The sequence below is a fragment of the Neopelma chrysocephalum genome, unplaced genomic scaffold, assembly GCF_003984885.1.
Source record: "Neopelma chrysocephalum unplaced genomic scaffold, ASM398488v2 Primary Assembly neopelma1_25, whole genome shotgun sequence".
NCBI classification, from domain to species: Eukaryota; Metazoa; Chordata; class Aves; order Passeriformes; family Pipridae; genus Neopelma; species Neopelma chrysocephalum.
Genome location: NW_020897694.1, coordinates 17,136,110 through 17,280,288, shown reverse-complemented (window position 1 = coordinate 17,280,288; position 144,179 = coordinate 17,136,110). Strand labels below are relative to the sequence as shown.

The 144,179-nt window shown below is 38.8% G+C and overlaps 1 protein-coding gene and 1 long non-coding RNA gene across 4 annotated transcripts; one reads left to right on the top strand and one right to left on the bottom strand.

Annotated features, from left to right (window-relative positions):
- Window positions 1-71,798: 71,798 nt before the first annotated feature.
- On the bottom strand, window positions 71,799-120,151 carry NDFIP2 (Nedd4 family interacting protein 2). 3 transcript variants are annotated; one of them, XM_027674613.1, is made up of 9 exons: window positions 120,006-120,151; window positions 99,069-99,225; window positions 97,506-97,633; window positions 93,694-93,753; window positions 90,612-90,699; window positions 82,073-82,197; window positions 79,000-79,066; window positions 75,314-75,419; window positions 71,799-73,353 (listed from the first exon to the last, which is right to left on the bottom strand). In XM_027674613.1, the coding sequence occupies exons 1-8, from the start codon at window positions 120,039-120,041 to the stop codon at window positions 75,316-75,318; spliced, it is 765 nt and encodes a 254-aa protein (XP_027530414.1). In that variant the 5' UTR covers window positions 120,042-120,151; the 3' UTR covers window positions 71,799-73,353; window positions 75,314-75,315. The 3 variants fall into 3 exon arrangements, with proteins under 3 accessions (XP_027530414.1, XP_027530415.1, XP_027530416.1); XM_027674614.1 differs by having other exon boundaries at window positions 71,799-73,349; XM_027674615.1 differs by lacking the exon at window positions 93,694-93,753.
- A 75-nt stretch (window positions 120,152-120,226) lies between these two features.
- On the top strand, window positions 120,227-138,155 carry LOC113963478. The gene is made up of 4 exons (XR_003532833.1): window positions 120,227-120,271; window positions 122,755-122,894; window positions 126,086-126,115; window positions 136,871-138,155. It is a non-coding gene; the product is annotated as an uncharacterized LOC113963478 (long non-coding RNA).
- Window positions 138,156-144,179: the final 6,024 nt, after the last annotated feature.

The following is a 144,179-nucleotide window of genomic DNA, read 5'->3' as shown; positions in this document are numbered from 1 at the left end:
TACCTATAGATTGGTATAAATCAGGGCTTTATAGAAAGACCAGGTGCACTGCCATTAGGTGCTCCAAATTAATCCATATCTTAGTTCACAAGATCTTTTTTCAATCCATGACTTCATGCTAGGAGGAAAGTACAGAAGGAAAAACAGAGGAGATTAATTTCCATATATTACTAGGGATAATCAGGATTCTCACAAGCTTTTCACTAAATTCCTGGGCTAAGTTTGGTTTTGGTAGTTGTCCATCAACCCTTTCTTGAATGGAAATAAAATTCCAACAAGAAATTAAAACTGTTATTAAAAGGCCTAAAAATACACTGTATTTTCTCTAGATGACAGCATAACCTGATTTCCCTTTTATCATTTTAATATCAGGAATTCTAAAATTTTGTTTGTAAAAGGCAATCCTGGTACTTATATTTTAAGTGGAAAAGTGATAAACATTTATGTATTATCAGAGATATCTGCTTATAGATTGAAGAGGAACTCTAAAGTGTATTTGATGTGCTGACAGAATATCGTCTTTGTATCTGCACTAGAAAAAAATATGCTGATCTGTTCATTAGAATGAAGAACTAGAGTCTAGTCTGGAAGTCTAGTAAACTAATAAAATATTTAAATCCCAGAAATAATTAGCTTGTGATTCAAATCCTCTATTTTCCCTTTTTCTCCATCTTTGGTTAAACACTGCCTAGGAAAACCCCAAGATTCTCAGCTGACCATTGCCAATTTAAGATCCATTCTCCCTGCCCTCAGTGGTACATATAAAATTTATTTTGATTTTTAATCATACTATATATGTACAGATATACACATAATTTGTTCAGTGAGCAGTAGGATGAACTACCTGTTTTTCCTCATGTATTTCCAGTATATGCGTCCCTCCACAGTCCCCTGAGTGCCCCAGCTCTTTGGTCAGGAAAGCAGCACCATGTGCTGTCCTCTAGCCACCAGTGTGTGCAAACTGGTCACCTGCAATCCCTTCAAATGTTACAGAGCTGGATTATAATGGCTTTCCCTTCAGTAAGAGTCCTTATTTGGTTCTCTCTTGCCTCCGCAGACATCAGTTTCCTCAAAATGTGCAGGAAGTTTGGGTTTCTGGGACTTTCTGCTTGTTAGTTTTGGTTGTCACATAGCAACTAGTTCAAAAATTATTATAGAGAAGGAATGAGTAAGACATATGGACATGCTCTTCAGCATGTGATGGCCTAAGCCTCATTCCTCTGAGAAACTAAACTAAACTCAAGCACATATGTGTATACATTTAAGTTAAGGTAAATAGTAAGGCAGTTATCTCATTTTAAATATACAGATTATAAAAACTGCTGAAGAACAGTTCAAACAGAAAAGCCAGTAATTTTAGTGACACATTTTTAGCCATCTCACAATTTAAACAAAGTAGTCATGGCGTTTCTCATTTCAGTTACATCAAAGTGTAGCACGTGCAAAACATAGACTCAGGCAGTTCAAGATCCTAATTCAAGCTAACAGTAGCCTTGTGAAGGGAGGCTAATGTTTCCTTCCCAGTTTTACTCTCTATCTTTAAAGTGTGGCTGCACCAGATTCAACTTGTGAAGTCTGAATTGTGTTTTGGAACTCTATTAAATGGTGTGAAACAATAAACTCATGAAAGCAGCAGTGTCATTAAAAAAATCAGTTTGAGGTACCTTGTCATCCAAGGAGTTAAAGGTGGCAATGAATCCCAAGAAGTATTTTGCTTTTTGACAACTCTGGAAAAATAACCTTAGATTTTTATAAAAACCATAAAACAATATGATGAAGTATTTTTTATGTGTTCTTGGACCAACTCTTGTGTTGCTGGAACAAAAAATCCTTTAAAACCAAACAGAAGCTTTTGTGTGAAAGCTTTGGTCCTGGTCTGTTTGTTAGGGAAAGGCTGATGAACTAGTAACAGCTGCATTCACAAATTTGTAGGAGAATAGGGTTTAGATTTCCCTAAAAGATGCTCTGAAGGGTGGCAGAAAGCCCCAAAGCTGCAGAATACCTGCTAGTCAGCAAGCCTTGATTCCCGTCTCTCACACTCAAGTGTCTCAGTGTTATGTAACAAGAGAAGGGAATGTTCCTCTCTTTTGGCAAAAGACACTGAACCCAGCAATTTGTCTTGATGGGACTGAGCTGAGTGCATGAAACCAAGTGAGTTATTGCAGCCTGCGGTTTCAGGACCTGGTTTAAAGATAGTCTCCAAATTATGAAAATTTACATAAAGAGAGACATCTGACTATGGCCATGAAATACTTCTACCATGTTTGGAAAGCAAAACTCAAGCAATGAATGGTCTGTGTCATAAATGAATTTTTTGGCTGCATGAACAGGCCAGTGAAGAAAGAACATTGAATAAGCAAAGGTTTTAATATTCTGACAATTATAAACAGTCTTTTGTTTTTTCTTTTTCTCTCACATGCACATGGGCGTGGGCTGAGGAAGCCATATATTCATAAAACATCTGGTGTTCAGCTTGTTGTTATAATCAATCAGTCTTTTTATTTTATTTTTCCAACACTGAAGAGAAGAAAAAAAAGACTCGGACTGCTTAAATTAAGAACCAAAGCCTCCTCCTTCTGGATACAAAGGCAGCAGGGTCTAGCTCACAGTCAATTGAGATTTGCTTTAAAGAAGAGAAATCCTCATGGTTGGAAAGAAGAGTTTCTTGGGGTTTTAATATCTTATGGTAAAAGCTGTTGAACTGATTGTCTCCAGAGCAATTGTTTACTCACAGGACAGAGTAACTGCTGACTCACTGTTTTAACACATTTACAGTTATTAGTCCTGATTTAGAAGGACAATACATAGTGGGAAATTGATACTTTAGCTCTTATTCCCTACACTTATAAACATAACACAAGCATGTTATAAACCTAAATATACATAGTAGTGTATTAAGCATACATAGTAATAACACTTTCACAGAACTGCAATGCTTCCTAGCTCCTATCATTCACAACAAGGCATTACTGCTTCCCCAAATGATTTATATCCCACTAGCACTAAGTTTGAAATCTCATGTAGCAGCTAAAGTCACCCCATTTGGTAATACTGGTATATTTTTGTACCTCACAAAAAAGGGGCACATTTGCAAAAGCACTTTTCAGTCTACCATCTCTGCAGAGGACAGAGAAGCTATTGTCTGCAGGATTTTTGAAAACCTGACTCTGTTTCCAGAGGTTTAGTTAGTGACACTGACTTTTATCTGCAGTCTTACCTGTAGTTCTGGTGTTATTCATGTGGAGAGGGTAGACACCTTGGCTTCATCTTCAGAACTTTGGACTCTTAGAAATCTATAAATAAATACTAAAAATTAAATTAGTTATCACCCACACCTTCTTCCATGTGTGTCAGTAGGATGTGTCATGTGTATGTGTGTGTTTATGCTTCTGCACTAATCTAACTACATGCTGACCAGAAATATGCTCTCTCAATATGTCTGCTTGAGTGACTGTTGTTAAACCTATAGTTTCTGTCTGGCCATAGCTACGTGCAACCTCTACATAAGTGGTGGGAAAGATAACAAAGCCAGGGGTCTGACCTCTCAAAAATCACTGAACAGCAGCACTGAGAAATAATACAGAGAAGATTACACAACAGCAGAAGCAAAGATCACATATGTGCATACTGCAGTGTACTGATAAAAAACAACTAAGGCTAGGATGCAACTCCAGATTCAAACAATTAAAGTGCACTTGTGCTGCCTAACATATCTGTGGCACTTGAGATAGCATGGGATGTCCAGATCACCCACATGGGGCTGATACGTAGGCACAGGACTCACTTACAGGTGTCCTGAACCTCTCTGAGGCACCAGAAGGAACCTGATGGGAGATACTTGGGCGTCTCGTGTGACAACAGATTCCCACACTCAGGTAATTGAATCCTGCCCTAGCTCTCCACTTCCCCGTTGACAGGAAAAGAAGCTTAACTCTAGATTATGTGCAGACACTTTTACTTAGATAGTCAAAATCATGTGTCTGAATCTGCGGGTGAACCCCAGTCAACCAGTGTGATTTCAGTCCTTGCTGGACTTCAGTGACCAGTTTTGGAGCTTGTCTCTGTCAGTGACTAAATGAACTGAGAAGTAGAGTCAGTGATGATATGAATGATAGATTCACAAGTTGATTTGCAAACATTTTTCTATGTCTGTAAATAAGATGTAGCACACATTTTCACACATAAAATAAAACTTTAAAACTCAAAAATGTGTTTGAGTTCTTTCATCTCTCTTCGAAAACCTTTTCCCCCCAAGGTTCATCTCTCATAAACATATTAAAACACCACAAGCAAAGGAATAAGATAACTCACTGATGAAATGACTAGCCACATAAGTGTCCTCATGCTGCAGGAAACCTAGTCATGACTTTGCCTTTCCTACACATCAATGAAAAAATCTTGTGTTTTGTAAATAAGCTCTGCAAAGTCTGGTAGAAAAGTGCTTTCTTCCTTGTTTCATCAATAAAGTTACTATGTGACTTTCAAAAAATTCCACTGCATTAGGAAAACTTCTGTTTCCTTTTATGTCCAGATTTAGCAAGTTTTTCAAAGCCCTTCTTATTAAGAAAAGTTGTGGCTGGAAACATGGATAAGTAGCTACAACGATTCCAGAAGCTATAAATATTCAGGTTATGATATTCAAAAAATTATCCTCTCTGAGGTGGGCTTTATTGTCTCCTAGGGCCCACCTGCAGCTAGGTAAGGGCCTCCCAAAGTGAAGTGGATGGCCTTAAATGATCATAGGTGGTTTTTAAAAAATAAACACAAAATTAGTTTCACACCTACTTAGACAGTTTAGAATTTTAATGTGCAAAGTCTGCCAGGGCTTTGCAGTGAAATAAGGCCATGCATTCAAGCTCCCTGAAGCCAATCAGAAAGCCAGGCTGAGTACTACCCATTTTGCAATTAGGAATCACTGCTTCATTCTAGAGCACATCATTAACAAGCAAACTGTTACTTTGATCACATTTTAATATGTAGAAGCTCAAGAAAGCCTTTTTTTAAAAAAAAGAACTGTTCTAGCATCAAAAACATCATGAAGAGTTGAGATCTGTTTCATGTCACTGCACACAATCTAGCACATAGGAGGCTTTTCCAAACTTTTCTGAACATATACCCCTCCACCCCTACTCCTTGCTGCTGAAAAGCTCCCTCTAAGTGTATTCTGATACATTTATCGTTTTGCTTGTGACTTTTGGATGTCTGGTAGCCCTGGCACAGGTCAAAAGCTTTGTACCTGGAGTTGCCAGCCATACAACAACTTGGTCCCATCTCCTTTAAGGTGTCCTGTCTGGCCACCCACCTTCCCCTCCCATCTCCAGGGAGCAGCAGAGGACAGGCAGCCCAAGCACTGCCCCTTGTGCTGCACGTGCAGCCCATCCAGCATGTTCTACATTTGTCTTGGATTTATTCCACATCTGCCAGACAGCTTTTATACACATCACCAATTTGGAAAAGCTCTAGGTATGACTGAGCTATACTCAAACCAGGAGGGATGAATAGAGGTATGTTTCACTGGTTTATATCAGCTTTTCTTTATGTCATTCAACACTGGACAGTGCTTTTTCTTACTGGAACTCTGGTGTTCTGAGTGATTTAACTCTACCACCTCTATTTCATCTCTGAAAGGAGCATGATGAGGCAACCTCAGACTGTATAATTTTCCTATCTCACCTGTAGATCCTAAATAGGGATCAGCCTTCACTGTGCCTGGCACTGTTTGGATTTGAATGAAAGAACATTTACTCATCCTGAAAAAACCTTGCCATATAACTCTGCATTGTTTCAGTTTGTTTTTTTCCATTTGCTTACAGTAACTTGCAATTCCCAAAAGATATGAATTAAAGATTGCAGAATAATTATTTTGCTATTTTTTATGAGTGTATTTTGTATTTAGGGTTTCAGACCCACAAAGTTCTTGCCCAGCACCATATACAAACAATATCACATTATTAATACCTTCATAACTAAGTTCATTAAAGGACTACAGTGCACCTACACTTAAATCCAGTTAACTTAGTTAATCGGTGAAGGACAGGTGCCTTAGGAGGACTCCACCACAGCCAGAATATTATTCATACAGGGAAATAATTTAGGATATAATATATAAGAATTTAGGGGAAAAAAATAAATTCTTACACTGCCAGACAATCTTGGCACTCACCCATACACTCGTCATTATCATAAGCAAGATAATTCATAAGTACTAATTAGCTCTCTGGCTTTCCTTTGAAATAAAGTGACTGGTTCTCAGACTTGTGGACATCAGTCTCTGAAGACAAGGGTGTCCCTGAAACATTATCTCTCCCTTATCCAATCCCAGCTACTTGGAGTCTGTGAGCTGGAATTATTTCCAGTTTTTCTTTTACTCAGCTGCTGCTGATGATGATGATACACTTTTATATAATAACCTATATCCAGCTCTTGTGTGGCTAATTTAAGCATCCAGCTCTAGGGCGTGTGTGCCTACACCTGATGTGTATCACCATAAATAAGCAACATAGTCCTGATAAATGATGCAACATGCTTCCCTCAGCACTCAGTGAAGAGGCATATGTGCCTATGGAGAGCTCCAGAAGACAAACCAAGCACACTAAGCATGTATTTCTCTATATAGACTGAACAAAGATTCGGTGTAAATGCTATGTGACTCCTACCCAGCTGAAACTCGGGTCATCTCCCCTTCCTCCAAGAAGAAGACCGATATTCAGAAAGATGGGTATTTTCACACAGCAATGTAACTGTTAGAACATGTGCAGCCTCAAGACTCTACTCCTGATAAAACATTTGTGAAAGTATCCCCTATTTCACCGTAATGACCCCGCTACAAAGAGCAGGTTTAAATAGCAGAGATTACAGTATCAGTTGTCCTTTTTTGCTTACCTACACTAGCAACTACACCATTATAATTTCTTTAGGGGATAGAACAGCATTAGCGCTGGAAAGAAAATGTAAAATTATTTCAGAAGCTATGATTTTAATTACAGTCAGTGGAATGGGGAAGAGGACAGAGGAGGAAATAAAAATAGAAAGGGAATATAAATAGCATTGCCACTTAGGACATTACTATTTGTCTTACTCTGTGTATAAAGTTGCTTTTTTTTCTCAGCTTCCTGCTTTGGAAAGCAACCACTAAAATAAAAGACAATATGGTTTTGTAATGCAAGTAATGCAAGAATGATTTTTTTTCCTTAATTTATAAAACTGCAGAATCCAAAGCAATTATTAATTTAAAAACCAAGTTGTAGAAAGATTTAGCTAATTCCAAATTCTTAAAAAAAAAAAAAGGAAGTAATTACCTTCTAAATAAAAAGAATTCAAATTAATTAATGTTATTAAGAACAGTTCCCCTTTCTCATCTATTCATTTGTGGACTGGTTTTGCCTTTCTCACATTCATCAGCAAAGTTGTCACTTGGGGAAATAACACTGAAACTGATGTCTACTCATAGTGTAAAGTGCTACCCATTTTCAGTAAGGATATCACAATTCCCTAAAGAGCTATCTAGAAAAAGAAGCAAAAAACCACTCATCAGATTTTGAAATAAATTCTTTAAAGAAAATGTGTAAACCTGTGATTAATGAGTAAGTGCATGATACAGTTGCTTAAAGATATGTCCCTATTGTGACTGTAGTCACTGCAGGATAGCCAAGTGGGTGCCTGGCTTCCATGTCAGACACAAATCCCCCATAGGCTGTGTTTGCCAGCCTCAAGTGGACATGTTTGGTTCCTCAGGACACCTAAAATATCTCCAAATGCCTTTGTTTGAAACTGGACCTTTCCCACAGGATTGTCATTCCACATCCTTATTTTTTAAAACACTTCCTAACTTCTTCCTTTAAACCCAGTATTTTAATTGTACCTCAGGCCCACAACACACAATATTCTAATGTTGTGATAGCACAGGTGATAACTACTGCTAAATCAGAAGCCATTTAGCACTGATTGCTCTTCCCTGGAGCAGTGTGAGCGTACAACCACCTACATGTGCACCCATACGTATGTACAAACACATACACATGCATGCACATACCCAAGACCCAAAAACTTCAAAACTTTTGTGAAACTTAATGATGTTCTGCTGCAGTACTGGACTGCCTTATCATCCATAACAAGATGATGGGCTGCCATGATGGTGAAATTCAAAAGCTGTTTGATCCACGGAGCACTACAGTCAGATTGTCATGTAGGAAGGGATGTTTCCTCTCTGAAAGGCAGAGAAATGTGTTGGTTTAAGGTTAGACATGAAGCAGACTTCAGGAAAGAGAAAGAAGGAAGTAATATGCCTTGTCTACCTCTGTAGTCAGTGGAGAGGGACAGGTCCACTGAAGAGATCACAGAATCACATAATCACAGAATATACCAAGTTGGAAGGGACCCACAAGGATCGTTGAATCCAACTCCTAGCCCTACGCAGGACCATCCCCAAGAGTCACACCATGTGCCTGAGAGCATCATGAAGCCGTAGCTGTGACCCATGACAACAGTGTCTTTTAGGTGTTTTTCAGTATCTCCCAGCATAATCTCCTCCATAACTTTACCAGGCACAGAAGAAAGACTGACAGGCCTGTAGTTTCCAGGGTCCTCCTTCTTGTCCTTCCTGAAAATCGGGACAATGTTAGCCAGCTCCCAGTCGGCTGGGACCTCTCCAGATTCCCAAGACTGCTCAAAAATAATCGAGGGAGGTTTTGCGATGACATCATCCAGCTCTTTCAGGATTCTGGGATTAATCCCATCAGGCCCCATGGATTTGTAGGGATCCAGCTGGAGCAGCATATCTCACACAATTTCAGGGCCAACTGGAAGTTGATCATTCTTACAGTCAAGGTCTTCCAGCTCAGGCACTGAGACACCCTTGGTCTGTCATCTATGTTGAAGACAGAGGCAAACAAAGCATTAAACATCTCTGCCTTGTCTCTGTCCCTGTTTGTGAGGTGACCATTCCCATCCTGTAACAGGCCAACGATATTTCTAAACTATCTATTGTCATTAATGTATTTGAAAAAACTCTTTTTATTGTCCCCCATATTTCTTGCAGCTTCAACTTCAGCTGGGCTTTGGCCACAGGAATTTTCTCTCTACAGTGGCAAGCAGCATCTCCGTATTCTTCTCATGTCACTTGACCTTGCTTCCACTGGACATACACCTTCTATTTTTGCCTTATTTCCAAGAGAAGATCCCTACTCGACCAAGCTGGGTGTCCAGCCCTGCCATCCATCCATGGTTTAGTACATACTGAATATGCCTCTTTCTCTCTCTCTCCTGACCGTAAGGGCACCCTGATCAGTAACTGTAGACCAGAGACCTGACTTCTGGATGAATAAAACAGGCAAGAGAGTTCCCACATGTGACTAAATTTATTTATTGATAAAAGTGCCTGCAACATTTAGATCATATGAGACTGAAAAAGGCAAATCTTCCTGTGGATCTGGGCCTTTGTGGAGCCACACACAGTGCAGGTGCCCAGGAACTGGTGGTGGGGGTGCAGGGGCCTCTATGAGGAGTGGCCAGGGCTGACCCGTGCCAGAAGCAGATGGTTCCAGGCAGCTCCAACCAACCCACCCTGCAGCCAAGGTGGTGACACCTCGCAGAAAACATATATATGAATAGGGAAACAAACAGAGAACAGAGAGTGGAGAAGGAAATGAAAAGAGTGAGAAACAACAGAGGGAACACCCAGGTCAGAGGAGGGGAGGAGGTCCCTTGGGGATTCCCCTGCAGTCAGGCCCCCCAAGGAGATCATGGTGGGGCAGATATTTCCCGGAACCACACTGGAACAGGCTCCTGGAATGAACTGCAGCCCATGGGAAGGATCCATGCTGGATGAAGGAAAAGGTGTGAGAAGAAAGGAGTGGCAGGAAGGAGCTGTTCCCCATCCCCTTGAACAAATCCTGGGAAAGGAGGTAGAGGAGTACAGAATGAAGGAGTGAAGTTGAAACTGGGAAGAAGGGGAATAGGGGGAAAGTGTATGAGTTTCAGTCTCTCTCACCATTGCATTCTATTCAAACTGGCAATAAATTAAATTAATTTTCACTATGTTGAGTCTGTTTTGCCCATAAGAGTGACTGGTGAGTAATCTCCCTGCTCTTATCTCAGACCATGAGCTTTTCCATCCTACTTTCTTCCTCCTGTCCTGTTGAGGAGGGGGAGTGAGAGAGAGGCTGGCTGGGCATCTGGTAGACTAGTCAAATTCCCACTGACCTAGCAGCAGAAAACAAATGTAAAAGCCACTGTAAGAATATAGATGGAATTCACATGCACTGTGCTAGTTATGAAGTGATGTGATACAGTGCCAGGAGGTGGAGCAATCAAGAGTTGCATCAGTCTGCGCCAAAATGCTGTCCCAAACCATTAAGTAGTTCTTGTTTAATACTGAAAATTTTCTGTACTTTTAGGAAGAGAACATTATAACCTACTTTCCTCAATATGCTGGAGCTCCTCCTCATTTTCATTAGGCCCATTCATGATTGCAAGATAAATAGAAGTGCCATAAATAGAACTGTGTTGGCATAAACGTAATTTCTGTACTTGGCATTTGACTTAGGTAAACAACCATGCACTTCCAAGTGAGCCTTGAGGTTGGAGCCTCATCATTTCACACTGTCAATGGAGTCTTCTACTGATAGGCAATTTAAATTTGAGACAGACTGAACTGACTGTTGGAGTTGTCCGCTTTCCTCCACTGATTATAGAATGAGCTTTGTACAGCATCACTTCTCACCTGTGCATCTCTGGCTCTCAGGCTGGGGAGTCAGGTCAGGATTTCAGCTGCAATGTGCTCTTGGGGATGTGCAGACCTGGGGCCTCACAGGTCAGGCAGATCCCCAGCACACCCACTCTGCATGGCAGCAGAGTAGACTGGTTCTCAAAATGTTGACATGGACAGTGGTGAACCACAACACATGAGCTGACAGCAGGATTTCATCCTTGGGAGGGAGAGATGCTCCTGCCACCCTTTTTTGGGTCCCACTGGAGTCCAAGAGTAGCAGGAGCCAAGACTTGTACCTTGCATAGAAGTAAGACAGCAGTTGCAAGACAGCAGTTCCTTGCTGCCAGGAACAGAGGGAGACAGATGCCATCTCCAAAGCCTGTCAGTAGCCATGGCATTGGGTTCTCCAGGGTTTCCAGCCACTTCTCTCAGTGATGTTAATGTAGAAGTCATTTGCAAGACAGCACCTCCAAAGTCAGCTTTCAAATGTTACAGTTTATTGAAATAACAGAATGCCAAAGATTAACAAGCGTAATCCCATGCTACTTTCTCCTAGGAAAATAAAAATCATAAGCAGATTTAAAGAATAATAAAGCTGTAATTCACCATATAAGAGTTGGTTGTTTGTCATAACTGAAACTCCTGTTCCTTAGCTGAATCCATGTGGACATGCCTGGGACTCCCAATAAATTCAGTATGCCCAGGGAGTCTGTTGAAGGTAGTGTCTTGTCTGTATATCATCAACTGCAGAACTGGAGACATGAACAAGACCTGACATTCATTTGCAAAGGAAATAATTTTCTTGCACTGAAAAAAATCACACCCAAAGTTTAAGCAATGCATTTGTGATTTTTACCTTGTTGCATAACACCAGTTTGTGAGTTACCTTCAACAGAGTTTCCAGAGTGCCTCAATGGCAGTGCTGTTGCAAGTGAAGCATGCAGCAAATAGTTAATCATTAATTCTTCATGGTTCATATTTGCTGTCTGTTTTACTGCATGTAGTTTGATATAGTTCCTTCCAATAGACTTAATGCTTTCATTAGGAGTCACATGCTGGATCTTTATCTGAACTATTATCACAGTCCAGACATAGCATTACAGCCTCCCTTTGTAAGCCAAAGTTCAGAAAGGCTTAAAACTTCATAAATACTATGGGTTTTATGGTAATGGAACAGCTGCAGTGGCAGACTGACACACACACCCTGACTGATCCTGCCTAGTTGTTGTAAACAGGTGCACTTAGAGGATAAAGCTCTTATTTTTTTATCCATGACACTAATTTAATTGTAAAGTCTAGCTTGACAGTCGTGTGTGTGTTAGGATAATGTAAAGGAATCCAGACACATGTGGTGAACAAAATTCCTGGCACTTGCAAAGGGCGTGATTTTTTAAATTGAAATTGCAGTTATCATTGTACAGATAAAACAGCCAGCCACTTGTAACAAAAACATAAAAAAATCTTTCATTATTATTGGAAACTGTAGGTTGTATGATATGGGGAGCCTGCCCTTAGAATAATAAAAATCACCACAAAGCGGTGTGAATTATGGTATGTACTGTTCATTCTAGGTACATTCCAGGAAGTTCTAAACCTTCATTTTAAAATATTAGACATAGCCTGGGATCAGGTTCGCATATGCTTTGGAAGAACTAGCTTCACACTGTGTTAAAGTGCACAAGTGGGGAGTCAGAGGCATTTGAAAACTTCAGCTCAAGTGCCTTAGATCAGATCACTAGGCCTGTGGCTAACCTATTCAATCACACTAGAAACACTTTCCTCCTCCTCACTGCATGTTAATCTGCTTACTTCTTGGAAGATAATCGCTAAGATCAGGATCAACGGTAAATAATTGCGTTTGGCGTTCCCATTTGTTGACACCTTCCGTAGGAGATGCAGTGAATTTAATTTACATTGGATGAATCACCTCTCACACAAATGTTTTCTTCCTTCCAGTCACTTTTAGAGAGTCTGCTTAACAGGATGTGATGTCCTAAAAAGGCCAAGTGAAATCTAAATAGGCTACTGTGGAACAAAAATCTCTTTGCATCAGTACAACTCTTTCTGTAGGCTAAAAAGCTTAGTTGAGAAGTAAATGGTATGAGCCTGGGTGGATAATACAGTCATGATGCTTCCCATAACCCAGAAAGAATATCCAGGGTGGCTTCCACTATCTCTGCATGACATTGAACCATGCCATACACACATACCCTCAGACCACGGCTTTTAAATTGGCAAGCTTCCCTTGTTTCAGGTAATAAAGGGCTTTTCCTCATCCCTGTGAAAGCTACTATGAAATATAATAGAGATGAAGCCAACATAGGTGTAGAGAAATGTTCTGTAGAAATTAATTTAGAATTAAATCCTTTTTGAAAGTCTGTAAGCCATCCAATAAAATTCAACACAGATTATATCTCTGCTTTAGAAACTGATGAGTTGATTGAAAGGTGGAGATTCACTTTAAATTCCATATGGTTTTCCTCTGATGACTGGAAATTGTGTAGAAATGGAGGCATGTCTTTTCAATTCATATTCTTCCAGCCAGAAAATGAACTCAGAGTTTCCAAAGACAGTTTTTGTCACCCCTCTTTTATAGAGCTTGGCTTTTAAATTGGCCGCTGTGACCTGAATGTTTATGGAGATGTCACAATCAGGCTTCCTCTGTTTGATAGCTGGAAAAGTCATTTTTATTTGCCTTCAAGAAATCAAACTTTCCAGACAATTTCCCCGTAGTGAGACCAGCTCTGGACTTGTATATCTCAAAACTGATTTAGAGATATTTCTAAGAGAATGCTTTCAATAATCGTCAACCAGAGGGGTTTTTTTGCATAAAGCCTAGTGGACAGTGTCCAACTGGGTTTGAATTTCCTTGTGTTTAAGTCCAAAAAGTTCCACACATTTTTTAGAAACTAGTCTATCAAACAGTGGTTTGCTGTCAGATTTTATAAAAGTTAGTTACCACATGTGCTCAGTATATGATCCAAAACAGGAAGCACAGCATCCGATGAAGTAGATGACAAAGAGCCAGCAGCAGATACCTGGAATATGCGTTCCTCAAAAAGAAAAGATATTTTGCCATTTGGGCAATAGTTCACAGAAATCAGCTGCAATTGTCTCCTTTCACTTGGTACTCTGCAATTCAGATATTTGAATTGTTCTGAGAGCCTTCTTCACATCCCTTGAAATTACTGAAGAAAATGATAGTGATTAATCTCTTCTTCTGCCAGTTTGTCAACGAATGAAGAACATAATTTCCCTTTAACAGTTCTTCAGCGTGCACTGCAGATTTACTAATTCAATATAGGCTGTAATTTGGATTTATTTTGGACAAATTTTAAGCATATGTGTTTATTTATCAATCTTTAAATGCTTTAGCCTTCCCTATAATCCCTATCGCACAAGTCAAGATTACAATTTTTTGGTATCTTCTGAGATTGGCAAAGCCCAGCAGCTTTCAGTGTTTCTCCAATTTCTTATGTGTCTTAAGATCAGTCCATTTGTCTCTCCCTTATGTGAACTAACATTTTGATTAACATCACACAAGAGTACTTTGGCCCTCCTGTGAATTTCTTTCATCAATGTTGTAAAAGATTCATCTGTTACTTTCCATTTCTGGTCCTCACAAAATAACCTATATTAATACATTAACATGTATATATTATAGGTATTTTTTGCTTGTACATAATTATTGCCTAAGTATAATAGGAACAAAAGTCCCAGGCACAGAAGTGACAAGAAAAGTGAGGGGCCCAGCTGTGGTTTTTATAGACACCAAGAGCCAGCTTTGGCTGTTTGAACAGGGCCCACACACCTGGAATGGCCAGAATGCATCTATTTATACTTCTTACCATTCTTTGGTTGTTTACTTTTTAAATGTAGAGAGTCTGAATTTTACCACAATCAATTCCTTCTTTTATGTTACCAATAAATTCAGTATTCTCTCGTCTCAAGTTTGCATTTCAGTAAGGATCCATTGTTGGTTTTCTCTGCTATTTCCATTACTTTCCTTATTTTGTTCCACTTTCCCCTGCTTCTTTTACAGTTCTTCTCCAGATCTCTTGTGTTCAGGTCTGTTAGACAGACAGCTATGAGAGTATAGCACTAACAAGAATGTAACATGCAAATAAGTCTGTTTCCCAGAAAATACTGTACTTCTTTTGGCTGTTCTGTGGCATGACAAATCTAGTTCTACTGGTGCCACCTAAATTGAAGGGTTACTGTATTTGCTTTCACTGAAGCCAATGTAAACCAGAAGTAAATTAGAATTGTTAGCCACACTGATGAAATTGGCAATACTCACCAATAGTAGCAAAGGGAAAGGCAAGTGCAGTATATGACAATACACATGACCCAGCTCCTTTACAGATCAAGATATGACTCACAAGTTTTGGAGTCATGAAACTGGCAGCAATATAGCCTGGTCAAGGGAAAAACAAACTCCCAGGGAGAGATTACACTACACAGTAAGATCTAGTTTTGAGGCTGGCTTTTACAAATTGCTCAGTGATTGCAGGAAGACTGCTGGCTGCAAGATAAAGAAAAGAGTAGTAAGAAAATTTAAATTAATTACCCAGAACTACCAGAGCATCCACAACTACCAGAAGAGTTCTCATAGATCTCTAGATTGCATTTACATCTCTATTTGAGAAGTCAAGCAGAATCTGCTCAGAGGTTCGGCTACCAGCTCTAAATGATTACCCCAGAAACAGGGAGCATTTGAAATAAATGGAACAGCTGTCTGTATCACTTCAGCTATAAAAGAGACTGTATCTCAATAAAGAAACACAAATAATGGAATATTTTCTCCAGCTATGGTAGGACACAATTGGGAATTTTTCCCTTTCAGCCTACTGGTTTCCCCTGGAGCTTAGAGACCACCTGTTCCAAGGAGCTTCTGGGGCTGAATGGTTGGAAGGTGGATTTCCTTCTGAAACCAATGGGGGATGCCAGCACTAAGGGAAGGCTTGCTATTGTTGTCACTTCCATTTTTTTGGTGTTTTTTGCTTCAAATAGAAGGGTGATTTCAGCCAAATATTATGTGCTTGCTCAAGGCTTGTAGTTTTGGGTTGTTGTTTGGGGGTTTTTTGTGATTTGTCCTAGTGATTGCATTTTTAATCTATTTTTAAAAAAGCACAGTGGAATAGTTTTTCTTTTAAGTGATAAGGAACAAACCTGATAAGGGGTTTTCCCCTGACTCTCATTTACACTGAGCTGTTTTGAGTCATCTGACTCATGTGACAATGCCTAGGCCAGTTCAAACACCTGTTTTCTAAGGCATAAAATATTACCATATAGCAGTTATTTTTGCAACCTGACACAAATATGCATTTTGTCATGATTTTAAATGAAAGGAAACCTTCATGTTTATAAGAAATGTTGGCATTATTTCTGGACTGGGAGGATGGATTAGAGAGGAATCCTTTCAACCACCTTTCTTCACTTTCAGCTTTCTGCTGACCACTGGGAGAGAGCCTGCATGATACAGCACAGCCTCTGACATAAATATAACAAGTGACAAACCACTACCCCCCTCTGCTCCCATTCTCACAGAGTAAGGTGCAACCTAGGGTACAGTTGACATCCAGAGATGCACCTCTGGAAGACAGATCAACACCAAGGATGTTCATGGATAAGTGGTTTTTGCAGTTCGTTATGAATTTTCAAGGGGGAAATTCCACATTCTGGATGAGGAAGAAGAGATGGCTATATTGTTTGAACAAAAACAACTTTTGGTTTTCTGTTAAAAAAAAATCTCTTTCAGAACATCAAAGACGGTTTCATTGAAATATAAACCTCATTTTTAAAGTGTATTAAAAGCGTTAACACAGCGCCTGCTGCCAGAAGAGCCCCACTGCAGTGCTGTTGAAGGAAGGAGGACAGCATCGTTATTTATGAGCATCTGCACTCTCTCAGCCTTTCATGAAACCCTAATTTTATCTAGCAGCTCTTAAGAATCTCTGAGAAACTGGGTCCTTTGTTACTACTGCATCCATCTAACTTCTGCACCTAAAAAGACACGGGTACTTTTTTTCATAAATAAAGAAGTCCAAACACTCTGACATTCATGCCACACTACTGTTTTAGGCCCTACACATTCAAGCTCCTCTCTCTAGGCAAGCACCAACAAGTGCCCCTTTTTGCTCAACTTTCAACTCTAGATTTTACAATAGTTTTGCTCTGAACAGAATCAGGCCTCAGTCATCTGTTTTCATCAGGGGAAAAACAAGACAAAAACAAACAAAACCCCTTTATTACTCTTTGACAAGAGCAGTGTTAAGCCCGAGGGGGTTATTTTTCTTCCATTAACTTTTTCTAACCTCATCTATCCCTCATTTTTTTTCTCAGATTTACTCCCAGGGAGTTCCTGCACATGTGTGCATATGTCTGTGTGCCTGTCTGTGTGTGCATGTGTGCGTACGTGCACATTTACCCTTGTAATGAAAAGGAATCTATCTGTGAAGATAATTTGCTGTTGTTTCAACACGATACAGATAGTCCTTTTGACTTCAGTGTGAATAAACAGTCTGATCCCTTAAAATAGGCCTTTTCTCTCCCAAGAGTTTATTCCAAGATTGCGGAACACAGCCTAGCAAAGAACATCTGCAACAGTTAGTTAGTGGAAACCCTAAGAATTCTTGTGAATAAATAGATTGGAAACTAAGTTGGAAATTTCTCAGTGAGATATAAATTTTAAAAAATTAAATCCATTTGAAGTACCCAGATTCCCTGGGAGAATATAAGTCTAGCCAACCCAAGTCTAAATACATATGGTAGTGATCACTGTATGCTGTTTCCAGTTTATCATCAAAACCAATCATAGCAAAATTATTGTCATTGAAATTTAGCTTCTAATAAGGAAATGTTACAAACCTCCTTTATAATAAAGACTTTTGTGAGAAAAAGATGAAACAATGCATTTTTTAAAGCTTCTTCTGTATTTTTTTTCCATTATTGCCAGATATAGTCAGAATCTTAGATGAACCTTAAATATATCAGTAAAGGCCACCAATGAAGACCAATACATGTCAGGTAGATTTCAGGGCTGTAATTCAAGTTTTGCATTGGTCTGCTTTTCAAAATATTTGTGATGGTAACTCTTTGCTGATCAGACTCAGTGAAAAACTGTTCAAAGATCGAGATCTCTTAACTCTTTAGACTTTCACTTTTATATTCTCTCTTCTCTTAGATGTGCCTTCTTCATTTCAGTTGCACACTCACTCTCCCCATTATTAAGCTAACAGAGTCCTTAGGAACTGTCTTCAATTATTTTGATGCTTACCTCTGGCAGCATGTTAAAAAGCAAAACATTGGAGTTATATAGATTATAAGTTAACAGATATGAGTTACCAGCTTCGTGGGAAATACTTCACCATTATAAAAAAAAAGGGCAATATTGTTTGGCTCGATTTAGTATAGCTTTGGTAAGCTGAATAAATCATTTGCAGCTGGCTTACTCCTGCACATGCTCGGGGGGCGAGGAACACATGCATGTTATCAATTCATTATTTATGGTGCAGTTCGTTACCACTTATGTGCTGGACAGCGACATCACTGTCTACTCTACATCTGAGGGTATAACAGTAATGGCAATAGATATCAAGCTGTTGGGAAGAAAGCAAAAACTAGACTGTGGTTGGATTAACATTTGATTGCCTAAACAGTACAGCTTTGAAAGCATGGGAAAATTTGCCTAGTGAGCAAGCTGGATTTTTTTTAAAAAAATCATAAAGCCTGCCAAGCTCCCAAACCTAAGGGGAAAAAAAGAGCTTGTGGAGAACTTTAATTAAAGTAAATGGAGAAATCTCCCCTCCTTCTTCTGACAAGAACATAAATATGCTATTTTGACCCTGTGCTCAAACCGGCTCTATTTCTCTACCCCAAGAAAAGGTTAAGTAAGAAATTTTCACAAGCGTTTTAAAGTCTTTCAGTTCTTATTTTGCTTTTTTTTTCTTTTGCCCGTTACGGTGAAGAGGAGAAAGTCTGTTCAAGTGAATACTGGCCCAAATTGTTCCAGAAGACCTAGTGTTTCTCAGAAATATGCACATGTACCAAGTGTTTACTCAGTTTAGTCTACTTTGGAGGCAATATGTAGTTTTCCCCCACTCCTTGCTGTATGGATAGAGACTGTTGAAGTGACTGTACTAAGGATGCCCTCTACTGAGAAAAAAAGGATAGGAGTCTAAATATGAGAGCTACAGAGAATCTTCACTAGCCAGTACAAGTAAAAGAAGACTGCTTGTTTTCAGGTGTAGAGAACAATAAGCTTTATTTCATTTTTCAGTTTGAGAACAGTTCTGATGAGGGTGTGGACAGACTGGGCCACAGAACTACAAGTTATGACTATACTAGCAAATCAACCTGGGCCTAGGAATGTTCCCAAACAATTTGGCTTGATATTGTCCCTATTCAGATGCTAGAAGGGTCTCCACACATCTTTGGATGACATCAATTAGCAGCTTCCCAAACAAATTCTGGGCATAGTTTGGCAGTTGGCACAGCCCAGTGTCCATCTTGAGTAGGGTGGAGCTGGCCACCTCATTTTGGGTGGCCAAGGCACTTAAATACTATAGCTAGACATTGCTCTATACTATCTGCAATCATGTCAGAAAATTATTCTAGGCAGATTTAACTTATCAGTATAGGTGTAGCCTTAGAAAACAGGGATATGGGGAGCCTGACAAGATCACTTGCTTTTTGCAGTGGGATAGGTCTTGCATGACAAATCCTCAGTGCACCTGACAGATGTTTGCCCATATAGTTCTCAAAAACCTCTAGGGACAGAGATCACATAATCAGCACTGGTTGATCATTTAATTCATAATTATACTTAGTTTTATTCAAATCCAACCTAAATACACCCTACAGCAATGTTAAGCAGCTAGTACTTTCCTATCCCATTGACTAATGAAAGACTAAGTTTCTTTTCTCTTTGCAGCTACCATTTAATTATTTGGGATTATTTGAGATGACAATATATGGTTTCAGTGTTTTCTTCTTAAGATTAAAAACACTCAATTATTTTAAAGTTACTTGTCAGTCATGGTTTGCAGATCTCTAATATCACATACACGTATGAGGTATTTAAGTCACCATATTGACAAGTAACAGAGCATAAAAAAATTCAGCCAGTAAACTGACTCACCCTCTGCTGTCAATGTAAAGACATACACAGCCCCTGAGGCTGGCTCATCTCGTGCAAAAACAGCTAACTGAAGTATGATGAGTATGTTCTGAAGATGACTCTTTCTTTCCACTGACAGCAGAATGAGTCCAGCTTTACTCTTCCTACCAAAATGCTTTACAGAGAATTTCTAAAATGAGCTGGAGAAAGAAGGGTGATCTATTATCACTTTTTGTGCCAAAAAGTCTATCAGCAAATCCTGAATTCTTGATAAAACCACACCTATGACATATTGTTGTAATAGCCACCACAGGCACAAACAGAGACAGATAGCTTCCTGACAATATGAATAATTTTATTCTTGCTCATATGTTTTCATGTTCAATAGTTTTATTGCAATCAGCTAACACACAGGCTGCAGACATTTATGGGAAAGCAGTAATGCTTTGTATGCTGGGCATGAGGATCTGATCACCACAATATTTGTGTTCAGAGGAGTCTCCTGAGGGAAAAACTAACATTCTGTCTGAATGTGGTCTACCTGGTCTTCTTATTATTGTGCTCAAGGTGACATACAAAGTGTAGGACAGTACCAACCATTTATGAATGTGCCCTCAAAAGTGACTTTTTGACTCACTGTAAGAACTGTCTTCCTGGAGCCTGAATATCTTCTACAGTAATAAGGAAAACATTTGTAATGGAAAGCAAAGCATTTGGGTTTTTTGCCAGAAGGAATGTAGTACTGGGAAAATTATTTTTCAAATTATGTTACCCACATGCATTATTTACCAAGTTTTCTCCACCCTATCAAAAGTAAGCCCTGTTTTATTCCTAATTTCTCTGTCAAAAGTGGCCCACTCCTTCTTTAATGTGGGAGGAGGGAGCCCAATAGCATTTTTTCACTGACACAATCTGGGCACTCTCCTGGATCCCCTCCCTTTTCAAGGGTCTTTGAGGTTTTTCCATGTCTTTTGATGTCAGAAAACACAGACTCAGACAGGCAAATGCTTCCCATTCACGATGTCCTAGCCACTGTTATCCAAACTCCTTTGAAGCTGGGAACCTGAAGCTCTTATCTGTGCCATTGTCTCACCTTTCCTGTTAACTTCTGCAGCCTTTCCTTTCACAGTTTCCTTTGCCTTCTCAGAGCATTCAGACAGGCACCAGTATGAAAGCAAGCAGAACCACACAGAGCCCCTGAAAGACTCCACAGTTTTCCAGCATTGCCACAGAGGCGATTTCAGGACATGGAGGAACAGTGTGTTTTTTAAGAGAGTCTGCCCAAAATATCACAAGAAAGTGATTTCTTGGTGACTATGACAAATCACACAGGGTGCATGGTGGATGTCATTCCCTGATTTCAACAATAGGTGCCTGGAAGCTGCAACACAATGGTGTGAGACTGCAGGTCCCCAGAGGCGGAAGCATCCTCCCGCTAGAGTCACTGGTGACAAGGAGCCCTTAGATAAAGTTCTGGTATTTGGGATTATTTCTGTGGAAGGATATTCTGTAATCTAAAAACTATATGTCTAAAAATGAATTAAATCAGTGCTATGTTCTGATTTCAACAGTGCAGATTTTTCTGTATTGACATTCTCACCATGTGACACAAATCTTTAGAGTTGCTTGAACAGTTGGTTACCTGGTAAGGCAGCTAGGATCAAGATTTAAGTAGATATTTTGCACAGATTAGTTTTAAATTACTTAATAAAGTGCCTAAATTAAGAGATTAGTGTCCCTTGCATTCCTGTATTGTCAGTGGAGAAAGCTAGAGAGGCTTTCCAAAACAGTGCCTTGAAAATCTCTCTCTCTAAAGTAGTATTTTTGGAATGATAATATAAAAAAATACAGGTAGGACAATATTTGCTGGCAGAGATAATATCTGTTATCAAGTGATGTGGGTGGAAGAATTAGACAAGCAACAAAAGCTTTGACATCTGAATTTGAAATTGAATAATATATCCCTGTTAACACTTTTGGTATGCAAAGGAAAAAGTTATCAATATGAATTGTACTGAAAAGGAAGGCATCCTTAAGAAAATATATTGTCAAGAAAAGAAGGACTTGTTGTAACTGATGGATTTTTTTGTTTTGTCTTAATAGCTTTCAGTTTTGTTTCAATGGCTTCACATAGTAACTTTAAAAAAAAAGAACAGGCTTCTTATTATTTTTTCATAGTACTAGTATTTTTCTAGTGAAAGCTGCAATCTCAGCTTTTTCTGGTTAGGACTGGAACATATACAGAGAAATAACAGTCATCTCAGAAAGGAACCATATGAATATTCATATTTTTGTTTGGTAGAACAACAAAAAAGAACAGAGAATGGAAAAGTGAAAACAGTTCCAAAAGAAATAAATAATCCAATTAAGAGTTTTTTGCAAAATAACCAATCAAGTTTTTAAAAGAAGAGTTTTGGATCAATATAAAATACTTCAATTCCCAATGAAAGGTATCATTTGTAGTTTAGATAACTTCATGTCCATTTTTTAACTTTTTTTATCTTTTTCTTGTGGTTTCTTTAATTTAAGTCACTACTTAAATTAAAATATTGCTTTAAAATGAAAAATTAAAAGAAAAAATTGTAAATATGCCAAAAAACCCATAGGTGGTCCCCTGATAGTCTGATAGGTTTATACTACAGTTTACCATTATAATTTATATTGTGTGATTGTTTTTCTTCTTTACAGGTAGTCTGTTTTAAACTCTCATGTCAACAGTCTTTTGCCATCTCTATGTTTCTAGAAAATCCTGCCTTAAAAAAATCCTGTTTTGTGTGTAGGGCTCTTTGAAATTGTAGCCATACATATGACTCGCCAGAAGTCTTTTCATGGAACTATTTTGGACAGAGAAAGGTGATTAATCAAAAATGAAATATTTCATAGAAATTATATGAGGCCAATAAAGCTGTGAAGAATCACACAAGGGTTTCACAAACTGCTGATTCTGAAAGTCTCCACCCAAAAGCTGACTGTTCCTATCCTTTCGCTTGGCTTGCTGATAAGCCACCGAGTAGAGTGCTGAGAAGCTGAGCCTGAAGGCTGCCAGCCTTTGATCAGCACACATGGTAGGTAAGTAAACAACACTGTGAGATATATTATTCTCAGAGACTGATGCCTGTGCCTGGTGCCACAGGGTGCAAATGCTGCTAGCAGTGTGCACCCAGCAGCGCGCTCCCAGCAGTGCTGTTAAGCTTTAGCCTCTCTGGGGAAGATGGTGTCCACTTTTCATAGTGCTACTAAGTTACTTCTGAGCCCCTCGTTTTTGCATATTCCCTAAAACACTATTTGCTGAACACATGCTGACCAATAAGTCCAGAAAATCCCTGGCACTTTAGAGAAAAGCTCGGATTGCAACGGAGAGCATTATTTTGCAAAACTGTCCAAATGCCAGCAAGACATTCATTGTTTAGACAAGAAAGATGGCAACACAAGGACTACCTTAAATGACCTCTCTTAAGTGGAGTATTTGCTTATGTCACAGCAGAACATCAGTAGATCTTAAAAGCAAGGGGAATATCATTAATTTTAAACTGAACAGATGCACAGGCTAATACAAGGTCAGAAACGTCAACACTTACATTGTAAGTAAAGTCCAAGCTAAAGAAATGACACATATAAAATTGAGGCATCTTTCAAAGCTGGTTTTATACCCATATGGGGAATTTATACAGTGGATGTGAACAATATATTTAGAAAGCAACATCATTCATTACACTTTGAGAGGAAGGTCCTCCCCACATTTGGTGTTAAAGTAAAATCCCAACAACACATGATCAAACCTGAGTTTCTAGATTGGCCATTGCGAAGTTCCATTTCTGCAAAATCAGAGGATTATTAATTTCTTTACGAATCAGAGAGTAAGTAAAGGAGACCAAAAAAATGAGCCATTGTAGAGAGAAGAGATAGACTTATTCATTTGTATAGACACAGAACAACCAATAAATGTAGAAAAAGATAATATGGTCTGCAAAAGTTATGGCTAGCCTCTCTGGGGTACCAGTTCTGGTTGCATTCCTCCCATTGTGGGGTTCCATTTCCGAAAGCTTGAGGTGGATAAGGAAGGGGTTACTCCAGCTCCAGGGGTTTCTTTGGGTCCTGGATGCATGGAGGGGTTAGGTGCTCCCCCTCCCCCCACCACGTGGTCCCATGGCAGCCAGAGAGACAGTACATGGGACTTGGAGAGGAGGCCAGAGAGGAAGTTTATTGATGGAGTGGTTACATATATAGGGTTTTGGAGGATTCACAGAGTGACCAATTACAGGGTCAGGGGGCTTTCAGGACACCCAATCGCAGGAAGGGGTTAAAAGAGTCCAATGGGAAGACTTCTTGATATCTTCTCAGAACATTCCTGCATGGGAGATAACAGTTGCCGTGGGGGGTATTGGGAAGAAGAAAGTACGAGCCAGCAAAGGGCCTACAAAAAGCCATTTTGGAAACATGTTTAAACAGCAGTTTTCTCATATAATGCAGATTTGCTGCTACATGCAAAGTAAATTTTTTGCCATATATCATTGACATAAAGTATTTTTCTATCCTTGGAGACATAGCAGCATGTTTGTCTATATTAAAAAATAAGCCACCATCTGGCTGGTATCTGGTAACAAGCTTTTTCAATGAAAATAAAGTAAATGTTCTGACGGTAAGGCTAGTAGGGTCTAAGTAAATAGCATTTTTTTCCCTTGGGAAAGACAATTGAGGACCATAACTGGTGAATCTGAAGTTTTGGAAGAAGACAGGGATATTCTGCTAAACAAAATTAAAATTTCATAATACACAAAACAGAAATTCCATCAAATAAGAACAAGATTTTGGGGCAAGAATCCAATAAAGGATGATGGAAATCCTCTGTTAACCTGGCTACTTGGTTTGTGCTTCCTATCAAGCCAATAAATGTGTGCCAAGTCCAAAATCAGACACACCATCAGTTACCTCTTCCTCCAGAGGGAATGCAGAAAGAAAACCCAGGTAGTTTATAAGTTTGTTGAATTGTCAGTGATAATTAATAGATATTGTTATTTCTGTATTTCATAAGGAATAAAAAATATGAAGGAGCAGGAATGTAAGAAACACATTTATAACACAGTAGATTCATCACTTTCACTGCCAGTAGAACAGCTTGCGAACAATTTTCACTCAGGAATGACTAATTCACTTTCAAACACCTTAAATCGTTCATTCTTCTCCAGATAGTGACTCAGAATTTTATTGATCTGGCTGTATACTGTAGCATTTAAACATGGGCTATCCTTCAACTAAACACCCAGTTAAAGCTTTCATACTCAGTATGTTTTTTCTAATGGAAGTTCCCAAGCTTCTCCCCATGACCAAAGATCCACTAGCACTTTTCTTTTTTCCCTTCTTTTTTTCAGATCACAAAGTTTTCAGTGCTCTTAGAAGAAAAACAGAAGTATCTTAATGAAAATATCAGATAATACCTGTTATTTTGCCAGTCAAGGACTCACACTGTAAAACTAGTACACTGAGCAAGTTGAAAAGACTTACAAGAATGGAGATAGGCTTTTAACTGTATTCATCCCTGTTGTTTGCAAGCAGAAAATTATCCTGATATTTCAAAGAGGCTGGGGGGGGAAAGAAGGCAAGACAAATTTTCACACCAATTTTAGTTTGATTTTTCTTTTCAGAATGAAATAATGTAAACTGCAGCTTTTATAATTGTGCAGGAAGTTTCCTGGAAATAGGTGTGCACTTAGATTTGATGAAACAGTCATTAGTAGAAAGGAAAAAAAAAAAAAAAAAATATTTAAACCTCCAAAATGAAGAGAAGGATATCCATGAAGGTTTTACTGAATTGCAGTCTAACTCTGTCACCATCAGTTAAGCAATGTTAGTACTATTTATTTTTTCAGTTGTCATAGCACAGGACAGCAAATGCTCTAGGAATTGTAAAGAGCGAGCACAACTAATCAGTTATTAATCAATGTTATTGTGCCTAAAACTGAGCCGGAGATAAACATGTATTAGAAAATTCCATGTTGGAGCTGCTAATCTGTAGACTTTAGTATTAAGCATAATACCAATCTGTAACAGAAGAAACCATGAGTATGTATATTTTTAGAGCCATAGGAACGGTTTGAATTCAATCTAACTAGAACTGAATTCAATCTAACTAGACTATATCAAAAATACTCTCAGAAAGGATGTTACTCAAGTTACTTTTAAACTAATGGTTTAAATGATTTAAGTCAAGCTGTGAGATGCTATATTTCAGGGCATAACAAATGAAATATTTAGTGTATGACACTATGTTCTCTTTCAAGCAAAGATGTCTGACAGTAAGAAAAAAACAATTTCTGGTTTTGAGAATTACATTTTTGGTGAAAAAAAAAGAGAGAAAATGAAAGAAAATGAAAAAGGAAAGTTGAGTTAAAAAATCCATGAGCATCTGTAATATATTTTTAATGCAAAAACCCTATTTCTCAAACCTCTGGTCAGGTTACCGTGTTTTGCACCTACTAATCAAAGTGTAAAAAAAAAAAGGTAAAGGGATCACTTGGAGACTTCACTGTTTGAGATGAGAATACAGTTTGTGTGAACAGTAAATATGTTGGAAGGGGAATTCTGGAGGCTCAATTCTGGTTCTTTGTATTAAACAACAGAAACATTTGAAATGTGGACTTGTCCTTCTCAATTTAATTAATTTTCATATAGTGCATCAAAACCCAGTGCAGTGCAAGAGTATCCAGTGAATGTAGTTATCAGAGAATCAGTCTTTTTTCACTAGTTGAATTTTAAAGAATTTTGCAAATCAAACATATCTTCCAGGTAACATTTTCTATTTTTCTGCTCGCACTTCAGAGATGCAAGTCTAAGCCCTTGAGGTAGGTGTTCAAAGTACTGCTTTGATAGGATAGAAGTTATTTTTTCAGCTTTTTCTGGCATACATTAGAAAAGAAAAGTAGCCATGCAGTATAGGAGGAACATAAAGCAATAAAGAACAGTGAGGTGTGTAGTGCACACTGTATTTTAAGATCAAATTTTATGCAAGAAACATTGTTTTGGCAACGGAAAATAAAGAAGTTTGCAAAACTATTAGCATGAATTAATGCTGAAACTTATATATGTAAGACAAACTATGCTTGGTGCAGTCTCAGAAATCACCTTCAGCAACAGCTCAGTTACTTTTACAACAGGAGTGTGAGGGAAGCAGCCGCTTTGTACTTGGGGCATAGCTGCAAATACATGAACAGGTCAAACAAAACATAAACTTTATTTGCAGAAACTTATGGAACTTGACCAAGAATCTTATAATTTAGTACTGTTTGGTTTAGAAGAGAAAGTGTATTTCCTGACTCAAGAAAGGTGGAAGCTGAAGAGAACATAATTCAATTTTCTTCCCAGCATGTGGTCACTCAACTTTCGCTGAGAAGTCGCTGTCAAGCAAGTCTCAATAACTCTCCAAGAAACTCATTTACTTCACAATTAACTTCTGAACAAGATAATAGGGTGATGGGAACTGGAGGAGTGGATGGACCACCATCTGTGTCAAGTGACAGGGCGCAACCACTTTCATTGTAATCAGATGATAGGGTTTGCCCCAGAATCATTCCTTGAGATGCAGTGGGAAGATCAGTAGCAGGTAGCTGATCTATGCCACAGTATTTCTTAGGAAGAGGGAAGCTGTAGGGTCCCACAGCCCCCAAGATCTGGACGACTTGAGGCAGGGGTTGGCACAGGAGGTAATGGAGTCCTAAAGAACCTTACCCTTCCTCATCCTCACCCCAGATACAATAGCATCAGAAATAGTGGTTATAAATTTCTGACACAGAAGTCAATATAGCAAGTGTATTTATACATTCACAGGAGAGAAAAAACCAGGATAAAGAACTTGAGTATTATTCTTTGCCATTATTTTCCTTTGATGTGTTATATGTATACACATATTTATATATTTGTTGATGTCCAAAGTTTGCAGGGCATGCACAATTTCCTTAACACATAAAATGATTGCCAAGGAATGTTGTTATATTCAAATGAATTTGGCAAACTTGTATTCTGCATTCATCTGTTACTATTTCCCTTTTGTTTTCCTTATCTGTTACAGAATTACTGATTTGAGTCAGTTATGAAGGGGTCATTTATCATTTTGAGCATCTTTGTGTGCTTCAACCCTCTGTGATGACAGTTCTCAGTGTTCATTCACTGAGGTTAAAGAACTTCAGTCATATTCGCGTCCCAATGTTCATGTAACATTCAAATATTTGGATTTAGGCCTTGAGGCTGCAATGCAATGGACACAATGCAATGGTGTTTGATTGTTTCAGAGTTTACCCAAGAAATAAAAATGAAAGGCACAATTTTATGGTGTTTTTTTTTTGTTTGGTTTGGGGTTTTGGGGGGTGTTGTTTGTTTGGTTATTTTTTATATTTTGTTTGTCTCTACAAGGAGCTCAAATGGGTTAACTCACCTGCTGTTGTTTGGTGCAAATGGGAAGATCAGTTCCTACAGTTCCTTTGTCATTATTGCAGTTTTATGAATGTGTTGTCATTTAAGGGATTTATTTTTTTTACCTGTAGACAAATATATCATACTAGTACATGTGAATGATTTGTTTGGTATAGTGTAAGAACATATGCACCGTGATTTTCTTAAGAGTAATTCCAAGTCTGTGGAATAGTGTTGCGGTTTAGGAGTATTTCAATCTTGATTGATATCTGTTTCTTTTTTAAAAAAAATTTATTCACTTTTCTTGTAAATAAATCCTAGAATAGTTTTTGTCAAAATTTATATTAACATTTTTCAGATCTTGCAAATAAAGGCAAAAATTTCTACTCCCCTAGATAAGTCTTAGATGGAAGGAAATTCTGTAAGTGTTCTCCCCGTGACGTTTTCTCTACTCGAACACCTACTGCTACAAAACTTAATGAAGACAGAAATTTTCCATAAAAATTCAACAAAATTGTGTAACAAGGCTGTCCTAGATCCTACTGAAGGTCATTGAATTCCAGTCTTCTATGTCCAACTGAAAATAGGAATAAAGCACAATATTTCCACTAATATTTTAAAAGGCAAGTATGAGTTATCTTTGTGCTTTACTGTCTACTAGTCTAGCTACCATTGATCCTTTGCTGTGGTCTGATTTGTTCTGTCATGCTTTGTAGAAACCTTCAGCCATAAAAAACTGCTGGACACTGATAATAAGAAAGCACAAAAGGTCTTAGCACGTGTTTTGTCCTGTTGTTTTAAAAAGCTTTCCCTTTAAGGATATACTTTAGAAGAGATTTCTTAAGGCATATAATTGAATAAAAATTAGAAATTGTATGCACCACAGCAGTATTTCTGTCATTTGTCAAATTAATCGCCAATAACCTTCCATATTGGTTTGCCACATTTCAGTGATTGAGCAATTTGGAGCCAGAAAGTCATTCCAAAACATTTTTTTTAGTTTTTGTCCATGTGCAAAGAACTGAATCAGGAATGGATTTGCTCAGCCAGACCAGACATGGCATTGAGCTGATCTCCATCCTTCTGGGGGCCATCCTTGCAAAGATGAGTTGTGCACACTCAGGCACAAAGTGTAAGAGAGGGGAAAAGACCTACACCCTCTTTTTCCCTTCCTTCAAATACCATGCCACACTATTTATATGTGGACCAGAACACCGACTGACAGAGAAGCCTGGCATATATGGACTAAGGCTTTTCCAAAGATCAGTATTATAGCTACTTAAACTGAGTCTTTTGTAAAGAAGGGAGTAATGTTCTCCATCCTGCACCTAGTACAGATAGACTAATGACAGACTAACAGTGAGAAGAAAAATAGGATGGGGAAGTTTGCTTCAATTCTTGCCACCTGGTGATGTCTCACTGAAGGTGTGAGACAAGAAACAAGAGTGATTATTGTGAACTTTCTTTATCCTGCAAAGTCCAGAGGATGTTTACATCCACTTACCTGGTGGCTACATATCAGATATTTCGCAATATCTGCCTGGAAGCAAACACATCTTTTTATGAGGTCTTCCTCACCTCACTTTGTCAAAATTTATTTACTCAGTCTCCACGGAGCCCAAGAAGTAAACGGATGTGTACAGTCTTGACCAACAGGTGAGCTAAACAAAGAAGATGTCAAAGCAGGAAGACAGTATTCCTCCCTGCAAAACTATGCACACATTGAGCAGCAGAGAAAGAGAGCAGGGCCATGAAATTTGTGATGGAGAGGCAGCAACCGGTTAAATTTAAAAACAGTTTAAACAAAAGGATTGAATAGGACTGAGAATGAAAAGAAATGGAAGGAAGGAAAGAGAAAGGAAGGAAAGGGAAGGGAAAGCCAGGGAAAGGCATAACATTTTTATTTTAGGAGCTTTCTTTGGTACAATTTCTGTGTAGCTTGGTAAAAAATTGAGAAATTAAGGGGAAAGGATAGACACCCACCATTCTTATCCCTGCTTCCAAGTCAGTTTTTGTTGTTTATCCATTGATAATCTAATAGAAAGGGAAAGCACACTGCAGTTAGCTGGGTTGAGCTCAGCTCCACTAAAAGCTCTAAAGGCTCTTTGGATGAAAGAAAAATGCTAAATAGCATTTCTGTTCTGTTGTCAGTTTTCTATCAGTGTGCTAACCACCCAGCATCTCCCTCCTTCTATCAGCATGCAAGACACTACTAATCTCCAAGCACTGCCCAAGCAGCACATGGGCAGTGTCATTGTATCAAATGAAAGTAATCATTGGTTTGATGAAACCTCATTTTTCATGTTCTTCTCCAAGAGGCTTGGGCAATGTTTAACTGCCTCTCCTCCTCAGTTTGAGTCCCAAACTGCTTTAGATGATAGACAGACACCCATTTCCCAGCAACAGCAATCTGAGTGTTTGCAGGTGAATCAAACCAGGAACTGAAGGAGATTTCGACTATGTATTAGGGTTTAGAGGCTTAGTGAATTTCAGATGTCTACAGGATGAAGCAAAACCAGAAACTGAGTGACTTTTAGGGACCTACTTCACGGCATAGGCAGGGTTTTGCATACCGGATCCCACTCAACATTTTTATCATCTGGTATCTTAAATGAAGTGATTCAACCACCTACAGCAGCAGGCTGATTTCATTGTTCTTCCACCTTTTGTGTCTCCTTAACAGAGAGTCTTCACCAGCTTTTGAGCTGAGAAACACACTCGTAAATGCCTAAATAGATTTTATGCAACTGCATTTACAGACTGAAGTTCAACAATCTGGGCCTTCAACACTCAGAATGTAGCCAGTTTAATTGTGTTTCTTTTCCCATGATTGTGAACCAATGATTATTTCAAAGTCTCGACCTGACTCTAAATGGAATTACTGTGAAGCATTCCCTCAGAACTTGACAACAGCATTCACCTTATTTGACACATTTTAGTGCTGTTGCAATAGCTGACAACACAAGAGTGGGAGGTAGGGGACGAGAAGGAGGAAGACATCCCAGAGAATGAGCAGCAAGTGTTTGCACAAACCTTTCTTTCAGTTCTTGTGAAGTGAGATAAATGGTCAAACTGCAGACATACTGTACAGAGCAGGAGCCAAAGGATGCTATCCGGATTGACAGCTCCAGAAACCATCAGCATCGGATCCTCTCAGCAATTACCAGCTTGGAAATGTCCTTCCGTTGATTGTGATGGATGTAAACCAGCTGTGTCTCAATAACAAGAGAACAGGGAGGATGACAGCAGGACAGAAACAGCATCAAACACTGGGACCAGCTGTAGCTTGCAGGTCACACTTCCATGTCAACAAAAAAATGTTATTTAATATTTGCCAAATACTGAAGTAATTCATTACAAGATATAAGTGGATCTATAATGTCTGAGATTGCCCGTTAAAGATCAACTGGATGTATTGTGTTTCCAGTGCAGCAACTTAAATGGGAAACAAAATAGCCTGAATCTCATAGGGAAGGCACTTATTCATTCTCTGCAGTAGCGGGGTTCTCATGCTGGTCAGCCTCTGCCATGTGGTTTAGGAGATCTTCATGCCAGAACATTTGTATGCATGAAGAACAGTGCTAAAGCTGGACAGTGCCAGCCTGTCAGAATTCAGCTGATGTGAGTGTCTGATCAAATGTAGGCAGCTGCCTGCATCCAATCTACAGCCTGTATAGGACAAAATTACTGTGAATCACCGACTGAGACTGGAAGAGCTTGATTATTGTTTAAACATAGAGACAAACTGGCAATAAGTGGTTCACTGCTGGTGGGTGTCTGTAAAAATACCTTCTTTTGCCTGCAGACAGTCTTCAAATGGACACCAGGCTTCTGGCCTGTCAGAGAGGCAGAGTCACAGCAAGCCGCTTGCAGTCACATGCTGTACTCACTTTGCACGGCTTCAAAATTTTATAACAGAACAAAAAGCTTTAAAATACACAGTACAGAGTGTAGTCCCACACAAACTCTATAGAGAGATGAAATTATGCCACATATTCCAAAGTGTAGATGAAAACAAAAAAGTTTGGAAATGGTTTTTAATTTCTAGCTTATTATTTTTAGCACATCTAACTCAATTTATCTGTGTCAATTGTATCTAAAAAAACTTAATGAATATTAATTCAACCCAAAGAGTCATCCAGCAATGGTAATGACTGACATTTCTGTTCCCTGTCTTCTGACTGTCTGCATCCCAGTTGGACTCCACCATGGCTGACATCGCCTCAAGAAAAGAGAAATGCTCAGGTAGCAACTGTGGAGCAAGACAGTTCTGACAAAAACTGCAATACTTTCCCCTGTATTGTCCCTTCAGAACTGTCCCTTCCTGTTGCAGGTATTAAAAGGCAGTAAGCTAGCAAGTCATGGACATTCCCATAGTTATTATGCTATAACTAACTCATACTACATAGTAGAGTGCTTCTACAATATAGTATTTCACAGGATTTCCTTAATAATTGCTTCAGGATCTATCCAGGACTGTTGTGTAAAAGCTGTAATTATGTCTCTAGAAAACTGAGTAATTTTAAGAGGTTTTAAATAACACAATTAAGTGTTTAATATAATAAAACTTATCAAGGTCAGAGGTCTCATCACAGAGTGATGAGAAAGTACAAGCAGTGTTCTTTTTGCCACAACATTCTTCCTAGCACTGCACAGCATTAGATATGTGAGCTTTTTGGAGAATCTTTTTGCACGCCATAAAGGGTGTGCAAAATTTCCCTCGATATCCCTCTTTCTTTTTTTTTTGGTTGGAATCTTAGGGGCACATGTTTGCTGCTGCAGCAAACACAAGACTCAAGCTTGTGCACAGCATCTTTTGCACATTGAGGGTGTCAGTGCTTTCTGCTGGCTCAGCTTTCATTCAAGGCTGGGCTCCAACAAGGTTTTGTACCTAGATGCCTGCCTTCTAATTCCTCCCATTCCACTTCCCCTCTCTACCTCCTTCCATTCCTACTATCCTTCAAAATTTCCTTTCCACCTAGTAACCCTCCTTTCTTCTATCACAGTTTTCTAGCTCCCCACCCTGATTACCATTTCTGGGGTATATCATCTATTTCCTTCATATATTTTTTTTTTCATTTGAACATCCATTATGCAAATACAACTGTAGAAGACTTTGAGATTCTCCAAGACACTGGAACTTCGTGATTAGAAGTCGTTTTTCCAAGACAAATACCTCTCAAGGTCGTGAATTCCACAAGTCATCATTCCCAAGTCTAATTAATGAGCAAAATTAACAAATGGTACTGCACACTCAGTGTGGATCCCAAGCCCTCACTTTATACTTTCACTCCCCTTCTGTTATTCTCCCATTCCAGAGTCCACAGTGTTTTTAATTGAAGCACTAAAGATGTATGACTCCATGATTCTTCTGGGAACACTGATTAAATGCAGCACTCACATGCCACAATACCAGCACTTCCATCAGACTGCAGAAGTGGGGTTCATGTGCCCTACTGCAGGTGCCCAAATCTTGGAGGAACAAGAACAAGTCTGAATACAGCAGACAGAGAGAGGAAAAAAAACGCCTCAGCGTTTAATCAAAACCTCTCATCTGACCCCAAAACATTTATTTTTTCCCCCCACAATGTTCCTTCAATACATTTTAAAATTATGCATTTCTACTGAGAATAAGGTTCAGTGCTGACAGTTGGAAAGTCTGGTACAGCTTTTCCCTCTGTACACATCCAGTCAGCTGGAAAAGCACTGCCAGAATAATTTACTTAGAATGAAGAGAGAGAAGGACATGCCTGTTCTGGTTTTCTTTTTCATTCTTTTTTCATTATGCTTAAGAGCTCTCTCATTTATCCAAGGGCAGTACCAAGGCCTGTCAATACACATCTATCGGAAACTGGAACCCTAAAAAGCAAGAAGTGATGGATACACAGCCAGCAAAATTTCAAGTTCCCTTCTGATAAAATTCCATCTTTCAACACCTTTTTTAAGAGTTAGCTTTGCACTGGAGTAAAGGAGAGGTGGCAAGGAACATTCTCTGATGTATTGTCAAACAAAACAACTTCTCTAGCAAAATGGTTTGTTTGAATTCAGTTTCATGTAAATTTGAAATATTTGTGCCCTTTTTTTTTAAAAGCAGACAGCATTGTCCTGAATTTTTGTACCACCCATTATACTTAACAACACCCTCTCAGGGTAATGTACCAGAAACCAGTTCAGCCCCAACACAAAAAAAATTCTGCCCTAGAAGTCAGATATATTAATTAGTTAATAAGTGAAGGGCTGAAGGAACAAGCTTGACAAGAAACTTCCAAGTGATGTTGTCAGGACAGCGACTTGTCTCAGCATGATCCCAGCAAAAGAAAACACCAGGGAGAGAGAAAACTCCCTGCCTAACACACAAGGGTTGGATATAGCCAAAGCTTTTGGCACAAAAGAGAGGAGCAGAGCAGAGCAGGACTTTGCCCTGCCTGAAGCAGATGTGAACTTTTGATCATTAAAAAGAAAAAGAAGGATGACTGACAACTGATGAAATCAATTTCCTTTATCAGAGCTGGTCTCACAATTAGCAAAGCTTAGGGCAATTACAGGACTTAACGCTCTTCCCTTTTAAATTGTGTGGGTTTGTTTAGGTATTGCTTTACATTACTGTATTACTCCAGCACTTTTCAGCCTGAAATGACTCTTTGGCTGTGTGCTGAGATCTTTGTCCTGCAAGCCAATCTGTGCAGTTAGATCAGAGAAGATTCTGCACAGGCAAGGATCTTTGCTGGAGATAGAGCTCCCCAAGATTAGGGTGTTGGGAGGCCATGGTGGAAAGGGACTGTGGAGGAAGCCAGTTGCTACCCAGGAAAGCAAGTGACAGCTGAAAGAAAGGATAAACCCTTGAATTCAAAAAGGCAAGAAGAGATTTTTAATTGACAAACAAAATGAAGAAGGGATTGATTTTAACACCCCTAACATGTGAGAGTGCAGAACACCACTGCATAAAATTAGCAGCAACTCTAAAAGATGTAAGAAAGTTTATTATGGGGAAATCTGTTATAAGATTTGGGACTGTCATTCCTGTTCAAGCTTCTCCATGCAAAAAAAAACAAACAAAAAATCCCCCAAAAATACAACCCACAAACAAACAAAAACCAAAACAACAAAACAAAAAACAAACAAAACCAAACAAAAATCAACTCTTTTTTTGAAAGACAAAAGCATAAACAGGTGATGTGTCATTCAGTGTAATTCACGTATTTCAACACTTTGAAATAATATGTGATATTATTTGTACTGTTTGTGTCCTTACAGCATCCAAATCACCTCAGAGGCACATGCCGTAGAAGACAGTCCCACGTGTCATGCCCATGCACACGCACACACACACACACATAAACACACACACATACACACACACACATACACACGCACATAAACACACACACGCACATAAACACACACACGCACATTTCTAGTCAAAATAAACACAACAGACAAAAGGTCTGAAGAGAAACCACTAATACAGAGCTGAAACATCCTTGTTTGCAGTGAGGCAGCATGTTGATGGTAATTCCATCCTGACATACCATGCTCAGCTCCACCAGGATCCTTTACCAGATCTCAATCCACTAATAAATTTGGGAAGCCAGGTCTTTTCTTCAAAACTGAACCCTCCTTCCTTCCTTTCAAGAGTTGGACTGGGAGGACTTTCTAATTCTATTCAGTAACATGATATTTAAGGCTCAGTTCTGGTTTGTGGGAAGTGGAGGAGTAAAAGGAAAGAAAGCTCTGCCTTGTCTCCAGCATGTTTGTTTCATACCACTGTCAAAACCCTGCACAAATGGAGACACAGGTGAGCCCAGTTCACTTGGCAAGTAGTTTGGAAGTGCCCACATTAGGTGATGCAGTGTCCAAACACCTGCCTTTTCTCATGAGTCCACACCATAGCCTTTCTGGCTTCTTAACCCCACAAGAAATTGTGGAAATAAAGACTTCCTTGTTTCACATGGTGTTGTAAATACAAATACATGAAAGACGCAAGACGCTTGGACCCCCATATTAAGAGAATCATCCTTCTGTTCTGCAAGAATTGTTTTAGCAAAAAGCATCTCTGTTACCAGTTTCAAGATGGACTTTCTTTAAAGTGCCAAAATGTGTGTACAAATGTATTTTAGGAGAAAACTTGATACACATTATCCTCTAAAAAGGACGGATCCTTCTCTGTGTTGAGTTTTTTAAAACATCCTTAAAAAACAACCACCTGCTCTTCACCACTGCCACCTCCAGACTCTTACCCAGAGCCCCACTATGTGCCTAACTAATCAAAGTGTTGTGTTATGATTGCCATAGCGACTGCAATCCAAGAGCTGCCTTAACATTTCATGTTCTGCTGATTTCAATATGCTTTCTTTTTGCCAAGGAAAACTTTTCACGATTTTCAGGTTTTTTACTACACACTGTTCCCTCCACTTACAAAATAAACATTTAAGAAAAAAATCAGCAGAAACTGCCTTGATTCTAACCACATATTTTGCTAATTGCTTTTATTCTTCTCTTGAGTAATTTTAAAGGTTTCTGATGCTGTACACTAAAAAGCTTATACTTTATTTTGCAGATAAATTGATGATTACGCACTACTGTGCAGGGCCACCACACGTGGCCAGGAGCCACCTCCAGCCCCCAGGTGCAAGGGCAGCTGCCCACCCCTATCCAGCCTCCTTACAGGGATACACCAACCCCATCCTCACCCTCCGAGGCACTCAAATCTAGCTATCTCACTTTGTTGTCTCCCAGTTTTGCTGGGAGACAATTCTTTCAGCTCCCAGCTTTATCAATCATGCACATTTCTCATGGAGCTTTAAGGCTATTGCCACTTCTCCTGTCTTTTGAGAAGGTGAGGAGATAAGATAGTAGAGAATGTGATTAAATATGCAGGTTTGCTCCTGCCCTAAAAGAGGGAAGGTTGTGCATTGTGAAGCACCTGGCTGGTGTGGAAGCCCCCAGGAAGTGTTTTGGGGAAGCCAAAGAGGGTGGAAGACCATGGTCCCCTGCCATAGGATTTAGCATCTGAAGTAGTTATTTTTCATGTACAGACAAGGAGAAGAAAGTGCCGTACAGATTTTAAGTACATACAGATGAGCTCTGCTAACTGATAATTCATTTCACTGCTACTCATTTCACAAACAAGAATTTTTTTAAGCTGGTCACTCCCTTTCTTTTCTAAAAAGAGGGAAGGTCATAGCTTTCCTTTGAGCAGCCTGGGACATGTGAGAAAGCACCTTCTCTGCAGCCTTTAAAAATGCTTGCCCCTAAGATACTTTCCCATCTTAGCCTGCACTTGAGAATGTCTCAGATAGACCAGTGCCAGGAAGATGTGGCTACAGACATGCTGGGGCATGGAGATGCACACAGGACATATCAAAAAGAAATTGATTCAAAATACCAGTAGGTTGGATCATCTGCAGCTTGGTCAAGGTAGGAGACGCAGGATATATGTGTGTGTGCACAGGCACACGTGTGTGTGTGTGTGTGTTGAAGGGAATTTGACAGTGGTAAAAAATAAGGTTAAAACTCAGAGATGTTTGAGCTGAGAAGGATTAGGGTCTAAAATGAAAGGTTCAAATCACATTTTTACAATTTTTCTTTAATTATGAGATATGATAACAAATTCAAATTAACAACGCTTATCTGAAAAGTATGTATATTTAACAGAAGGAAGAAGGAAAAAACCCTTCAGAAGCATCAAAATACCTTCAGAAGCAGTCAGCTTCCTGTCTTATGTTTTTGAAATCCAGCTGATGGCTCACAGAACGGATCTCAAATATGTAAATATATAATCCCCACAGCTAAAAGTCGTCTACTTTAAAAGACAAGTGTTTGCTCACACGAGGAACATTGTACTCAAGCATTCTGACTTTGTGATCCATATGGATTTCATCAACTTGTTTGCCAGGAATTTGAGAAAAACAAACTTTACTCGTGTTCCTTAGAGAAATTAATCCAGTTCATGGTCTGCACAAAAAGAAATACAGCTTGGGAAACAAAAGCCCAGGGCATTCCTGGAACTGGAAAGCCAGAGAGACAAAATAATTGATCCACTCTTAATATCTGAAATGAGTGACTTGCAGTGGCATCTCCATCAGCACTGGAAGTACATGGTTTCAGCTTAGAAGGTGATTTCATGCCCCAGCCCATAACGGACCCCCAAATGTGAAGTGCTTTCACAAGCCCTCCTAGAACCAGGCTTTCCCACTGCTCTGAGAGCAGCCTTTACCTTCAAGTCCCAGGTTCTCATTTCTGCTCTTCCTTTCACTTGCAAATCACTGAAATATTTTCTGGATGGTCCCTGGGTTGTGACATAGGTAAAATTACATGTACTTTCTACACTATGCAGCAGATTTAAAAGGGGTACTGTTCCCATCACAGACTCAAACCTCATCTTCTCAACCCCCTGCCCAGTCTCCTGGTCACTCCACAATCAGTATATCCCTTCTCTCCTGATGTCACTTGGGTCTCAGGATTCCTGCTGTCTTCATGTAGTCATGAACAAACTTCAAGAGAAAACTGGAGGCTTTCCCACCTCCCCAGACTTGATCCAGAGCACCATTCAAGGACATTTTTTGAAGACATCTCAGTTTCTCTGGCACCTGGGTTTTCTAGTTCCCAAGATGAAATTATTCAGGAAAGGTTGCCGCTCTTGTACACTTAAATGAACAGAAAACCTAAGAGCTTGCCACTGTGATGATACAAGAAGGGGAAGGCTAACAAATACTAGAGAAAAGAGTTCCTGAAAGAACAAGAGGAAGCTGCCAAGTCCAACCAGTGCATGAGTTTTCTCCTTGTCCGTGTGTCCTTTCATGATACAGATCTACCCTAGGAGATGCAAATGACTTGTTCTTCCAAACCTGGGCACCTACTGCTACCTAAAATGTACTTCAGATGACTATGTGCTATTCTAACTATGTGCTTCTTCTATGTCTTTGAGGGGTTTACTTCACATAAAACCTTTTTTTTTCTCCCAAGCTCCTTAACTTTCATGTTTCTTGCAATATTTCTAAGCAGAAAAAAAACCCCTGTTTGTCTAATTTGCTGTTACATGTTTAGATGGAGAGAAGAAAAGAGACAACTTAAAATGCGAACTTTTTCAACTATCTTAGTTGAAAAGATGGGGTATATAATCCACTAGAGGTACATGTGCCTGGAGACCAATCTTTGGGAGCTAAAGTTAGATGATATGAGATCTATTCCAAATTACCCTGTAACATGCCTTGGTATTTCTGTTTGTGTGTAAAGAATTTACTTCTATAACCCTAGGTTTGATTTTCCAAGCTTGATGAAAATGTATGGACCTCTACGCAATTTATCAGTATTTTGCTTTCTATATCACAAAGAACGAGTGGCATCTGGAAGATGTGTTAACATACATTGCTACTGCAAACAGAAACACTTATCTTCAATGACACTTGCATTAAAAGTACAGTCTGATGCAGGAAATATAAATTCTGATTCATTCTTAAAGCAAATAATTATGCAGATTAATCTCTATACTCTCCAAATTTATATAGCCAGCTTAAAATTAATGCATTGCAAATCTTTATGGTTGTGACATTATAGGATGCTATCTCATCAGCTTTTAAAGGAAGCTGTGTTACTGCTCTGCAAGGGGTTTGTTACATTGAATTAATGTTGCATTAGAACCCTTTTAGTAAGTCAAATCGCATTATTCATTCATATAGCATTCTTGGCAAGCCTCAAAAAACATTTTTAATACTCAGGAACTGTGAGATTGTGCCAGACAGTGATTTGATGTTTAAAACAGGACTAGGCACCTTGTATCAAAACTGCAGCAGAGGCGAAAAAAATACAAAAAAAAAAAACCAAACAAACAAACAAACAAAAAAGGCATTAGGTTCTTAGGCTTAAAGCACCTACTTTTGGTAAATGTTTCTACAAACCCCTTCATCCTGAACAGAGTAGAGTAATTTATCCTTTTTTTCACATGTTACTGTGAAAAATAACTTGTGAAACCACAATTACTCTTCAAAAAATGCTGAGAAAAATCTGTTCTTAGGAAATGAACCTGATGTATTTTAATGGAGTGTGGGGAACCTGCACAGCCTGGTGGCAGGGAGTCCCCTTCTGTCGCCAGCAGCATCTCCTCTATCCCTTTCTCTGAGCAGTGTAAATGGACCAAATCACAAGAGCAAATCCATGGTTACCCCTGTTTAGCATTCAGATGATGGCACTTGGCTTGCTTTTCTCATGGCAACAACCTCCCTCAACTACATTCAACTCCTTCACTGTACATCTTTCAATGACTCTTCAGGTGGCTTATGGATAGATGCTAAGAAAGCAAAAGTTCTGCACATCATGGTTTAATCTTTATCCCAATTATGACTGTAGCTGTTTACTTTTTAAACAAATGCCTGATATACAGTGCAACTGGCTGAGTGCACAGCCAAAAACAGACCACAGGAAATCTCTTTGACAGCCAGGAAGGCAGAATTCTTACCATGGGTCTACATTACAATTAAAAAAGAAATAATTTAAGTTAAAAATAAAAAGGATGTGATATCTCACAGAGAAAAGCGGATGCTACAAAAAAACCCACCACAAATGGCTGGATTCTAAGAAGAGACATCTATTAATAGCACAGGCATAAATAACTTTTTCCATTTTATCTGAAGTATTATTGTGGCTTTTCACTCCAGTTTATTTCAACAGAAATAAAGATGACTCTGTAATACCAAGCAAATACACCAGCCTAATATAAAATGTTCACTGAGGATAAGAAAACACACTAGGTTATTTATTGCTGTATTTTTATAATTTGTTTCTGTTCTCCTTTGATCTGTTTTAACACAGGCATTAAACTGACAGCTTAGGGTCACAATACACTCTACAATTTTGAAGGCCGGTCATGTATAAGGGAGTATCAAATTGTTCATTTAGAGCAAGTTACAGGTTTTGATTAATGCAGTTCTTCAGGGTCTAGCTCCATCCATAAAGATAAAATGCTTACTGGGTTTTTAAAAAATTAGTAGATAGATAAACTGTGTGCACTCCTGTTTTCTTAAGGTGTAAAACATCTGCAGCAGACATCAGGGTTGATTCTACTTCCAGTTACGGTGGTGTAACAAGAGTTGCTTCACAAACGGCAGAGGAATTTCAGCAGTAAATGAAAAAAGAATAAGGCTCATTGTGCTTTTACTTTTGTTTCATGTAGGCAAGGGGGGAGAAAATTGATTTTAGCCCCAGTCTCATACATGTCACTGATGCATTTTCAACCCTTGGAGAATTGGTGAATGTGGGAATACAAGCTCTAATACAAAACACTTGGCCTGTTTTCAGTTCCTAACACATACTCCAGAGTTCATGTTATGGTTATCAGAAAGAATCTATGAAAAATGAAGCTGCACACAACTGCAGACCATCAGCGTGGCTTAACCTCGTCAGGCAGGGATGAAGCAGGAAGTGCTTTGTGACACTGACTGGCAGAAATACAAACTGATGAAGAAAACACGCGGCAGGAAAGAGGGTCTTAGACAGTGAGTTAGAGCTGAGGACATTAACTACAACTATACTCTGCCAGGGCCAAGATCAGAGGAGCTTGACATACTTGTTAAAGGTTTCATCAAAAGGATTAGTTCCAGCAGCTTTTTTTAACCTTTCCTACAGCACAATTTACCCAAAGGTGGCCGAGGGCAACAAGGGCTGCCTTGTGAGATAACATTTTTAATTGTACAAATGCCATTCTTGATGTCATAATCCCAAAGTTAATGTAGTTGCAGGTCCTGAACAGATGTGGTGTAGGCTGCCCTGTCGTACAGAGGAGTGGCCACGCAGACAGTGAAAATGACCACAGTTCAGTGAGGAATTAAGCAACCACCCTGGGTGTTTTCCTACGTTTCCCCTATGCACTTTTGCACTCTATTAAACATTCTTTGCCCATATGTGAAGCAAACAAACAAACAAAAATATAATTCATACAATGTATTACCAAGTATCAACAGTCAAGTATAGCTACTGCCTAATGGCACAACTCTTGGACAGGAAAATGGAGGAAACAGTGAACGGAGGAAAGAAAAAGGGGAAGAGCCAGAAAGCATCTGGATACCGCCATGCTAAATCTTAAGTCTTGTTGTACTTTAGCAGTACTGATGAATAAAAAATAAGTTTCAAAAGTAGAACTTTATCTTCTGTTAAATTCAAATACACCTGTTAGATTTTATCAGAGATCACATTTTTCATGTAGGGAGAATTTTTCAGTGGGTTTCTGGATGATGCGCTCTCTTCCTCAAAAAAAAACAAAACCAAACCCAAACAAACAAACAAACCCTTAAATATTCACACAGTTCAGAGATAAAATTTTCTTCATTTTTAAACAGAGCAAATGGTTTGCTCTATGTGCTAAGCTGTTGACTATATCACCAGTTCCCAAGCAGAAAAGCATGTCTTATTGATGTGATACAAACATGCGAGGATTGCAGTTCAGTTAAGCAAATTAATTTAATCTGGGCAAATTTTATATGGGACCAGCTGGAATATTTCTTCAAAAATCTGCAGCATGGGGCAGAGCAGTTCAGAGACATTCACATCAGGGTGAGAATGTTCAAAAAGCAGCAGATGATGACACCCTCTAAGAATGGGCAATCTCATTTTGGGTGTCAGAATTTGGGTTGTGTGTTATTAGGAGGTGCATCAAGTTGGGTTATTGTCACATAGGATTTAGAAAGGCTGCAGAAAATCAACAGCCGGTCATATTCTTGTTCTATATGTCATCTGTGTGCCTATAAAAGAGGATTTGCTCCCCTTAGATGCAGCAATTGTGATCCAGCATCTTCTGCCCTTAGAGCTCAGTGTTATCAGAGGTAACTCTGTAACTCACAAGACTGAAGGGTATCTCACCATGGATCCACATTTCTGTGCTAATGGCCACAATCTTGTACCTCACATATGGCTGAGAAGTCAAAAGATGATGGGGGGATGCTTTGACTATCAAGGACATGGTTTAAATTTTGGACTACTAGGTTATTAAATCCTGTCTTGAACCGTTTCGGTTCTACATACCAGTTGGACCTTAAAATCTTAGGCCATGTCCAAACTTAGATAGTGTGGTACTAATGCAGTTTACTCTTGCAAGGCATTGCACAGAATACATCTCTTTATGAAACATGACTACATAGTCATTAGGGCTGAAATTTCCATACAATTCCCATCCTGAACTGCTCTACATCATTACACCTTGCAGCATTTGGCAGTGAAAACCCAGTATTTGCAAAAAATATGTAAAAGGAGGATTATTCTTCCTGCATACTGGATAAGATAGGAATAAAGAGGAAAATTATCATACAAGGAAAGGATTACTTAGTGCGGTGGAGCCAAGTTACTCAAGAAAACTGATAGAACTGCAAAGGGAAGGGGTTATTTCAAATAGGATTTTGGGGAAAACTAACAGGTGCTGTGGAGCACTCAGGTCAGATGAAGACATCTGCTAGAGATGTCAAGAGCACAAAGGTAACTCTGTGTCTGGGAGCAGAGGGTGGGATAAAAATGACAACTGAACAGGAAATGTGAAATACTGGGACTGCAGAGGTACATCCCAGCAAAGCAACAGGGTGTCAGATGACAGAGTAAAATACAAACAGACACACAAAACTGTGAATGCAGACACTTGTGAGAAGCCTGGGGGAAAAAAAAAAAGAAATTAAAAAGAAAAAAGAGAAACAGGTGCACTAGAATGGCTGGCACTGAGCGACAATGGTGACATAAAAGCATTTCTGAAATGCGACAGGGTGGTAATATTAAGGCAGAATGTCCTTCCGTCAGTCTTTATAAGTGAATGAGATGTCTTTTGAGACATTCTCTAGCTCTTATACACAATATAGACTTGAGTCAAAACTGCTGGCTGATCTATGGGCTGCATTACATAGGAGATCTGATAGGATGTTCTCAATGACCCTGTGACTAAAATATAGAAATGAACCAATTTAAAATATATTAGATGGAGAGATCAGCTTACAGAGATGAAGGAATTTATATCAGCAGTTCTCTGAGATTTTAAGTTATTGAAAGTTGATCTTTTTCCTTTAACAAATATGTGACTACATTTAGTTAAATTATGGTAAAGCACAGTGAAACATATGTATTCATTCATTTAAAGGAGTGAAAGAAAGATTTAAAAAATAAACAGCCAGAGTTTTTATGCAATACACTTTCTTTTAATACAAAGACACAGAACTCTTTCAGTTAATTGCATGTTTGATCATCAACATCCTGTCTTTTGCAAGTAAATACTCCCACATAAATTCAAATGAGGCACTTCTGAGTATAGAAGCTTTCAACTACTTTCAGTTTATTTATCTAGGTTATTCCACATGTTCGAGATTGTCTTTCTCACAACAGAACTTAGAAATAACCTGTGTGATGATCTTTAATAAAAGGCAATAAAACCAGCCAACAATGTAAATGGAAAGCAAACACATAAGACCAGTAGCATTGTATGACACAATAGGATTTATGAAATAGCTGTCATCAAAACACTTGATTAGGCTATTGTTTAAAAAACATCTATACCTAGACCATGTGCAAATTCACACTCTGTCTCTAAGAAAATTGTTCCTACAACAGGTGAGCACAGTTTTGCTCCTGGCTTCTCTGCAAACAAGTGTTTATAAGGATGATCCATTTCCACCAATTCTGTGGCAAAAATTCCCATTTGTGGTAGTGGTACAGGACAAGGCACCCACCCAAACACTACAGAGGTGTCCCAGACGTCTCAACCCAGAGGCAGGAGTACCTCCTTTCTGCAGATGATTCTTGCTCTTTCCATTGCCCACATAGGCAAAGCAAAGGTGGTTTTAAACTTAGATACTTCTTTTGATTTCTGGTGCACTTAGGCTGCAAGTTTTCAGTTTCTCAGGTTTTGAGTTTTAGGGGCTAAAAGCAAGGTCTAGAAGAGCTATGGGGTCTATCCCCTGCACAAATAGAAATGGTACTACAGGATAAGTAGAAAAGTTCATAACTCAGGTACCAAAACACAACAAAGTGAGTCACTTGCCCAAGGCTGGCATAGACCCAGATGATGGAATCTATTACTTAAGAACTGGAAGTCCTCTAACCCCCCACAGCCTGGAATTCATGGTAGGTAATACAAGTGACCTCTGGTAAGGACTCTGAAAGAGACCATGGGCTAAGCTCCATGTGGCCATACAGAGCAGCTACCAGGACACTGCTCTTCTACATCTCTAAAGCCAAATCTGGATTTTCAAATTCTCTATCTAGATGCCACGTCTCCTTGGAGGCTCCAAACTGTTTCTATAGCTTTTTTAGTTAAACTTTCTTTGGTACCTAAACATCTTTCTCCTAAGCACAGCCACAACAGCCTAAGAGTTGATGGTGTCAAGCAAGCTGACCTTTAATTCACATCTTGAGACAGGCAATTCACAGACTACAAATTCCTCTACCTGCAAAGGCTATCCTAGGAGCTCATTTTGTGCCATAACTTTCTACATCTCTATAAACAAAGTAGGTACTGAAGACTGAAACACAGTATGCATCCCTCCATGTGGAATTCATAGCCAAGAACCCTGTCTTGGATGACTGCTATTAAACCAGCCATTTCTCATAAGTGGCAGTCAAAAAAGGAAAGAAAGGCCTCATATTTCTGATATATCCAGAGAATACTTTAACCCTGGTTCCTGTGTTCTTCTCGCCTTTATGACAACAGTTACACTAAGGTACATCCATCTCTGGGAGTTGTTTCATAGCTGTGACCCCAATCAGCACTAGGCATTTCTCTGGAACCTTAAAGTCGGTGTTTCATTTTCAGAAGTAGTGCCTAAACCACACTATCTCATAAGTATTTCCTAAAAGCTAGCAAAGTTTTTCCCTGTACTGACTTCTGTGGATCTGCTTTCTGGCACTTTCTCTCCTCGTGGTTTGACTTCATTACTGGCAAAGACACAGATTCTTCTAATCTAAAGTCAGCAGTCAGAAAGATGAATGTGTAATCCAAGCTGGCCCTCTAGGCTCCCTCTACGGTAAGCAAAGAGGAATTGGTGTTTCCAGACAGAGCCACAGCCCTTGCCACAACAACCCTATCTCAAATGCCAGGTTGGATCCACTTTTTAGAACTTATAAGGGAAACAAGGTAAAATGAAACTGTGAAATATGGTACCAGTTACAAAAGTTTCCCAGTTTCTACTCAGCAACACTAAAAGATTTTCGAAGGCTTTACTTAAATCTTTAACACCAAGTAGATGTAAATCAGTCCATTCCTATGACTGTGGAAGCTGAATACATAATCTTCCAATGCAAAGCTATATAAGGCTTTCCAGTCCCAAACAATGAGTATTAGAAATGGTAAGAGCCCATCTCAGAGAGCGAGCCAAGCACTGACAATGTTTGAAGTCGAGCTAAAAACACAGCCCCTGTCCAGATCCCAAACAAGGCAGGCAACAAATGCAGATGGTTATAGGGGATACAGTGGCAGGGATGTGCAAACACGTGCACAGCAAGACACAACACTATACCATCATTTTTTTCTCATGCTGCCTCCTACTTCCTTTCAGTGTATTTCCTGGAATTTCTTACAATTCGTTAGCTATTATACATTCATCCTGAAAGATGTTTTACCAAGTTCACAAATTCACATCAGACTGGGCTTGGTTGCCTGGTTTCCAGGTTCGTGTCATGTAACTCATTAACTCAAACTGCTTTTCATCAGTCCTTATTGAGTAATGCAGTGCCCATTCAGACTTCAGTTATAACCCCTGCATTCGCACATTCTTAGCACAATGTTAAAATTTCCCCCTAGTCCAGAGTTCAGTCATTCCCCAGTTCTGTATGAGACAGACTGCTGCTTTAACTCTCCTTCCTTTGCAGCAGCAGTAGGAAGGAGACTTCAGTGCCTAGAGGTCAGTGTTAGGAAATGCATTCTGTAACTTCAGAGCAGGTCCATCTTTCTTCAATTGATCTTGTTTCTTTACATAAACTAAACCAAAATTTGTTTAACCTCTTATTCACAAACATCTAGTGGCAGATTTCCATGGCCTCCTAGTCTAGTTTAGCATTTAGCCACCTTTCTGTCAGAAAGGTTTTTGGCCAAAATTGTCTCCTCTCTGGTTTAATGAAATTATTGAAATTATTTATTTTCCCAATGGACCTGAAAAGAAGATAAATTTCCTCCTTTTCGAGGTTAAGTTTAAATGCTATAATCACCCTCCAATCTTCCATTGCATCTTCTTATGTTATGCTGGGAATCAGCAATTAGTTTTGGTGAGTAAAAACTGTCACATGTATTAAAGGTAGAACCACCATCCAGCTTTTAAAGAAGTCCCATGGGTTGCTTTTTGCTGTGGAATGTTTTGAGGAACCACTGCAAGCGTTTCTATATTAACCTGAGCATTCTCTGGGTGCCTTGACTTTCAGCTGAGAACTACCTTTGTTTGCTTATGGTAGGATTTAACTCATCTAAATGTTAAGCGTTTAAGATATAGTCAGCTAGCCTAAATTACTGCTTGGGCTACTCCTGAATGAAGGGAGAGAAGAATCCATGGAAAGAGAAAAGAATCCTTATTTCAGAACATTCCTCTTGTGGGATGAATCCATCATCCCTGACCACAGAGAAACCTTAAAGATGAATTTAACTTGGAGTGAGAGAGACCTGAACCATAGCAACTAACTCTAGGATCACAAATTGTGCTTTTACATGTCTACTTCTGAAAAAAAAAAATTGTAGTTTTCAAGTGCAGATTTTTCAGGAGACATGATAAGAAAGTTTTTACCACTTTTCAATCAATGTCCTATGTGATGCTGTAGGATATCAGCAATACAGCTTGATCTTACCCAAAGTGTGTTGAGGCCCCATCTATTTAAGGACTGTTTTTGCACAACCTTGCAAGTAGCCAGAAAATAATGGCTCTGGCCTGGTGGAGTCCATAAGGTTAGAAAATGTTTGGCCGTACTGGTACATGGCTTGCTTATTATAGTCTACCAAAAAAAACCAAACCAAAACAAAAAAAAAAGGCAGAGCTCCTTCCAGACCCAGAAGGATGGTGGTGGGAAGGATATTCTCCCGGCTGATGTTCAGATACACTTCCTGGCACTGCACCCTGCAATTTAATTTAGTGTGAAACTGTGCCTTAAAGCATCAGTCTATCTCTGAATAAAGACTAGGGGATATGGTTTTGTAGCAGCACCGAGAATTTCTTTCTTTTTTTTTTTTTTCTCTCTTTTTTCTTCTTAGTACTGAATGCAGAGAGGAAAAGGCGGGCAGATGCATGTCATAAATAAACCCAAGGCGAACAAAGAACAGATGTCCTGAGGAACTTGCTGTCTCAGTATTTGGAGCACAAAGAAATGATGTAAGCACAGCCCTTCATAGAGGAAGTCCTTCACTTCCTCAAGAAGTTTGAACATGCTGAGAAAGCAAAACAATTTCACAAGGCCAGAGAATAGAGGCTTCTAATCCTGTGAAAGTAGTATATGCTCTGTCACAAACCCAGAGTCAACAGAGCTTTCCTTTAACACAGGTACAGCATAGTTAAACCATGGGCCTAATAGCGATAAGGTCAGGGCAACAACAGCGTGAGCACGAGGAAAACTCATAAGCATTTTAGAGCACTGTCTGCTTTAAAACCTCTAATTCATGGTAATTCATGTACTGTAAAAAACTAGTAAAACAGCATGAAAAAATATGCAGAACTCACTACACTTTGCAAAGAAAGGTTGGTAGGATCTGCTCTATTTACTCTGTGTTAAATGCAATTGTTTTATTTCCCCTTCATCAAACCCCCTAGAAGCAAACCTGTGAATGAATGCAACATTAGTGACACAGAGCGGAGCCAGACATCTCTCTGCTCCTGGGGCTGTGCCACTCAGCACAGGGGCTGCAGGCCAGCAGCAGTGGGGCAATGAGGAGACAACAGCTGGGAAGGGAGGGAGTTGGAGGAAGAAACCACTCCAAGCAGCAAAGCTCTGGCCACAAATATTTACTGATAAGTGTTGCTGGAGTGATGATGGTCTAGGAACATAAGTAAGGAAGAATGATATCTTTTATTGGTTGTAGTCACTGAAGAAAAAAATAAAGACAAGATTTCATGACCTAAAGCTGAGCTACTATATCTGGAAGTTGTCTATTTTTTCAGGAGTATCAGTGTGTCTAAATAAAAGACATTGCTTCTCCCTGCAGCAAGGTAATGGTTCGTATGTATTTCCAGATCAGTGGTTTTCACTATTACATTTCTAATCCAGCTTTCCAGAAAGCTGCTGGAAAAATAAAATTAAGAAGCCACCAATCACAAGTCGGAGGGAGACGCAAATAAATAAATAGACTGGAAAATTGTTATAAGCCTAAGAATCACATGGTTCTTGCCAGGTGCAGTTATTGAATGCAGGCATATACCTGTTTTGACAGCTCTAAGTTTTAGCATGTGCTGAGGAAAAAAAAACGAGCGAGGTGGTAGCTGAAGTTCCCTGCTCACCTGTCATGGTGTCACAGCAATTGACAGGCTGGAACGCAGACAGAACCAGATCCCACTTCCAACTATGGTGGAAGATGGCCAGGAGGGACAGTAAGGACATAGGATGTTCAGTGCACAGCAGAGCCATGACTCTGAAGTGTGAGGCTGGCACCAGTGCTACAGGCAGCACCTCCCCTTGCACTGTATGTAGGGGCTCTGTTCTTATTTTCACTGGACTGACACTCAGGCTTGTCACCATATCCCACTTTTGATCTTGTCCTTATCTTGCCTTCCCTCTGCATCTGTTTCTGTGCTCCTCTGCACTTCCTTGCGCCGCTGCACTGCCAGAAGCCCCTGCCCAGCTCTGCTCTTGTCCCTCTGTCTCTTCCTGGGCATGTCCTGCCCAGAGCCTTGTTAGTTCGTGCTCCGCTCAGCCAAGACAAGAGCTGTTGGGCCCACCCAGAGCTCCTTCCCCACCAGCATGGCAGCAAACTGTCCCCAAGGCACTGTTGTTGTGACAGGGGATAGAGAAGGATGGTTTCTCATCTGCAGGGGATGGCTCCTCCCAGACACAGTCCTGCTTACCCCTCAACCTATGCATTGCCAATAGTGGTGGGAGGCTGCAACCAGCAAAGGGAGACCCATTGATCGAAAACATATTGGACCACGGACACCTAATTCCAACCGGACACTTTTTGTCTACACAGTCCAAATTTTCTCACAGACAAAGGTTCTCTTACATCACCATGAGCAGGGAGCATTGTGCTGCAGCAGGGAGATGATGTGGGGGATCATGGGGACCAATTCATCCCTCTGAGTACAACACAAGAGGCAGGAACATGCTTCAGTTTTGTAATATGCCCAAGGAGAAACTCAGGAACCATAGTATTCTGAAAAATGACATCTATAACTATGTGACCCTTTTTTCCCGTATTCAAAACTCTGTATCTTCTTTTCCCCATACACACGTCTTCTTATGTATTGTCACAGATGAAATGACAGTATTTGCCCTACAAATGCCACAGAGAAAAGCTACAAATAGTGTTTATTCTTAGAACATTTTTCTATTTCTCCCAGTAGAATTTAAATATTTTTCTGCAATTAGATTTCAAAGAGTTAACTTACTATGATATGTTAAAAAAAAAAAAAAAAAAATAAAAGCTTACAGCTCCTGAGATAGTATCAGCCCATTAAACATAGGTAAAAATATGAGAGGGAAAGAGAAGGGAACAGATATTATATATGTAAGGAAAATTAAAACTCAGGATGTTTGGTGTGGGGGGAATGTGCTTTGAAGTACAAAAGTTCCATTGTTAATGTGGGACAAAACCTCCCCAGTATGGGACAGAGATAAAAAGGAGGGAGTTTCTAACAGATCAAGGTCAACCAAGATATATGAATAACATAAATGCTATTAATCTCGTACAGCATGAATCAGAGAATTGCAGCAGGGTATAGCTGTGTGGCGGAGTTCATGGCATGAGTGTTTTATGCCACTTTGTATTAGATAATGAGCGTATTCATCACAGACTCCTACACATCATCCAAACTGGCAGAGAGGGAGCTTTAAGGAGCTTGAGAGAACAAATCAAAGAGCTGGATCTAAAGCTCAGAAAGGTAATAGGGATGTTCAAATACTGCCCCAAGTTTACATATTTGCAGGCATTCATACAATCTGACTCTGCAGGAAATAGCGTGAGAAAGAAGCTCTTAGTTGGACAGCTTGCTGTTTATTGCTGCTTATTATTTATGATGCTGCCTCTGTTATAACAGCTGATTTTACCAATTAAAAAAAGCCATAGAGCCATACAGGAAAAGATCACACCAGAAAAAGTCTTTCTTGCCCCTTTTTCTTTTCTTTTTTTTCCTTTTTTTTTTTAAATTCCCATGGCTGCAAATTCAGACACATAAAGAGAATCAATTTTCATGTCAAAGGGCTTAATCTAAACATTGTTGGGGAGCAAGGGACTGAGCCATACTGGAGTCAAGAAGTACATAACCAGATGTAATTCTGATTACACATGTTGCATTTCCACACATTTTAGTCTCCTGAAATTCCAGAGACACATGTGTTCCACAGGAGAAGCTTAAGGAATAATTTATCTTGGGAAGGAAGGAAATGAAAATGTATACAAGTGTGTATATAATTCTGACAACAATCTGCAACCAGATTGTTTGCAGTGGTTTGCACTTCTATTTATTTATTCTAAATAAACATTTTAACTCAATGACATGGATCTATGTAGCATGGTTTTCCTGATTGTTATGCTTTCAGATTTTTGAAAGAAAACTGAAATACAGTTGGGACCAAATTAAAATTCCAGAACCGACTAATTCTTTCTCCCTGAGGTTAGCAGGGTTTTCTCAGCATGAACCTAGACTTGCATTCAATTCTACATTTTGGTGCCATGTAATCAATGGAAAAGGGCAAGCCCCGTAATGGGGCCAGCTCTCCACAATGAGCACATCCAAACCTAAAAAAAAGAGATTTTGAAATAGGGGCTGGTTGTTTGCATGCAGTAGCATCTAGAGGCTGTGCTGCATTTGGAGCTCTTTTGTGGTACTCTATATATGCATATATATATATACATATATAAATAGATACTCTGTGTGCGTATGTGTGTATTACGCATGCATGCATTGTACATGTACATTCATACAATATAAACTGCTTCTCTACCTGATCTTTAGGAGATATATTATTTGAGCTTAGTGAAGGGAAGTTGGAGCAGGGGAGAGGGGGGAAGAGAAAGAGAAGAAAGGGCTGGAATGGTTCAAGGTAAACCACTCCTCAGCAAGTATCTGAAGACTGCTCAAAGGCAATGCCAGTATTATTATCATGAAAAATATCTCCAGCTAACTTACAAAATGGTCTTAAGTAGGACAGGAAGAACAATAGAAGATCAAAGGAAAAGCAGTAGATTGGTTTCAAAACTATCAGCAGAGTCAGCAATTTGTGTAGGGAAAAACAGGCGAAGGCACAGGGCAAGATTCAGATCATTAAATTCTCCTTGAGGTTACCAACGTCCAAGTAGCCAAAGGATACTGAAAGTCTATAGTGGAGAGCAGCACCAAAGCCTGAGGATCCTAACTCCAACAGAGCTTCCCTGGTGAACCTGGGAGCTTCCAGAGCCCCTTGTCTTGAGCACACTCCTCTCTGTGAAGAGGCACCCACCTTCCACACAAACTCTGCGAACTCCTGCTTCATGTCCTGCAGACCTTATCTATACTACTGAACATAACAGACCTGGGAAGGCAAAATGCTCTGCCTCTTGAAATAGGAGTATGCTGCATCCAGGGTCCCTTCTGAGTGTAGCTCTCGTGCCCTGTATGCACAATGTTCTGAAGAAGGCATTTCAGGCTTCACCTACAAGCCCACCCAATGAGCTCATGGTACAAAGAAGTACCTTGCCACTGTACTACCCTGCCCCCTGGATACCTTACCTGGTAGGACAGGACATCAAGAGTGTGAGTTGGAGGAGAAGGAGTAGGTAGGGGCAGAGGAAACTCTACAGGCTCATCTTCAGGGCATTCAGTTGAGAGGGGAGAGTCAGAAATATGAGACCCAGCTTACACAGTTTTTTACTCAGTGCATGTCTTAGGTAAGACCCATCCCCAGTCTCTTTCCATTCCCTGAAAATTGCCAGCTACACTAAACAGGTACCCTCAGGCAGCTGGGCTGCTCTAGTATGGGCAAACTGAGGCAGCCTCCATTTCCATATAGGGAGGAAGCACCATGAGAGGAGGCACAAAAAATGGTACATTCTCATGAATAACTGAAGTGTGTCAGAACATCTTCTTTCCAGATATGAAGAATTAAAATATGAATGCTTCACTCCTGACAGTAGCCCCACAAAGCTGGGAAGGCAGCAGAGAACAGTTCAACCTTCACTCCTACCCCACCATGCAGACACAGCCAGGGCATAAGAACAAATAAACAAAAACGGTAATATTCATAGTTGCATGGAGTTGTGAATGTAACGTCAGGGGTTTTTTCAGTGTAATTGCTACATTCCATTTATTTGGGCTTGTGCGATTAAAAAAACACCTCTCAGAAGCTTTTACCTCATAGTTAAATACAATGGTGAAGCAGTTAACATAGTTTTATGCATCACTGTGTTGGCATGGGGTTTTTATCTTTTATTGGCACCATTTTATGCCCAGAGACAATAGGAGATTGTTCTCACTGTGTGTAAAAAGATCTTGTTCTGGCAAGTAGGGTTCTCCCAGTCAACAAGTTTAGAATCCTTGGTAAGGGAGATATACACCGTGTTGGGACTGGCCTGCTAAGCAACTCCTCACCACAGCAATCACTTTGCCATTAATTGTTCACGAGGTTGCTGCAGCACTGAGCCCGTGCCTGCAGCTAAAGGTGAAGGAAGGAGTACCAAACCCACAACTAACTGCTATACTGTTACTACAGAGACAGGGCAAAAGAGTTGATTGATCTTCTCTAGACATAACCTATACCATAAGTGCTAGAAACTATGTGGCAAGAGCAAAATATGTGTGCTTGGAAGCCATTTTCTTTGCTAAAAAACACAAAATCCATATGAAAACAAAGGTTCTGATTCCCTGCTTTGAGTGCTTTTGTGTGCCCCAATATAAAAGATGTACAGTATTTTCTTTTTTTATTCATCTCTTCCTGGTTGTATAAATAGTGCAATACACAATTACAGCAGTCAGAGGCATTAGGGATAAGAAGGTATTTACATCAGAGATGTACATACCAGATTATGTGAGAATGGTAAACTTTTATCTCCATCTTTAAATAAATATTATGTTTCATCCACACCCAAAGTCTTGAAAGAAAGCTGTTTTAGTGTAAACAAATGACTTCCTGGACAATTGTTGAATTTTTTTGATGATATTGCTGAGAAATTCAGATTCTGTACCGTAGAATACAGCTTTCAAATTTTGATCAGCCAGATAATCCACCCCCAAATCACCCAGATACTGGAGTTTATTTGCAGTCATACCACAACATTTGGCTGGCCTGGTATTTCAGTTCCTCATTTGCAGAGGCTAGAAAGTGATTTGGTTGCTACCAGGTTTGTCAGCAATTAGGAATACAGGTATGAGCAATGGCAGCCTCTGCTGTATATTTCATGAGTGCCCACAGCTCAACCCTTCTGCAAAACATGCCTCGGATCTCAGATTACATTGGAAAATAAAGTCTTTAGCAGTTGGAGCTGCAGTCAGCTTTCAAAATGTTTACCGAGCGTAAGGCATTGCAAAAGTGATTACCAATCCAACCAAACCCTCGGGCTCCGCAACGATATGAACCGCCCAGAAGGTCAGAGATGAACAGAGATCCTATAGCCATGACTGTTTTCCAGATGAACTGAAATTCATCATCTTGCGGTAGACAGAAAATGAAAAGCTATCTCCTTGCCCTGCAGGGATCAACCTGCAGCTGCATTTCCCTCGCTGCCTTTTCTCTACAAGGCCCAGCGAGCTACAGATGTGTCAATAAATTCCTTGGGTTTTTTCATTTTACTTAAGTCTAGGAAGTAAGCCACTGAAAAAAACTAAAAGGCATTTTGCAAAGCAAAATGGGTCTTAGGAGCAGTGTTCTCAACAACACTAAACCAAACCAACCAAGCTGTTTCAGGGCAAACAAAATGTTCAAGTGGTTGTGCTTCAGCATCATTTGCAAAATGAAGGCAGTAGCGCTCTTATTCAACAGCTTGCAGGCAGGATTTGGGAGATACTGGTTCGGGATATGGAATCCTCAGCAGTCATCTCTTGGGAGAGGATCCTGCCTGCCCTGACAAAGCAGCCCTGCTCTGCCAAGCTCTGCTCTTGGAGCTGTTCCACTCCTTTGTATAAAGTAATTACTTAAATATACATTGAACAAAGAGAGAGGGAAATTACTTTAAGGCCTATCAGTTAGGGCACTCTGCTGGGAGGTAAAGCAAACCAGTAAATAATTCATTAATGATGTTGCTATTTCAGTGACCTAATAAATCTTTATTGGGGAAGAAAAAAGTTGTCATCAAGGACTGGAAAAGTAGCCCCCAGACACCTTGTCACATGGGAGTACTGTTTTGGTGCAGGGTAATTGTCATGTTTCAAATGGATATGGATTTAAAAATCCCCTACAGGTGAAATGAGAATTGAAGACTCCCCAGACAGGTGTTCTAGTGACAGAATTTTTTGACAAAGTGGGAGGTGAGGTTTGTTTGTCTCAGAGGCTTGAAAAGGCTCATATCTTAAAAGAAAATAATTACAACCTAAGGCTTTTAAGGAACTCAAGTCAGACCACATCTTTAATAAATTAAATAAACTTAGGGCTGAACTACAGAGTTCCTGAGCTAATTCTTTTAAAAGCATCCTGCTTGCTTTATTTGGAGGCTCTGGACTCCAGGCAGGGTGCCTCTGGGTCTCACCAGTGTCTATCACAGCTCCTTTGTTTGCTGGCACCACAGCCCAGAAAAAGCTGGAGGTGCCAGCTGGGCAGACAGACGGCCTGAGAGCAACTTAGACACCACAAAAATTAATAATAAACTCCCACATTTCCTGATATATAAGAAAGGAAGAAGACCAAGATGCTTGACAGTGTCACATTATAGGCCCCAAGTCTTGCTGAAGCAGGAACTGGGAAATGCAGCTTAATAAACCAAGTGTCATCAGGAGTAATGACCATGTCTGTCAAGGAACACAATATCTGCAGCTTTGAACCCCATTCAAGCAGAGTAGGCTTGCTGAAAAAAGTAAGCTAATGCAACACAAAGTATGTTGTTGGAGCATTTAGACACTTCTGCTGCAAAAAGCGGTGACATGGTGCCCGCAGAAGAGCTCCTTGTCCCACCTCTTCCTGGCCATGAAGAAGTTTCCCTTTGCCTTCCAGAGCTTGAAAACTTTGCCATCTGTTCTCACTTGAGAAAAATGCTCATTTTATCTTTTCCATTTGTTTTAAGTTGGTTTTAAACAGGAGAGGCTTAAAATGCAGGCTGTGCAATAGCGTACGATACAGTTAATTTCTCTCGCCATCTAATGTTAACAACATATGGAGACCAGCCTGTGCTGCCAAGGACATAAATCTATCCTTGCCTCCTGGTTTGTTCACTGAATCTCAATTTTTTATTACTGCACATTCCTCCACAGGACTTCACCAAAACACCTGGTGCGGACCTTCCACAAGAATGAGTCTCACCCTTCTCAGAGAAGAGACTTCTCTTCCCACCACCCCAAGAAAACATCCCATCCCACATCAATTTCCTTTTCCCCAAATTCATATTCCTGTTTCCATTGATAAAGTACATTCCATTAATAAAATTGATTCATGCTTACAGTGTTATACAAATGTCTACAATGTTTTTTTAATGTTGTTTGACTTGTGGGTGATTTCAAAGCTCCTCATGTCAAGGGACATTAGCATCAGCAGGAGCAAAACCGATGGCAGGCAGGTATTGTGCCAGTTTCTGCATCATTTTGTCAGCTGACCTCACTCCTGACCCACCAGTTGGCTGCTGTTCCCTTCCCAGGCCAAACTATGCAGCAGTTTTGAGATGCATACAAATAAACTATCCAACATGCTGAATTAACCAATGTTTGAATCTGAGTTTCAGGATTAAGATACTTATACAAACCTTGAACTTCACTGCAACCAAATTTTGGCATTTCAAGAACACTTGCTCAACTGGATATCACTCTTGTAGCTTTTATTAGTTACCGTAGAGAAATAGGAGGTGAAATATTGAGATGCAAACTGTAAGGACAATTTCATACAGAGTTGTAAAAGGGCCTAAAGATCAGCTCACTGGAAAACCACAGGAAAGGGAGCGACATTGCAGACTTGAAATGAGCATTTTTCTTTCACTTTCCGAGTACAACTTCAAGACAAACATAGATTTTTTTTCTTTCTCCCTGCAACAACATTAAACAGTGTATGCAGGCACCACAGACATGAAAGATGGACTCTGCTTGCAACCAACATGTGCATTTGGTCTCTCACAAAGCCTGTATGTGAACACTAAAATGGAACCAAATCTGAGATGTGAAACCCACATCTGCCTCAGGTGAAATTGATGCTTGCTTTTTCTCCTCTTTATGTATCCTGTCTCTTTACAAATGTACATATTTCATCTTCACTGTAGCAGTAGGAGTATCTTTCAAGTCTGTCAGAGATGGAGGACTAAGTTGTCATCAGTACAGACCATGAACTCCTTTCTGTTCAAAGCAAAAGTTATGTAATTAAAGTTAACTGGTGGCATTTTCTTTAAAAACTCTTTGCTAACTGTCTGTGGGACAAATCTGACCGGAGTTGTCCATAGAAGATCACTCAGGACTATTTTCAAAAAAAGTACCTGGCTTCATAACCTTGAGCATAAATTCTCTTTCTCAGTATTTACTGGAATATCATATGATGAACTGAATTATTCCTTATAAACTTCTTCTGCCATATTGTCTTATATTGTATGAAGTCACCTGGATTTCAATGTGTGAAGTTACATCTTCATTTTTTTCAATCACTTCTGTTGATTATTTTTATCTGGGTTTAAGGCTTCTCCCCAGTTCTAGTTCTTCATCTCATTTTCAGGAACACATTAAGCCTAATCAACATGCAAAAAGTATTATTTCAAGGAAGTGTCTTTTATTTTTATGGAGAAATTAATCCAGAGTTCCTTATGTCCGTAGAAAAACCTCAACCTGGGAGCAGCAGGTAGAAGAGAAAGAAGAAGGGCATGTTATGCCCCATGCAGACAGATGCTGGGGTCTCTCCTTGCAAAGCACAACATGCCAGATCCAAACCCATTGCATTTTTGGTGCTTGGACACATTACACCTTTCACAAGCAGTGAAAGAAAGGACACTGTACGCTGCAAACTCTATTTTGTCACTATGTCAACAACAGTATGGGCCCCAGCATCTAGCAAGAGCTGTTTGCATTGGACCTGAGAAGTTTCTCATCAGCCAGGATAGACAGTACACATCACCAGTTTCACAACAAGGTCACTGTTTGTTTTGGTGTTGATACAGCAAGGTGCAGAAACAGGGTGTCCAGCTGCTGTATTCCTCAGCTGGCGAGTTCGGGTCAAGCTCTTGCTGCCTCAGTTAGGCCCCATGAGAGGGGACGGGGAGGAGGGGATGGCCATAGGGCAGAGAGCATCTCTTCCCATCCCCACTGTTTGCTAATGTGGAAAGGAGTCTCACAAATCGGTCACTCATTAAAAGTTTATATAGCTGAATTCAGGAAGCCTCCTCTCAGTAGAACAATGATAAAGCAAAAAAAAAAAAAAAAAGGTTTTTATGGAACCTTCTGGGTGGGCACAACCACCAGGGCTGAAGGTGAAGCCCAGGTGAAGCATTACCTTCCAAATACCCATCCAGCCACTCAGAGAGCAGCCAGTTATCCTTTATGTTTGTGTCAACAGCTTTGTCACCCTTTCCGTATATCTTTATAGAAATCCAAAGAAAGAAAATATGACTAAAATATTAAAACAGGTCACATTTTCTGTGTTTGTTCTTTAATCAAAGACACTGATTGAGATTTTTTAAAAAACAGATGAAACTTCAGTCCTAGAAAGAGAGGCCTCTCTTTTAAACTCCCCCACTCTTCAAGAGCAAGGGGACCACTTGAAAATGCCGAGAGATTATATGCTAACATTGGCAGGATTTGAGGCCTTACAGCTTGTGAAACCATGGAGTGTGGTCTCTCTGTCTGGGCAGGGAGAGTGTATTCAGTAACACACCTTCCTTTCATAGTTGTTTGGAACCGAGGATAATTTCAGAGGTCGCTGCAACTTCCTTCCTTTGTATGGAAACTGGCCTGCCAGAAGATGGGATGCGGAGTGGAGGTAGGAGCAGGGAGGCACTCCTACATCATACAGGATGACAATTAAATATTAACATACACCTTCTGCTACCTGCCTGGAAATCACACAGTCACAGCATTTTAATTTGTATAGTGGTGGCAAGTGCAAGTTTGAGCTCAAGTCGTGTTATACTCTCCTGTTCCTCAGAGGCCACAGTCAAATACTCCTCAAATCCTTCATCTTACTGCATTGTTTCGGATCACTTCTCATTTCATACAAGAAATTGAAATGTTTAGGCTTAACTTTCCAATTCACTAGAAAATCTTGCTTATTTTGGAGCAACCAAATCAGTTTACCAGACCTGAGAGGGAATCTACACTACTTCTTAAACAATATGGAGGCTTCTTACAGGCTTTATTTGATTGAGCTTGCAGCTAAGTAAATTCGTGGCATCATGAAAACAGGTTTTAAGGTTATGCCACATCACTCAGTGAAGGTGTCATGGATTGAACGCAAGTACTGGAGCCCCAGTCTTCCGCACAGAGGTGCTGTTAGGTCATTCTCTGTTGCTATTTTGCTGAGTAAGTTGACTGAACCTGAATGCAATTCAGGCAAGAAATTATTCCAGAGGAGGCTCCCAACAGGCAATATGACTAATACTGCACCAGGTTTGACTCATTCTTCTTCTACTGTCTCAGTTCTCCAAACACTATCTCAGAAGCCTTGGAACCATTTGAGCACATATATGAAGTATGGATGCAATCAGTCTGCTGCAGGTCTGCCAGATCTGTGCAGATGGAAGCCGTTCTACACCACTGGCCTGCGTGCCAAGGATCCCTTTCTTTCTGTAGCTGCAGAGCACTGAGTGTCCCAGGCTGTCTCAGAAAATTTGCTTAATTCATGTCAGTGCAAGTCCCTAAGCCCCATCTAGAAAGTGCTGCCTAGCTGTGGAGCACCAGTCCTGCAGCAGGATTGTTATTCTTCATGCCAAGTGTCTAAGACTCAGAACTGGTAAAGCTCTCGCTATCACAGCAGGAGGAGTCAAGAATCAAATGGAGCTGTAGGCCTCGGAGTACTTGGGAGACTTCTCAAAATCACTCAAGTAGCAATTAATCCCAAAATAACTAGAAAGACTGTTCATAAACTACGTAAATGAGCTGGGAACACGACAGTCATTTTGACTAGCAGCTTGCTGTGTGGCATTCGTAACACACCTTGCTAGCTCTATCATGAAAACACAAAGCCCCCATAAGCCATACCAAAAAGGAGCCTCGTCATGTAAATTGGTTTCTTTGGTCTTTGTAAAGAATTTAGCTACTTTAATCACAAAAAATACTAAAATACTGGGAGAATGAGTCCCACAGCTCAATGGTATGTTTTGTGAAAAAAAATTTGACATCTGCATACTTGGTCCATTATGTCCTGACACTTCTTGGATCAGAAGGGAGTGAACAGCTGATCCTTATTTTCTTATGAAACATAGTCCGTAGGAAAACAGGATTTCACAAAGCCCAAACCATTCCATTCAAAACACCACAGACTTAAGACTATTGCCAAATACAAGGCAGGATCCGGAGGGAACCCATGGGACTGTCAACTCTGGAAGTCGTGGTACCCTCAGCCATAGGACAGATGTTCCCAAAGGGCAAGAACACTGGAAGCTGGGGAAAATTGCACAGCTGAATTTCACAGAAAGAAATAAACGAGGAACTCTTCAGCAAGCTCCATTGTGACCAGAAGCTATTGTTTTCTTCCCACAGGGTACATTTTTTAAAAGGTACTGAAAAGTGTAGTTTGCAGTTCCAATACTTTTCAACACTGATTCTGTTGATTCCATTTTGGACATATGGCTTTGGGTGGAAAAAAGCATCATTTGAAGATGCATTTCTTGGTATGACTACAGAGTAATCCTTGGTGACTAACTAGACTAGATGACAAATGTGAACTTTTAAGCAAATAAAATTAGATTACATGAGTCCCTCAGCAAATGATCCAGGTACTTAAACAATCCGTTAGTCTGAAATAGGAATCACAGAATACCCAGATGCCATGTATTGAGGAAGAGGCCTTGTGGGGGAGATAATTTTAGGAACGATTCAGAGTACTCACAGCATCCAATGCCCTTAGTGTTAAGACGTTTAAACAAGCTGGCAAGAAATAGTGGAAGACCCACCATACCTTTTCAGTGTTGGAAATGTGAGCAATTCATTAGAGGTTGGACACTTTGTCTCAAAATGCTTTCTCCCCTTTGTCACTTGACAGCACAACAGTTTGCAGGGCTGCTCAGTAGCTCAGAGACCCGAGTTATACCCCTGTTCATGTCAGGATTCACCTGTCAGGAGAGAGCTTGGTACACCAGGGTGCTGTGGAAGGAGGCCCTGAGCATGTGCCTCATCAAAACTCGGTCAGTGATGACAACAAATGAGGATAATGAAACACTGGGACAAGTCACCCAAGACACTATAAAATCTGCAGAGAAAAACCAATAAACAAAAAAAGCTGTGTGATAACATTTAAAAACAGTTTGTTGTCAGAAACCTTTAAAGGTTATTTAGTCCAAACACCCTGCAATAAGCATAGACATCTGCAATTAGATCAGCTTTCTCAGAGCCCTGTCCAACCTGGCCTTTAATGTTTCCATATAAGGAGCATCTCAAATTGTTCTAACAGGTACGTAGCCTGTGTACCCCTATGTGGTTGCGAGCTACGCTGGCGATGGTACATGCCTTCGGTAGGGTCACCCATGCCAGACAGGTCAAAATCGTAGGACCAGATACACTACATTCTTGGGCAGGATGAGCTCGTTAGCCTTCTGGCAGTCATCCTAGGAGAAGGACAACTCTAATCCCAAACCCAGGCAGATGGAGCTCGCTTAGCCCTGCAAGGCCATCCATCTAAGAGAAGGTCACTCTAATCAAACCTACGTCCTGAGGACCTCGCTGCCACCATCCAAGCTCACTCGGCCCTGGCAGATGAACCTTAGGATTAAAGGGTGGGTTCAGTCCCGCGCATACTGCATCTCACCTAAAAATCCATTGCGTAGGCTTGAAGGCTTTACCCACATGCAAAAAGTCCTGTAGCAAAGGGCAAGGGTCGCAACGGCAGGTGAAAGGTGCACTGGAAGCTGCAGCCCCAACCCTGCATGCAGACGGTTCAGGATATTGGTCATTTGAGACTGACTGGAGATGAGAGTCTCTTGGGGCAGCACCCTGAACGACCAAGCAGCCTTTCCAAGGACAGCACCGCTTGCTCCACTCGGAGAGGGGCCTAGAACAGGTGGCCTAAACAAAGCTCATCTCCACCTTCACTCAGCTGGTTAACCGCAGACCAACGGGCATCTTCTTCCAATGCGGTCGCACAAAGATCAAAAGACAAAGGCATGCACCTGCCTCCAAAGGTGTACCTAAATTAACTCTAGCATGTTGGAACATCAGAACCATGCTCAATTCTGCAGATAGTGGACGCCCTGAGCGACGTTCTGCCCCAATTGTCCATGAACTGGCTCGTCTCAACATCGACATTGCTGCTCTCAGTGAAGTTCGCCTTCACGAGGAAGGCAGCCTTAGAGAACATGGTGCCGGTTACAGACTCTTTTGGTCAGGTAAGCCCAGAACCAAAAAACATCTCTCAGGAGTCGGCTTCATGATCAAAAACTCTATTCTTCATAAACTCAAAAATCTGCCGACAGGTCACTCTGACCGCATTATCTCCCTACACCTTCCACTCTACAACAACCAACACGTTGTCCTCTTTAGTATATATGCTCCAACTCTCCAGGCTGACCCTGCCTAAAAGGATAAATTTTACATTGACCTGTGCCTCCTTACCCAAAAGGTGCCTGCAGAGGATAAGATCATTATCCTTGGTGATTTCAATGCCAGAGTAGGTAAGAATTTTGAAGCCTGGAAAGGAATATTAGGCAAGCATGGTGTTGGAAACTGCAACGATAATGGTCGACTTCTGCTAGAATTCTGTGCGGAGCAACAACTCACCATCACTAATACTATCTTTCAGCAGAAAAACAGTCGGAAGACAACCTGGATGCACCCCAGATCTAAGCATTGGCACCTCATCGATTATGTCTTGGTGGACGGAGGGATGTCTGCAATGTCCTCCATACTCGCGTGATGCCCAACGCAGAATGCCAAAAAGACCATCGGCTTGTGCGCTGTAAACTCAACTTCAATCTCAAATTCAAACCTAAAAGGGGCAGCATTCCAAGAAGACTCCAAGTTAACAATCTCCAATCAGCCAGAGTGAGAGACAGATTCCAGGCAAACCTTCAAACTAAGCTTGATAACCATTCCACAGATTCTGCAGATTCCTCTCCTGAAACAATTTGGCACCATATTAAAAACAGCATCCTGCAATCTTCTGAAGAATCCTTAGGGTTCTCCCTCAAGAAGAACAAGGACTGGTTTGATGAAAACAATCAAGAAATCCAGGATTTGTTGAGGAAGAAGAGAACCGCCCACCAAACACACCTTGCACTGCCATCCTGTCACGCAAGAAAAATAGCCTTTCATCTTGCATGCAGCAAGCTCCAACAGAAACTCCGTGACATCCAGAACAAGTGGTGGATCGATCTAGCTGAAAAAACTCAATTATGTGCAGATAAGGGTGATCACAAAGGATTCTATGAGGCCCTGAAAACAGCATACGGGCCTACATATCAGGTACAAAGTCCTCTACTCAGCGCTGATGGTCAAACGCTTCTAACAGATAAAACCTCCATTCAGAATCGATGGTCTGAACACTTTCAGACTCTTTTCAGTACCACCCGTGTAGTCCAAGACTCAGCAATTCAGTCCATCACACAACAACCGGTGAAGTACGAATTGGATACTGCCCCCACTTTAGGAGAAACCCTCAAGGCCATACAGCAGGTGAAAATCGGCAAGGCAGCTGGGGTTGATGGAATTCCACCTGAAGTCTGGAAACATGGGGGCCTTGCACTCCATGCTAAATTTCATGAGTTTGTGGTGCGCTGTTGGGAACTAGGCGAACTACCATCAGACCTTTGTGATGCAGTCATCATCACCTTGTATAAGAAGATAGGTACAAAATCAGACTGCTCAAGTTACCGTGGCATTACTCTGCTCTCCATTGCTGGCAAAATCCTGGCAAGAATACTCCTAAACAGACTAATCCCGCTATAGCAGAAGGAATTCTACCTGAAAGTCAGTGTGGTTTCAGAGCCAACAGGAGCACCACAGACATGGTGTTTGTTCTCAGACAACTGCAAGAGAAGTGTAGGGAACAGAACAAAGGTCTTTATGTAACCTTTGTCGACCTCACCAAGGCTTTCGACACTGTGAGCAGAAAAGGTCTATGGCAGATTTTGGAATGTTTAGGTTGTCCCCCCAAGTTCCTTAAAATGATCATCTCACTCCATGAGGATCAGCACGGCCAAGTCAGATATGGTGATGTACTTTCTGAGCCCTTTCTAATAACCAATGGTGTGAAACAAGGCTGCGTTCTCGCACCAACCCTATTCACAGTCTTTTTCAGCATGATGTTCCAAAGGGCCACGGCAGACCTCGATGATCAGGACGGTATCTACATTCGATATCGTACTGATGGAAGCCTTTCAATCTAAGGCGACTGAAGGTCCACACCAAGACCTTAAACCTTGTCCGGGAGCTGCTTTATGCTGATGATGCCGCCCTTGTTGCCCACACAGAAGCAGCTCTGCAGCGTTTAACATCCTGCTTTGCTGAGGCTGCTGAGTTCTTTGGGCTGGAAGTCAGCTTAAAGAAGACTGAAGTTCTCCATCAACCAGCACCTCCGGAAGTCCCCCATCATCCCCATATCACCATTGGCCAATCAGAGCTCAAATCAGTCCAACAGTTTAATTACCTAGGTAGCCTCATCTCCTCGGATGGTAAGATTGACGGGTAGACAACAGGCTAGCAAAGGCATATAGTGCTTTTGGAAAGCTTCATAAAAGTGTTTGGCGAAGTAAACACCTGAAGAAAAGTACAAAGATCAGTGTTTACAGAGCCATAGTGCTGTCTACTCTCTTATACGGATCTGAATCATGCGTCATCTACCGCCACCACCTGCGTCTCCTAGAACGCTTCCATCAACGCTGCCTCCATACAATCCTAAACATCCACTGGTCAGATTATGTGACCAATACATCTGTTCTTGAACAAGCAGCAGTCACAAGTATTGAGGCCATGTTACTGAGAACACAGCTGCGTTGGGCAAGGCACATCTCCAGGATGAAGGACCACCGCCTCCCTAAGATCATGCTCTATGGTGAACTTGCCACCGGCTGCCGCAAGAGAGGAGCCCCAAAGAAGAGATACAAGGACTCCCTGAAACAACATCTCAGCCTTGGCCATATTGACCACCATAACTGGTCTACTCTGGCCTCCAATTGGGAGGTCTGGAGACACACCGTCTATAATGCTGCTGATGCCTTTGAGAAAGCACGCAGGATCACCCTTGAGGAGAAAAGGCAACGCAGAAAGAATCGTGCCTTGCAGAATATACCACCTAAGGAGTCTTTCTGCTGTGCCTTTTGCAACCGGACATGCCTATCTCGTATTGGCCTTTTTAGCCACCAACACACTTGCAACAAACGTGGGTAGAGCCCTTCCCAAATCTTCGTTCGCGAAGCCTAGCCATGATATGGGGCATCTACCTCTCCAGGCAACATGTTCCAGTATTTCACCATCTTCATAATAAAAAATTTCTTCCTTATATCTAGTCTAAATCTAATCTTGATCAATTTTAAACTGTTACCCCTTGTTCTATTGCAACAGGCTTCGCTAAAAGATTTGCCCCCTGTCTTTCCTGTAGGCCTTCTTAAGGTACTGGAAGGCCGCTATAACATCTCCCTGAAGCCTTCTCTTCTCCAAGCTGAACAACCCCAGCTCTCTCAGCTTTTCCTCGCAGGAGAATGCTCCATCCCTGTAATCATCTTTATGGCCCTCCCGTGGACTCACTCCAACAAGTCAATGTCCCTCCTTCCTGTGCTGGTGTCTCCAGAGCTGGATGCAGTGCTCCAGGTGAGGTCTCACCAGAGCAGAGTAGAGGGTCAGAATCTCCTTCCTCTCCCTGGTGGCCACTCTGCTTTTGGTGCAGCCCAGGACACAGCTGGCTTTCTAGGCTGCAAGTGCTCATTGCTGGGTCACATCCAGCCTCTCATCCACCAGCACCTCCAAATCCTTCCTGCAGGACTGTTCTTAACTCCTTCACCCCTCAGCCTATACTGAATACTGGAGGTTGCCCCAGCCCAGGTACAGGACCTTGTATAGTCATTTGACTTTCTGAAAGCAAAATGCAAATAAAGAACAATGTATCTTCCCGTATTATCAAGTTATTAATTTTTATATTACAGAATCAACAGTCGCAGGATCTTCTTGCATTATACATCTTTAGGAGAATTGAGGTAGACAAGAATCGTTATTATCCTGTATCACACATACTGCTCAGATTTAACACATATACCCAGTCTTAAGAACTGTACTGGCTTCATGACATCCCATATAAGAGTCTGATCATGGAGGTAAAAAGAAAATCCCAACACTACTTTACCCAAGACATTTCTCAGAAAATGGCAAGTGCATAAAATCTCAAGCTAATTATTATCATAGAGTAGATACCTTCTTCAACTTACAAAATAATTAGTTTTCTTTGTAGGGAATTTTTTTTTTTGCTTTATTTCTTGGGTATACCTCCTCTGTCAATTTGATTCTTAAATTCTTGTTGCTCTTGAAACCTCCCCAGGTAATTTTCAGGTTTGCAGTTCAAAGATGCACAACCCTTTTAAGGACAACCAAATTAAGTAACAGCCCTTGAGAACTGTAATACTCACCCTTTAGCTGTCTACATCCTCCATTCACACTAAATGTGAAAATGAAAAGTCAGAAACAAGTAAAAAAACACTGCAACATAAAAATTTTAACATGGTACTTGAATTTTTTTACTCACTGAAAAACAATCAATTAGACACTATTACTAAGAACTATTATTATTCTGATCTATGATCCCCCTCCAGTTGTTACTGGATAGATAACATTTCTAGTAAGCAGCAGTTTCTCTTTAAAAAGTGCAAATTTTATGAGTAATTCCTAAGCAGCCAGTCACAAATCTTAGTAACCCCTTTGCACAGGGGTCCGCTCAGGATATTAGGAACAAGTGTTAATGAATGCATCACATTCATCTATGAGATTTTAAAAAGTATGCTGGGAGGGAACACACCTTTTTCAACCCTAAACTTGTGTAGGTACCACACTAAGCAAAAGGGTAGGAAAGGTACTCAACATCATGAGATTTGTGGCAAAATACAAAGTTGACAACACTGATTTCTTAATTAATGTAAATTTCAGTGTTGAAAGAGTTGAGAAGGCTGCATATGCCACATAGATTGTACAATCAAAGACAGGGCTGCAGATTGCATTCTTGCTGGCAAGGCAGGATAACATGGAGAGGCATTTCCCATGAGGCCAGCTAGGCTAACAACTGCTGGCCAAGTGCTGTAGTTGACAGCCAGCTGGGACCTCCTTCTCCCTGTCCAAGGATGGAGGGTTTGCTGTTTCAGTTGTCTCAGAAAGAAAACCTGAGAGTCCTTTTCACAGATTACACAGGTACACAAAGTGGCTGGTCAACTGGGGAAGAAGGATGAGGACTGCACTCAGATGTGCTCTGGTCATCTTGCCAGAAATATCTGCTATGACAGCTGTTGCAAACCCAGAGTTAAAGGTCCGAGCAGTCCTTCTCCCCTTTTTTCTCTTTCTCTCTTCACAGTGAATCTCTGCTGAATATGCAGCAATTTTAGCTTGAATCTATGACATATCCAGAGCACACTGCATCATTATGAAGGAGGAATTAGGCAGAGAACTGAGCCAAGTCATATGTAACCTGCCAAGTCCAACAGGTCACGTCAGCTTTCAGTCAGAATTCATAAACATATTAACTCCTGAATGTGTAAACTAACAAGTTTTATAACCACAGGATTATGTGTCCACATTATGACAAATACCAGCAGAACTGGTGCGCGTTTACTACAAAATAAAGAACTGCAAAAAACCAACCAACACAACATCAAACCCCCAAAACTCTGACTTCTCAGGGGAAAAATAACAGCACTTGAGAATCCAAAGTACAGTAACACTACAACTGACTGATAACTATTTACAATAGAAATTCCTGGTTTTTGTTTAAACACAGCGAGACTATCCTCAAAGTAACAGCTTCTAAGTTGGGATCTGATTCACATTTCAGGTAGAAATGGTTTATTGATTTAATCTGCAGAAATTATTTCCATTGTTCTGTGTATACAGAGAAGTGAATTGATAGTGCTGTCTTCAGAAGTTCCTTGTTTAAAGGGGTACAGAGTTAAATTTATTCCATCAAAAACAACTTGTCACTCTTTAAGATAAAAATCCCCATAAAAACTTCCTATGAAAATTTTATGAAAAATAGATGGTGTCAAATTAGTTAATTAGAAGTCAAAGAATCAAAGAATTATAGAATCATATATAGTTTGAGTTGGAAGGGAGCTTAAAGACCATCTAATTCCAACCACTCTGCTGTAGGCAGGGACACCTTCCAATAGACCAGATTACTCAAAGTCCCATCCAACCAGGCTTTGAACACTTCCAGGGGTGGGGCATCCACAGCTTCTCTGGGTAACCTGTTCCAGTGCCTCACCACCCTCACAGAATTTCTTCCTAATATCTAATTGAAACCTGTTCTCTCTCTTACAGTTTGAAGTCATCATCCCATGTCCTATTACTACACGCTCTTGTAAAAAGTACCCATCCAGCTCTCCTGCAGGCCTGCTTGAAGTAAGCAATGGTCCCACAGGTGCTCATGCTACCACTTACATGATGATTAGCACTGGCTTTATTCCAGTAACACTTCCACTAGTAAGACTTGCAGACTTTGCTGTAACACCCGCACAAAATACACCCAAGACTTCAGACCCCAGGAGAAAGCTCTCACCAGCTACATACAGTAGGAGAAGTGGACTGACCAGAAATGTTACTGCAATCATATTAAACTAAAAGACTCAGTTAATGAATGCATCCAAGTGAAGCACACTTTATAGTTATTTAACTCATAAGCAACTTACAGCAACAGGAGTCCATGTTCCATGTGTAACTGGGCATTTGGGAGTCATGGGACTACACCAACCCAGAAAACTAAGAAGGACCAGCATCTGTGCAGCTATGTATAATGAAGAATCAATTAACAACTTCTCATTGTACAACAAGGATACCCCCACAAACACACAGTTTCTTCGACCACAAGAAAAATTAAGAGCGAAGACTAAAAGAAGTAAAACCATGGGGATAACTGTGACTATCCCTCAGAATGAAAGAACCAAATAATATTACTTTTTTTTGAACAGACACCACGCTGGTTTACACATTAAAAAAAGGAACAATAGTGGGAGAGCTGATGCTGTTTGCAATACGTCTAAGCCTCATTGCGTGCCAGTTTCCTCACATAGAAAATATACCACAGGTAAAAATCCAGGAAAACTCACTTTGTTAAAAGGGCTGTGGGGGTAACAGCAATTATGTATCAGGGAAACATTTCAAGATCATCTTAAAGGTCTTTTCCAACCTATATGGTTCTATGATTCTATTCAGACTCGTACGCAAGACAAATTCTGCCATCATTTTAATTCCACTTGCACACACAATGCTTACAACAGGTGGATGGCACAGTTATGTATTTTAAGCATTTTCGGTTGTCTGAAAGTCACTGATTTTAAATGTTGGCTTACCTGTAAAATATGGATTTATGAGGACACAAACCATCACTGCAGAGCACAAAAAAACCGCTTCGGAAATGCTGAGTGCTTTATTTATTAACTGCAGCCAACATGCAGTACAGAAGCTTTCTGCCTATCCTTGCTGGATGTATAGTCAGTGGACAGAGAAAGGAGAAGGGATGTGGAACTGGAAAGCATATGCTAAGTAGAGGATATACAGATGGTAAAAGTATCCTCAAAATTATTAAAAAAAAGGTAAGTAACTCAGGATGGTGAAAAAGAACAATGTACACAGAAGAAACAATACACTGGACTCCACTGTTTCTGGGCAGAATGTGCACATATGCTAATCGTGTTTTAGCATGATAGGAATATATCCTTTCCTTACTGAGAGATATTTGTTTCCATACCAGAGCTTATTCACCTTCTCTTCAAAAAGTCCAGGAAGGTATAGTTATTCCATGAGATGAACTTTGTTGCTTAAGTGAACAACGCAAGCAACAACACAGGAGGGACTAATATAGAGTATTATGGGAAAACATTCTCAAAATGTGGAAGAGATTAAAAGGTTTCTGATGTTATGGTAACACATGAATAAAGCCACTTTTCCTCACCTGTTGACATTGTTCAAAGGGAGGGAAGCAGATACAGAAAGAGTAGGGTGTTGAAATCAGGTTAAAAGGTGTTGCAGGATGAGGACTGTGTCCATACTCTAGGATGAGACAGCAAAGCAGAAGCTTGGAGACAATCTCTGCTCTGTAAGAAGACTGAAGTGTGAGTCATGGATCATTTCTGAAATAGCCCACAGGCTATCTAAATCATATTTGAGATGTCAATCTTCCTGTGGTGTCTACATCAATAGAAGTAGGTGACAAAACTAGAAAAATTATTATAATGCCTGTTGCTCAAATAAAATGGAATTTTCTCTCCTCACTTCCCCTGCTTCAGCTGTTTCTGCCCCAAGTTTCAAAGCCTTATTTATTTGCATTCATACAAAATCTGTTTACAGTCAACTTCACTGTGATACTGGAGCTTCTCCCCCTGCCCCCAACAAGACACAAAGAAAAGCTGGCCAGGTGTCTCTAAACCACAGAGCCAGCTGCTCCAAACCGAGCTCACAGGAAATAGCAAGGAAAATATGCAGCATTTGACACATCTGGAATAGATTGCAGCAGAGTCTTTGAAAACAGTGTCCCAGTTCCCTTCCTCCTGCTGATGAGATTTCAGGCTTCCAAACTGCTGCATCAACTAGAAAGGATTAGATAACATGTACATTTTTAACTCTACATATTCTTTCTGTCCAAATGACAATTTTTCCAAGGTAGTACAAGAAGTATCTGTATAAAGCAAATAGAAATAATTTTATCAGAAGTCTGCTACTTAATAATATGGGAAAATTGATATAGTTGGAAGATAGTACTAGTTGATATTGGTAAGCACAGAAAATGAGGCGATACTGCATGCCTTGCAGAGTCACATTAACTCCTTAAAAGAAATGTCCTAATAGTTTCTTCACATAAAATATGAGATGAGAAAGAGAAGAGAGGATTGGTCAGCACCTATTTTGCCAAGTAATTTTTCTATAACTACATATTGACACAAATAGTGCAATGTGCATTTTTCAACATGAAGTACATAAAAAAATCCCCAAAAACATTGTCTTAATTAGCAAAACAAAGCAATGCTTTATTATCCACTTCTTTTTCATCTGGACAGTGAATGCAAAATAACACAGAAAAACAGATAAGTTTAGAAGGAAATCCCAATAGAATACTGAACATAATACTTAACTTTCTTCTTTCCATAGAGAAGTAGAGGTGCCCCTAAAATTTTAGTCACTATCTGTATCTCTGAAAGATTAGGAAAATAATGTGACCAGTTTACATACATATATTTTAAACATTCATTATAGATACAAAAGTCAATACAGAACTAGCTTAACACAACAAACCCCACTGGCTTTAATGTTAGTAATAAAAAGGTAGAATTCTAATATAAAAAGAAAAACTGCAGGAAAGTATTTGTATTTTTCTTCCCCTCAAAGGTGCAACCAACAACCAATGCATTTTTGCAACTGAGATTCCAGTTGTACAAAGGACTGAGAGATGTATTCTCCTACTTAATGAGACGCATAAATTTCATAAACTTTAAAAGAAACCACACATGCATGAACAGTAGACAGTACCCCTTAAAGAGATGATATTTATAAGAAAGTAATGGTATACCTTAAATGACTACTGGGAGAGGTGCAACACACATTTTCTACTTTCAGAGCTTTAAAATATTTTTTCCCTTCATAGATTATTTCCCAAATTACCTTGCATTTAAACTAGTTTATTCTTACAAAATGGCAAAGTATTTATTCTAAACAAGCATTATAAGATAGTGATATGATTTTTTTTTTTGAGAAGCCCTCAGTGTGGATGTTGTATTTATAGTGAACTCAAGAATGCAAACCTCCAAAATTACATCTAATAATAACTATACCCTTAATAGCCAATTAACAAAAAATATGTATATAGCTATAAGATTAAACAAAATTTAGAGAATACGCTGTTACAAAATATATTTTGACATATTTCCTAAGAAGCAATTCCAACAGTCATTTATGCAGTTATTTACAGGGAACTCAAAGTTTATAATTTTTAAGCAAACCAGTATGTTGTTTTGAACTTGATAAAATACTGGTGAATACATGTTTGTGACAACAAGGAACTTTGGGGTTTAGTAAACTTAAAAATGTTCTATACAATCATTGCATGAATCTAAATTATATTTAAAAAAAATTGTCTGAACTGGTTAATCTGAATCATTTAATGCATTACATTGTACTCAAAAGGTTAGATCACCAAGTCAGTGGTACATATAAGCTGTGAAACAAAGTTACCACTTAAATCTTTCAGACACAACAAGCACAGATTGAGTCTGACTGTACCTAATCTACACTTACAGATAGTTTGTTCTTACTTCAATATTATCTTTTTAATAAGCACATATACAAATGTGCTAAAAAAAAAAGGCAGCAATAATAAATATTTACTAGAATGGCCAGAACTGGTATTTGAGCATAAAGCATCCTGTCATTCATTCTTAAAGCCATATCTTCGCTAATTTGTCTTCTTGTTTTAGCAGTCTTCTGTCTTATTAACTTGGAGGGTTACACATCATCTGGAAGTTTCACACCAGCACTGGAAAGGAATGTCTGTTCGATGCAGTCTAAAGATAAAGAAAGAGTTGTACTTGAGTTCACCACCATGATCCACTAGAATAGCATTGTTAAGTGACTAGCAAACCTGAACTTCAGCAAAACAGCAGCCTCCCAACTCCCCCATGTCAGGATAGGAGAAAAAACCCAGAAGTCTACTGTTATTTTGTTATGATTTCAAAAGAATAACTGAGAATATTTTCTAACTGTATTTGTTATTTATTAAAACTAACAGTCACTGTAGAGAAGTCACTGTAGATGAAGCTACTTGTCTGTGCAAGAATAAGGACATTTTAGTGTGATAGGCATTAATTTGAACTTCCTGTTTCAGTACTTAAGATGCTTCAAAAACATAATATTTATAAATATTATAAATATTATAGATATTATAAATATTATAAAAATTATAAATATTATAATTGTAAATATTGTAAACATTATAAACATTATAAATATTATAAATACAAATATCAGCTCTACAAACACTCCACAGATCTTATCAGCCCACAACCCATACATCTCAGTGGTGGTGACAGGTAAAGAAAACATTCAAAGCCACTGAACTTAGATAGGACAACTCATTAACTTCAGTTAATGCTGGATTAAAGACTGTTTTGTCCCAAAGCAGAATTTTAACTGCAGAAGAGAAAGGAATCCCAGACGACATTATCCTACACCCTCATTATTCTCTTCAAGCTACAGTTCTCAAAGACTGTTTAGTCTCAACAACTGTTTTTTAAAAGCAGCATTTTAAAATTTTATTGTACTGAAAACTAACAGATATTTTCAGCCTTGTCTTTACAAATTTGAGTATTCTGAAGAGATTATATACAGTACTAGGAAGCCATATGTAACTATTGCAAGAAGGAAATACTGCCATGTAGTTGCTAATTTAGATTAGTTACTAAAAGGCAATATATTCCTCAGTTAATTAACTTACAACATAATTTTGACAAAATGGCACATGAAAGAGAAATATTATGCTATAGTTATGTTTAAAGATTTTTCCATGATCAAGTGCACATTGTATAGCACAGATACTCATCATTAGCTGGTTTTAAATGTATATCACTGTCTTATATAAAAGGAATAAAATGAACTAGGTTTTTTTAGACATATACAGTCCTTTTTTTTTTTTTTACATGCTTCAATAATGTGTTGCTGGTTAATTAATATTGATCCTGTGACCAATCTTGGAGAAAATTTACAAATACTTTTTTTTTTTACAGTAAACACAGCTTCTCAGGTAAGTCAAAACAGTTTTTAAGCATTTTGCAAAGTGCAGAGCAATGAAAATGCTGTAGTACTTATTTCTAGGCTTAAATTTATCTCATCATGCAATTTAAATAAAAAAAGTTGAACATAAATAAAGATCCCTGGTTGAACTTACATAGTGAAGTCCAAGAAATCCACTTAATGGATAAAAAGTATTAAAAAAAAAAAAGAGTGGATATGTGCCAGACTGATTAGTCAGCTACCTGAAGGATACATAAAGCACATTGTAGCATACACAATAATCATACTTGTACATGACTGTCGTAATCCAGTCGTGTAAAGAGAGACAATGCTCATCTATTGTTTGCATGTTCAAACCCATGTCAATCAGATTTAATATGCAGGCAGATTAGTGCTTCCAAACTTGCTGACAACAGGTTGACTACTAAAGCCAGTTTTCCAATACAAAGGACAGTATCCTGACAGGCGGCAGATACTGTTTCTTCCTTCGGAAAAACAAAATGTTCCTCTTCATTTTTGTTACTGAACATTACTTCACGGGAGGACTGGAGGCAACAAGATGCATTATTTACTTTCAAATAAGAGACTTCACATATCTCCAAGTCCATGAAGAATATATGCAGTATTCATGACAGATGTTCAAAAAACATGTAATTGCTGTTTTGTGACATAAGTTTATTAATTTTTAATATTTCATTCGTCTCCATTTTCCTGGGAAAGATAAAAGATGCTTACCTTCAGTACAAGAAAAAAAATCTTGTTCTGTGAGCAGCTGCCATACTTTCAGACATATTTCTGACTTTAAGATAATTAACAAAGCCTCGAAAGAACAAGAGGAGTCCTGAAAGTGTAGAAAATGCACAAAATAAAGTATATTAACATAAGTACACACTATCCCATGTTATTTTTTTAACATAATTTTTTTAAACCTAGATTATATAAAGTAAAGCAAGGTCTTTATGTATCGTTCACAAATTCAACAAAAAAGCCAGCTTTTATCTTGTGATGAGGATTCAGTTTTATGGAAAGTTTTGCAGAAATTTTACAGTCATTCTTGGTTCAAGTATCACCTGCTAAAAAGATTGCATGAAAATACTTAGAAGAAAAAAAACCTGAAAAACAAAAGGATAAGATTTGCACATTCTTTTCAATTAGAATTCTCAAAATAAATTACTAGTGTGTTAGAAGACTACCTGAACCACAAAATGTACCTCTAGACGTGTAAGATAAACGTCTTGCAAGTCAAAAGAGTTTAAAAAAAAGAAGAAAGAAGGTAGGGATTGCTCTAGAAGCAAGCCAGTACTAAGCTATGGTAGATTATGATTTGAGATTTAACCATTCAGGAAAGAACACCTCTCCAAGAGGAAGAAGAACAACTGTCAGAGAAAATTACTCAACATGTGTTAAGACAACATTTTTTGTTAACTCCACATTTAAAATTGTTTTAAAATACTTACATTTAACTGCATTTGAAAACAAATTTCAGCTAAGAGGAACAAGATGTACACACTAGTCACAGAGAAGTTAATTTGTAACATATATCTTGGAGATATATGCTTATGTGTATAGATACACGTATGTATTAAGATTCCAAAAGTTCAAAGGAAAATTCAAACTGAGGTTTAGCAAAGGATTTAATTCTTTCCTCTTTCCTACCTGATGCTATTTATTCCTGCTGTCCTGGATGAGCCCCTGATTTTCTGCTATGATAATTTCTTTTGTAAATGCTTTTTGCTTGCGATTTTTTTAACTTTCCTTTTGTTTTTTTTTAAACCAAAGCTTCATTAGGACAGACAGAGAAACAATAAAATGACAGAGAATTATCTGCTAACTAGGGGAACTTTACCTAAGCCAGACATGTTTCTGTGATTAAGGCGAATTCTGCACAGAGAGGAAAGCCATAAGATGTGGATCACAAGTCTACTAGAAAAGCTGCTGCCCAGACATTACCAGAGGTAGTCCCACATTCAACTGAAAAGCAGCTGAAACAGCAAAATGAGGGCAGGCAGCTCTTAAGGTGTTTGATAGCATATTTTCTGCATTACACATGCTGGAAAACCAGTCCAAGTTCAACCCATATTTTATATTTCTCTCTTTGGGGAAGGAAAAAAAAAATCTCACTTTACACTGTGTTTCTTAAAAAGAAACACTGGCTAACATTTAAATTTGAAAATTTGAATTGTCTCCGTCCAATTTGTTCACTGTACATGACAACTCCTAGGAAACTGACCACTTCGCTTTTCTGTGACATGTTAGCAGATTTTGTCAGATTTTGAAAGAAGGAAAGGGAATAGAAACAGAGAGGTGAACACCAGAAGAGAGGAGATGGCAGCAGGTGGGCTCAAGTATGTCAAAGGGCTATAAAAGAAGACTACAACTCATTCACTTCTGAAGAGATGTTGGACATGCTACTTCATGTGGTCTAATGGAAAATTTATCCGAACCAACAAAACACAGATCTGTCTTGCAGTGTTCCCGTGGCATGATAACTCCTTCATGTCCTGCTAAGTAGCTTTGTTGGGTCAAACCCTTCTATGGTGTTCGAAAAATCTTGGTATATTTACTTTATCAGTTTAAAAACATTGTTGGTGTATTTCACGCAAAACATTTGTAAGACTGACTGCTGGATGAATACTGAATGCCTCACAGTGTCTTTTATTGCAAGGCATATCCTAAACTTCGTGATTTAAAAAAAAAAAATCCTCTAACACTTTAGACTGAAAATAAGGCTTTCCCAAATTAAAGTGAGCTTCTTTCTGAACATGTGCTGCAAAAGACTAGTGAAAAGAAGAGCTATAGCTTTTTCCATAGACATGGTGGGGGAAGGTGTTAGGGGAAGAACACAATACTTTCATCCTAGTGAAAAAAAGTGTCAAACCTTAATCTCAGGCACCACAAGGCTTGCTTTTAATCAAAGACTTAACTGGAGATGTTTGTGCCTGCAAAGAGTCATTTCACTTCCTACTTCAACACAATTGTCAGCCTTGGCCACATTGACCACCATAACTGGTCTACTCTGGCCTCCAATCGGGAGGCCTGGAGACACACCATCTATAACACTGCTGATGCTTTTGAGAAAGCACGCAGGATCACCCTTGAAGAGAAAAGGCAACGCAGAAAGAATCGAGCCTTGCAGAATATACCACCTAAGGAGCCTTTCTGCTGTGCCTTTTGCAACCAGACGTGTCTATCTCGTATTGGCCCTTTTAGCCACCAACGCGCCTGCAACAAATGTGGGTAGAGCCCTTCCCAAATCTTCGTTCACGAAGCCTAGCCATGATGATCAACACAATCACCTTAAACAATATGAAAGCATTCAAGGGACTGATGCTGTGATGTGTTGAACATTTGCAGTTTCTACATATTTCAAGCTATAAAGTGCACAACAGTAGAGCAAGGTGAGCATTAGGAAGTTTGATGAATGGCCTCAAACACTACTAAAAGGCAGATAATGGTAATGTCCTTTAAGACTTCTGGCATTTCTTTCAAGATAAATAAGGAGTCATAAACATTCAAAATCTCAGAGTTGGTTGTTTTGTTTTCTTTTTTAATTTACTCGGCATTTCATCCTCACATTCACTGTTAGCCATTTAAGTCAATTGACTCAAAGGGAAGAGTGCCACCTACTGAATCAGCAACAGTTTACTGTGCTTCCAGAGCTGGAAACAGAAAAATAAAACAGATAGTAGCATTCATTTCTGTAAAAGAAAATAATTTCAGATTCCATATTCAAATTACAAAATCCACAGTAGGAGAAAAGGTATAGAGCTTGGGGTTTGGTATATCCTTGTTAAAAACAGAGAGGAGAGCAGAATTTGATGCACATAAGACTTGGAACACGGGAAGACAAACCTCTTAAGAGAAAGCTGACATCACGGGAGCACTGTGATCAGCAAGCATGAAGTTATTCTCTCATCCTACTGAGAAATTACTGATGCAGTATGCATTTCAAAGGACTTGAAAAGGACATTTTGTGACCTGTGCACAATTCCTGAGATCAGTCACAATTCTTAAAATTTAATACTTGACATACAGGTTTATACATTTAAGTATATATCACTCACTTTTCTGTATGTACTCTACATAAAAACAAAATTTTGTTACACAGTTCTGCACCCCTAGATCAGCAGAAGCAGCTTAAAAAGCATAAATTACAAGTCTCAGTTATATACATAATCACTTATGCAGAGCAAAATTTTTTGAGTTTAAGGTTATTTGAATAGTCCGCAGTTCACATAATAACACCACTATGGTAACCAATAACCTTGTGAATACTGTGGAAATAAAAACAACACACAAAACTATCAGCAGGTAAAGAAAAACACATAGCTAAACATGTTACAGAACTCTTACTTACAATGACATGATTCATCTTTGAATACTTCCACATCGAAACAGGAATGAATTCAATTGCCACTTACCAAGTACAAGAAATATCCACCAAAGCCAGTACTGTCCATTGAAATATCCAGTAAAATAATCTGAAAACTGAAATTCATATGAGGCTTAGCCGCAGTAAGACAGATGACTAAGACACATCTAACACACTACACAAATACAGAAAACATGGAGGAAAGAGCAAATTTAAATAAAAGGCATCCTGCTAAAATGCAAACCTGGTATTTGTGCAGCAGTTTAATACACAAAGAACTCATCCAATGTCAGCTGGTCTGTGGCAAAGTTATTTAAAATATCTAAAAAACACGCACGTGTGTGTGTATAAAAAATATATATATGAAAAAACTCCTTGTATTACTTGCTAGTCAAGTTACATTTTTTGTTAAAATGAAGTGCCACTTGTTGATTTTCTTCTTTTCCCCCCAATGCCTACCATCCCAAACACATTACAGCAGCCTGCTGCTTTAGATATTAACACGAAAATCCACATTAGTTTAATCTTATCAGACAGGGATGTTCTGCTGACCCCTCAAAAGAAGAGCTTTTGACCTTCTGTATACCCCCTACTGTTAATCGCTGCCAAGAATACCAGCCCCATAAAGACCCCCAACTCATTAAAGTCTTTTCATTTTCAAACCAGCATTCAGTTCCCAGCAGTGAGCTGAACACAACCAAATGAACCTTGAAGTGGCATTTCAGCTGTTCCTGTTAGTGACCATGGTAGACAGTTTTGTCCTCCCTGTGATGTGCGAGGCAGCTGGAGGGCAGGGTGTGATGGTATTGGAGACAGGTATCTGTGCCTTTACCAGACTCCAGACTTCATGCTTCACTGATAAAAAGGCTAATCAAATGTCTCCAAAACTCACATAACGAGTAGAAACGGAGAGATGTGTGAAAAGTTGCCAGAAGTAGAATAACCTACTTAGTAGCTGTGTACACTTTTCATATGCTTCCATCCTGATATCGTTCAGTATGTTTGTTGCATCCTGCCAGAGTGCTTCCTATTTGCCATTTCTAGGACACTTCAGTGTATCAACCAAGAAGTGGGGGGGGGGGGAAAGAAAGTGTGGATACTGGGCCACATATGCAACGAGATAAAAATCCAAGATATTTTAAAAACTCTAGATATAGTTGTTTTTTCCTTCAATTAATCCACATGTTTTCCCCAGAATAAAGTCAGATCATGTGAATTATTTGAGGGTTTGATCCTGTAGTGTATTCATTTCTATCATCAATCCAATAAAAAAATATGAATAAAGAGAACTATTCAGTTCAATTAAAGAGTTGGTATTCACATTATCCCCATATAAATACTCAATTCCCAGGATTTTGATAACAATATTAATTCCATCTTACTTGATAACCAGTATTTACAATTCTCTCTTTCTCTCTCTATACACACACACACACACACACACACACACACACACGATGATCTCAAAGGTCTTTTTCAACCTGGTTGATTCTACGATATATATATCTCTCAATACACTTTCTAAAAAATTACAACTTCATTTAGTTGGAAAGAAGATTTACTGCAACAATCAAATACTGGCCTATGTGCATCACTCTCACACTCTCTGCGGGCAGAATCAGCCATTGCTGTAGAATTTCCGCAACAGCAAAATTGTGCTTTTATTCTCCAGGCTCTCTCCATCCACGCCACACCCAGTAAAAACTGATAGAGAGAGTATATGTGAACTCAGGCTGTTTAGACACTATAACGTTTTGTACTACTAAACCTGAGTGAGAAAGGGCAATACAAGCCCCTTTGGAGGAGTTTGAAACAAAGGAACAAAGCCACTTTGTGCACATATGCTTGCTTGTGTGTCACCATTAAAAAGACTGTCGACATACACCTCATCAGCTTTCTGCTATTGTCTCTAGGAAGGGAGACAACACAGGAATATGGTAATCTTCACTATGAGAAAAAACCATTATAAAACATTTATATAAAAACCCCTATTTAATTATAGTCTAGAACACAGTAATTCTTCAGGAAGTTTGGCATATATTAATTTTTGTGTTTGTTATGAGCACATTTTCAAGCAGAGAGGAGTAATAAAACTGACACAATGAGCAAGTTCTGCCCTCTGATTAGTATGCTTCAAGGCAAGCTGAAAATATCCCCATGCATAGTTGAAAAATTCATGTCTTCTCTTTCCATTAAGATAAATTCCATCTCAACACCTGAATTCCAACAAACATACCAGAATTACATCTGGTCCAGTAGCATTCCCCTGCTCCAAAGGAGCAAAAAGGAAATTAAAAAAAACTCCAAAAAGGATGCAGTACATGTCCTGGAAGGACCACACAATCTCTCTACTATCTTCATACTATCTTGCTAAGACCAAATCAACTTAAGTTGCCAACACACGCAAAGGGGAAAAAAAATTTAAAAAAAAAAAAAGATCATCACTGGCACAACATAAAAGATAACTAAGTTATCCAAGATCTCTTTCTTCATTAAAAGGGATGAGATTTTAAACGTTGTGTCTCAGATACACAGAATTCAAGCTCAGAAAGAATCATTACATTTCGTCTAGCATCCACTTAGCTAAGTAACTTCCATTTGGCTAATGCACCTTTCAGAAAAGTATCTAGTCTTGCAGTGAAAATATCAAGAAATCCAACATGTAAGATGGTAAAAATGTGACTAACTTCATATTTAATTTTGACTTGATTTGATGGGTATCTTACAAGGAATAGAAGAATCAAATATAAGGAAGAAATGTTTTGTGATATTCCTTCCCAACAGGCCAAGACATTTATAAATCTTTCATATAGGATGCTATAATACCAGTGATATTTTAGGTACTTGCTCCACTTCCTCTAGACTTTTAAATATTTGTGCAAAGAATGAGTCATTCTGACATCAAATGCTATGTCAGGTAAAAATAGATTAAGCTTCATCTTTAGTAAGCATATATTATAGCAAGTAAATTCTCTCTAAAGACAAAGTTAGGAAAATTCTAGGCTCTCTGTTAAGCACTAGCATTTAACATACTGTTTTTTAATTCCCTTATCATATAGTCTTGAATAAATTGTTATGGGTTTGTTCTACAGAGTCTGTACACTGTGAATCAAGAAACGTACCCGTACAATGAGAATCCATTTGATCAGGGAGAGACCAAATCCACAGATTGCACCATACCTTCCAGCTATAGTATTTGTTATACAGAAGGATAAACAAAATCCAATCCAGTTGAAAATAAACGCCACTATAAAATAAAAGAAACAGTAGCTTGTGTTAATCTGCATAGCTAAGCAAACAGACTTAACAGTAATTTCACTTTTAAACTACTAAGGACATGCTTACACAGTTAATTCCCTTCCGGTAATTCAGGCTTTCAGAGATTGACTTTGAACCCAGACATTCCCCATGGTGTAGTCACTTAATGACAAAGCAAATGGTAAACAGGCTGGAACCTACTGCTTTACACAAGAGAAAATGCCAACATAAAATAAAGCAATAGACACCTAACCAGACTACACTAGAGATGAAGGGCAAATTCAAACAAAGAACTATAACATACAAGATTCGGATTAAAACAAAGAAAAAACCCCAATTTTATAACCAAAAATATAGTTACATGCACACATACGTGCATGTACCAAGGCTGCATATTCAGCTTTATCCAGTTTGGATCAAACAGAATAAAAGTATTCACTCTTGCCCTGTAAACATAGTGTAGAAATGAAGATAAGATAAGAAGCTGATGTTTCATGGGTGACTGTCTTCTCCTTTAGATCTATATTCAAGCATAAGATATAAGAAGCCTTAGAAGTTTTACACAGAAGCTCAAGAAATCAAGGAACAAAAAGGATATTGAGCATAACTATCACTATTGCTCCAATTACAATTTTATACAACTCCCACCAGTTTAATAACTTAAAGTTTCATATCTGCACATGTATTTGGCAATCATCATCATCTGTATCAACTTCAGTTTGCACGTATTACATCAAGGTGTGGGAGTTCACAATTAGGGTAATGTCCCAGCTCTGGGAGTCAGTGAGGGCATCTGAAAAGAAAACGACCAAACAGAAGAACTGCAGGAGCTGTTGTAAGAAGACAACTCAGGAAAGTTCTGGAGAGAACAAGACACTGGAAAATTGAAAACTGTGGGAACTCCACAGTAAACACAAAAACCACAGAAGAGGAAAGCAGGAATGGAAGAGGGTCAAAGGGGAACAAAACCCCTTCATACAAATCCTTAATGTTTTAAATCCCCAAACTTAGCCACATAAAATTCAGACATTAAATCATTACAGGAAAAAAGTCTGTCTTTTCAGTTAAAGTTTGAATGCAGAACACTAGGAACAGAAAACTGCTCAGTAGATTTCTTTAAGTAAATTTTGAAGCATTATCTATAAACAACCACTATTTTTGTAATTTAAAATCTTGTTACAACTCCTCCAACAATCCACGTGAAGATGGCATGATTTGCCCACAAATGCAGAATAAGTCTGTAAAACTGCAGTGGAATTCCACGAACTGTAAAGACACTGAAGTTTCAAGAGAAGTTTTACAAGACTTCACATCAACATACTCATGTAGCACAAGTGAGAAAACATCTTGCTTTGGTCAGAGCCACAGGCAATAGATGGTGGCAATGAGAATTCTTACTTTTATACTAATTACTAATCCTAAAATAAAAAAAGGGATGGGGGGGGAAACTACCACCACCAACTTTAAATAAATGCCGATCCAAATTGGTATTAAAAAAAAAACTACAGAGCAAAATTGTGACCCTAACATTTACCTATCTTTCCAAAACACAGATAAAGCACTTATACTTGAGAAAGCTTGATTACGCTGTTTTAAAAATAGGATTTCCCTATTTTAAGCAAGCTCTCCAAATGTTATTCAATGCATCCTCTGTTCTTGTCTCAGCACAAGAGCTCACTGCTCCTTCTCCCCATTACTCAAGCTACAAAGGGTGACTGTGATTATGGCTCCAAAGACATGTATGTTAAAAAGGACAGAAGACAGATGTACTTCCAATGGACTATGCAGACTAAAGAATATGTACAATTTTAATAGTTATATATTAAAATTAATAGTTATAATTATATAACTAATAATAAGTTATAATAGTTATATATTAAATATTCTATATAATAGTTATGTATTAGAAAAATCTATAGTAGCTGAACTCATTTGTACATGCCTTATAAAAATTAGAGATTTCCTAATCATAAATACATGAGGGGAAAAAATTAGTTCTTACAATCTAAGTCAAACACAATGACAATCTTACCCTCCTTTCAACTTAAGCTCAAGGAATATTCAAAATGGAATCTACAGCCACTGGAGAAGTATTTGATGGATATTTAACATTGAGTTATTTGCCCAGCTCTTGAAAGAAGAGGCATCAGCCTGTTCCAATGTTGTTCAGAGTAAGTTTTTTTCTCCTTTAATCGGTGTGCTGTTCCATCAAGTTATATAAGCAGTCAACATAAGCAGACAAGACAAACTATACAAAAGTTGCAGACTATGGAAGTTCAAACATCCCAGTAAAAGTGAGGCATACAGAGAAGAAAAATCTCATTATTTAAGTTTTTATTTGTAACCATCTGCTAGAAAAACTGTACAGCAAGGACCTATTCAAAATTCCCCGTCTTCAGCAGCATAAGGAATGTTACTTCCACCTCTGTAAAACTCAGACAAGGTATTAGGGAGATTCTCCCAATACTGCCTTGCTGTTGCATCATTTTAACAAACTTAAGATGGGCAACAATAATATCTACGTTTCCAGTCTTTCCCATTACTTCTCTCTCACATTCCACATCCTGTTGCTACTCCAAAAATCATCCTCCTTGTCTCATTCTGGTTGCAAAAGACACTATTTGCATTCAGAAATGCATCTCCTGCTTCTAAGTAGACTGAAATTCCTTCCAATTGCTTTTCTCTACATCAAGATTAACCTCATTTGCCTATCTGTATATCTTTTTCCATCATGTGTATCCATGCCAGCCATGCAAGTTCTCTGAGCTTTACGCTTACATTGCATCTGGTAAGAGTTACTACAGTTAATTCCTGTCTCAACTAATTATTAATTCTTGCAGTTAAAGTTGTTCATAATTTTCATCCCTATGTTGCTATGGAGAAGCTACAGCACAAGTTTCCCTTACCAAGCTGAGGGAGAAAATAGACTCTAGAGGAGAGTGACTAGTAAAAGGAATTATCTATTAATTTCTCTAAAATTATCAACTTGCTTCTCTATCTGCTAGGAACAACTAAGTTGTACAGCTGTAACAAATGTATCCTCCACTATTTGTCTGCAACCACTCACTTTGTGAAATGTAAATGACACTGCTCAGTTGTTAAAGAGATGACCTCATCCTTCATATCACTTCAGCTCCCATGAGATTCCCGCACAGACAATATACCTGCTGTGACACTAATACATGCTACCATAAGGAAAGTCATTCTTAACACTGAGATAGAAAGCCTAATGAGCTGCTACAACCACATCACAGTTTTAACTAAAAAAGCATTCTTAACTTCTGTTTGTCCATTGTCTTCCTGCAGCCAGGTACTGTGTGCATCTTCTAGACACCCACTGCAAGACACACCACTCTGCAACAAGAATGGTTTCTCATCCCAAGAGTGATTACATTCCTACTTGAGCCCAACTTTGAACTACTGTTGACTTTCCATTAATGAATTTCAGACATTTAGATGAAACTCAGGATGACTGCACTGGCATCATGATTTCACTATCTTCCTTTGATACTCTAGCACCATACAGACAAGTGGGACTGATAAAAGTATCATTTTTGAGTGTCACTCCTGAAGTGACACCGAGAGGAGAGAGTAAGTCTATATTAATATAATTGACATAAGAAGAATATAAACAATAGCGTTATTTCCTCATGACCACGAAACTCATGATGAAACACAGGTAAGTTGGATTTTTGGGAGGAGGGTTGGACTAAAGGTTTTTTCTGATAAAAGGTCTTCCTGATATCCAATGCAGCACCCACATTTATGCTGTGTTTCCCTTTAAGGTTTTCAGCCAAAATACAAAGCATAAGAGTTTTCAGTTGTACATATTGAAATTCATCAGGAGAAGAAACGGTGTCAAGCATACTACATCAAATCTGCTTTTCCCCCAGTTGTTCTTGCACTTCACTTTTTTTACTCAGCTTTCTATAGCCACACAATTATCACCTACCTTAAGTTCGTATTCAGCATCAAGAAAAGAAGCCAGCAAAACCAGTCTGAAGACTTATGCTGGTTCCAAATTTTAACCATGGTTCAAGATTATATTATAAGATTATAACGGCAACTACATATACAAAAAGCAACCATGCTCAGTTATATTCTTTATTCCACGATTTGTCCAATTGCTTACTATTTTAATATATAGCAAACACCAAGGATCTTAATGCTTCATACCTGGCCTAGACTTACTAAGTATACTGAAACAATATATAATACTCTTCAGATCTTCATTCACCACTAGAAATTATTCTTCTCATTCCTGCACAGAATTTATTCCATTCTTCTACTGTAATGTTTTTGATTCTTCCTGAGGGCTCACTTACATATTGATGATGATCACTAGAAGTATTGGCTATCAGCTTCCACAGATAGCAGACAATTTTTTTTCTACTTAGCGAATAATGTTCAGAAACTTTCCTAGTCAATTTATTCCTATTGCTTCATTACCCTTATTGGTAAGTTTGTCGTAATGCCCAACTAGAAACTTCCTCATTCCAATTATTTTGTATTATATCCAATGTGTATAGAGAAACTATAAGTCAAATTCTTTCTACAGTAACAAAGATGTTAGGTGATTGTCTATGAAGGTCAGTCAGGCTCCCCTAATAACCAGAGAGAAATAAGCACTCACAGAACAGTTCCTTTATCTCCTTCCAATATCTAAAATTTTAGACAAGTGACTTCTCCTTGGTTCTCTTGCATGACTAAGGGAAACCTGCATAACGCCTGTGATGTAGACATATAGAAGTCAGGTTTCCTAAATTCCCACAGATGAATCCTCCCACAGGACATTTAACCACACTTCCCGCTCCTCAGGAAGCATACACCAGGAGGCTATGGTCACCCTAAGCTTGTGCAACAACTCTGCCTTCCAACTTGGGCCCTCTTGAAACCCTCAACATAGGTATCCCAGCAGTGTAAAGTTTGAGGCATCTAATAGCTTTGAAAACTGTATTAACATTAGTTTACAAAATCTCGGTATGATTATTATCTGTTCCAATATAGCATCTAGGACAACATGTACATTTACATTTCCCCATGAAAGACTTTATTGGTGCGAGTTGTATACAGCGTTTAAATTGCCCAGATGCTTAAAAAGGACAAATCAGATCTCTGTATGAGAACTTCAACTTCAGCTGCATGACTGACCAATTTTCTCCATTTCTTCCTCCTTGTTAACCCATCTGTGGAGTTCAAATTAATATTCATTTTTCCTACATTGCAGGGACAACCCAAAACTCCCTGACGTGGTTTCCAAGAATCCAGATGAGCTCTGCAATTCTTCTTGGGGCCCACAGGAAAAAAGGCTGGTTGATATTTCTAAAGCATTCCTTCAATAAAAAAGACAACCATATAAGCCTTTTATTAATATCCAAAAGGAGCTCCTTCAGATAATGTACCAGGATGAGCCTATCAGACATAATTCAAAAGACTTCCACTATAGGCAGATTAAGCATGAAACCAAACCCTTTGGTCATAACAGTTACTTGCACTATCACAATTACATCTGTGTTCAAAATGGAAAGAAAGAGCTCAGAAATTCCTCTCTTTTGTTGTGCATACAAAAAAAATTACTCCGAGAAACTTGGAGTATTAATAATTTCCTCTGGCATTCTGGAGAGTTTCTACTATGCTCTATAAGGCAGAGCCCACTTAAAAAAACATAATATAAAAAATATATGAAGTGGTCTGATAGGAAATTTTTTTTGTATTTTCCATTCACAGCAAAATGAATATATTCACTAATATATTTATTTACCTCAAAATGAGAAACTGACAGACACCAGCCCTGACCATTAGAGAGTAGAGTCTCAGCTCACCAACGTAACCAGACTTCAGAGCAACAGCAATGAATAATTAATCATAACATGATTTTACCACATATTACAAATAAAATGGGTCATTTTCCAAGTTTTAACCAAGTTTCTGAATCAAGCAAAAAAAAACAAACCCACCTGTTCACGCAAAGGACTTTTATTCTTTAGAGTATATTGTCTCATTCTCTTTAGTTATGCTAAACAGAACTTTATAACTTAGATGGGAAACAGGTTTTTAACTCGCATGCACCAGCTCCTAAAACAAACAAAAAAACCCCAAACAAACAGATCTGGCCACTAGACAGTAATTTTATGCAACTTGGGCAGCTACCACTAGATGGTGGCTACATATCAGTAAGTGATTGCAATATGCAGGTAAGCTCAGTAAGAAGTTTATCTTACTATACTTCACTTGAATAAAATGAAATTAAAGAACATTAACTTACTGTTATACTTAAAGGCATCTCACCCTCCTCCCAAACCCCGAGATCTTTCCACCAACACTGTACTTGACAGTCAGCAGAGAAGGTGGGAGTACACATCTGGAACAAGCCATTCGTTCATGCTCCTCTCACCAGAGAACAGTTCCTGATCCAGTTCTCCTACATTTTAGCTAAGTGAGGGAACTTATCTGAGGCTCCCTGTGATCTGCCACCCCTACTCACAGCATTTAAACATACCCTACCCTGAAAAAAACCCAAAAAAGACAGCCTTACTGTAAATGTCATTTTAATTCCTGCTCTCTTAATTCTACATACATCAACATTATGGAGACTTTTATCTCCTTATTGGAAGGACACGAATATACCCCCTGCTATTTACAATATACCCTCATTATGTTGAGCTCATTTTTCATCTAGTTCTCCAACTTTCCTAAGAAAAACTACTGAAAATCAGTATTACAGGTCTAACTGCCACAAGTTTTTTGTGAACTCCTCATACTATGAGAACAGACAACAAGAAAACTTTATCAATTTCCATAAGTAACCAGTATGCATAACAGATCCCAATTAAGCATACATTTGTATAAAGACCTCACAACGTGCAAGCACTCATTTTATGCATTTCCTTCATAAGTGAGTGAAGCTTGCAGTAACAGTCTCAGAATAATCAAGAAAAAGTATGATCTACAGAGTATTTTTTCAAAAGTGTAAAATTAGTGCTCTGTGCAGTCAGACTCAGCTAAACATTTATTTGAAGAGAAAGCTGCCAGTTTATCCATGTAAACATCTGCATTCTTGAAGGTAGACACAAGGTTCTGGACACATAGATTTGGACAACTGTGACTTTAAGGACCTAAGACACATTAAAGCCAACAATTCCCGACCTCCAATTGCAGTGCTAATAAAGGCCTGAACCAGGATTTAAAAGCAAGAACAAGTTCACACAATACAGAACCTAAACAGGTTAAATACAAAAAGTAATAGCACATAGGAAAGCAGGGGGGAAGGGAAACAAAGGAAAAATAAAAATGAAGTCATAACTCCCTTTGCCCCAAGAATATATACTTTTTCTGTAGACCAACTACAGAAAGAGGTCAGTCTACAAAATCCACTTTGTTACCCTATAAATGTATTTATAGATTTGCTATGTGAGGCAGACACATATTTTTATCCCAAGATGCAAACACATTGTCCCAGTACATCATACGCCAAACATGAAAAAAAACTTCCGTGAAAGCTTTGTAACCTGCGTCTGTAACAGTTAAATAGTGAGACTGCAAAAAACATTACAGCAAAAAGAACTAATATGAGATGGGTTGAAAGACATAAAGGAGATTTCAGTGGATAATCAATCGACTTTCATCCTGATGACTTCTAAAAAGAACATACAGATCCTCAAGACCAAGATTCCATCCAGGCTGTCAAGCACATTTATTTCAGAAAGGGAAAATATCCTTACAAATCAGAAGGAAATAAGCAATTGGACAAAACAGATGCAGTTTTTTTCTAGAAATAACTTCTAGTTGCTAAATCTAACTTTGCTTAATGTATCATGTAAGTTACAAGACATGCACACATAGTATGTGACGAAGTGCTACAGTAGGGCTGGTTGCAATCAGAGGTTACCTGAAGACAGTGCATTTCTATATGCCAGTGGTTAGTTTAACCTGAAAATTAGTATGGTTGGATTTCTTCCAAAAATCCACCATATGGATGGATGGCTATTTAACTCACTATGCTAACACCAGCAACTTTTATACAGCACATCATCACTCTCTAGTTAAAAATCAATTGCCAGATTTCTGTGATCTAGCCTTTAATTCAAATTAGTGGTCCAACTAAAAGATGACAGAATTTCACAATTCACAGGTAATGGTGCAGCCTTGCTAGGCTTCCAAGCATTTACTATGATTTTGCTTTGTCCCCTTATCTGTGACTGATGCCACAAAAAAAAAAAAAAAAAAAAAGAAGAAACATATTTGCTACATCTGGAACAGGAAGTGTTTATATCTGGGTACAGGTAGAAAAATGTGTTCATTACAGTACATTAATGCAATTTATCACAGCTCTCTTTAATATTCCACAGAAAAAAGGTACAATTAAGATATACCTCAGTAGGTCTGGGATACAAGATAACTTACTGAAAAATGCCAACATGAAGATGCCATCATTGCCCACTCTAAGCTGATCTGCATCACTGAAATCATCCCGTGGTGGATACTCTTCTTCCTGGATTTACAGGTTAGTGATAATTTAGTGAAAAGTTTAGAATAACTATCTATAGGATAAAGTATTAATCATGTTTCTAAAGCTAGAAGAAAATTGACATTTCTGTAACATGTCCACATCAGGGAAGTTTAAAAGAAAAACAATTTATAACTATAAAACAAGTCTTATTTGTTGCTTATATTGACAAAGCCCAAACTGTCTGTAAAAGTTTCTGTAGAAGATATGTACATATTGCCTATTCATCTTAAGTGAAGCTAAAAGTTATTTCAGATTAGTACTTTGACAATCAAAACCAACATAAATCTTTTTTTTAACTGTAACTATCTTGATATGTAGCCAAGCTATTAAATATTTTTTTGAAAAGTCATCACATAGTACGGTCTATATTTTTCCTGCCATAAAAGTCTTCTAATGCTTCTCTAAATAAAGAATAAAAGTTTTAGAAATGAATTGTTGATGCAACAGCACTGCACTAAACAATTTTACAGCCCACACAAAAACATAAGCAACGCAAAGAAAACCTCTAGGGTCACTAGAGGGCGCAAGCACCTTAGAAGTGTTTAAAAGTCTTCCAAACTCAAAAAGCACATTACTTAAGCCAAACAAAAGAGAACAGAGATGTCAGTCAAAATGATTCAAAGATTTCTCCCATTGTGTCAACATACTGGGCCATAAAATACTGAAAGTAAGAATTTGTTTTGTTTCTCAGGACTCGATTTTCAACAGAACTTGGCAGATATTACATAAGTCAGTTCTATGCACAGGTAAAACATTGCTCTGACTGTAGACTGACAAATGTAAAAGTTTTCACAATAACAGCACCTGCTGAAGAGAGTCTGCTGAAAACTAAGACAAATTAAAGACTGTTTTTAAACTTAAATGAGTAACATTAAAACAACGCAGGATGACACAAGTTAAATAATGCTGTCAGTAGCAGCAGTAATATGGTCTAAACAGAAGCACAAGTAACATTCTTTTCCTATTTTTTGCTCAAATTAACATAATTTATTAGAACTGAGACAAGAAATTACCTATAAAAACAAATCAAGAGAGATCAATTCAAGTGAAATTTACCTGTCTATTTCACCCACTTACTACTGAAATAACATTCATGACTAAAATTCAGGGCATTAAACAATCACAGTGATCTAAAGCTCTGCCAAGTGATCCACATGTTCCCTTTTGTGAACAGAGCAAAATAATTTACCAGGGTATAGAGATCAAGTTAAAAATGTCCTACAACAACCTGTAACAACTCAAGGCAATCAGCTTTACCCTGTGTAATTCCAGCTGTGCTCTGTATTTCAGATTAATTAATGAAGACACTGCATCGGGTAACTATTCACAGAGACAATTCCAATGGAAGCACAACAAGCTAGCTGAACAACAATCTTAAGGGACTATAATTCAACCGTACATAATTTCAGATGTCCCTAAATGGTCATCGTAAGTGACTATGAAAGGTTTAGTTTATTTAGCTCAACTTTGCTGTAGCTACAAGACTGATGGGGGTGAAGGGAAGGAGAGAACGGGCCTGAAAAGGCACTAAACAAAGAGCTGCATTTGAATGTGTTTATCTCTGAAATGCATGCCACAAAATTTCCTTTTTCAAGTCAGGACAACAAAAAGTATTTTCAGTTTTAATTTCACAATGTCTACAAAACTCCATATATAATAATTTTGGACTTTTTTCTAAGCTGTCTGCCAATTACTGTACTTCATACTGGCATTTCCAAAACAATTCGTGAATTATACTCCACGCAAAAAGCTGCCTCAGAAATAAGAAAATTTTGCTCAACTACAGGAATAAGTTTAGCAGTTTGCTCTGTATGCACAGGCTTCTTTAAGGTTTACACACATGAGAAACACAGGTCAATACACAGCCCACAAATATAAGAGCAGACAATACAACAGTGCCTACTTGCAAATAAGTGTAAACAAGTTGTAATTTATCACACTCCATGTCAAAAGGGAGCAGTAAACTGAGTCCTATTTACTGTCTCCAAAAACCGGCATATGAAAATTATCAGAACATTTCAGAAATTAAATACTTTCCCGTGCTTAAATCACATTCAGCCTATATCTACATCACTTAGGACTATGAAGTTTCATGAGCAGTCCTGCACACAGAAAACACTAACTGACCTCTGCTCAAGTCCCACTAATACTGGCTGTCTTTCACAGTGCTCTCATTTGATCTAGTTGGTGTCAACTGCCCTAGTCTTTCTAAAACATATAGTTGTTTGTCACCATGCACTGAGGAATGAAAATGGGCAATGAAGAATTACTGTCTTCTCTGCTGATGCTTAGAGCTAAACATAATTTAATAAAATACTTCTATTAAAGAGTGACCTTTTTATCAATGAGATTGCATATTTTATATTTTTTTCTTCTTAATGAGAAGAATATAACACAAGACACAAATCTATATGGTATGTAACACTGTTTCATATTGCAGTATTTCTTGCTTTCTAAATAAGCTGACGTGTATGAACAGAAAACTTATTGCTCCTATGAGCAGAGAAACATCTAAACAGCAAATTATATTATTGATATAAATGGCATGTCACACAGTAATTTCTCTAAGCAAAAGAACATCAAATGGTACACAGCACCTACTGAAGTCAAATCTATTAATTCCCCGTAAACTACAGCCCTCTTTGTAGTATTCTGCAAGAGGAGGACTGTTTGTTCTCAATGCTTTTTAACATCTTTCAAATTAAAATCTAGCATGGCATATAGTGAGACAACCACCTTTAATCAAGTAAAGAACCACTAAATTGATGTAAGTCTTCCCAATGCAATGTTTACAGCAAAAAACTTCTACGAAAGGGTCAAATTACTTAATAAACTCCATAAATGATACCTTGAACATATAAAACAATATGGAGAAATTAACAGTGGGGGGAAAAAGGCACAATGAATCCCAGAAGCATTTGTTTGCCAGCAGGAAAATTCATAGCGAGGTCTAAACTAGAGAGAACTATACCATACCTCTGGACGACTGAGGAATATTTCATCAAACAGACTCCTAGATTCCCTAAACTGGGCGTGCTAAGCATGTAAAAACAGAAAAACATAAGACAAATGCAACTGAAAAGCATTAAGTAAAAGCCATTGCAACATACAAACAAGTCATTTAACTGTTAGCAATATTTTTGTCCATTTAAACTGATCTTTCAAAACTGACCTTGATAATTTGAAAAGGAAAACCCAGGATAACTAATGCTATCACTACTGATGACACAAGGCTGTTACAATTTCTTTGATACAATGAGACATTTGGGAGCATTTGAAAGGAATACACAATCTCTTCCTGTAAGATAAGTTACACAAAGAACTATAAAAACAAGTGCTGAAACTTTTGGTAAATGTTTAGATTGTTCATATTATATGAATATATTATCTATGATATCTGTAAATGCAGGGCCTATGATGAAGTATATAATATGATCACATTAAGGTTTTTTTAAGATCCTTACATGATTTGGGGGAAAAAATAAAAAAGCTGTTTATTAAATGTGCTGCCCTTTCATGCCATTTTCCTCTCTTTTGCTCAATGAGTAGATTTGTAACCTTCACTGGACACTTTTGACTATACCATGAAAATGATCAGCTTCATGTATCACTCAAAGCAACAAAAGGACATTTAAGTTTTTCCAACTGTTAACATTATTGCAGTAAAGAAGCAATATATCCTCAGTTTACAAGGAAGAAACTAGAGGAACAGAACACTGCAGAGCTCAGATCTGTAAGAGTACTAATTTCATAAGGCTGAAAATAAAAACTGAAAAATCTACATTATATCATTTGTGTATGTTTTGCAAAGTCTGTAATGTACAGGTCAGATACTGTCTGCAGTTGTCACTTGTGAAAGTGAGAAAACAAACTGTGCACTACTGTTACATAGTTAAGTCACTTATCTGTTATTCCCCAGGTATTCAGAGCTAAATCATTCCCCTAAAGATGGCAAGCCACCACTAACCATAACAAGACCCTTCTTTCTTATTCCAGCCATCTGCCGGTATAAGACAGTTTTATTATACAGTCTTAGTCCATCTCAGTGTAAGTCCAGAGTTATTAAATAAGGCAGGGATTTTCTGGCAGTATCACAGGGTAAGGTAATTAAAATGGCAATAATTAAAACTGCACTTGCACATAATTTTTATATCATCTACAAAACTCAAATTCAGTTTCAGCATTTCCTATTTTTTCCCCAAATCCCAACTTTGCAACCTTAATACTCTTTCTTTAATATAGCTTGTGTGTGTGTGTGCATGCATTTGCTTAAAAAAAAAAAAAAAAAAAAGGAGCTCTTCAGCAGCCAGCCAGCAAGAATGTGACTTTCAGATACACTGTGTAGACTAGACTACTGATATTAACTAATGCCATAAGTCTAGAAGTTTTTACTCAGTTTCAAGTTTGGGGGAATGATAGTTTGTTCTTAATGATTTTTCATAAGCAAGTGAAATTCTTGTGGTGTCAGCATGTAATTCTTGAATGTCAAGTTCTACTGTATGTTCTAGCAAGGCAGACTGTGTAAAAGTCTACTTCTAACTTCATCACCATATCCAACTCTCCTAGAGCCTCTCAACTCTAGACTTCTTTTCTCTCCCTACTCCTCTTTTCTCACACACCAGCTTTAGTTCCTTTCCCAGTACCACATTTTAGCCCCACTTGGTCCTTTTCTCCACCAATCCCAGTTTATCCTTTTCCCTTCTGTTTCTCATCTAAATCTCTATACTCTGTCCATAACGCTGCTCTCCATTCATCCTTGCCTCTTCTTATTTTGACTTAGACCCATCCTCTCTGATCTCTGCCTGTGTCCACTTTGAGCCAGTTACCTCCTTACTCAGCTAAAACCAGTTTCTCTTCCCACAACACATTAGCTTCAGAGGGTCAGCTATTGTCCTTCTCTTCACCTACCACTGACGACAGTTGAATCAAGTGGTTTTCCCCTTCACTTCTAACTGAAGGGCAAGAATAATAAAACTACTTCAGAGCACACCAGAAATTGCTATTTCTCAGTTCCAATGTTTTCACCAAACACAGTCAAAGCAGCCATAAGGTGTATCTACTTTTATTTCTGTAATCCCACTCTGACACAGAACGAATGCTCTCTGGGAACAGCACATCTGAAGTCCCATCCCCTTCAGAGCTATGAGCAGCCTCAACTTTTTCATGCAAGACAATCTCCACACATTCACCAAATGTGAAGCCGTATCTATCAACTGAGGAAACTCACTTTTCAAAAATTTGTTGTTTGACCAAAAACAGGCAGACTGTCTGAAGAAGGGTAAAAGATGTTTCTGTCACAGTGACCTGAACTTTTAAGAAAGAGTTCTCCAAAGTAAAAATAAAAAAAAGCTTAAAATTACAAGATAAAAAAAAAAAAACCTTTTTTTTGTTTGTTTTTTTTTTTGCTTAGCTTTATTCTCGAAATTGGCTGAACCCCAGGCTGAGTTGTCAAGAAAGATTCCTTGTACGTCTGAAATTTGCGCTTCATAGGATTCCAGACATATGAAGTTAAAAGCAACAAGAATCTTGCAAGAGCTACACATCCTGTCTGCCGCACCACAGGTACTCTAGAAGTTCGGTGTGGGTTGCTAATGTTCCAAGTTTGTAACTTCAGATTGAGGGTTTCACTCAGACCAGTATTTTGCCAAATATTTTACTTATGTGATGAGCAGTAAGGACAGACTGCACAGCAGTTAAAATGCTACAGCTGGAGTTCATCAGCTCACCGCTGAAACGTGGCAAGCAGCCATTCAGATCTCCCGGGTTCCCTACCGCATTTAGTAAAACAGATTTGTGGGACACCTTCACTGACCATGTTACACAAATTCACTTTTAGCTTTAGCTGTGCATACCTTGAAGTGAGTGAGTGTTGTGCACAGAGTACTGTGCTGCAGTCAAGAAAGGAACAGCCTCCTGCTGGGTGAGCAGAGGGTTTTTTCCAGACACAAGCACTCTGTAGCCAGTAAGATTTTAAATATATATCAAGTGTAATCACATTCGATCTCAAGGAGGAGATTTTTAGTGAAAGCACTAGAAGCCTTATTTGGGTATCATATATTATGGTCAATACTACCAAGCAGCACAATTTCCACATTTCAAATCTTAAGAGAAAATAAGAAATTTGCTTACAAAACTAACACTTATTACTAATTGCAGATATCAGTTTTCTATGTTGAAGATTGTACTCTAAATAAGGTTAATTCTTTCAAAACTATAAACACTGAATATATGCCTGTTACTTAATTTACTGTTTACAATAACTCGTGGGGTATGGCTTTTTTGTTTGTTTTAAGAACTTGGAGCAGTTCTTTGAACTTCCATGGAACAAAAAACAGGGACCTTTCCTTTTAAAAAAGAACTACATCACTTAGGGTCTTGCCCCTTCCACACTGTTGGAATTCGCCCTTCCTCTCTAAAGGTCTTTGGTCATTTTTTTACCATCCAAAACACTAAATGTCAGCAATAACTCTACAAAGTAACATTAGCAGTGGATACCTGATTAAAAGTTGACAAATTACCGGATAAACTATTAAAACAGGGCAAAATTTGGCTTTTAAAGTTGTTTGGACAACGGTTACATCTCAGAAGAGAGTGAATATGATATGCTTTTCACAGTACTTTACAACTAACTTACACTGTCTATACAAAACCTAAGCATCCAAAATATTTAAGTCATCAGCCCACTGTTATTTTAGTAATAGGTCATAATATGGGCTCAATTGTTATAAATAATTAACTAGCCTAACATGTTTCACAGAACTGAAATAAAGCAGAACTATATCACTTACTCGTTGGGCAACTTCTGCTGCAGCAGCTGCCATTGCTGCAGCTTTGGCCTTCTCTGCTTCATCATACGTAGGAAGAGAGGTAGCTACACTGTATGGAGGTGGTACAGGATAAAATTCATTCTGTGTTTCTGGTCAAAATAAAGAAGTTATGTAGTTATGTATTCTTAAACCAGAAAGATGTCAAGAATATTAACTTTTACATGCACGTAATAATTTACCCTTGAAGTATTTTTTTTTACAGAGGCTGAAATTCATGATATTTGCATTTCAAATAAGTTGGGTTTTTTTAAAATACTTTTATAAAAAGTAGTGCAGCTTGATGGTACTTTTAGCTGCTACTCAAGGCAGAAACTTTAACACAGATGCTGGCAAAAAATTTATGAACAAAAATCATTATGTTAGTTATATCCCTGGGCATTCCAACCAAAGGTTTTTTATCAAATCATACAAAAGACATGCACACAAACATCATAAAAAAAAAGCCTTTAAATATCAATATCAATGTTACTTCAGTTTAGTAAAAATTATGCTGTATTCTTATCAGTGTGGCCTTGTTGCTAATTCCAGTTGCTCTGTGAAAATCAGTTCTTCCAATTTCAACATATTCTTTTAAAAATGTTCCTTCCATCAAAAGGGACCACAGACTTCATTCTTCAATGTTGCAAGAGTAAAACATCATCACATAGAATTATTTACAACATTAATTAAAAACTACTCAAAATACACCTTGATCTTCCTCCTAGAGACAGCAGTAGCTTGTAACAAGATTGCTTCGGTGGTAAAGATTTGTCAGCACAGGTCACATGGTCAACAGATTTGTCAGCACACCAACACAAGGATGTCATATATAGGGATATATAGGGATAATTCCGCACAGCTATGTATTATACTTACAAATACTGTCTCAAAGAACAGGGACAGGAAACTGCTCTTTTAACCAACATTAATAAAATTAGGTTGGTTGTTACTTCTAAAATATTTATTTGGCGCATGAGAGACACAAATCCATGCAACTTTACTTAAACAGGAACTCCGATGTTGCCTGCTGTTAAGTCTCCCATATCCCAAAGAAAAGTCACAATCTCACTGAAAAAGGGAGCAGTGAACAAATGGATAAAGAGACTCCTGTTACTCATTTTTCATGAGAAGTTTTATCAAGAGCCTTTAAAGAAAAATTAACCTTTTCATGGCAATATTTTCACAGAACAATGTTACATACTTCAGAAGTTTGACGGTTTTGTTTATAAAGAGGCAATGAAAAGTGCTAATGAGGTCTAATAATGGAGCACTACTCAAAGATGTAGATTAAATGTGGAACAAAACTACAGCAGACTTAAATAAAACCTATTCTAATTAATTAATTAGTCTAGCAATTTAGAACAATCAGTGTAATTTAGAAGTGTGCTTCTTCTGAATAAACCAATGGGCCGTACAGGAAAGGATATCTTTTTACTGCGATTGTGTGCTTAGGAAAAAAAACATAACCACAGTATCGTACCACTTTGAACCAAGTGCTGATTCATACACGCCCCTCCCTGACAAGCTGTTATGTAAGAAAAATACCTGAAGCTGCAGCTGCTTCCACAGCTATGCTACAGTAAGGTGGAGGGGAAGTATCTGCTTCAGATAAGGCTGCTGTCTGGGGAGTCTGTGTAGTCTCTGTAGATGTCGAGGGCTGCTCAGCTGCTGAAGATTCTGGCGGGTCATCCTCATTGTGAAGCTTAGAAGAAAAACAAAAATTTCAGAATTTCACAGGCATTTAGGGAATACTTTCCCGACAACCTAATACTTGCAGAACCATGTTCAAAGAGAGAAGATTACTCTCATCAACAAAATAAAAAATATTTACAAACCAGCATGTGGCTACTTCAAGTAGTCCAGCTAAATTCTTTTAAGCAAACAGCTAAAGATAGTCTTAACTGCTTTGCTTTTTTTTCCCCCAGAAACGTATTTCTTCTCATCAGAGATGTTCAGAGAGTCTTAAAAATCTGGAGTTTTTCCAATGTTTACTATAATGGAAAATACTATTATATGAATATTTTAACACCATTATATTTTTGTTCCTAAATACGTTCATAAAATGTCTTAACCCATTTTAAAACAAAACAGGTGAGAAATATTATCATTTATTGTATTGATCTAGAAGAAATAAAAATTTAAGATATTTCTACTTCTGTAACTGGGATTTTCATCCTCTTACAACTTGTCAAAGAGCTCCTCCACGCAAATTCTAAGATTTTTCAAAACATTCTGCTTTTCTTTACACCCTGGAAACAATCTTTTCCCTATAAAATTTAAAACTGCTGGTTGGTTTGTTTGTTTTATTAAGATGCAGTTTCACAAGGACATGCCCAGTTAATAATATACAGAAATAAAAATTTGGATAAGCATGAATGTTGATTAAAACTGTGGAATTCAGATCCAGCAACTAATATCTTTTCTTAGAGAAGGTCTTTTTGATTGTTTTAGCTAACTTGATAGTGCTTAGAATATGAATCAAACTTTTAAGAAGAAAGAGTACTAGAATTAAACAAAAAAGTGCTAGTTCCCGATAGTGCAAACTACAAGATAAGATACATAGCAGTCAACAACTGAAGGGCCACATGTAAAACCCAGACCAGAAAATAAGTTGAACAAATCTAAAAGCAGAATTCTGTAGCTTCAAATTGGTGGTTTCTATGAATACCCTACAGAAAAATACTATTTCAATAACAAAAATATTAAGACTATAACTACATTAATTTCCTATTAGGCAAAGTGCCATCAGATTATTGGAAAAAGCACATTCTGAGAAGAAAGAATGCTAAATTTCTTGTTAAGTAGTGTAATATTCACATCAAAATTCTTTCAACATGTAGATTATATCAACGTTCACAGAATGGTTGAAGCTGAAAGGGACCACTGAGGCCATGTAGCTCAATGAGGCCTCTCACGTCCCCCCCCCACCTCAACGAGAGACACCTACAGTTGGTTGTGCAGGACCACATTCAGATGACTTTTGAGTACCTCCACAAGCTCTTGGGAAAGCTTGTTCCAGTGCTCAATTACCCTCCCTTTACTAAAAATACGGAGAAAAAAAAAAAAAAGAAAAAAGTTTCCTAATGTTCAGAGGTCATCTTCAATGGAACTGACAGGAGGTTTTGAGGGTTTCTGGGTACTGAGCAATCTGGTCATTTAACGGTTAATCAGTGATCCAGAAGTAGCAGTAATCTGAGAAACATGAATAGCCATTTAGAGTAGTTAAAGTCAAAGAAAACAAAAGCACTTCAAAATAACTACAATATATTTAGTGATAGAGAAAACAAGTGAGAATACAAACCACTCGACCCTAAAAAAGGTCAAACGGGTCAGAAGAACAATCTGAGAACTACAAATGTAATGATTCTAAATTCATGACACTCATACGGGATCTGTGTGTAGTTCTGACTACCCCCCGACAACAACCTGGTCAACAGGCAGGAGAAGCAGCAGAGCCAAGTTAATTCATATCTGTCTGTTACCTCCATTCTTCCCCTCCAGTCACCTTCCACTTCAATCCCTGCAACTTTTTCTCCCTACCAAGCCACAGTATGTACTGTCACTATTCTGGAGACATAAAGATCCTCTAGCATCTCATTGGTCAAAATGCATATTACTGCTTAAAAAAAAAAAAACAAACACTTTGCCATTACAAGAACTGTAATTTTGTGTCTTCTGCGTGCTTTCTTGAAAATTACTTTTCTCCATATTATCTCTAATATAGTAACAGCGAAGTAATTTAGTAACTGATGAAGTTAACATGAGGATCGGACAAGAATATGCACATGAGACTTGTTTTCAAAGACAAAGTTAACAAGTCATTCACTTGTTATAGCAACTGCAGTTAGGAAATGGAAAAAATCCATCCTAAGGGCTCCATACAAAAGAGTCCCATTATGGCCTCCAGTGCATTCAAAAAGTCTTTATTTTGCAGGACTCATATTCAGAAAACATGTATTTATCCTCTCTTCTATTATACAGGCCTCTCAGAAATTCTGAAAGGCATCAAGGTTATCGTAATGCAGTAATTCAACAAAAAATCCTGACTCCTTTACTGAAAAAAAAAAAAAATCACAAGATTGGATTAAGTCGCTTGAGTGTTCACAGCTACAATAATAAACACAAGTTGTTCCGTGAACAGAAATCAGCTTTTGTTAGTTCTCATTGTGTCCTGTCTCCTAGTTTCTCCTCAAGGCAGTAATTTCAGCTCTTCTCAGGGGACTAATTCGCTGAGGTAAGAAAGCAAAACAATGACAGAGTTCAAGAAGTGTTTGGATGATACTCTCAGGCACATGGTGCGACTCCAGGGGATGGTCCTGTGCAGAGCTAAGGGTTGGACTCAATGATCCTTGTGGGTCCCTTCCAACTCAGCATATTCAGTGATTCTGTAATAAAACCCCACAACTGCAGCAGAACTTGCCCCAGTAAACTGGAAATTTTGCCCAGGCCAGCAGGGTAGATAGCAGTGGTTTATATCATTTTGTCTTGTAGCAACTCTGCCTCGTTTTCACAGGGCACTGATTCTCCTCTGTGGAGTCACCAGCTTGCTTGAAACCAGTAGGAATCTGTCTACCTTTGAGTTTCCCATTTACATTTAATTTTGGCTTATACTGGCTGATAAATTTAGAAGTTATTTTTGGAGACAGGGGAAGAAGAGGCCTGACACTCCACATAGGTTTCATTGCCATAGAAACCAAGATAAAACCACCCAGAATGGAACAGAAAACATCTGTTTCAAGGCATTACTTATGCTATGTATTAAATGTCACCTGAAGCAGCATTTAACATTAAAAGTATACAAACAGTATCCAAGATTCTATTTTTCCAATAGTAAGAATATTTTGCCTATTTTTTAAAGGACTAAGGAGAACTCACAGTTCGTCATCCCAGTCCCTCCCAAGCCCCAACTGAACCATTATCTGGTTCAAAGCAACACAACTGCTTTTGTCAAGATTATGGTCAAAACAATTGCCAAGACCTACTAAACCACAGACAAGCGTAAATTAGTACCTTCCCCTGATCCCCACCCTCCCATTTTAAAAGCAGGTCACACAGAAATTTTTTTTCCTTCACATCTTCATCTGTACTTACAGTATCCAGCTGACTACATGGAGCCTAATTATTTAAACAAAAGTAAGTACTTCGTTATTAGACATATTACTCTTAAACTGTTTGTGCCAGTATTTCAATCCCTGCTTTTGCAGCCCTCAACCTACAGAACATTACAGGCTCATATTCTCAAGATGTCCTGTATTAGGACATGTAAAATTCAAAGTTCAATTGAGGAGCAATGGCTATTCTGTCATCAATGACTCAATCTTATGGTAACTACTAAAGGGGGTACAGTAACATAATAATTACCTTCATATGATTTTTTTACCATACACAATCTTTGGTTTTCTTCCCAGCAAAAAGTCTACAAAACAGTGATTCGCTACTTCATTTCAGAAGTTAAAATCAATGCCAGACCTTTCAGCACCAAAATACTGCATAAAATTCAGATACCTTTCTTTTCTAACTACTTTACCAGTAATAATTTCTTTAAAGAAGAAATTATTCTTCTACAATTTACACAATTATTCATTCTAATACTTCCTTCTAATTGGTTTCCTTAAGCCTGTTATTTTGTTTGTGTAATTATTTCCAAAGGAATCAGATGCACCATCTGAAATCAGCTGACGGCCTACAAAGAGACATGACCCATGTGAAAGTGCTTAGTACAGAAGCTTTTACTTTATATGCATATACTTTAACCATTAAGGCTTATCAAAATAAAAACTTAAACTGGAAGATCTCATTCTCTACTTAACACTTTTCCTTTACCTGCAGATAGTAACTTTGTTTCACCCACAAAACTTTGCTTCCCTAGAAAAACAAAGTTTGCTTCATTTCTGATGAACTGTACAAGAGTGGCAGTACAGGCAAGTTATTAAATTATGCCATTTTAAAAAAATCATAGGATATAATGTCTTATGTCTACCATACATACACCGAAGTAGAACAATGCTTTTTGATAAGCATATTGAAGTAGCACACTAATCTAGTCATCGTGTAACACACACACCCCCCACTCACAACTTCTGTTACCTTATTTTATGCACATTTCAAAAGCTGCTCTTTAATCCTTTCATAAAATATGACTTAGGGAAACCAGTATATTATAAAATTATTGCAACATAATTAACAGCATGATACACATTTTTAAAATGCCTTTGTCATAAACATATGCTTTTTTCATGCTCTTCATATAATTTCTTTAGCATAGCATAGGTTAAAAAAAAAACCAAACAAAAAAACCCACAAAACCCCAAACAACTAGCCAGCTTTCTTTTCCTGCTTCCTTTAACACCCTTATTACTAGTTAATCTTGTCAAAATGTGACTTTTAGTTAAACTTTTGTGTAAATTTTAGCAGTGACAGTTCTGTCTGGGGCACCATAGAGCTACACAGAACTCCCATTAGCAATCATAAATTACACAGCACTTTTAACAAATCCTTCTACCTTTCAAATGATATTACATTTCTGAAGAAGCTTTGACTCTTCTAGTTTTGACCTCAGGCTGACCAGTTCATGGGTTCTTCCAAACTGCATTAAAACTAATATAATGCACAGAAATTCCATAATGCTGAACTTAATACTCTGCTTTAAGTAATGCTGTGGAGACAACCAAGTACATCATACAAGTTCAACCTTTCCATGCAAAACAGTCCATTGATACAGTTCCTTCACAAAAAGCAACACTCTTGGCAACAGAGGTTCATCATCTTCACTTTGCAAAAGTCACTTGAGTTTTCTACTATCAACTTTTCAAATAATAACAAAAGACCAACCAAAAATATCCACTTATTGCAGCTTCTAGTGTTGGAGGGAAAGGCATGGTAGACTCAAAACTGCCAGTGCAGTGCACAAAAAGAAGTCTGATGTTTCTGCATTAGATTCCTGACATCTTCCATACACAGGTATTTTTTCCACAGAAATCATACCGTTTTAAATACGAGAGGTGTAACCAACAGCAGGTTAAAAAAAACCACGCTATTTTCTTCATTAAGCTTACAAGGACCTTTTCACCTCTCTGTGATACACCTGATGCTTTCGTTTATTGAAAAATTCTAAGTCCTTTTACACCTCCCTACTGGTAGTGATTTGTAAGTTTAACTAAACTGCTCTCTACAAACGAGGCATGAAAGCACAGATCTCTTGCTACATAAAAATAATTTCACTGAAACAAATACAGGCTGGAAATTAAATGTTTGTTTTGTAACCACATATTGCATTTTTCAGCTTTACTAGTCTAAAAATAGATTTATTTATCCGTAAATAGCAAAATCTTAATCTTGGGATTTTCAAGACAAAATAAAAAAAGATTCTGAAATAAATTTTAATTCTGAACCTGTTATAAAAAAACTTGATTTTTAGAAAAAACGTAAAACTTATACCATCAAACCCTAAACACCATCCACAGAACCATAGAATGGTTTGGGTTGGAAAGGAGCTTAAAGATCATCTAGTTCCAAGCCCCCTGCCATGAGGGGGTTGCTTCAGGTTGCTCCAAGCCCCATCCAGCCTGGCCTTAAACGCTCCTAGGTATGGGGCATCCACAACTTCTCTGGGCAACCTGTTCCAGTGCCTCGCACACATTACAGAGAAGAATTTCTTCCTAATATCCAAACAAAACCTACCCTCCTTCAGTTTAAAGTCATTCCCCCTTGTTCTATCACTACACATCCTTGTAAAACATCCCTCTCCGGCATTCTTGTAGAGCTCCTTTAGGCACTGAAAGGCTCCTCTAAGGTGTCCCCAGAGCTTTCTCTTCTCCAGGCTGAAAAACCCAAACTGTCCAGCTTTTCATCATAGGAGAGGTACTTCATCCCTCTAATCATCTTGGTGGCTTTCCTCTGGAGTCACTTGAACAGGTCAGTGTCCTTCCTGTGCTGGGGACCCCAGAGCTGGATGCAGTGCTCCAGGTGGGATGTCACCAGAGCAGAGAAGAGGGGCAGAAATCACCTCCTTGCCCTGGTGGCCACTCTGCTTTTGGTGCAGTCCAGGACATGACTGGCTTTCCAGGCTGCAAGTGCACATTGCCGGATCATGTCCAGACTCTCTTCCACCAAGAATCCCAAGTCCTTCTCATCAGGGCTGCTCTCGATCCATTCTCTGCCCAGACTGTGTTTGTGCTCAACATTGCCCCAGCCCAGGTACAGGACCTTACACAACTGGTCTTGTTGAAATTCATGTTTGCACACAATCACCTCTCAAGTCTGTCAAGGTCCTTCTGGATGGTATCCCTTCCCTCCAGCTTGTCAACTGCACTGTACAGCTTGGTGTCACTAGCAAGCTTGCTGAGGGCAAGTGTTAAGATCAATCAGCTCTAATTCAGGTAGCCACTGAATTTCAGTAGCCACTGAAAAAATCAAAACTAAAACCAATAACCTGTAATTACACTTAGCAAATAATCTGAAGAGCAGAAGAGATAAATCCTGCTGCAAAAAAAATAGTTTCATTTTCCTGTTTATTTGGAAAAAAATAACATATCCACACCAGCCTTTGAAAGAAATATTTACAATTTTCTAGAACACAAGAATTCTTGAGAAAATAAGCCCAACAAACCACCTTGTATTCTAACTTACTAGCCTTCTCTTCACTATCAGTTTTTTATCCTTTACCAATAAGGCAATTTACATCATGCCCTTTTAAATGCCTGTTTTAACACCAACCTACCACAAAGCTGTGTAGACCAGCTTGTAGGAAGGCAACTATTTGCAGTTCAGTACCAAATGTACACTCCGCTGAAATATAGACCTGGCCACAGCCACAACACTCCAGACAAACAGCAACCTCTAAAGACTAGCGAGCCCTCAGACTAACAAATACTGAAGTACTAAGCAATTAAGCTCATAAGGCACTTCAGTATATTCCAGTACAACTTGGTTACTTTTTGCTTTTATGTATTTAAAACTAAATGACCAAACTTTATTAGAATCTTTGACTGCACAGAACAGATGCAGACCGTATTTTTTTCCTCAAATTCCCCTGGCTTGGCAAGCATCAACTATCACACACCCGGATCTAGCAATGTCTTTTCATGATAATGGAGTGGATTGGTTTGGGTTGTTTATTGTTTGGGTTTTTTTTCAGAGGCATCTCTGCAGACAGTTTTCAACAGGAGTTAATATGTCAGAAGGTCATAGGTGTAAAATCTGCACTAGAACCAGGAAAGAACAGAAATCCATTGATGCCCTTCCACAGCTGTGCAGAAATACCAAGTGTGTCTGCTAAATAAGGATTAGGTACCATGGAAACCCACAACCTCTGGAGGCAAACTCTGACTGAAAAGAATCCAGAGAGATTTATACTAAATGTTGGTGAAAGATAAGTTGCAAGAGAATGGCTTTTCTACCAGAATGAATCTCCTTGTATAAAAATAAAGTATTCTGTAGCAAGTGAAAGTGTTTTACATGCACAAGTGTGTTAAATTATTTTACTCAGATCTCTTTAACAAGGAATCTTTAGTCTACTGGATTTCCCAAGGGTTTTTAAAAGAAGCTTATAAGTCTAATTAAAAACAAAACAAAGAACAATGATTATCAGCACTTTGTGAAGGAATAAATAAAAACATTATTACGTGTGTCGATAGATGTGTCTCTGTCTCTCCATCCCAATGGCTACATTTTATATAGCATTTTACTTGTTCATTTTTTGTGAATTACGATCCAGACTGAAACAATTAATTACACATTTAGCAGCACAGCATGCATATTTGCATTTATTCCCTATGGCTTCTATTAAGAGGTATTCCTTCCAATCCCCCATATTATTGGTAAAAATAGAGCTCTTAGTAAAGTGAATATGAGAACTCTTTTAGAAAAGTAAATATTGTAAGACTAAGGCTACTAGAAGTATGGTCTTATTCTTTAAATATATCCACTTTTCTCCCCTTTTTTTTTTTTTAGGTTTCTTTTCTACTGAAGAATTATTCAGCAATACTTCTGAGTACTGGAATTTTTGTATGATCCAAACAGGTATATGCTTCTGTCACGCAATAAAAATAGCCTTTCATCTTGCATGCAGCAAGCTCCAACAGAAACTCCGTGACATCCAGAACAAGTGGTGGATCGATCTAGCTGAAAAAACTCAATTATGTGCAGATAAGGGTGATCACAAAGGATTCTATGAGGCCCTGAAAACAGCATACGGGCCTACATACCAGGTACAAAGTCCTCTACTCAGCGCTGATGGTCAAACGCTTCTAACAGATAAAACCTCCATTCAGAATCGATGGTCTGAACACTTTCAGACTCTTTTCAGTACCACCCGTGTAATCCAAGACTCAGCAATTCAGTCCATCACACAACAACCGGTGACGTACGAATTGGATACTGCCCCCACTTTAGGAGAAACCCTCAAGGCCATACAGCAGGTGAAAATCGGCAAGGCAGCTGGGGTTGATGGAATTCCACCCGAAGTCTGGAAACATGGGGGCCTTGCACTCCATGCTAAATTTCATGAGTTTGTGGTGCGCTGTTGGGAACTAGGCGAACTACCATCAGACCTTTGTGATGCAGTCATCATCACCTTGTATAAGAAGATAGGTACAAAATCAGACTGCTCCAGTTACCGTGGCATTACTCTGCTCTCCATTGCTGGCAAAATCCTGGCAAGAATACTCCTAAACAGACTAATACCCGCTATAGCAGAAGGAATTCTACCTGAAAGTCAGTGTGGTTTCAGAGCCAACAGGAGCACCACAGACATGGTGTTTGTTCTCAGACAACTGCAAGAGAAGTGTAGGGAACAGAACAAAGGTCTTTATGTAACCTTTGTCGACCTCACCAAGGCTTTCGACACTGTGAGCAGAAAAGGTCTATGGCAGATTTTGGAATGTTTAGGATGTCCCCCCAAGTTCCTTAAAATGATCATCTCACTCCATGAGGATCAGCACGGCCAAGTCAGATATGGTGATGTACTTTCTGAGCCCTTTCTAATAACCAATGGTGTGAAACAAGGCTGCGTTCTCGCACCAACCCTATTCACAGTCTTTTTCAGCATGATGCTCCAAAGGGCCACGGCAGACCTCGATGATCAGGACGGTATCTACATTTGATATCGTACTGATGGAAGCCTTTTCAACCTAAAGCGACTGAAGGCCCACACCAAGACCTTAAACCATCTTGTCCGGGAGCTGCTTTATGCTGATGACGCCGCCCTTGTTGCCCACACAGAAGCAGCTCTGCAGCGTTTAACATCCTGCTTTGCTGAGGCTGCTGAGTTCTTTGGGCTGGAAGTCAGCTTAAAGAAGACTGAAGTTCTCCATCAACCAGCACCTCCGGAAGTCCCCCATCATCCCCATATCACCATTGGCCAATCAGAACTCAAATCAGTTCAGCAGTTTAATTACCTAGGTAGCCTCATCTCCTTGGATGGTAAGATTGACGGGGAGATAGACAACAGGTTAGCGAAGGCATATAGTGCCTTCGGAAAGCTTCATAAAAGAATTTGGCAAAATAAACACCTGAAGAAAAGTACAAAGATCAGTGTTTACAGAGCCATAGTGCTGTCTACTCTCTTATACGGATCTGAATCATGGGTCATCTACCGCCACCACCTGCGTCTCCTAGAACGCTTCCATCAACGCTGTCTCCACACAATCCTAAACATCCACTGGTCAGATTATGTGACCAATACATCTGTTCTTGAACAAGCAGCAGTCACAAATATTGAGGCCATGTTACTGAGAACACAGCTGCGTTGGGCAGGGCACGTCTCCAGGATGAAGGACCACCGCCTCCCTAAGATCATGCTCTATGGTGAACTTGCCACCGGCTGCCACAAGACAGGAGCCCCAAAGAGAAGATACAAGGACTCCCTGAAACAACATCTCAGCCTTGGCCATACTGATCATCATAACTGGTCTACTCTGGCTTCCAATCGGGAGGTCTGGAGACACGCTATCTTTAACACTGCTGACGCTTTTAAGAAAGTACACAGGATCACCCTTGAGGAGAAAAGACAACGCAGAAAGAATCGTGCCTTGCAGAATATACCACCTAAGGAGTCTTTCTGCTGTGCCTTTTGCAACCAGACATGCCTATCTCGTATTGGCCTTTTTAGCCACCAACATGCTTGCAAGAAACGTGGGTAGACCCCTTCCCAAATCTTTGTTCGCGAAGCCTAGCCATGATGCTTCATATTGATTGTAAAATTATTAACTGGGCATCGTTTCCTAGAGTTTTTCCTATTGCACAGTTATAGGAATGGATAGTGAAATTTGTCAACAAAACACTAGTGTTGCTAAATACTAATAAAGACTATGGTTGGGCCTAACATTTTCAAATCTTCACTTATAAGTATAAAAAAAATTCTAGAAAGAAGTTGTTAAAAGCTTACACTAAAGCTTGTACACAATGAGGTATTGCAACTCTGATCTACTCTAGAAGTTATTAAAGACATTACCACCTATCATGTAGCCTTCTGTTTGTTTATAGAATTGAAACCAGGTCCTCAAGCTGTTCTCAAGTCATTGTTTGACAAAGTATAAAATGAGGCTCTCCTCCTTGAATGCTTTCTAGATAGAAGTAAGAAACCCACTAAAAAACAGAAGCATATTACTAAGACCAGCAGTCAGCCTAAGGAAGTGTTTTGTCTCCAACACAATCTTCAAGAAATAGACGAACAGCACGTGAGCCTTAGTCACTTATTTGCCACCCATTTTCTTCAGACTCCCCACCATTCACAGCAGTTATATTATAGCTGGAAAAGTGTGCATCTCTGCCAATGCCATTTGCATCCGGTATAGATTTGACATATGTGAATTTGTTTTCCTGAATCTGATAGTATTATCTGCCTCTAAAATCTTATGTATTAACAAACTGCATATGTTCACTTCTCCTTGCGTAATTTCTAAATCAAACCTCAGCGAGCGCTCCCCAGTTTTAAAATTGCACACTTTGGTGAATAAAAGTTCCACAACTGCTCTATCCAATGCCTTGGTGACTCTATAAGCATTGATCGCTTCCAACTCCCACCACCCATTTCAGACACCCCTTTTAAGAAGTCTGCTTCCCTTTACCTTCTGTAGCTCCTCTAGGTCCCTCTTATGAGAGGCCAAAACTGCATACAGTACTCAACATGTGGGCAGGTCCCATGTTTCATACAATGCTTCCTGTTCATTCTCACTATCTTCCCTGATGATGAACAATATTTCATCAGGATTTGTTGGCAGCTGCCACTAACCAACAGCTTCAGCAAGCCACCAGTGACAGAACTGCAAGTCAAAAGGACATGTCTTTACTTAACAGAAGCTTTATGAAACCAGTACAGAAAGTAGATCCCAGTCACTCTAAAGTCACACAGAACATACACAACATATAAACTGTAAAAGTAGAGGGAACAGGAAGGCCTATATAATTAAGAAATGGGACAGGGCTGTCACCAAGAGCCAACTCAGTATTCAACAGTTAGTTCCAGCTTCCATTTTAGCCTACATTCATTTCAGCTGCAAAATTCAATGTTGATTGAAAAAGTTGAATATTATTCTAAATATATTATGCATACTTCACTTAAGGTAGAGTGGGAAAGCTCAAGTACAAAGACAATGCAGGACGATGCTAAAAATTATAAATGTACAAGGGAGTAACAAAGATAAAGAGTGGTTTCTTCCTGAAGAAGTATCACGGAAACTGAACTGCAGAAGCAGCACACAGTTTCACCTTAAGGCCCTGATTTGAGAGAAGTAGAAAAAAAGGACTCAAGTTTGTCTCCTGTACCATGCATAAGTGCCCCTGAAAGTTCTTCAGAAAATCTATGAAAATTTCAAAACTCTCAAGTTTATCCATAACCCAGGGATTTATCTCATGTGTACTTAAATAAAGCCAGTCAAGCAGAACAATTTCCTAATCAACAGTACACAGTAGCCCAAAATGAAATCAATAATTAAATAAAATATAAATCAGAGGATATTATTAATCAATAAGAGCAAGCTTTATTCTTATTAGTAAGTCAATCGTACTTGACTTTTTCAGCATAACTCATTTTCTTAGTAACTGGAAATGGAGTACCTGAGGTCCTTGATTTACTGAAATAATACAGACACAAATTTCAACAGCTTAAAAAAACCACACGTACACAACATCAGCTAAACACACTTATTGTGCATTGCAAGAACAGACTCTTCTGAAAAGATTCTTTTTTTGATTTGCAATCTTCTTTCCCTTTCATCCATTGTGGGACTCACAGTTTTAATAAAGTTAAATAGCTATGACAAACACAACTCACAAACACCAATAAACATTAAAGGTCCTTTCTTTAAAGAAAGCATGTTTATATCTAATCAGGTAGTATGAAGTTTTTTCAACCCTGTTATTAAAGAGTGCAGACTCAGCATTTTAAAGCAATCCTACAAAATATGTGGCCAAAAAGAACATTCTCTGGATCTCTCAATTGCCAGACAGATGATGCACACATTTGAAAACAGACACTTTCCAGCAGATTGTTTGATTATAAGGCAGCTAAACAAAACCAGAATTACAAAATAAAAAAGCAGCAGTCCAGGAAGTTCACCTCTCTGGAAGACAGCAGGACATGACCAAATCAGTGCTATCACTAAATCATAGGAAGTATTTTAAGGAGGGGAAAAAAAAGTGGTAGAGATTGAGGCACACAAGAAAGGAACATATACCACACTGCTCAACATCAGTTGTGGCCCAGCACTGCAGCGTGGCCAGCTCAGTTGTTCAAATTATGCACACAGAGTTTGGAATAGGTTTTAAAGAGTAAAGAACAAATCTTTTTCCTAACCATTTATTTAATGCATTTGATGCAAGCCAATTTTGTAACCACAACTCTGGAGATTTCACTTAAGAGCCTTAATGCTTCAAAAATATCTTAATGACTTTTTCTATTAAATTTCAGAATATGACAATCAATTCAAAGTACCATGATGAAAATAGACAACTGGCCTCAGTATCACCCAAGACATTTATCCCAATTGTTTCATGCTTTACCAAAGGCACCACCCATTCCTCAAAGATGACAAGTGTTAATTACACTAACCATCACAAAAGCAATGTTTAACCACGAGCTTGTGCCCCTTTAAAGAACCCTTATTTCCTGCAATAAGGAGATAAGACCATGCTTACAGTAGCAGTTGTCAATAATAATAATCTTGTCTCAAGACTGTTCTACATAACCTTTTCAGATTAATCCAGGAAAAGCAAAAGCACATTCAATAGCTCTAGCTACATATACATCTACCAAGGACATGTTTCTGACCTCTCCTACATCAACAATCAGTGAACACTAAGAGGATTACTGTCAAAAGGTAAAATACTGTTCAAAGCTAAAATGGACAAACTATGTTTGTGAATATGTTAAGTTACCACACAATAGTGGGGAGACCAAATTTTTTCTTCTTTTTTTTTTTACCAAAAATCCATGTTTTACAAGAAGGAATATAACAAATTTCTGCCAAGCACCTAGTAACTCTAAAAACAATAGGTTTACAAGCAAAAAAAAGTCATATACAGCTTATTGACCAGATTTTATTTTGTCTACACCACTCAAAGTTTGGAGGACTTTTTTCTAAATTGTTCTCTCCATTCCAAACACAGCTGGAGGCACAGCCAGGGCTGAGGCTGGGGGAGATGACTCAATATCTAATGTTTTCACTATAGAGTTACTGAGGAGTAAGTTAGACTATCTCAGTTTTAAGCTTATCTTAGCCTATAACAATGGAAATGATGCTTAGGTGGAATAAACAGCTAAATGTTAAAATGGAAATATATTTTCCACTTCCACTGTAAATTTCAGACCTTGACATGTGCTCTGAGTGCAGGCTGTGCAAGCTTGACATGACTTTAACACAAACAGAAAAAGTCAGACATTTTCATTAAAAACACAGCTGATGAAGGGGGTGCCCGTTTTACTAAAATCACCTAGTTGCAACAGTACTTGCCCAGGAAGTGGGAGTTGAGCTGCCCGAAGCAGCTCAAACCCATAGTCTTGGCTGTGCAGGAGTTCAGTTTCAGTAGGAAAAGCTGGCAGTGCCTCTCCAACCTAACCAATTTTTTTCATTCTTTTTTTACTCATAATCTCAGGATTACTTTTCTTCTTTGTTTGAAAATAGCTTGCCTGAATTGAGTGTACTGGTATACACCGATTTGGTCATTCCCCTTTCCAAAGTAGCTGATGCACTTGAAATTTAGGAGGAGGTTCGAGGCTACAAAACTTAACACAGTACTCAAATCTATAACCATAAATTGAGCACTGGTGCAATGACAGTGCAATGACATTACCGGTCAGGTAAGTCAGGTCCAATGACATTACCGGTTGCCACATCTTTCTTGTTTTGTCAACACTGTCATGGGGCAGAAAGCTAATTCTAGTTTTATTTTGAAACTATTTCTCAAAAGTAACTCATTTTCCCCATCTAGAAGACTGCTACTAACATTTCATATTAGTGTAGTGCTTGATTTCTGGGATTATCCTGATGCCGTTCCTACCACATTTTTCACATACGAACAACTTGAGAGCGGACTTACAGTTTCTCCTTTTTAAACCAGCGTGAAAAGAACATCTAGCTTGGCCACAACACAGCTGAGAGGTTCTTCTGCTAAGAACCCTGCTATTTGAAGCCATTTTATTCATGTTACTGAACTTTCCTAATAGGACTGAAGACTTATAAGATATGGCATGCAGGCCACAGCCTTAAACTGCCCTTTTACATTACCTGAATTCATGTAACTGCACAGATCAGGTACCTGCATCTTTCAAGAACCTCAAAATCCCAGTTTCACAAGATAGGTTTAGCCACACCAACAGCTTGCTGCCACCACAAAGGCCACTCCTGTTCCTAACCTTTCCTTCTGCACTACCCTTGCACAGATCCAGCCTTAGATTTTGGCCTACCAGTACCTCTGCAGAAAAACCCAAATGGAGTAACCCAGGCATGCTTTGCTGGTTCTATGTACTCTTTTTTTTTCTGTTGTTGTTCAGTATGGTAAAAATGGTGTCCTCTATAATTAAACCAATTTGTGTGCAACATAGCTTATGTCCTTGTGTGCTCGCACCAAAAAAAAGGAAACTGCCCACATCCCACAACCTCTGCCCACATAAAAAAACAGAAAGCTACTGTAACTGCTGATATTCCTGATGTACCAGTAAGCCAGTGTTTATTCCTATGAATCAGCTGCAGAGCTGGATGTTTCATGTGTGGCCCTCCAAAAGAAATTCAAAAATCAGTGATGGCAATGCACAAAGTTAAACCACCCTGCTTTAAATTAACAAACAGGAATAGAGAGAAAGGATTGTATCTGTCCAGTACACAGAGATTTGAGGTTTATTTCCTTGTTTGTATAAAATGTATTAAAAACTTAACTAAAAAGTGAAAAAAATTTAAAATCTATTCCATTAAGTATTAACTGCATCACTACTATATTTGCAAACATATCTCAACATTTATAATTTTTCTTCTTCATCTGTAGCAGGATTCTTCATTAAAAAACCACATTAAAATGTTTATGAAAATATTAAAGGTATTCCTTCAAGAATAAAACTACTGTTTAATAGACAAATTTGTCACAGATAAAAGTGTCACAAAAATAAATTCAGAATTTAAAATGTCTATTCTTACATTCCAAAAAAGCAACTAAGCAGCGTGGGCAAACCATTGTCTGAAAGCGTCATTTACTTCATTACAGGAGAACCTCAGTTGCTTTTCTAAACTATTAAAAGTATATGCTAGGTGTTTCATATGCAAATAGTCAGTGCCACAAAAAATTGTATCTTCAATGACCAAGGCTCACTAAAAATATCAGTGCAACTGTCACAAGCAGGCTACAGTAACGTTTATCAGTTAATGTATCTTTACTCAGTATTTTTCAGTCCTATAAACTTAGTCCTCTAGATGTAGTATTTTATCTACTAGTTACAACATCATCTCATATCTGTGTAAAGCATCAGAATTTCCCTAACGTAAGCTAGCTTGATCTGTTCAGTAACACCAATGACGTAAGAGTTTTCCTAAGACAATAAATACTGTAGAAAATATGCTAGATATAAGCTAGTGGTCTTATATAAAAGGCACAGAATAAACTAGATTTGTGAGTTTATTTGCCAATCACTAATAGGCTAAACCCTCTGAAAAGAAAGGAAGGAGGAAGAGATTTTTCTTTGTTCACATTTCCTGTGTAGGTTGACTTTCATGAGAGCTACAAAGACAATTTGACTTTGATAAAAGTTTTTAACCAGACAACTTTGTGAGAGTAGTGTCAGCAACAATGGAGTTAACAGATACAGAAAGTAAAGCCTTATTTGAGTTTCTGTTTTGCTATAAAGTGTTTACAGTACAAATTTTCACCTCTTAACCCTGTTTCTAAAAAGCACACACAACTTACATTCATACAAGATTGACACACCTTTAAAAAAAAAAATCACAATTTCTTTATCCCTGTATAGTGCTGTACAACAGCAGGCTGTCATCTCAGAGTCTTGCCTCACACATCACCTACAAACCCCACCAGGTCCAAGTGCTACAGCAGCATGGCAACTTCAGCAGCAGCTAAACTGACATCCCTGTGGAGTCCTGCCTTTGACTCCATCCAAACTGGTTTGTTACCTACCCATTTTATCACTCACCTATCTAGCTCTGACAAAAGCCTAAGTCAAAGACTCATGACTACCTGACCCCAAATTGGTTGCCCAAAACTTTAATCAAGAAAGACTGAGGAGAGCAAAGAATTTGTTATAATTCTTGAGCAGCACAGCATATAAGTCCTGCAGCCTTCAATATGACTTCTGTGCCTAAATCACTCGTATGCACGTGTAGTCTTCCCTCATGACTCAGTTATCTGGAAAACCACATTTCACAGTAAAAAAGGCAATCTTGAGCTTTAATGCTCGGTTGCTCACCCAGTTTTTATGCGTTGGAAAAAACAGCTGCATTTCCTTTTCTTTGTTTCAGTACAGATTCAAAAAGCATCATTCCAATCACTTTTTTGGCAAACAGACTGGACTAGGAGCAGACATTTCAAACAAGATAGTAATGGACAAATTAAGGTCAGAAGACAAAGAGCTAGAAGGTAAAAACAATCAGGAGAATGACCACCGAAGAATTTTTATTATAATTTTCCTAAAGTTGATGCCTTATGCAACGAAAAGCAGAATAGGAGAAGAAATCGAAAAAATACAACAATAAGGAAATGACACAGCTGAACTGACTATACCTGCAAGGAATGTCGAATGCAAAATGTTTACCAACGTTTACCAACAGGATTGCAGTCATGCAACTGTCTAAGGACAAAAAAAAAAAGGAAGTAAAGCAAGACAAAGGTTGGCTAATTTACTTCTAATGTCGCATTCCTGCAGGGAAGCATTACAAATTCTTACCCGTCAATTAGTTTTCTTTTTGTCCTATGAAGAGAGGACAAAAAAGGAGGGGCAGAAAGCAATATAAATCACACACGCCCGTGGCAAATAGTTACGTAATGCTGACGTACTGCCTGCTCTTGGCTCACAACACTTACTTTGCTCCAATTCCAAGTACCAGCTTTTAACAGTTGCCTGGTTTGAACATTTTTACACTGCTTTGTAAATAAATTGCAGACACACAAGGAAAAACAAGATGTAAGAACGAAGCTTCAGAGCTATTTCCGACAGTTTAAAAAGAAAAAACAAAAGCACTGAGGGTTAGCTTTATGATCAGACATTTTCTGTTTCATAAGAAGTCATAAAACTAGCTTTTAGTGCTAAAGCTCAACACTAAATTCGCTGCCAATCTTTAAGTCTTTAAGTTACTTGAAGAGTCCACAAATAGAAAGAGAAAGACAGCGCCTTCAGCTTCTCTGAAGTGCTACTGTCACTGCCAGGCACAGAAATCTAAGTCAATAATTCTTTCCATAATAATATACATCCACAATTCTTTCTATTTAGATGAGAATTTGCCCTGAATAGAACCAAGCAGATCAGTTAGAAGTAAAGGCAGAACGGGTACAAAGAGAACCAAAAAAAAAGGTGTTTATTATTTTTCATGGGAAGAAAAAGAAAAAAAAAAGACATTCAGGGAGCACAGGAGAACAGGCTAGATTCCACAAGCTTAGCACTAGGGAGCTGGATATTCATAAAACTAAATTCATAACACATTCATAAAATGTGGTATTAGTTACATTAAATCATCTTTTTCTTCTATATTTTGTCCTTAACAACTAGGACACAACCACGAAATCTGAAATTATCTATTGCTTAGTACCTATCACAGCCATTATGTAAGCAAATACACCAGAACACTTAAGATCACATGCTCGAATAATCAGGTGCTAATTAAGTATATCTGCAATTGCCTTGTTCCTTCCATTCCCTGACCCATAACAGTAAATAAGTAACATAACAAAAATCTCAATCTCTAGCAGTCAGATATAACCAAACAAATAAAACAATACTCTTTCCTATGGGACAGTAAGTAGGAAGGTTTTATTTTAAACTCTGGAGTACATCAGACTGATTTACAAAAAATTTGACAAAACTTCACGTGCTGTAATTGTGAAGGCTTCAGAGAACATTTCCATAACAAAATTCAGTGCCACAAATTGACCACACGGTTTAACATAAGTTGGGGAGGCCAACTTATGCAGTCAATCGTTAAGATAAGAACTTCTGGAAGGCCACATCAAAGCACGTTTACCCAGAGTTGGACACCAGCACCATCACTCGAAGTTCCTAACAAACCTACCATAGAAATATTACAGAGGCATATTATTTCTTCATTCCACCTTACCACGTTTTTCTTAACTCCTCTGAGGAACTGAATTAAGGTTTCACTTTTATCTGCCTGACGCTTAATACCATATGCTTTTAAGGCCTTTTAAAACAAATCCAGGTTACTTACTAAAACATACGCAGGCCTCAGGGAAGATAGTGTTAGTAGGCTCTTGAGAAAATGCTCTGTCAGCATTTTCATTCTCCATTGCAGAGAAGAAGGAATGACTTAGAACTCCTACTGATTTCAAGATACGGAAGCATGGTGCAGGAAAAGAAGTGTGCTAGAAAGCACTGACCCGTAAAGCAGTTGGCAACCAAGAGGCAATCTTAAGGCACACATCACTCATGAGAAGTCACCGGGTGCTTGGTGTGCACATCAGATACACAACAATCTCTGTATATAAGTGCTCAAAAGCATAGAGAAATTTCCAATGCTGTAAGACTATCCAAATGAATATTCCAAATATAATAAAGGGTTTTGCCAGTATTTTTTCTTAAATCTTAGCCTAGGAAGAATCTGAATACGAGTATTTACGTATGCACAGAAGTAAATGTGATATACTTTTGTGGACTTTCTTTTCACTGCTCAAGCTGTAAAACACGAACGCCCCAAGATAAATAAATCAGGATTTAGCTAGAAGGTTGCAATAGAAATTTGAATTACAGACAGCAGCAAAGATTTCAGACTTCCATACCTTTAGATCGGCAGCAAAGCCATCAAGTACAAGGAACTGAAGGATAAAATTGAAGCTTTTGAGGACACTGACTGCACCTAAGTCATTTTTCTACCCAATAATCAAAAAAGCTTATATATTTTGAGTATAATTGACATTAAACTAACGACTGCAAGAAACAAGAAGAGCAGTCAATTCGGGCAGGAGGAAAAATCTTTATATCCTAAATGATTACTTCTGGAGTGAAATTCAGGAACGAAAGAATGGGCATTTAAATTGGTCTCAGTGAACTGCCAAGCACTGAAGACTGTTCTTAAGGCAGTGTGCTCCTATATGTGCGCACACACACACACACACACACACACAGCCCAGCTGAAGGTCAGTCTCCTGCATTTTACAGCTCCCTCCATCCAACCTTCATCCAGGCCTTACACTCTACCCTGTGCCAGACAGCTACGGGCTATTAGAAACCACAGGGTTTCAGAGCCTCGCTCCCCGGCACGTACTAACCAGAGACTAACCCTGCCCTTCCCCAGCCGCTCCGCACCAGCCCAGCGCGCATCGCTGTCCTGCTCCGGCCGCTCTCCCGGGAGTCACCACCCCCTCCCCGGCGGGGGAGGCGCTCGGGAAACCCCGACGCCCCCGGGCCGGGACCGAGCACTGCGGAGAGCCGCGGGAGGGGAGGAGGGGGCAGGCAAAGGCGATTTGCCGAGCAGGCCGGGCAGCCGCCCCCTCCGGCTGCCGGGGGAGGCGGGCGGGGGCAGCGCCCGCGGCCAAGCAAGGCCCGGCAGTCAGACCCCGCCGCGGGACGGGGCCGCGCTCGGTCCCGGTCCGGCGCTGGAGGAACGCCGGGGGTCCCTGCCAGACCCCCGAGCGTGGGAGTCGCTAAACGGGGCCGGGGCAAAAGGGCGAACCGGGGCCGGGGCAAAAGGGCGAACCGGGGCCGGGGCAAAAGGGCGAACCGGGGCCGGGGCGAAAGGGCGCCCCGGCCGCACCGCGCCGGCCCGAGGGGGCGGCGGGAGGCGAGAACCGGGGCCTCGCCGGGGACGCCGCACTCACCACTTGGTAGCGGCTGGCGGGCTGGTGGTGATCCATCCTGGTCCGGCGCGGCCGCAGCTCCTCCGACCCAGCCCCGCGTCACTCGATCCTTCTTTCCTTCCCTCCCCCGGCCACTCGCCCGGCGCCGCCGCCGTCCCGGCCGTGCCCCGTTGTGCCCGCCCCCGGCCCGCCCCCGCAGCGGCGGAGCCGGCACAGGCACCGCCCCCCGCCCGGCCCGGCCCGCCGGAGTGACAGCCGCGTTCGCTCTCGCCAGGGTTGGGGCGTGGGTACGTTTCCTCTTTCTGCTTCTACTCCTTCTCCGCCTCCTCCTCCTCCTCCGCGCGGCCCCGGCGACGCTCCGCTCCCCGCGATTCTCTCGGGGGTTCTGAGAAGGGGTCGTTGTCATCTTCTTTCCCGGCTCTTCACGCTTCGGCTCTGTCCTGTGAGACTGTTGCATCCCAAGCCCAGGGCCTTGCCTGTATATTTATCATCACAGGGCGAGAAGAATACGATATTGCACAGAAGGCATCTTGGGAACCCGGAGAGAGATTTTGAATAGGCATCTGCCTCAAGTAATAATTGGTCATGAGCCCCTTTGCCTGCTGTTCTTGTGAAGGCAAAGCACCGTTCTGTGACAAGAAATGTGATTTTCTTCTCTCTTCCTCCTAAAACTCTAAATGTTATAGCTTATAACCACCTGGAATAAAACCAGTGAAAAATGCCTTCACCCATCAAGGTATATTAGAGTAGGCTGACTCATTTCTAGATTCCCAGGTTGCCGGATGTGTAGCTGTGGTAGGCAACAATTCCAGAATAGCCATAGATGCAGCTCTTGGCAGCAGTGGAGTGTTTGTGATGCAGCATAACTGATCTTCAAGGCAAATACTCTCACGAAAGTGGCTTCTGGCTCTCACTAATGACCAGCATGCAGAACTTTACCCTGCAGCTCACCTTTACGTGGGCTGCTTGCCAGTGTGGAGGCTGACCTGAGCAGCAGGGTAAAGTGGTGGTGTGCAGGCAGTCATCACTGATGGGCTGGCTGACATCTTGAGGGAGTGGAGTCCCAATATGTGTGCGTAGGAGGGCAGAGAAGTGGAGAGTGAGCTCGCAGTTATGTTTCTAGATGGGGGTGGGAGTGAAGACAGGATTATAAGAGAGGAGGAGGTGGAAATGTGAGACTTTGTGTGTGTGCCTGGGACCTTGCTTGCAGCCTGTATCTAGCTAATGCAGCAGTTACTACAGCTATGAAAAAAAAAGTTTGAAAATTTCAGGCTTATCCTGTTTGTTGCATTTGTTATGTTCCTGTTGCACATCAAAAGCCCTAGCAGTTAGGAAACAAAGTTGGCATAGAAATATAGGTTAGAAATGGATTAATGTTATTATTTTCCTAACAGGATTTTCTCCTTTTGCCTCCTTACTTCTATACATAATGAATGTTTCTATGTTTAATTATTCTGTCTTAAAAGGAACAGTTATTAGTAAAGGTCATCTTGAGTTTAAAAAAGTTTGTACAGAGTATTGCAGTGTGCTTCAGCTACCAAATAGAAGAAAATCTCTTAATTGTATTGCCAGGTTTCATGGGACGTGAAAATTGGACCATTCATGTAATCAGTTTAATCAGTTTAACTTCTAGCATCATGTATATTTGTCAGCAACAAATATCTCCAAAGTAAACTGTTTCTCAAGTGTTACGTGTGACATCTCAGCCCAAAAAGTTGTCACCTGATCTCCATGGTTTTTTTAAGTGTTGTATCTCAGTTCTGTGGAATACACTGTCCTAGAAACTGACTTGGGCTATAGTTAATAGCTGCCAAATGGAATTTGAGTCTGCAAATGTTGGAATAAATTGAGTAAGCATTTATTAAGATGCAACCTTCAGTTCTGAACTTGTGCAATTTATGTCTTTTAAGAGAAGAAAGGACAGTTGGCAAGAACCAGAATGTATTTAATAGGGAAATTAGAAAATATTCCATAGTGCTTGGTAAAAGTAGAGACAGGAGTAGATTTAGCAGAGATACTAAAGTTGTGTGTGGAGAGCGAGTTTCACACTTAGGGACAAATTTTGGATGGGTGATATAGCTTGTATACAGATACCCAACCTCTTTTTCTTCGGGAATATTATCAGTGTACTTATGGGACATATCAAAACAGGTCATGTGACTAATTTAGGCTTTAAATATGTCCTTCTTTGGTTCTTATTCTTTCTGGAACATTTCAGGTTTTTTTTAAAGCTATGTAACTGGATAGGAAGTTATGTCATTGTACTGGTAAAAGGCTAAAAGAGGAAGGTCATGCATTTCTTTCAAATCTTTGTATTTTCAAAATAGTGTTATCTGTATATTTGTATATATCTGTATATTTTAACTGGTTCTAGAGGTTTTGACTATGGCATAATATTAATCTATAATGCAAAGTAATTGGCAAGCACTAATGCTCCTTCAAATCAAACAACCACAGAACCACAGAATGGTTGATGTTGAAAGGCACCCCTGGGGGCCATCTGGTCCAACCCTTCTGCTCAAGCAGGGATACTTAGAGCAGACTATCCAGAACCAGAGGAGTTTCGAAAATCTCCAAGGATGGAGACTCCACAAGCTCTCTGGGCAACTGAAGTCAGTGCTCAGTCACCATCACAGTAAAAAAAAGAGAAAGTGTTTCCTGATGTTCAGAGGGAGCCTCCTGTGTTTCTGTGTGGGCCCATTGTCCTGGTTGTGTCACTGGGCACCACTGAGAAGAGCCTGACTCCATACTCTATGCACCTTCCCTTCAGGTATTTATATACATTGATGAAATACCATCTGAGCCTTCTCTGCTCCAAGCTGAAGGGTCCCAGACCTTGGAGACTTTCCTCACAGTAGAGATGCTCCAGTCCCTTTATCACCTTGGTGGCCCATTGTTGGACTCTCTCCAGTAAGTCCATATCTCTCTTGTACTCTCTTGTACAGAATATATATTGAATGTAAGATATGTTTCTTTGAGAACTTTTCAGACTTTATTACTTAGATGAACAAGTCCTGTTGACAAAAACACTAATGCTAGTTTTAAGATTTACTTTTTCAGCTTGACCTTCTTAAACCTTAAGGGTCTACAGTGACAATAATGGTTAGCACTGTTTGCTGGATCCTGCAGAAAAGTATTTTTTTGTCAAAGAACTGTATTTAAAGAAACAGTAAGAGTGCTCTAAATAGCATGTAGTCAAAATAGTTTCAAATTTACATTTAAAAGAAAGTATTGCTTCATATTTGTTTTAGGAAAAAAAGAAACTTAATTGCTGTTAGTCAGCAAGTTTACAACAGTTTAAATTTTGCTCCACCATGAAAATGAGCCAAGAAGAGAATCTTCTTGGTAATAACAGTTCTTGCGAGCACAGTTCTGTGAAAAGCTGACTTGAAGGATAGGATCTGAATTCAGACAAGTCTGAACCTAACTGCACAAAGGCAAGCAGTGCATAACTGTTAGCAATTTTAATCTTGTTTTTCATTCATTATTCAGTCAGTGGCCAGCAAATAAGAAAGCAAGGTATTTATTCACCTGCATAAGCCTATTCAAATTTTTAAAGTTTCTTATGGAACTTATAGAGTAGATAGATTTCAGAACTAGGTTAATTTTATCTTAATAAACATACATAAAACCAATACTGCATGTTTATACTATTCTACAATTTTATACTATTTTAAGTAAATGTTACACTTACTGTCATATTTTGCTTGCTGTACCATATAAAGAATTTAAACTAAAAGCTGTACATTCCTATCCAAAAACTGAAAAAAAGTAAAATTTCAGGTTTTGTAGCTTTGTTTTACATCTTTAGCATGTGTTTTTAAACATCTAATACAGATGATGTCAGTGGGAAATAAATAGGTTTTTTCCTGGTGTAAATCTAGTGAAATTAATGTACCTAATTTACTCATGGACAGACCTGAAAGCAGGCTGTGAATTTACTGACTGTACTTATTTTCCTCACTGTTTTCAAATTCCTTTCTTAAACTATTTGGTTTTAATTCCATGTTCTTGGTTACGTAAATTGCTTAAAATGTATGATCTCTATATGGGCTTAGATAGTTACTTTAAGCAGGAAGTTGGCTTAAACAAACCACTGGAACTGAATTTCTTAGTAAGAAAGCAGGAGGTTGGCTTGGTTTTCTTCATCTTCTCCTTTTTTTAGGCAACATAGGCAATGCCAGAGCCATCATTAACAGGAACATTGGGCTACTTTTAAGATTTCATAGCTGAATACAGATTTTTGATTACATTGCCATCATCTTTGTTGAGTGTCTATATACATGTGTATAGTCTTACAAGTCTGGTCTTTGGGTACGTCCAAACACCATGAAGATATATCTGAATGAGCTCTAAATGTCATTACTGCAACACAGAGCTCAGGTTGGGAAACATCTCAAATATTTTCCTTGCTCTAGGACACATTTTGCAGCCTGTATGGATCTCTATATGGCCACAGCTGTTTTCTGTTAAGTCAGAGAGACAGTTTTGAACTAGTTCAGGTATATTCTGACAAGCTCCTCATAGCTGTGCATAAAACAGCTGTACTGTAAGCTGGTAGCGTAGATCCCTTTGTCTCTGTTGTCTTTCTTACAACTTAGATTAATTACCTTTGCTGACCACAAGCATGATTAATGCAAGAGACCATGGAAGTGAAGTAACATCATCTTCCAAAAAAGCATAGCTGTGCTTCAGACAAATTCAGGGAGCCAATGCTCACGTTAGCAACAGTTACAGCTTCTTCAGTATAGCTCAGTGGTTTTGCAGGGGAAAAAAAAAAGAGCATAACGAGCTGCCACTGCAAGATGATTGCTTAGCCAATTTTTTGGAGTAAGCGATGAATCTGGAGGAAATGGTGCAGAGTCCATAAATAAAGAGTGGGGCAGTGTCTTGTCTTGAGAGCGCTTGTCTCTCCGAGTGGATTCTTCTTAAAAAGTCGTATTTCCACATAATGTGACACAAACTGGGTTTTGTTATGAAGAATGAATGCAGAGGCTGCCAGCGTTTCACACAGGTGACAGAGGAAGGTCTAACAGTGACTAAGAAGGACCTGCGAAGTCCCACGTTTTCAGAGAGGTACATGTACTTTGAGAAAAGTCAGTTCAAAGCAGAAGAATCACAGGAGTAAACACATCAGTGTGTACCAGTTTGAAGTTGTTTTCTTTAAAACTAATTTATCTCTTAAAAATCTATGAGTTTATAACAATTGTTTTTAAATCCCTTGTAAAATAATGTAATAATTTAAAGATTTGTGTGTAATGAACACTGATGGTGGACCCTACCTAAAAAACCCCTAAATGTAAAAGATGAGACGTAACTAGAATTTTTTAAAATTTATAAGGCCAAGTTTTTTCAGTGTGTTTTCAGCTACAGATCTGATGTGAAACACCTGATCTTGACAGTTGCCAACATGTGCTGTTATGTAAATATACAGTGTTTAACAAACAAATAAATCCCCATGTGGCTTTCAAGTTTCTGTTTAACCAGTGGAGTTGAATGAAATGTGTAGAAGTCAATCAGAGTCAATAAAACCAATGACAGTAAAGTTGAAATACAGAATAAAGAATGTAAATATACACCAAACTGTGAAGGAATGTGGGAAATATGTGAGAAAATAACCTCCAGTTAGAAAACAAAGAACAAGAAAACAATCCCCAAAGCCTCGAGATATGTTGGGGGGAAAAATAGAGAAAATGGTAGAAAATACAGATTTCTGTAGACTTAGTGCACTGAGAGTCAATACAGATGCAAGAAGAAATCCAATGCTGTTATGAAGTCTTATTTGGACAAGACATTTCCGTTCAGATCTTGGCGATACTTGTCATTTTTGTAATATCACTAAGGTATGATTAAGTCGAAAGCAGTTTTAATATGTATTCCTTAGGAAAAAGGATATTCAATCCATTAATCCATTTATCTGAAAGCTATGTTGTTTTTAAATTGGTTGTACGCAAAAAAAATCTCAACAGTTAAGGCCTTGATACTCTCTGAAAATCATTTTTTTATAGAATTAGAAGAGGAAAGACCAAGTAACTCCATGCTCTTGCAGTGCCAATATTGCTTTAAAGTATTAACTGCAATGCATGGTTTCTGTCCTACAGGAAGAGAGGGAAGCAGAATATATATTCATGGTAAGTTACTGCTAGGTCACGAAGTCTAATGTGTTGGCATTTCTCCTAACACTTATAACACAATATAAAAATCTATTGGAAAAAGATATAAAATGAAAATTATCTTTTCAGTATCAAAATTATGCTGATCATTCAAATTAAATCTGCTGTGACACTGCCCTGCACAGCACTGACAGTGGTTATGTTCTAAATAATTTTCAGTCTGCTCATCATTGTATAGGTTATCCATATATAGAGCTCTTGAGCAGGCCTTATGCCAAAATTGATTTTCTTCTATATAAAATAAAACTGTATAAATTATAAACCTCCTTTATTAGGAACCACCCTTTTATTCTGTGTTTGTAATGCAACTGCATTAAAAAACACAGAGTGGTTACAGTGCTGTTGAGCTGTTACACTGGCTCCTTGTAATGCTAGCTTAGTCTCCTTTGAACATAAGTCAAAATACAAACAGAAATAGAGCAGAATATAACAGAAATGTTGTTAACCACCGTATCATCAGCCAGACCTATCCAGCTGCAATGCTAACTCAGCCTAAATTCTAAGGTCCCATGCCTTGAGTTTCCTTTTGAGTAAGCATTCTGTATCTTGGTTCAAATGACTCTTCAAATGACTTTTAGAGGATTTATGATGTACATAGTTTTTACCTATTAGCTAGCCAGATAAGCTTAGGTGGCATGTGAATATGACCACTTACCTCAACAGATAATTTGTTAAACATGGCAAAAATACATGTTCTTTTTCACTAGTCCAGCATGCTAGCAGTCACACAACATTGTGTCCCACTGTCAGAATACAATGTACTATTTCAGCTAGAGGCAGTTGCCTAAATTTTATCCAAACACAGCTCAGGAACTAATAATGTGCAAACATATAGTCAAAACTGTAATTAAAATTGCTCAAGTCTTTTCCATACTCTTGTTTTCAAAAGCATGTAGCTCTCTGGAAAAAATGCCTAGTTCAGTGAATCTGAGTGGAAGTGTCCATCAACATCTGAGCTGACCCAGGGCTGCAGTGGCAGAAAGGAAAAATAAATTTTGATAAATAATCTTCAGTGGTGATTTCCTCTGAAGCCAGCTTTTGTTCAATTGTGTGCTGTGTGTAGGTAACTTCAGGCATGATATTTCAGCATTCCTGCCAGTTTTGAGGCAAAAAAGGCAGTGCTATGTTTCAGTATCTTAAATGCAGCTGGGAATGTACAGAAGTGCTCTAAACCAATCAGTTCACTAAGGGTTTAATCCTCCATGTGGTGATGTGAGTTCAGCTAAATGAAAGGAGGAATGCTTATCTTGAAATATTTGTCTGCTGTGTTGCCCAGATTTATTCTAATACAGAGCAATTAGCTCACCTAAATTTAGGTGTCTCTGTCACAGGTGTCTGCATCAGATCCGGATATCCAGATATTTTTATAGTGAGTAGAGAAAAACAGGCACTTTCATGATGCAATTCATCTCATTCTAAGGTAAACACTCCTGGTCCTGTCACTGGGCACCACTGAAAAATGTCTGACCACCTTTTCTTCATTCCCTCTGTTCAGGTGTTTATACACATGTGTGCTAGTTAGAACAGCTGAGACCAGTTCATCACTGTGTGGGTTTAACCCAAACTGTGTATTCTATACCCTCTATGTCATTTCCCAGAAACTGTTAACAATAGACCATTTGCAGCAGATGCCCAGAGCACACCTGACACCCAGGCTATAAGCTGGGTGTTAAGAGGCCTGTGAGATAGGAGGATATTCCTGTCTTCACACTCATGACTCACAGACACCCATTGTGGAACTCCCTGCCCTGGGGAAGGTACTGGGCATTCCTGCCCTAACCTGAGGGTATATAATCTTGAGGTCTTGGGACTTTTGGTACCACTCGTGGGATCCAGAGGAGGACCAGAACCTCGACCGAACTGCAACCACCACTCTCCTCTAGACTGAGACCACCACTCTCAACCAGACTGTGACCACCTCTCTCAACTGGATGGTGACCACCACTCTCGACCAGACTGCGACCATCACTCACACCAACAGGTTTTTCCTCTCCTTTTACTTTTGGACTCAGGGGACCACGTGGGGCTCCGCATGGGGGCCGACGAACACCATTCTGTTCATGCCCCAAGGTGCCGGGCTATAAATCCAGGTTTTGTAGGTTAAAGCCAATTGTTTGTCTATATAATTGTATTTATTGTATTATTTTTATTAAATTGTAAGTCTGACTTATAATCTCTTTCGAGTTGGGTTCATTTCTCCTGCCGGTTTACCTTTAAACCAGCACAACATGGATGGGATCCCCCTCAGCCTTTCTTCTCCATGCCCAACTGTCTTAGCCTCAAGGAATCAACAAGGAAATGTTCTTTACTGGACTTGATAGTTACAAACAAGGAAGAATTGGTCAGGGATATGAAAGTTGGAGCAGCCTTGGCTGAATGGCCATATGACCACTGGGGTCACATGATCAAAGAGAATACAGGAGGAGGAATATCCAAAGAGGAGGAAGCAGGGTAAAAATCAGGACCACAAATCTGCATTTCAGGAACTCAGACTCCAACTTCTTCAGAGAGCTTCTTGGAATAATCCCATAGGATATGACCTTGCATAGAAGAAGGGTCCAGGAGAGCTGGTTGATATTCAAATATCACCTCCTTCAAGCTCAAGAAAGCTCCATCCCTGCAAGTAAGAGATCAAACAAAGGCAGCAGGAGACCTGCATGGATGAGCAAGGAGTTCCTACATTAATTCAGACATAAAAAGGAAGTGCACAAGATGAGGAAGATGATAAGTGACCCAAAGAGTGGGTGGAATATATCTTTAATAAGGGTATATTTGTCAGAAAAATAGCAGAAGGTACTTCATCTCAGTGTTGGAGCTCATTTTATTTTATATTATTAGGATATCTCGTTTGATTAGCCCTTTCTATCTGGAAAGTTGAGGAAAAAAACACTTAAGGGCTAATTTTGCTCACCACATAATAAGGGGAAAGATGAAAGAGGGAAAGAATATTTAAGGGTTTAATTCTAGGTATAGGAGACAAGTCTTCTGTACTTCTGGAACTTTGTTCACATGACAGCCATATTCTCTTGGAGGTGAAAACCTTGCGGGCATCAACCACCGTGCAAGTTCTGCAGTGTGGCCATAGCAGAAATAAAAAGAAACACAGACCAGATGTGTATCAGAAAAAAGAATGACTGACTGAGGATCAGGACCATAGCATGTTCCAGCCCTAAGTCTGTAAGTACACTGAGTAAGAATTAAATGAGCTTATTTCTCTGTCATTTGGAATACTCTGCAGTGGGAGCTTCCAGAAGTGCTGGATCATGTGCTGACAATACTGCTTTTGGGCTGTTTGCACTGACAAATATAATAAGAAGCAAGATGGTGGGGACTGAACATGGAAGCCTCTGTAAAATCTGCAGGCAATATTAAGTCTCAGAAAGAAGAGAAGCCATCAGACAAGGAGAAACAGGTTAAAAATAATTGGCAAGAACCTTTGGAAACTTAGAAACCAACATATGGGAGAAACCATATTGCCTAAGATGCTGGCTGATACTTTGAGAGAGTTTGACTGGATCTAAGAAATAGAGCCAAACCCAGGTATCTGGTATATGTAAAACATTCTGTATATAGTAGATTTTGGTATAATATGAAATTGTGAACCAATGAATAAGGAGCAAGCAAACTGTGTTAGCAAGTACATCATAATGGCTCTAAGCAGACCCAAGAGCAAGGAGGAGGAAACCATCGACACCAACATCGTATTTTCAGTAAAGAGAAGTAAAAAGCTGCCCATATCACACCATGAATGATTTGCCATGACACCCTCCCCTCCTAGATAGAAGCCATCAACCTTAGGACATGATCTCTCTGTTGCCAGAGTGACAGTGGAAGGGTGAGCATAATACCATAGAAAAGGACAATTACTATAAAGTTTGAGTATTTTGATTCTCACTATATCATTACAGGGATGAGCTGTAATGTTTGGATAATTGGGAGTATAAGTGATGGTATCATTGTGTCCAGATTAATAAGAATTCTTTAATTAGACTATGAAGACTTTAATTAGACTAGCAGTAAATTCCCAGTTCTTCACCCACATAAACTGCACAAGTTGTATTGCACCAAATTGGCAGGGGTGACCTAAGCTGTAATTTAAATGTAACAAATTAGTAATAAGTTTAAGGAGAACCTAGTTTGTGGGCAGCCTGAGTTCTTAAACCTTGGTGCAACTACAAACTTTATTGATTTGATTTCGACGGACTCTAACGGGAGCTGGGGTGGCAAGCTCATCTATAGGCATCTAGCTATACTCTGTGTGTCTTCAAAAAGATACCAAATGTGTGTTTTGACATTCTCATTGTATAACTGAAAAGATCCCAGGTACCAGCAGTAGATTCATGGATGCTAAACACAACAGTCAGAGTCACAGAATCATAGCTTGTATGAGACTTGCAGAGGTCAACTAGTTTAGAACTTTCTGCTCAAAGCAGGCCCAGTAAAGTTGGGTTACTCGGGCCTTGCCCAGACAAATTTTGAATATCTCCAAGGATGGAGAGTCCATTTCAACTGGAGTCCATGTTAACTCTGTTCTCTTGGTTGGCTGTTAGAAGGACTTCTCTGCTAACTTCAGACAAGGGTTAATGAAACACTGAGAAACTCAATGTATAATTACTGGTGCATGTGTCATCATATGTGCATTGGTGTCAGGGAAAGGATGCTGGTCTAAATGTTTGTGGGTCTGACTCAGTCTAATTATAATGCTTTTATACAATCTCAATTTTCTTACTTCTTCAGAAGTTTTTGGAGATACAGTCATAACTCTGAGGAAGCACTCAGATGGAGGAAAGCTCCTCTCATATAAATTCTTCATATATTTTTTAGCAAAAGAACCCAATGGATGCAAAAAAAAATTGGAATCATACCAAGGCATGAATATTTATAGCACCAGATGTTTGAATGAACTGGAAGACCCTTAACTCCATCTGAACCAGATGCCCATATGTAGTGGGTTGACCTTGGCTGGATGCCAGGTGCCCACCCAGCCGCTCTATCACTCCCCTTCCCAGCTGGACAGGAGAGAGAGTAAGATGGAAAACAACTTGTGGGTTGGGATAAGGCAGTTTATTAAAGGAGAAGCTAGGCGAAAGCTTGTGCGTGCAAAAGTGAAGTGAAAGATAGCAGGGTTTATTCTCTACTTCCCATCAGCAGCGATGGTCAGCCACCCCTGAGAAGCAGGGCTTCCGTACGCATGACGGTTTCTCAGCAGGCGGCCATTGGAGATGATGCCTGCCTCCTGCTCCTTGCCTTAGTTTTTATATCTGAGCTGACGTCATACAGTCTGGAATATCCCTTTGGTCAGTTTGGGTCAGCTGGCCTAGTTTGGTCCCCTCCCAGGATCTTGCCCTCAACTAAGGAAGGAATGTTACAGTGCTGATGCTGTGCTCAGTGCTCAGCAGTAGCCAAAACACTAGTGTGTTATCAACACCCTTCTGGCTGCCAATGCAAAGCATAGCACTGTGAGGGCTACTGTGGGGAAATGAACTCCAGCTCAGCCAGACCCAATACACCATAAGAACAGAGCTAAGAGGGGGAAAAAAAGACAGCTTTTCAGGCTCTTTTTTTCTTTTTTTTTTCTGAAAAGAAGAAATGTACTGCTTAAAGAGGAGATATTTTTATCATGGGAGTTTAGGGATCTGTCACAGAATTAACCTCTACTAATTCTGAGAAGGCTTCTTATCACCAGAGTACAAAGTTCAAATTTAACAAAAGACGAAGCAGTATGGATTTTTGCTGTAACTTGTTACTAATAATGTTTCTAACTAATAATGTTTCTAAACATTATACCTGACTTATATTACTGAGAAGTGTAGTGATTCATACGTTAAAATAATAGTGAAGCAGTCAGAGAGAATAATAGTGAAGCAGTCAGTATTCAGGAAATCAGTGCTGGTATCCCCTATTTTTGAAGTTGAAGAGGCTAATACCACACTCTCTTATACTACTTCTGTCCAAATCTGGCTGCCAAATTAATATATTCAATAGATCAAGTTGCTAATTCATTTCACTATTAGTATTGTTGCCACTAAAGGTAAGTAATTATATTTAGTGCCTTTTAGAATTGGTTTATGTGATCATCATCTCACAACCAGGCTATAAGAGCTCTTAAATCTGAAAGACTTAGATTAAATACCTATATCAAGGAAAAAAAACACTTCTGATGCAAAAAACAAATTACTAAGGCAAAACACTGTGTGGTGACTAGGCTTCTTTCATTCTTCATATCTTCAGTACCGAAGTTTGGCAATATTGAGGACACAAGTACAATCTCAACAGACACTGCTAACTAGAATATGTCTTAAATATGTGCACTATGTACATCACAGCTGGAATATTCATAGACAAGTGCTCCAATTTGGTTCTTCAGCAAAATAAACAACTATATGTTGACTTTATATCGAATATCATCCATAGTTCAAGATTTGGAGAATCTGCCTCCGAATCTGTGACTTTTTTATGTCCACAATAACTAGGAAAAGATGCAGATCTTAAATCACTCTGCTGTTTTCACAACATGAAACAAACAAAAGTGAGTGTAATGATTGCTTGTGATTTTTGAATAATCCCTTCATGATTCAATAGCTCTTGCAGACTCTAAAATCTGCCACAATTTTATCTTCTTTTTACTTCAAGGTGAAATCTATTTTTCTCTCATAGTAGCACATAGGCAATGATACAAACCGACCAATTTCCCGTTTTGAGAGGAAAACAGAAAAAGTATCTGATGTGGAGCCCCGCAGCACCAGTTATCTTGTCAAGAGGGTGGCAATGGGTGCAAAAAGACATAAATAGAAGCTATTTGGTGTTTTAGGAAAGCACAGAGTTAGTTTATTAAGCCCATAGAAGGCTCTTAAATGTCTATCTTAATTTTAAGATAAATAAACACATGTAGTTGGCAGCAATTAGAGATTAAGGTTATTTCTTAATTGCAGGTAAATGTAATGAAATTGTTGTTGCTGTTGCTATAGAAAATTCATAAGTGCACAGGAATGAAATCTTCCTGAAGAACTGTTTCCTTCCTGTAAATTTCTATGGAACAAAAGCATAATTCCTGCAAAAGCTCTCATTCACCTGAATGAGAGCAGAATGGGGTACCCTTAAAAAGAAAAGAGGGTAAAAACAAGGTTATGTAGCAGCTAACTGTAAGGGAAAGTATGTTTTCCCTGGCTACCTCAGAACAGCTACTACATTGTCTGGCATTCCCCTGAAGCAGTGTTCTTGTCTGTACAGAGGCTGGATGAAAGCTCTTGCATTGCATTTTATCAGAGGGAGGCACAAATGCTGAAAATGTGCCAAAGTACACATTAGTATTTGATTTTTTAATAATACCATTGTGTCCAAAGCTAAAGAGCAAATACAATTTTATATCTTGGTATAATAACATGTTGTCACTTAGCAAAGTATGAATAATTGATCCAATGAGTCATTATAATTTCTTTTTAAATTAATCTAGAGTAAAATAATAGTGCCTTTTGCAACAACAGTTAGTACCATAATAGTAGAACTTCCTATGTTTAAAATAAGCAAGGCTAAACTAAACATCTCTGAACCGTAAGGGCCAGATATGTCCCTGCATGTCCCTAACTGCTTTCATATGCTCAAAGTCATGAAGCAGCTTTAAAAACAGGATTCGTAAATCCCAATGAAATAAATTCTCAGGTATCATCAAGCTCCTATATTGCTCCAAAACTTTTTTTTTAATTATTATTTTCTGGAATAGAGTTGCTATCCCATGAATCAGAACATAGATTATTAGAGTTTAAACATAGCCATAAAATAACTTGTGGCAGTTATTAGACTTGTCCCAGTTCCTGGGAAAGTAAGGCTGGATGACTGCAATTATTTCCTTTCATTGTCTCCCTTTGCCTAGTTGTGCTACACAGCTTACCAAATCAATTGGAAATGGTAGACTAAAAACAGACAAACAAACAAACAACCTGACCCCCACTCTTTTCCCATAATTTTAGACTCACTCTAGGTGAGGGTCATCTGAAATTCCCTGGGACAGTCGAGCATATCCCAGGGAATGGGATATGTCTTGGAATACAGGGCTGGGTGAACCCAGGGAATACCTCAGCTTTTTGTGGTGTCTAAGGGCATCTGTCTGAGAAACCTGCAGGCCTTTGAAATGGCAATTGAAAGTTAAGGCAAACGAACCAATCTTTTGTATCTTTTCTGTCTAATTCTTTTCCTTCTCACCACCCAGCTCAGGAATCCCACAGAGCAGCCTCATAAGAAATGAAGAAGGAGATCACAGGATCAATTCATTTTTTTAATTGATAAAATTATCTTCCTGAAATTTTTTTTTAAGTTCTCAAAGATTAAAAATGGACAGGCTAGCTTAAATTTTCACAGAAACAAATCATTAATAAGTGAAACAGAAACATGCTAACAACAAAGGCACATCAGATGAGTAAAATACTGTGTAGATCATTTAACAATGTGCTAGTAGAAGAAAAATGCCCAGACAAGTAATGGGTGATTTTATATTATGCAGATACAGGAGTAAAGGTGTGTAGGGAAAAATAATATTCTGGAAAAAAAATCTGTTATGCCTGCCTTTTTCCCAGATCTAGCAGTTATCTAGTAAGTTAGAGTCTCTCTCCCACAGATATTGCCTCATTTCTATTTATGGGTGGACTATCACAAAAATCATAACACTATTTCCACACATATTTTATAGATCAAACAAACAGTAAACTCTAGAGGAGATAGAGCAAGAGATCAAGAGTACTGAGAACAGCCAGGACTTGAGCTGTCAGAGTCTCTTTCCTAGCCATTATCTTACTCTCTTGGAAAATAGCTTTTTTCCTGGGATTTTTTGGACAATAAAGTAACATAGAAACTTAAAATGGTTTTGGTTGGAAGGGACCTTAAAGATCATCTAGTTCCAACCCCCTTGCCATGGTCAGTGACACCTTCTGCTAGACCAGGTTGCTCCAAGCCCTGTCCAACCTTGCCTTGAACACTTCCAGGGATGGGGCATCCACAACTTTTCTGGGCAACCTGTTCCAGTGTCTTTCCACCTCTCTCAATGAAGAATTTCTTCCTAATACCTAATCTAAACCTTCCCTCTCCCAGTTTAAAGCCATTCCCCCTTGTCCTGTCACAACATGCCCTTCTGAAAAGACCCTCTCCATCCTTCTTGTAGGCCCCTTTCAGGTGCTGGAAGGCTGCCCAGAACCTTCTTTTCTCCAGGCTGAACAACACCAATCCTCCCCACCTTTCTTCATTGGAGAGGTGCTCTACCTCTCTGATAAACTTAGTGGCCTCCCCCGGACTTACTCCAACAGGTCAATATCCTTCCTGTGGATAGAGCTGGGTGCAGTGCTCCAGGTGAGGTCTCACCAGTGCAGAGTAGAGGGGCAGAATCACCTCCCTTGCCTTGCTGGCCACTCTGCTTTTGATGCAGCCCAGGATACAGTTGGCTTCCTTGGCTGCAAGTGCACGTTGCTGGATCATGTCGAGCCTCTCATCCACCAGCACCTCCAAGTCCTTCCTGCAGGTCTTCTCTCGATCTGTTCATCCACCAGCCTGTATTGATACCAGGGGTTGTCTTGACCCAGGTGCAGCATCTTGCACTTGGCATATAATCATCTTGCATTTGGTCCTATAATATTTCTTCCTGGAATCTGACTGGGTTGCAATCAAGTATTACTGAAAATTAAAAACCATGGACAGTAATTACACTAGCCTAATAGCCTCTACTTCCCAAGCATTTAATATTTAAGGAATATCCATAGCTTGCATTATTCATATTGACTTCTTTTCTATCTTAGATATGTAGCATTTACAGATGTGGTTTACATATTCAAAATTATAAGTTCAAAAGATACTTTGAAAAATTATGATGCCAGCCGGTGGCCACTTAACTTGTGTCTGTCAGAATACTAATAAGAGAAATTAACTGTAAATCTGTAAAGCACTGAAAGGGAGTGAAAAAAACCAACAACAAACCTTTGGCATAATAAAGAATGGGGAAATAGCTGAGTTGCTCATAAAATATAGTGTTTTAGAGGAATTCCAATAAAGATAGGGATATCATATAATATTAATAAAATAGACTTGTGGATTTTAAAACCGTGGGAACATTATGGCTGATCTTGACACTAACAAGGAGGCCATCAGATGGTATGGCAAGTGAAATGATAACGAACAGTGTTTTCATAAAGGCTGGAAAGAACAACTGAGAACTGATATGCCTCGTAGATCATATGTCTTTGGAAACAGAATCCCTGGCAGATGAGAGGCCAAGGGTCAGCCTTGGGTTAGGGTTAGATTGGCCTCTAGGTCACACAAAATGTCCCACTCCCTCCAGATCTTGCTCCCAAAATCTGCCAATAGCAGATGCTCAGAGAGGGGGGTAAGAACAAGACAAGCATATAGTGACACATCACAGAATAATTGCCCAAGTCCTAGCAGCCTGTAGCTTACAAAACATATGCACAGTCTTTGTATTTAACAGTTCCCATTGTATTTCCTTTAATACATTTGTTCATTGCTCTTTGAATTCCTGTGACATTTTAATATTCCAGTGCCATATGGCCAGGACTTCTACATTGTATGAAGAAGTATTTCCTTTTCTGATTTCCTTTTCTGATGCCCCTTACTAATTTTTTTCAAATAGACAATCAGCAGTTGATCTCTACTCACACTCTCCACCCTACTTATGTAGACTGCTGTTATTTTTCTTTTGGGTCTTCTCTTTTTCAGACCTCCAAACCAATGAAGAGCTGATGATAGAAGCACTGCCTATATTGATCTGAAGGAATGGGGCCAAAGGAAGAGGGGAAGATACTATCACTGCAGTGGAGAAGATCTGATGGAGAATGAAAATAGGCATCTTTTTATTTCAAAGAATACAGTTACAGAAAAATTGAGAGAAGAATTAAGCTTCTTAATTATGTTATAAGCAAACAGCTTCTTCTGGAAGCTAATATGGCAGAAGTATTTTTTAAAATAAACAAGATGAAATCAGGTTTCTTGGGAACAGCAAAATAACATACTGGTAAATCTCTTGATTAATTATGAAATGAAAAAGATAACAAAAAACTTAATAAGCTAGGTTTAGTAATCTGAAGGTATCTCTCAACAGATGAACAGTTACACATAACAACTTCGGAGAAAGCGCGACGAGATTAAATTGGAAGATTATCATGGCATCCCTATCATTACTGCCATCTTCATTACATCATCCTCAAATCAAAGGAAATGAGAAGGGAACATCAGTATGAGATTTAGAAGAAAGGTACTCCGGGGGGATCAAATATTTTATATTTGTCGGCTACTCAAGAAAAACATGGAAAATAATATTAAATATATTTATTTTATAAAATCTGCAGGGGGGGGAAGAGGCACATCATGACATTCTGTAAAATAGCCTTAGGTTTTGATGAAAAGTTAGGAATCTCAAAATATTTAAATGATAAAATTAGATGTTTGAAGCTGAAAAATACACTATATAGATAAAGAGGGAAGTCTCTTCACTGTATCAATTTAGGAATACTCTGAGATGTTCTGTATCTTCTTTAAAATTACTACTTAAAAATGATTTAATAGAAGATGAAATTTTCAGAATATCACAAGTACAGAAGAGTTCCACCATCTCTTTAGACATGTTAATAACATGGTTATGATACAAGATATTTAAGATGTGGAAAAAATAATTATTGGATTTGAACAAAAGAATTTAAGATCAACAAGGAGAAGAAAATTATTGTAAGCTGACAAATTATATTAGCCACCAGCCTGTAAATATAAATATCAGTAAGTTAAAGCAATTTAAATGCCTACAAGCATTAACTGAGAATTCTTTGGGGATAGAGTATATTAAGGCCTGGGTGCAAAGACAGAATGCTTATAATTATTCTTCAGATAATTTCAGCACCAAAAATTAATTGTGAAATACTTTCTATATAAAAGATACTTAAAAGTGTTGGTTTTTACAGATGGAACATTTGGGTAAGAAAGACAATTCAATATATTATAAAATTAAGTACCTATTTATATTTGGGTTAGTGAATTTTGTTTTTCATTAAATTTACAGGAACATAATTGTCATTTGAATTTTCAATTCCTTCTTTGAGAATACCTTGAAATAATAAATAGGTTCAAAAGGAAGAATACACTCAAGTGTCATTTTCATAGGAAATAGGCTGGTTTCCCTTTCCCTAAACATTTCCCACTTTGAGTTTTTGAAGGATCATCACCTCTCAAAGACCACTGAAGATTCAATGTTGTTTAACAGAACTAAAAATTTGAGACAGTCGTACCAACCAAAGAAAATAAAGTAGCAGCGTGTAATGCAATGCTGTACAATACTGATGCAGCTGTTTTTCTTACTAAAGCAATCTGAGGACTGATGAACATCGAAATACTGAGTTGCAAGTTATCCCTTTGATATTTTCACGGTTCATTGAAGCTGAAAGAAGCTATGCACTTCAAGGAGTGAAATCTGGGCAGTGTCTTTTTTTTTCAGCCTTTAAGCATCTAACATGAGGATATTTGCAGCCTGAAAGTTGTTAGTTTATCAACTAGTTTTCAGACATGACCTGCTTGAAAATGCAGTGCTGTAACAAAAAGGGTAAAGAAGTATAAGCAAACCCAGTCAAGTAATTTGTGTTGCTTTTTTTTTGCTGATGATAACCTTAGTCTTTTTGTGTGCATAAATTATATACAAATGGGCAATGGAAAGAGCACTTCTGGGTATTTACTGAGCGGCCAGAGTAGGGGAAAGCCAGTACAGTGCTCAGGAGTGATCCAGCTGGCAGCTGGCATCTGGCATGTCTCCTAGCCATCAAGTTTCCTCCTGCATTAAGGAAAGACTCTTTGCCCTGTACTTATTCAGTTATTCAGGCCAATGTATTTTTAAAAATAGGTCCTAAAAATGTATTTTTAAAAATTAGGCCCTAAATCCATACATTCAACTTAAGGAAATCGAACTTTCTAAATTATTAGGCATGTGGAAATTTCCCCATCAGCTGGCTGGACTACATATTAAGAAATCAAATGTACCAAGGCTGTTCTCTGGAACTAAAGGCAATTGGCATGGAGCAGCCCCCACCCTCACAGCTATGAGACTAGGCTGTCCAGAACAGGGTGGCCTGACCTAAATTGCCTGTTGGGAACGGTCCCTTACCCATGGCATTACCCAAACCGTTCCTGGGAACTGTTAAAAAGCTGGCAAAGTCCAGACTTCTCCAATGGATTGTACTTGCATTTTAATGACAAAGCATTAAATTAAAGTGCCTGAGTATTCTCTCCAGTATTTTTAAATGGCTATCACAGACATGGCTAGTAAGTACTCCTAGGTGCTCAGGATTTCTAAAAACAGAGCCTCTTGTTTGGTTTTTTTTTTTACTATTTCACTGTTCCTGTTTCGTAAAGATTAGCCTAACTCACTTTATTAATTTTCTACTATCAGTGAGAAGAAAACTTCCATCATATCCTTCCCACTAGACTAGGATGTTCTTTCCAGCTTTTCACCACCTCACTTTCTCAGATATGGGGTTACACATTAGCCTGTGAAAGTTCAACTTTATGCAGTCCTTTGCGGATTCGGCCCTGTTCCATGTACTGTACTTTTTAGGCAGGCAGACTACAATCCTCTTGCTTGCATTAAATAATATCTTACTCTAAGTAGTCCCCTGGCATCAGTGTGTTTGGTTTTGGTGGAAGTAAATAACAATGGTGAAAAACACTGGTACAAGTAGTTCCTTGGAGTCAATCCCCACCTTATTTTCCATGGGTTTATGATTTTTTCTGGTCTCTGTCACAGAGCAGTTGAAACTTGGAGCTTTCACAACATAGTAAATCAGTAAAGAAAGGGAAAAATGGATCACAGTGCTGGTTTAAAAGTTAAATATTAAAGATGTTCACGGTTAGACCAAAGCTATATAAAAAGGAAGAAAGATCAGACAGACAAGTATTTGCACCTCTTCATGCTTGTTTAAGCTTTTTAGCAAAAAAAAAAAAAAAGTAGATATTTGGTTTGAAAGACAAAACGTCATGAACTTTCCAAAGACAGCTCTTACAAAGTTACCTTGGTGAATTGCTCAGTTTCCCTGTTAAGCAGAAATGTGTCCTTAGTTCCTCAATTATCTCCAGGCAATGACCAGCATGAGTGGGTGGCATGAGATGTACTGATGGGGGCTGTGTACTGTAAGGACAGAAGGACTAATCAGAAGGAAACTGCCATCAGGATTATATGGAGGGAAACTTAGGGAGAGGAAAATTCTGTGATCCAATGGGCATTAAAGAGTTGTATCAGAGTCTAATCACATGTTTTAAGGAACAGTATTCTTTCAGACCTCACGTTGTTTTGAGATTCCTTCTTTTTAGTATTTAAAGCCTGAGAAACAGAACAGTGGTCTACCCATATATAAGTCTACTGTGGTATAGTATGCCATCGAAAATGGCAATGAGGACATGTCTATTTAACCTGTAGCTGACAATTATAATCTGAAACTGAGTTCAATCATTTTAAATCAAAATTTAATTAAAAAGCTTTCTTATCATCTATTTGAATGAAAACTAAAAAGATTCATAAAAGGACCTCCTATTCCTCCTGGTTTGCTATTAAATAAAAATGTATTTTGTCAGAGATGTCTACTTCTGGTGTCAGTTTAAGGAGAGAATTACCTACACATGAGATCTTGAAACTATGTTTTTGGGTTCTACTATAAAAGAAAGCTAAGATTAAGGCATTAGTTTCCTCCATAAGTAAGTAAAAAGACACTGGTCCCTATTGAGAATACAGCAAGCCTTAGGATCCCTCAGAGAAAGGAAAAAAATTCTTAACAAAACTTTGAGAAGAAGCTTTTAAGCATCTGGTACAATTATTAGAGTGGCTTCCTATTGTGCTTACATCTCCAGTTGAGTTGCCTCAATACATCAGCTGTGCAAACACAGATAGAAAAGGAGGTGGAAAACATTTAGTATATTTTTGTCTGTTCTTCAGAGAGGCTTTTGGTCTTTTTTTTTTCTTTTTTTTTTTCTCTGCTGAGATGACAGGCAGAGTGGAATTCATCCTTTCATTATGCAAGTGAAATAAAGAGAACTGGAGAACTGAACTGGAGATTATTTTTCCCAAAGCACGTAAATATTTATTGTTTATACTGAAAACTTCCTTATAGGATATACTGTGGTCAACCAGATTAATGAAGATATTTTATGTAATAAGAACTACAGAAATCTTGATTCTCATTTTTTTGTCTTCATGTTAAGGCTGGGCAAAGGACTGTGCATTGATTTTGAGACTCCAAACCCCATTTGAAATGTTATGTAATACTCAAAATGCATGTGTGACATCAGTAACATAATTACAAAAAGAAAAATAGAAAGGCATTACAAATTGGGCATAAACGTGTGAGGGGCTGGGAGTTGGACTCAATGATCCTTGTGGATCCCTTCCAATTTGGCATATTCTGTGATTCCGTAATTCTGTAAAATGGTTACATGTTCTCATATAACCACAGTATTAATTTTATTTTTTTATTATTTTTTATTTAGCCATCATCAAAGCACAAAATATGTTATTAGGACCTCTTAATGGAAATTATAAATGACAATCACAGTCATTATCTTTTCTTTTTCTAAAAAATGAAACAAGCAACAATCTGGTATGATTTTTTTTATTATCCATAGCCACACCAAAAAAAAAAAATCTGTCTAGTTACTCCAGAGTTTAGTGAGTTTTTACATATAAATCAGGACTGAAATCCATGTTTCTAAACATCTCTCCTCTCTCAAATAGTCACAGGACTTCGAATGACAGTGTCCTGATCAAGGATCACTTTCTATTTTATCATAGCATATTTTTTGCAGGAGAAGTATAGGCATAATTGTTTGCATATTTGAGCAATGTCTTCTTTAATTACTAAGGACATGAATATCAGTTTTAACAATCAGGCCTTTAATGAAAAAATATAGAAGGCTTGTATGAGAGCACATTTTAATAGTATTTATTTTAACTTTTGCCATTCAAGTAGGTGATTATTCAGCATATATCCACAAAACGTACTGACTGGTTCAATTTAATGGAAAGAGAAGCTGCAGAGTTCCATATCTAGGGATAGCTCAAAATTAATTATTGGAGTGAGTTCAGTAAAAATCTTGAATAAAGACTGCTCTGTAAATCTTGACAGTTTTTTCTGTCAAGAAAAAATTTAAGAAAAAAATAAAGAAGAAGTCTTTTAATCCTAAATGGATAATTATAACAATACCAGCATGAAAAAAGTAAACCTAGGCTAACAAGATCTGTTGTAGGCCATTCATGTCAAAACTAATATTTGAAAGAAAAATTCAGGTGACATAATAGTGAATAATTTTGCTGAGTGATAAATACGGTTCCTACAGAGAAAATGTGACTCTCCTGCAGCAACCCTCAGGCAAATATCTGAAGTATGCTAGTACAGAAAGATTCCTGTGTATGGCAGATGTTCCAATGAAGACCTTGCAACAGTGATAGCCTTAATGTTGCCAAGTAACAATAATAAAAAAAGATAATTTTGAACAGTGTTTGCTTTCTATGACAGATCTATGGCATAATACAGAAGAATATCTTATGACATATAATGAAGCATGGGTATTGAGTGAAACAGGTAGGAGGGAAATTTGTAAAATATAGTTCAAATATTCTTTCAGGTAATTCTTCATCAAGACTTATCCTGCATATATTTTCCCAAGAATAAATTTTACAGGAGAATATTGAGATTTCTGAAATGTAAGAACATATATAAATAAGTGTTTTCAAGACTGAAGACAGAAAAATAGAATTATTTGACTTTTGAAGAATATAATTTTCACAAAGTGAAAGTGAAGGCAACATTATTAGGATGGATATTTGAGATGTAATTTTATCTACTCAGTTGTTAAAGGCTTGGGAGGGGTGTTTATGTTTACACTTGGTTTTAAAACAATTCTTTGCTAGTTTTATCTTTCTGTTCATTTTTCTAATAATAAAAATGGGCCCAAGCAAACAACTTCTATGCCTTTCAACCTAACTCAGGATAAAATACACTCTCATTCTAGAGACATATGCATCTAAGTAGCATCCTAACTCTAAGGAAAGCTGAACACATCTTAAACGTGCTAAACATTCTCAGTTTCCTATGTATGTAACTAGTATTTAAAGCAATGCAAGTCCTCAAGCTAGCTAAATCTGAGACTTGGTAGGACTACTTGTATTCTTGAATTTAAGCACCCAGTTAATTTCTGTGAAGTCACAGGAGTTACATATTTTCACAGAATCACAGAATATTCTGAGTTGGAAGGGACCCACAAGGATCGAGTCCAACTCATAAGTGAATGGACCCTACAAGGATCAAACCCACGACCTTGGCTTGTTACCACTGTGCTTTAACCAATTGAGCTAATCTCAGGGTTTTCATCTGAAATACTTTTCATTTCATCTACATTGTATATACCAACAAGCATGTTACTTCAATGGATATATTTTTTTACCAGTTTTGTTACTTTGGAGGTATTTCCCTCATAATAAATTAGCAAAATAGATGCAAAGCAAAATAGATGCAAATCAGTCTCTAAATGAGAGTTTTCTATAATAGTCTAGTACAATACTAATCTGTAAATATGTATGAAGTCTACAATTTACAATAATTACAGAAACAAAATGTACATGTCTGTCAATAAGATGCTGAAATAAAAGATTGGTGATCAGTCCTTATTTCTGTGCTCAGGAATCCTGACTCTGCACCCTGTTGTGAATTAGCACTGCAAACAAACTTCAAAAGGAAATACACATTCCCAAGTTTCAGCCACACATGTGCCTTGGGGTGCTAATGTTTGAAGACAAAATACACCACATAGAAGCCAGAGTTGTGTCAGGAAAGACCTGCATTTTCAAATGCAGTATCATATTCTTGCTTTGAATTACTATGAGCAAAGATGATGTTCCTTCAACCACAAAGGAAAATGGTACTAATGAGCAAAGTGATAGAACAAAAGCAACATAAAGTGTCTTGGTATAATGAATATACATGAAAAACAAGTCAAAGCTCAT

What these genes read in the sequence shown, in the direction of transcription:
- NDFIP2 (XM_027674613.1), bottom strand. Translation starts at nt 120,041, where the DNA reads ATGGATCACCACCAGCCCGCCAGCCGCTACCAAGTG. An exon ending in CAGCAGAAGTTGCCCAACGA is followed by an intron (nt 93,754 to 97,505) that starts GTAAGTGATATA and finishes TTACATGCTTAG; the next exon opens with CACGCCCAGTTTAGGGAATC. An exon ending in AATGGATTCTCATTGTACGG is followed by an intron (nt 79,067 to 82,072) that starts GTACGTTTCTTG and finishes TATGAATTTCAG; the next exon opens with TTTTCAGATTATTTTACTGG.